The following is a 144,179-nucleotide window of genomic DNA, read 5'->3' on the forward strand; positions in this document are numbered from 1 at the left end:
ACCAGTAAATAACATACATAACTACAACGACCAATAGTTATACATTTCCCAAAACCGGTAGTACGGAGTCATAAACTCTATTGAAATACACTAAAATTTCTAAATATTATATTGTTTCGATTTACAATTTAGCAGTAGTATAAGGAAGTAAGATGGTGAATCTGAGGTCTGCGAGCATCAAGCTGGTATACCTTGAAGTCTCAGCTGCGCAAACGCAACTCTCAATATCACAATCAGAAATACCTGGATCTGCACAAAAATATGCAAAAGCATATTATGGGTACACCACAATGGTACCCAGTAAGTGTCAAGCCTAACCACGATAGAGTAGTGACGACGCCAGGTCAAAAAACCTACTAGACATAGAAACTTATACAAGATATGCATGAAGCTAACAATTGAAAGAACATCAACGTAAGGCTAACGACAGAAAGATTATTGATTTACATTCAACAACAAAATAATAGAAACGCAAATGGCATCAAGTAGTAAACGGGTAATAGAGAAGCAGCATATTTAGAACACCGATGAGATATGAATGAACTCAAATAAGGACGAACCAATGGAAGATCAAATAATCAAATCGTTTCCAATGCATGAGCCTAAAACAAAAATTATCCCGAGGCACTACACCTCGTAAATCACAAATTATGGACTACAATTTCTAAATCTTACACGTATGGCACCTCGTGCTGCCATGTACATTAAAATCGTAACAAATATCAATTAAAATAATCGAGAGTTATATTTAAACACCATAAAGCATAATAACAATCTTGAATAAAGTAGGGCGTCAAATGAAATAATGAGTTTATTTTAAAAATCAATTAAAGTAAAACAAAATATAATTTATACAAAATAGAGTATCATATGGGTTTAGTTTAAAAATCAATAAAATTGAATAAAATGTCATATTTAAACAAAGTAAAATATCAGTTAAATTAATGAATTAAATATAGAATTTGTTAAAAGAGAAACATGATAACAATTTTAAGTAAGGTGACCAATCAACGGGGTGTTGAGTATAATTTGAGAATTGAATTATAGAAAAAGGGTGATAACCATTTAAAATAATAAGGCACCGAGTGAGATAGCGAGTTTTATCTTGAGAGACACATAGAATAAAGTATGTCAATAATTCTATTATTTAAATAATTATGTTACCAACAACTCAACAGAATATGATATAATGACTCCACTTAATTTAATTCACATTGACAATCAATTTACCAAGTTATAACAGAGGCACATATTGGCATATTAAAGCAATACAATAAATCACGTAGAATGCATGACTCACACAAGAAGCCGCAATCGTTCCAACACTAAGATAATAACGAATAACCAAACACAATCAAGATACGGATAAATACTTATAAGTAACCTAAAAGTCTATTGAGTTATTCCTTGTTCATTTTGTTGATAGTGAGATTCTTGTGCATGTTGTGGTTGAGTCGTGGGCAATGTGTTTTGGTAATATTGGTGTTGTTAACTTTTTGGCAAGTTGTGGTATATGGGCACTTGTGGTGCTAGTGAAAAAGTCAACAACACCAATATTACCAAACACAATCAAAATGCCAAAAAGTCAACAACACCAATATTACCAGAACACATAGCCCACGGCTCAACCACAACATGTACAAAAATATTAATTACAACAAATGAATGAAGAGTAACTCAACAAGGAAAGGTATTCCAATAGTAACCAATTTCAACCACAAACGTGTCAATAACTCTCAATAACTACAACTTCAGTAACTCAACAATGAAGGTATTTCCATGGAATGACAACTTCAGATTCAAATGCATAACATAAGCTCAACTATAAGATAGGTAGCATGAAATAACAACTATTACTAAATGCATGAGAATAACTCAACACTGGAAAGAATAGCATGTAACAAAAACTACTAATAAATGCATATAAGAGTAACCTCGACAATGAAAACAAGAACATTTAATAACAACTTCAAGTAAAGCATGTAAGAATAAACTTGACAACAAAATATAGAACAATTAATAACAACTTCAATTAAATGCTTATAAGTAACCTAAAAGTCTATACCGGTCAATTTTCACATATAAGCCGGTGTACACACTCGTCACCTCACGTACACGTCTTCCACATAATTTAAGTAGTACAATCAAATCCAATCCTAAAGGGTATTTCACCCACACAAAGTTAGGTAAGATATTTACCTCAAAGAAGCTAAATCAATAATCTAAGAAGCCATTCCCGTGTGAAACACCCTCTGGACGGCTCAGAATCTAGCCAAAATAACTTAATATCATACATAAAAGCCATAAGGAAATAATTTCAGATAATAAATGTAATGACACGACCGGTTATTTTGAGTATTTTAGCCCCGATACCCTATTTATTGCCTCCTCTATGTTGTATTACAATTATGTTTATCACGAGGATATTTGGCTTTGGTTTCAGGTGTTTTTCGGAGTGAAATGGGACAAATAGTCCCTAAGTTGGAGGCTTAAGTCAAAAGAGTTGACCGTAGTTTAACTTTTGTATAGATGACTCTGGAATGGAGTTTTGACCATTAAGTCCAATGACTCCGTATGGTGATTTTGGTCTTAGCAGCATGTTCGGATGTTGATTTGGAGGTCCGTAGGTTATTTCAACTTAAATTGGCGAAAGTTAGAAAGTTGAAGGTTTGGAAGGTTGAGAAGTTTGACCAGGAGTTGACTTTATTAATATCGGGGTCGGATTCTGATTCCGGAAGTTAGAATAGGTCTGTCATATCATTTATGACTTGTGTGCAAAATTTGAGGTCAATCGAAGCTGACTTGGTATGATGCGGCCTTAGTTTTGGAAGTCAGAAGTTCGTCGTTTCAAAAGGCTTGAATTTTGTTGCGATTCATTGAATCGATGTTGTTTTATGTGATTTTTGGACTCGAGTAGGTCCGTTATGTGTCTTGGAACTTGTTGGTATATTTGTACGGGGTCCCAGGGGCCTCGGGTGTGATTCGGATTGAATCCGGAACAAGTATGGACTTGTGTAATTGTTGAAGTTTGGTTGTGACTGGTGCAATCGCACCTGCACATTTTGGGTCGCAGGTGCGGCACCACAGAAGCGAAGTTGGCCTTTCTAGCTATGACCGCAGGTGCAGTCATTTATCCACATAAGCGGACTCGTCGATGCGGGGAATGCATCGCATAGGAAAAGTGGGCTAGCTAGCCCTCGGGTCGCAGAAGCGGAGGACCCTCCGTAGATGCGCATGTGTAGAAGTGCTATGGTTCTGCAAGTGCGAGTATTCAGTGCATTAGTGGCAATCGCACCTGCGATAGATTTTTCGTAGGGGCAGAATCGTAGATGCGACCCCATGCTCGCAGAAGCGAGTTCACTGGGCAGAAAAATACATTGCCCACGACTCAACCACAACATGTACAAGAATCTCAATATCAACAAAATGAACAAGGAATAACTCAACAAGGAGAGGTATTCCACTAACCAACAATTTTAATCACAAACGCGTCAATATAGGTGTAACAACAGATTCAATTGCGTATCATAAGCTCAACATTAAGAGAGATGGCATGAAATAGCAATTACGACTAAATGCATGAGAATAACTTAACAATGGAAAGTATAGAATGTAACAATAACTACTAGTAAATGCATATAAGAGTAACATCGACAATGGAAACTAGAACATGTAATAACAACTTCAAGTAAGGCATGTAAGAATAAACTTGACAATGAAAGATAGAACATTTAATAATAACTTTAATTAAATGCTTATAAGTAACCTAAGAGTCTAAACCAGTCGATTTTTACAAATAAGCCCGTGTACACACTCGTCACCTTATTGTGATGACCCGATAGGTCATTTATAGTTTTAACCCTCAATTCTATATTTCGAAACCTAGATTAGCTATGTTTAGCCTTACTCGTTTTGCGTGCACATTCCATGTCTGTTTCCGGAAGATTTTATGTGAAACATTGACGAAAATGCGAAATCGTACTTTAATACTCATTTGAGTTGACTTCGATCAATATTTTGAGAAATAAGACCTGAATCAGTGTGTTGATGGTCCTAGAGGGTCTGTATCATGTTTTGGGACTTGGGCGTATTCCCGAAACCGAATTCGGAAGTCCCTAGTTTGAATTATCGCCATTTGTTGAAAACTAGAAGTTTATAGGCTTAAAGAAATCCCAAGTTTGACCGTAGTTTGACTTTGTTGCTACTGGATTCGAAACTTGGTTCCGGAACTCAGCATAATTTCATTACAGTATTTATGACTTGCCTGCAAAATTTGATACAAAATGGAGTTGATTTGACGTGATTTGGACATCCGGTTGTAAAATTGAAAGTTCTTATATTTCTTTGAAACTCTCATTCATTTTGGTGTCCGATTCATAGTTCTAGGTGTTATATTGGTGGTTTGATCGTGCGAGCGAGTTTGTATGATATTTTTGGACTTGTGTGTATGTTTGGTTTGGAGCCCCGAGAGCTCGGGTGAGTTTCATATATGTTTCAGAGTGGTTTTGGACTTAGAAAAAATAGTTGGTGCATCTGTTTCTGGTGCAGGTCTCAGATCTCACAATTGCGAGGTCTGAGTTCGCATTTGTGAAATTTAGTCAAGCCTGCTAGGTTCGCATTTTCCATCCCAGTGTTCGCATTTGAGAAGTGCACATGGGGAGAGCTTCTTCGCATTTGCGATCATTATGGTCGCATTTGCGAATAGTCCATTGGTCGTAATTTCAAACTATTCATCGCAATTGTGATGACAACAGAGATGGAAGAACTTCACATTTATGAGTGGTTCTTCGCATTGCGGGGTTCCCAATTGCGAACCCCAAGTCGCAAGGTGAGATTTGGCCTATTTGGTTAGATTTGAGCCCTGTAGAGGCAAAATTTAAGGGAAAAGCTGTTTCCAAGTTATGAATTGACCTATTTGAGGTAAGTGTCTTGCCTAACTTCATGTGGGGTAACTACCCCTTAGGATTGGTGTTACTGATTCAATTGTGCTAAGTGAAATCTGTGTACGCAAGGTGACGAGTGGGTAGACTAGTTGTACGTAGTATTTGACCTGTTTAGGCTACTTAGACTATTTCCAAGCTTTAATTGAATGTCCTATAATGTTTGAGATTCTCATAGTTAAATTATCCTTAATTGTGTTAGACTATCCTTAAGTACTTTAGTTGAATTCTTCTACATCTTACTTGCTAAATTGCTCGCATGCTATAGTTGAAATTGTTGCCTCTTTATTGACACATGATATCTCTTCGTTGTTAATTGTCACTATTGAATTAATTGTTCATGTTTCCCTTTACTTGTTGATTTTCGTTACTTGATACTTATTATTGAAGATTGTTTCCTTTATTGTGATCTAGCCTTATTTAATATTGTGGTTACACGTTGTTCTTCCCATTGTTGTGTTATTTGATGTTGAGGTTGTGGAAGTTATTAATACGTTGAGGCGATGTTGGTTATTGTTGAAACACCTATATTGTTGAGCATCTTCCATCAATTATTGTTGTTGATATTCTCGGATACGTTGTGTGAGAGCCATGGGCTATTGTTGTGGAAACATTGATATTGTTGTTGTTGATAAATTGTGATATGTGGGCACTTGTGGTGCGATGTTGTTACTGTGATATAATATTGATGCACATGCAGCGGTATAAGGCCTGGGTTGATATGCATGTGGCGGTATACGGTGGGACATATGTGCGTGTTGGTTGTAGGGGAACTACGTGAACCCGCGCATAGTCATAAGCTGGGTTAAAGTGCGTGTAGCTATTTCTGTAAAAACTATTTTCTAAACGTATTTTCAAATGTAAGGCCCACGCGGCGACATAAGGAAGGATTATGATTGAAATTGAGAAATGTGAATACGAGGCGGTATTTCGGTTGTTATTCTTGATTATACGAGGTGGTATTTTGGTTTTGATTTCATTATACACGAGACAGTACCTCAATGTGATTCTTTTTGTTATTTTACGTTATTAAGTGTTTTGGTGGAAATATATTTGTTGTTTCATTCCTTAGTGTTCTATCAGTTGTTATCCGTACATGATTATTGTAGTCCTATAGTTGTTTCTTTTATGCTATATCTACTGTTGATTTTCCAGTATTAGATCATGCTATCATATTGTCTGTATTAGTTGCCTTCTTACTATCCATTTTATATCCGTAATTCATTTATTAATGTCTATTTCAATCCTAGTAAGTGTCTTGAACTGGCCTCGTCACTACTCTACTAAGGTTAGGCTTGATACTTATTGGGTACCGTTGTGGTGTACTCATACTATGATACTGCACATCTTTTTGTGCAGATCCAGGTACGTCTGCTCGTGCCGGTAGATAGAGATTCCTGCTAGCTATTTTATTTGAGACTTCAAGGTATGCCTGCTCGGCGTTCGCAGGCCTCGGAGTCACCTTCCTCTATCCTCATTTACTGTTGTATTTATTTTCAGACAGTGATGTAGTAACTATTTTTGTTACACTCTGTAGAGCTTATGACTCAGCTCCACTAGTTTTTGGGTATGAGATTGTAAGAACTTAATTATAGACGGTTTTATCTATTATACAGTCGTTTTCACTATTTTGTATTTACATATATGTTCAGTGGTTGCTATTTGTTAGACTTACCTAGTCAGAGAGACTAGGTTCTATCATGACATCCTTCTAAGGGAATTTGGGGTCGTGACAAATTGGTATCACAGCACCATGTTCATAGGTGTTACGAGTCATAAGCAGATTTAGTAGAGTCTTACGGATCGGTATGGAGACGTCTGTACTTATCTTCGAGAGGCTACAGAACTGTTAGGAAAACTTCACTTCTTTGATTCCTTATCGTGCAAATTGGATTATTTCGAAAACTAAATCTTTGAATTTCTATTCACTTACAGATGGTGAGGACACGCACCGTAGGATCTGACGATCAGACATCTGCCCGCCTGCTAGAGCCGCGAGAGGCCGGGGCCGGGGCCGAGGATAGGGTAGAGGCCGAGGATAGGCATAAGGTGCAGCCAGAGCACCTGACCGAGCTGCGATAGAGGAGCCACCAGTAGCTCTAGTCAGGGGGTCAGACACCCGACGTGCCTATTGCCGCCCCCGCACTTTAGAAGACCCTCACACAGTTCATGAGCATGTTTAACTCCTCAGCTCAGGCGGGGTTGATCCCACTTGCACCAGCCACATCTCTTGCTGGGGGAGGAGCATAGACTCGCGCGAGTCGTACCCTAGAGTAGTGGGTCTTGGTTGATCAGGTCCTAGAGATCATACCGGTATAACCTGTTGCTCTAGTCCAGCCCGTGGTTAGGGCATCAGCATCTGAGGAGGAGCATCTTAGGCTCGAGAGGTTCAAGAAGTACCACCCTCCTACTTTTAGTGGTTTGGCTTCAAAGGATGCGCATGGATTTCTTGAGGAGTGTAAGCGCATTCTCCACACTAGGGGCATTGTGGAGATGAGTGGGGTAGCCTTTACTACGTTCCAGCTGAAGGGAGCGACATATCAGTGATGGCGGGCGTATAAGGTGGGTAGCCCAGCCGATGAAGTTTCACTCATATGGGATTGGTTTTCAGAGTTCTTCTTGAAAGAATTTGTCCCTTATACCCTTCGGGATGCTTAGCGCACAGAGTTTGTGCGGCTGCGCCAGCGTACTATGTCAGTTTCAGAGTAAGTTGTCTGATTCGGTGATTTGTCCAGGTATGCACCAGCCTTGGCTACCACAGGTAGGGAGAGAGTCTTTTGATTTATCGAGGGGCTCAACCAGAATATTAGATATAGAATGGCCAGGGAGTTGGAGTCAGACACTTCGTATAAGTAGGTGATTCAGATTGTACGGAGTTTGTAAGGTATGCGAGACCGTGATAGAGAGGATAGGGTGGTCAAGAGGCCTCGTGGCACAGGGGAATTAAGTGGTAGTCACGCTGCAACATCAGCCCGCCATGGTAAGGGTTATGTAAGGCGCCTAGTTCATTCAGTACTTCCAGCTACTAGTGGTGCTCCGGTTGTATCGAGGTCCCAGGTTGCACACTTTGCTCAGCCACTTTATAGTGCACCTCCTGCACGGGGTGCCTACAGTGCTCAGTCTAGCCGAACAGGCCCGAGCTAGTCCCAGCCTCCACGTCCTCCGAGTGATTGTTTTGAGTGTGGTGATACCCGCCACATGGTCAGAGATTTTCCCAGACTCAATAAGGGGTGCACCTTCCCAGGCTACTCAGGCTCCACGGATTCAGTCGGGTACACATACTTTGCAGGGCATGATTGCTCCCTCAATTTCCGCTCCACCAGCTCAGCCAGCTAGAGGTGGAGGTCGGGCAGGTATAGGTCACCCTAGAGGGGGAAGTAGGGCAATATATTATGCTCTTCTTGCTAGGACAGAGGCGGTTGCCTCAAACTCAGTCATTACATGTATTGTTCCGGTCTGTCATAGAGATGCATCAGTCTTATTTGATCTAGGCTCCACTTATTCCTATGTATGATCTTACTTTGCTCCATATTTGGGTATATCCCGTGATTCCTTGAATTCTCCTATTTTTGTGCCTACACCTATCGGATATTCCAATATTGTTGACCGTGTGCATCGGTCATGCTTAGTTATTCTTGGTGGTTTTGAGACCAGAGTAGATCTGTTGTTATTTAGTATGGTAGAATTTGATATAATCTTGGGCATGGACAAGTTGTCGCCCTATCACACTATTCTTGATTGTCACGCCCAGACTGTGACGTTGGCTATGCCAGGTTTGCCACGGTTAGAGTGGAAGGGTGCATTAGATTATGTGCCTAGCAGGCTTATATCATTTCTAAAGGCTCAGTGGATGGTTGAGAAGGGGTGTAATGCTTATCTAGCTTTTGTGCAGGATGTCAATGCTGATATTCCTATCGTTGAGTCAGTTCTGGTAGTAAGGGACTTTCCCGATGTTTTCCCAGCAGATGTTCTGGGCATGTCGCCCGACAGGAATATAGATTTTGGCATTGACTTGTTGCCGCGCACTCAGCCCATTTCTATTCCACCATATCATATGGCCCCAACAGAGCTGAAGGAATTAAAGGAGCAGTTACAGGAGTTTCTTAATAAGGTATTTATTCGACCTAGTGTGTCGCTGTGGGGTGCTCCAGTCGTTTTTGTGAAGAAGAAGGATGATATTATGCGCATGTGTATTGATTATCGTCAGTTGAGCAAGGTTACGGTGAAGAACACGTATCCATTTCCACATATTGATGACCTATTTGATTAGCTACATGTTGCCAGAGTGTTCAAGATTGATTTTCGGTCAGGTTATCATCAGTTGAAGATTCAGGATTCGAATATTCCGAAAACTGCCTTAAGGACTCGGTATGGTCACTACGTGTTCCTCGTGATGTCTTTCGGGCTGACCAACGCCCCAGAAACATTTATGAACCTAATGAACAATGTATTTCAGCCTTATCTTGATTCATTCGTCATTGTGTTCATTGACGATATTCTGGTGTACTCCCGCAGTCGAGAAGATTATGAGTAGCACTTGAGGATTGTGCTCCAGACCTTGAGAGAGAAGATGTTATATGCAAAGTTCTCAAAGTGTGAATTCTTGCTTGATTCGGTGTCATTTTTGGGTCATGTGGTGTCGAGTGAGTGGATCAAGGTAGATCCGAAGAAGAGTGAAGCAGTGCAAAGTTGGCCCAGACTGTCTTCAGCTACTAAGATCCGGAGTTTTCTTGGTTTGGCTGGGTATTACCGTCGATTCACAGAGGATTTCTAATCTATTGTTGCATGTATGACCAGATTGACCTAGAAGGGTGCTCCGTTCAGGTGGACCGAGGAGTGCGAGGAGAGCTTTCAAAAGCATAAGACTTCTTTGACCACATCCCCAGTATTGGTATTGCCTACGTGCTCGGGGTTTTATACTGTGTATTATGATGCGTCATGTGTTGGCCTTGGCTCAGTGTTGATGCAAGACAGTAGGGTGATTGCCTACGCGTCTTGCCAGTGGAAGACTCATGAGAAGAACTATCCTGTCCACAACCTTGATTTAGCACCCATTGTTCATGCCTTGAAGATTTGGTGGCACTATTTGTATGGTGTCCCTTGTGAGTTCTTTGCTGACCACTAGATCTACAACATCTGTTCAAACAGAAGGATCTTAACTTGCAGCAATGGAGGTGGCTAGAGTTGCTTAAGGACTATGATATCACCAATCTATATCATCCCAGGAAGGCTAATGTAGTGTCCGATTGGTGGCCGATTCTATATCAACGGTTTGAGCAAACGGACCCGAATCAGTATTTTGACAGTCCCGGAGGGTCTGTATCGTGATTTGGGAGTTGGGCGTATGCCCGGAATCGAATTCGGAAGTCCCTAGCTTGAATTATCACAATTTGTTGAAACTAGAAGTTTATAGGCTTAAAGAAATCCAGAGTTTGACCATAGTTTGACTTTGTTGCTATCGGGTTCGGAGCTTGGTTCCGAAACTTGATATAAGTTCATTACAGTATTTATGACTTGTCTGCAAATTTTGGTGCAAACGGAGTTGATTTGACGTGATTCGGACGTCCGATTGTAAAATTGAAAGTTCTTAAGTTTCTTTGAAAATCTCATTCGTTTTGGTGTACGATTCATAGTTCTAGGTGTTATTTTTGTGATTTGATAGCGTGAGGCACTTTGTATGACATTTTTTGACTTGTGTGTATGTTTGGTTTGGAGCCTTGAGGGCTCGGGTGAGTTTCGGATAGGCTTCAAAGTGGTTTTGGACTTAGGAAAAATAGTTGGTGCATCTGTTTCTGGTGCAGGCCTCAGATCTCGCAATTGCAAGGTCTGAGTTCGATTTTGCGAAGTTGAGACAAGCCTGCTGGTCAGCATTTGCAAACCTAGTGTTCGCATTTACGAAGTGTGCTGGGAATGAGCTAGTTTGCATTTGCTATCACTTTGGTCGCAATTGCGAAGTTCCCCATGTTCGCAATTGCGATATGGGAAGGTCTTCTCATTTGCGAGTGACTCTTCGCATTTGTGGGGTTCGCAATTTCGAATCCCAGGTCGCAAATGCCACATCTGCAATTGAACAAATAGTTGAGGGACAGGATTTTTGAGTTCATTCTCAGATTTTTGAACCCTAGACTCGGTAGGAGACGACTTGGAGAGGGGATTTTTACCTACAAACCTTGGGTAAGTGATTCTAATCTATTTCTAATCATATTCCATCAACATATCTTAGATTTGAACATCAAATTCATGTGAATCAAAGTAGAAATTTATGAAACTTTGTCAAGTTTTTGAAAAATGAGAAATTGAGTTTTGCGAGTCAATTTGGACTCGGATTTCGAAACTAATCACATATATGAACTCATGGGATCATGGGTAGACAAAATCTACCATTGGACATGGGTTTCAACTGGGCGAGCTCCGAGTTGACGTTTGTTGACTTTTTGGAAAAAGTGTAAAAATGTAACGACCCGGCCGGTCGTTTTGAGAGTTATAGCCCCGATCTCCAATTTACTGCTTTCCCCGTATCTCTTTCTGCTAATGTGACTTACCGGGAGGTTTTGGTTGTGTTCTCCGAGTATTTTGGGATACTTAGTCCCTAAACGGAAGCTTAAGTCTTATGATTTTTTACTGTAGTTGGAACTATGTGAAGATGACTCCGGAATAGAGTTTCGTTGGTTCCGTTAGCTCCGTTGGGTGGTTTTGGACGTAAAAGCGTGTCCGGACTGTGAATTGGAGGTCCATAGCTGATTTAGGTTTCAATTGACAAAAGTTGAATTTTTGAAGATTTTGACCGGTAGTGGACTTTTTGATATCGGGGTCAGATTCCGATTCCGGAAGTTGGAGTAGGTCCGTAAGGCTGAATATGAATTGTGTGCAAAATGTGAGGTCAATCGAACGTGGTTTGATAGGTTTCGGCATAAGTTTTAGAAGTTTGAAGTTTCACAGTTCATTAAGTTTGAATCGGAGGGTGATTCATATTTTTAGCGTTGTTTGATGTGATTTGAGGGCTCAACTAAGTTTATATGGTGTTTTAGGACTTTTTGGTATGTTTGGTTGGGGTCCCGTGGGCCTCGGGTGTGTTTCGGATGCTTAACGAATTGAAATTGGACTTAGGCAAAAGGCTCAAGTTTTCTGGTTTCTTGTGTTTCGCACTTGCGGTGGGGAGACCGCAGGTGTGGGATCGCACGTACATAAGGTCTATCGCAGAAGCGGAGTGGGGTAGGTGCTTAGGGGTCGCAGATGCGAGGCAATTTTCCGCATCTGCGATGCCCGCAGATGCGCCAAAAGAGCACAGGTGCGAAATGAGACTGCAGAAGCAGACCAGGTTCCGCAGGCACGCACACGCAGGTGCGGCCCCTTCATCGTAGATGCGGACCTAGCCCCCTTAAGTCATTTCCACACCTGCGAGGGAACTTTCGCAGGTGCGACAGTAGGTCCGCAGATGTGGAATCGCTGGGTAGAAACGATCAAGTTCGAGGGTTTGATTTCCATTTTCAATTTTGGGAACTTGAGAGCTCGGTGTGAGGTAATTTTTCGAGGGTTCTTCAAGGAAATTATTGGGGTAAGTGATTCTAACCCGGATTGGACTATACTATCTATTACTATCTTCATCATCTAATTACTATCTTCATCTAATTAGGGATTTGAGTTGGAAATTTGGGGGAAAATGGTATAAACTTCCTAGACTAAAATATTGAGTTTTGAAAGGCGATTTAAGGTCGGATTCGAGTAATTATTATATGGCTGGACTCGTGAGTGAATGAATATTCATATTTTGTGAATTCTACCCGATTCCGAGACGTGGGTCTGGGTCGACCTTTTAGGGCGATTTTCTAATTTCTTGCTTTAGCTTTTATTTTATTAATTAGATTAGTTTCTTATAGTTGTATTTATGGTATGTAATTGATTTTGGCTAGATTTGGGCCATTCGGAGTCGGATATTTGTGGAAAAGGCACCGTTATCGATTGATTGAGCTTGGTTCGAGGTAAGTGACTTGCCTAACCTTGTGTGGGGGAAATCCCCTTAGGATTTGGTACTGTTGTGATATGTGAGCGCCGTGTACATGAGGTGACGAGTACGTACATATGCTATTTGTTGTAAAACCCGATTTATTTTAATGAGTAGTAACCTATTTTTCTTTTAATTTGAGTTATATCGTTTAAATGAGTATTAGTCTATTTTCATTCTTAATTGAGCTATTCCAATATGTGTAGTTATCCTGCTTAATCTAATATCGCATGTCTGCGTGCTTTAACTGCTTATTTGAACTCTGTGAAGCATGTCTAGTTGATTTCCTGCTTTTCCTTGTCCTTTATCAGTATAATTGTAGAAATTTTGTTGTTAACTGTCATATTTATCAGTTTGAGCTGTGTGTTTACTTTTGAGACTACGAGGCGGTTCATCGGGAGTTCTCCCTGCACATTTACTTTTGAGACTATGAGGCGGTACCTCGAGAGTTCTAACTACATATTTACTTTTGACACTACGAGGCGGTTCCTCGGGAGTTCTCCCTGCACATTTACTTTTGAGACTACGAGGCGGTACCTCGGGAGTTCTCCCTGCACATTTACTTTTGAGACTACGAGGCGGTACCTCGGGAGTTCTCCCAGCATATTTACTTTTGAGACTACGAGGCAGTACCTCGAGAGTTCTACCTGCACATTTACTTTTGAGACTACGAGGCGGTATCTCGGGAGATCCCCTGTTGTTTACCCCTGTGTTGTACTGCTATTTTTGCCGTGCTTTCCTTTTGTTAAATTCCAGTCTCTTAATATACTGTTATATTGGCCCTTTTTCCGCAGAAGTGGACCTATCCCTCTTAAGTCGTTTCAGCACCTGCGAAGGAAATTCCGCAGGTGCGGCGTCGCAGGTGCGGCGTCGCAGGTGCGACCCAAGGTCCACAGATGCGGAATAACTGGGCAGAAAAGGGGTAGATTCGAGGGCTTGAAGTTCACTTCACAAATTTGATTGAGAGCTCGGTAGAAGGCAGAATTTTGAGAGATTTTCAAAGGAAGTTTTTAGGTAATGATTCTTAACTCCCTTATGGTTATATTTCATTAACCTATGCTCGAATTCATCGTTTAAATTCGGATTTGGGGTGAAAAATTGAGAAAAGTTCTTAGACCGAATTTTAGGGTTTTGATCGAGATTTTGGTGTCGGATTTTAGTAAATTTGATATGGTTAGACTCGTGAGTGAATGAGCATTCGTATTTTATGACTTTGACCCGATTCCGAGAAGTGGGCCCCACGGGCAATTTTGAGTTAATTTCAGAATTTTCGTTAAAATGTTGATTTCGTTAATTAGATGAGTCTATTATTGTTGTAATTATGATATGTAATTGCTTTTGGCTAGATTTGGGCCATTCATAGCCGGATATTCGTGGAAAGGGCATTCTTACAAATTTACTGAGCTTGACTCGAGGTAAGTATCTTGCCTAACCTTGTGTGGGGGAACTACCCCTTAGGATTTGAGTCATCTATGTTAATTGTAGTCTGTGTACGCGAGGTGACGAGTGCGTGCTCGGACTTATTTGTGAAAAGTTGGCCTTTTAGGGTTCTTATGTCCTTATATACACTGTGTATGATGTTGTTTTTGATACGTTTGAATTCCTATTTGCTAGTTTCACCTCTACATGCTTTGATTAGAGATAATTGCTTTAGGATTCACTCTTATTGTCTATTTGACCCTTATTCGACTTAACCAAAGATTTTGCCTCTTCTATCATCGTGCTATATTTGTCAGAACTGCTTATCTTTAATTGAAATCATTATTTTCTCATTCTATAATTATTTAGTCTTAATTGGAGTTATGATTATCTTTCGCTGCTTATCCTTACTTGAATTGTTGAATATTCCTCGTAATTGCTCAACCTCAAAAGGAGTTTAGATAACCTATATCTTAGTTGACTTGCCATTATTTGGAACTATGTGACTCGTGTTGGCTTCTTATTGTTGACTTGAATATTGTGGAATCATTGCTACATTTTTGTTTTGTTTTCCCTTGTTAAATTGTTCTCCTTGTGCCTAGCATTCTTTACTGTGGTTATTCCTTGTGAATGAGTTCTACCGTTCTTGTGATTTAAATTTTTGAGTTGATTTGCTCGTCGTACTTTGCATTTCTATCATTGTTGCTTCTGTACTTGTTGTGGTGATGTACGAGGTTTCTGTCGTGTTATAGTTGTTATCTCTGTTGTTTGCGCTGCATATTTAAGTTGGGACTACGGACGTATTCTGGAGATCCCCCAGCACTGCATATTTAAATTGGGACTACGGACGTATTCCGGGAGATCCCCCTGTCTTGCATATTTACTTTGGGACTACGGACGTATTTCGGGAGATCCCCCAGCACTGCATATTTATTTTGGGACTACGGACGTATTCCGGGAGATCTCCCCCGTACTGCATAATTAATTCGGGAATACGGGACGGTATCCCGGTAGATTTCCCTTGTGGTTATATCTGTGTTTGAAGCTGCTATTCTTCCATGCTTAGGTGTCACAGAGTGACTTATACTCGAAGGATATTACTTGAAAAGTGTATATTTGAAAAGTATTTATCTTGAAAGAACTATGTTTGAAGGCTAATTATTTAAAAAGTTTATATTTGAAAGGTTTTATCTTGAAAGAACAATGTTTGAAAGATATTTATTTGAAGGAAGTATATTTCAAAAATAATTTCTTATTGGAAAGGATTATATTCTAAAGACCTCAATTTAAAAATTTACGGGTGAAAGTTTACACTTGAAGGATTTGACTAATTTATTGGGGTTGTTGACTGAGACCTGATGTGAAAACTATTGCAGCTGCTGAGTTATTACTTGCCTTTACTGTATTGTGATTTTTTTTGAATTTGGGTTGTGTTTTCATTTATTCTTCTGTGTCTTATTCTGGTGTTCCGTTGTTACTTCCTGTTTTTTTTTCACTTCCTTATTGCAGTTGCTATGTCGTTAGACATATCGCGGGGTCCTTAAATAGATATCATGTTCTGTCATCCCTATACTTATGCTTGTTCAGTTTATTAGACCAGTTGGTGTCTTGACTAGTCCTCGTCACTACTTCACCGAGGTTAGTCTTGATACTTACTGGGCACCACTGTGTTGTGCTCATGCTACTCTTCTGCACAATTTTTGTTTTTGTGCAGTCCCAGGTATTTGTTCGTTAGCTAGCTGTGTGGACTATCGCTGCAGAGACTTAAGGTAAACCTACCATTGCGTTTGTAGATTTCGGAGTCACCTTCAAGTTTTCGTTTTGCACTATTTATTCTTACTTCTAGACAGTTGTATTTAGAAGTTTTCTAGCAAACACTCTGTAGAACTTATGACTTGTACTACCGGTTTTGGGAATTGTAAGAGATTTCTATTTATTTTGTTAGTTGTTAATTAAATAATATTGTTTCAATTAATGTTAGGCTTACCTAGTCCCTAAGGCTAGGTGCCATCACGATACCAAACGGAGGGAAAAATTGGATCGTGAGAAATTTTCCGGACATGCTCCTAAGTACAAAATCACCGTACTAAGCTATTGGAATCATCAAAACTCCATTCTAGGGTCGTTTACACATAAGTCGATATCCGGTCACTATTTTAACTTAAGCTTTAAACATTGTAACTAAGTGTTCCAATTCATTCCAAAACCTCACCGGACCCGAACCAATTACCCTGGCAAGTCACACAACAACTGTAAAGCCCAATTTGAGCAGTAAATGAGGAAACGGGGTTGTAATACTCAAAACGACCGGTCTGGTCGTTACATTCTCCCCCACTTAAACATACGTTCGTCCTCGAACGTGCCAAGTGTTGTTTTCAAGCCATCAAATCAATGTTCCATCTTTCCACACACGTACTCGGGGGTGAACCCACGTTACCCTATTCTATATGAGCTTGACAACTCAATACAACTGAAATCATTGATTTAACTTTAGCCCATAAACCTTAAAATTTAATTTCCAACCTTTAGAATTTCTTTCAAGACACGAATCTTACATTTACACCATGTATGAGTCCGAACAAGTTGCATCGAGCTATAACTATAACCACGGATATAATCAACCAACATATTACACAACTCGCCTGCTCGTAGCACCATTCCTGATCGCAATGACTACTCCAAAACCAAACACATACTAGTATTAAACCCATATCGAACCAAACCTCATCCCAAAACCTTCGTGCACTGTTGATAATAAAAGAAACACACTAAATTTCATGACCACTCACCAGATCAACAAGTCACGGAGCTCTCTCTCCCCAACCAGAACCTTAATCGCTTTCTGAGCCGACTTTCAATATTATACTCCCGAATATACCGAAATTAAACCCGATAGTACCCATTCCAGGTCCAATGACCTTATATTACTAAACACAACTGTTCCATAGACATGACGCACCAATATAACTCAGATCCATAACCCGTGCCATCCGTGCACCCATACGCAACAATTCAAATGTACCCAGTCATGAAAACAAAATGACTCAAATGAGAGGACTGCCCCGCCAGATTAACAAGTACCGCCACAGCGAAATGCTGAAAACTCATCACACACCGTAGAACCATCACCCAATCCTAACACAAGGTTCATACCTTAACATAACTCTGATGCAGTGCGTGACCCCATCCAAACACTGGTCCATAATATATACCTTGAGCCACCCCGCTCAAAATCAATAACCACAGAGAGGAAAATGACAAAAATGCCACACAAAACCTGAAAGAACATAACCATTACGCAATCGATCATGCAATACCCAAATACTCATCACACTCAAATTCTGCTATAAAGTTCAAATAGGACCGCACCATATGTGCACATAACCAATGAATCACAACTCCTCGTAGCATAAAGGAGTAACTCACAGATCATTTCAGAACACGAATAAGTTCAACATCAACCGAATGACACATCCATCAATAATAGCAGTATGGAGCCAACCATTCCGGCTCGGTGTAGAATACACATCTTAATTGGGCCTACCTATGGACCCCCAAAACAACTCGGGTTACCCACAAATAGATAAGAATCCCTCCAAAAATCCATAATGACTGAATCATAACACATTTTATCATCTGGCTAGCTCCGACCACAACTTCACAGTCCACAACCATGAAACAATCTGCTCCTGAGAACTCCCAATCTCCAAATCCATAGAACACGCGAATCACCATATTTGATTCCATCTCCACCGCCTGAATGCCTAACACCTCTCTCATACACAATCATCCCACGAGAAATAGTTTAAAAGTTCTTTCGTGCCACTTGACAAAATTTGAATATCAACAGTCGATCAACCAGGAAAATGCCGTAATACCTATGAGATATCCATAATTCAAAACATAGTGCGCCTTCTGAAATGTACACTCTACTCACGCAATACCAAATAGTTATAGCATTCCTCTAAACATCGAAAATTGTTCATGCCTTCTAAGAATTTATGACCTCTCTTTCAAAGCTAAACCATGACCTTGCACATGCCAACCTTAATCCCACACAACACACCACATCTATCATGCCATCATTTGAAAAATACGAGAACCTCATAATCATTCTGAGTCACAATTAAAATACATATCTGATCAGCCAGAAGCCTTACATTTGATCCCATCCAGTATAAAATCACAATACTCAACATGCTTCTCAGGCCGAAAGGAAAATACCCATCTCAAACTGTGGTAGAAAAACCTCGAGAATGCTTTGGAATCCATTTGCACATTGTCACGACCCAAACTAACCCCTTTGTCGTGATGACGCCTATCGTGGAACTAGGCAAGCCGACTCATTCCCAAAACAACCTATTTTTTCATTTCAAAGATAATTTCAATGTTATTTAATATAAAAACCTTCGTAAATGAGTTCAAATCAAAATAAAAGTGCGGAAGGAAAAGCCCGACATCGGGGTGTCACTAGTCTTGAGCATCTACTATAAACTGTCTAACAATATTAAGGCTAACTCAACCTGGAAAATAACTAAATACAACTAAAGGAAGATAAGAGGGAGAAGAGCAGGGGCTGCGATCGGCAAACAGCTTCCTTGATATCTCCAAGAAAATCTGCAACCAGAAATCAATAACCGCTACCGTGTCCATCTACACCTGAATCTACACACAAGGTGCAGGGAGTAACGTGAGTATGCCAACTCAGTAAGTAACAATAATAAATAATGACTGAGCAGTAGTGACGAGCAATAAGGCATATAACATTCATATCGAGAAATCTCAGTAAAATACCACATGCTTTAAAAATCAAGATTTGAATCAAAACATCTCGTTTAACCCAGTTCCAGTAAAATTCATTTAAAGGTATTTTCCAAGAGTTTTCAAACAGAGAGAAATGCAAATGTGAGCAAAAAAAATGATGAAATCATAAACATCCCCTCGGACAAAACATCACTCATATACAGCCCCTCGGACAAACCTCATTGTCACTCGTGTCACTCGGGCATACCTCACAATCACTCTTGCCACTCGGGCATACCTCATAATCACTCATGCCTCCCAGTCACTCAGCACTCGGCACTCGCACTCAGTAGGTACCTGCGCTCACTAGGGGTGTGTACAGACTCCAGAGGGGCTCCTTCAGCCCAAGCGCAATAATCTGCACGGATAACTCACGTGCTGCATGGACAACTCACGTGCTATAATAATAAAGTATGCTGCAGGCGGGCAGCCTCGATCCACACTCATCCTCACACTCAGGCCCTCGCCCTCACTCAGTCATAAACCTCTCAAGCCACTCGGGCATTTTAGTAAAACAGGGCATTGGGCCCAAAACATTTATATGCATCAAAATAGAGTCATAAAACTGAGTTATACGTTAAACAAGTATAAACATGACTGAGTATAGATTTTCAATCGAAAACAATGAGAGGATAGTAAGAAAAGGTCCCTAAGGGTCCAAACAACACTGGCACAAGGCCCAAACATGGCATTCAACCCAATTTATAGAAACTCTTTCTAAAACATATAAGTATCATATAGTTTCAACCAAGTATGCAAATTTATAGTTGCTACGGGACGGACCAAGTTACAATCCCCAACAGTGCACACCCACACGCCCGTCACCTAGTATGTGCGTCACTAAAAATAGTAGAATAATACAAAAATCCGGGGTTTCGTACCCTCAAGACTAGATTTACAATCGTTACTTACTTCAAGCCGTGAAATTCTTATTCTGCAATGTCCTTTCCTCATGAATTGGTCTCCAAACGCCTCGAATATGGTCATAATTCGTTTCAGTTAATAAAATTAATTAGAATTAATTCCATAAGAAAATAATGATTTTCCATAAAAAACCAAAAATTAGCTCAAATATCGCCTGTGGGGCCCACATCTCGGAACTCGACAAAAGTTACAAAATCCGGAAGCCCATTCAACCACGAGTCTAACCATACCAATTTTACCAAAAATCCGACCCTACCTCGACCCTCAAATCTTCAATTTAAACCAAGAGGGTTTTCAAATTTTCCCAACTCAATTCACCAATTAAATGATAAAAACAACCATGGATTCGGGTAATTTAACCAATATTGAGTTAAAAATACTTACTCCATTTTTTCCGCTGAAAATAACCCAAAATCACCTCAAATACGAGCTCCAAATCGCCAAAAACTAAAAATGGGACAAATTCAAGACTTAAACTCTCTGCCCAGACAACCATGGATTCGGGTAATTTAACCAATATTGAGTTAAAAACACTTACTCCGTTGTTTCCGCTGAAAATAACCCAAAATCACCTCAAATACGAGCTCCAATTCGCCAAAAACTAAAAATGGGACAAATTCAAGACTTAAACTCTCTGCCCAGACATTTGCTCTACGCGATCGCGGACTTTCCCATGCGATCGCGATGCACAACATTACAGACCTAGGCGATCGCGGACTAGTCCACGCGATCGCGAAGTACAAAATGCATGACTTCTATTCCGCTCCACTTACTCTAGGCGAACGCGACCTTCGTCACGCGTTCGCGAGTCATAAAATTCCAGAGCTACGCGATCGCATCCCGCTTCACGCGATCGCGAAGCACAAAATGCCACTGCCTCACATTAACCCTACGCGATCGCGTAGAACAAAAACCCTCACTGACCAAATAAGCCTACGCGATCGCAGACGCATTCACGCGATCACGTAGAAGGAAAACATCATCAGATATCAGAAAATTCCAGCAGTTGTTCAAGTTCAAATTTTTGATCCGTTAACCATCCAAAACTCACCCGAGCCCCTCGGGACCTCAACTAAATATACCAACAAGTCCTAAAACATCATACGGACTTAGTCGAACCCTCAAATCAACTCAAACAAAGCTAAAACCATGAATTACACCCCAATTCAAGCCTAATGAACTTTGAAATTTCTAATTTCTACAAACGACTCTGGAACCTATCAAATCACGTCTGACTGACCTCAAATTTTGCACACAAGTCATAAATGACATAACAGAGGTATTCCAATTTTCAGAATCGGATTCCGACCCCGATATCAAAAAGTCAACCCCCCGGTCAAACTTCTCAAAAATTAAACTTTCGGCATTTCAAGCCTAATTCCTCTACGGACCTCCAAATAATATTCCGGACACGCTCCTAAACCCAATATCACCATATGGAGCTATTGGAATTATCAGAATTCGAATCCGAGGTTGTTTACACATAGGTCCATATCCGGTCCACTTTTCTAACTAAAATTTTTAATTATGAGACTAAGTGTCTCATTTCACTCCGAGTTCCTTCCGGACCCGAACCAACTAACCCGATATAACATAATATAGCTGAATAACACAAAAAGAACTAGAAATGGGGAAAACGGGGCTATAACTCTCGAAATGACTGGCCGGGTCGTTACATCCTCCCCGTCTTAAACATTCGTTCGTCCTCGAACGGGTCTAGAAACATACCTGAAGTCTCGAATAGGCGTGGATATCTTCTCCACATCTCCCGCTCGGTCTCCCAGGTGGCCTCCTCCGCAGGCTGGCCTCTCCATTGCACCTTCACTGAAGCTATATCCTTTGACCTCAACCTTCAAACCTGCCGATCCAAAATAGCCACCGGCTCCACATCATAAGTCATATCACTCTCCAACTGAACCGTGCTGAAATTCAAAACGTGGGACGGATCTCCAATATACTTCCGGAGCATGGATACATGAAACACTGGATGCACACTCGACCAGCTGGGTGGCAAGGCAAGCTTATAATCCACCTCTCCAATCCTCTGAAGCACCTCAAAAGGCTTAATGAACCGAGGGCTGAACTTGCCCCTATTCCAAAACCTCATAACACCCTTCACGGGTGATACCTTCAGCAAAACCTTCTCCCCAACAATAAAAGATACATCACGGACTTTCCTATCTGCGTAGCTCTTCTGCCTAGACTGCGCCGTGTGAAGTCGCTCTTGAATCAATTTCACCTTATCTAATGCGTCCTGAACCAAGTGTATACCTAAGAGCCTAGCCTCACCCGGTTCAAACCATCTAACCGGAGATCTACACCTCCTCCCATATAAAGCATCGTACGGAGCCATCTGAATACTCGACTGATAACTGTTGTTATATGCAAACTCCGCGAGTGGCAGAAACTGGCCCTATGAACACCCAAAGTCAATGACACAAGCACGTAACGTGTCCTCTAATATCTGAATAGTGTGCTTGGACTGCCCATCCATCTGAGGGTGAAAAGTTGTGCTCAACTCAACCTGAGTACCCAACTCTCGCTGCACGGCCCTTCAATCTGCGATATGAACTGAGTACCCCTATCTGAAATAATGGAAACTGGGACACCATGCAGGCAAACGATCTCTCGGATGTAAATCTCAGCCAACCGCTCTGAAGAGTAAGTAGTACCAACTGGAATGAAGTGCACGGACTTGGTCAGCCGATCCACAATAAACCAAATAGCATCGAACATCCTCGAAGTTCGTGGGAGCCCAACTACAAAGTCCATGGTGATCCGCTCCCATTTCCACTCTGGGATCTCTAATCTCTGAAGCAAGCCACCTGGTCTCTGATGCTCATACTTAACATGCCTAGCATCACCTCTCCGAACCCTGTCCTGAAGAACGAGCAAGTGGAGTTCATCATACTGACGCTCCCTGATACGGTCATAAAGAGAAGACCTGGAGACCACACAAGCCAATACCCGACTAGGCTCCGAAATATCCAATATGACAAGTTGGCCCGCTAAGGCCTGAACATCCAATGCCAAAGGTCTCTCTGCTACTGGAAGATATGCTAAACTCCCCAAACTCTCTGCCCGGCGACTCAAAGCTTCGGCCACCACATTGGCCTTCCCCGGATGGTACAAAATAGTGATATCATAGTCCTTAAGAAGCTCCAACCATCTCCGCTGACCAAAATTAAGATCCTTCTGCTTTAACATATACTGTAGACTCCGGTGATCAGTATAGATCTCACAATGAACCCCATACAAATAATGACACAAAATCTTCAAGGCATGAACAATGGCTGCTAACTCAAGATCATGGACGGGATAGTTCTTCTCATGGGTCTTCAACTGGCGCGAGGCATAGGAAATCACCCTACTTTCCTGCATCAAAACACAACCAATGCCTATCCTCGAGGCATCACAATACACGGTGTAAGAACCTAAAGCTGATGGCAGAACTAACACTTGAGCTGTGGTCAAAGCAGTATTGAGCTTCTGAAAGCTCTCCTCACACTCATCCGACCACCTGAATGGAGCACCCTTTTGTTTTAATTTTGTCAAGGGCGATGCAATAGATGAAAATCCCTCCACAAAGTGACGATAATAACCTGCCAAACTAAGAAAGCTCCTAATCTCCGTGGCTGCGGATGGTCTGGGACAACTCTGTACTGCCTCTATCTTCTTCGAATCTACCTGAATACCCTCACTGGACACCACATGCCCCAAGAATGCTACCGAGCTGAGCCAAAACTCACACTTAGAGAACCTTTCATAAAGCTTCTTCTCCCTCAATCTCTGTAATACAATCCTTAAATGATGAGCGTGCTCCTCCTGGCTACGAGAGTGCACCAAGATGTCATCAATGAATACAATGATGAATGAGTCCAAATAGGGCTGGAATCCACCGTTCATCAAATGCATGAACGCTGCTGGGGATTGGTCAGCCTAAAAGACATCACCAAGAACTCATAATGGCCATATCGGGTCTTGAAAGCTGTCTTAAGAATATCTGAATCCCGAATCTTCAGCTGGTGATAACTGGACCTCAAATCAATCTTGGAGAACTACCTCGCTCCCTGAAGCTGGTCGAATAAATCATCAATACAAGGAAAAGGATACTTGTTCTTGACTGTGACCTTGTTCAACTGTCTGTAATCAATACACATTCTCATGGAACCATTTTTCTTTTTCATAAATAGAATCGGTGCACCCCAAGATGACACACAAGGCCGAATAAACCCCTTATCAAGGAGTTCCTTAAGCTGTTCTTTTAATTCCTTTAACTCCGCCGGTGCCATACGATACGGTGGAATAGAAATGGGCTGAGTTACTAGCACCAAATCAATACTAAATTCAATATCCCTGTCAGGCGGCATGCCCGGCAGGTCTGCAGGAAACACATCCGGAAAATCACGTACCACCAGAACAGAATCAATGATAGGAGTCTCTGCACTAACATCCCTCACAAAAGCCAAATAACATAGGCAACCCTTCTCAACCATGCGCTGAGCCTTCAAATCTACACAACCGCTCCACTCAACACTCGGAATTTCCGACATAGTCAACATCACCGTCTTAGCATGACAATCTAGAACAGCATGACATGGAGATAACCAATCCATACCCAATATCACATCAAAGTCGACCATACTGAGCAGCAAAAGGTCCACTTGGGTCTCCAGACCCCCAATAGTCACCACACATGACCGATATAAGCAGTCCACAATAATAGTATCGCCCATAGGAGTAGATACATGAACAGAAGAAACTAGAGACTCACTGGGCATATCCAGAAAATGGGCGAAATATGAGGAAACATATGAATACATGGAACCAGGGTCAAATAATACTGAGGCATCTCTGTGACAAACTGAGACAATACCTGTAATCACAGCATCTGAAGCAATAGCATCTAGTCTGGTAGGGAGGGCATAGAAACGGGCCTGGCCACCCCCTGATCTGCCTCCCCCTCTAGGGCGACCCCTAGCTGACTGACCTCCACCCCGAGCTGACTGGGCGGGTAATGAGGTAGCTGGTGCTGTAGTCGGAGGCTGACTCCTCTGCTGAAATAGACCTCCATGACGACGAGGACACTGCCTCCACATATGCCCAAGCTCCCTACACTTAAAACAACTCCCTGGTGCTGGCGGTGGACCCCTAGCACTAGGATAACTGGTAGAAGAACCTGGCATGGAAGAGCCCTGAACAGATGGAGCACAGGACGAACTCTGAACTGGACGGGCACTAAGTGATGAGTGGCCCTGATGAGAACTATGAGAACCATGGCTAGATGATGCACCATGGTGAAATGGCCTAGCTGACTGAGCCTGTCTGAAATGACGACCTCTACCGTGCTACAACTGACCCCCAAAAGGAGCACTGCTGAATCCACCCTGACCACGAGGCCTCTTAGACTCCCTCTCAACCCTCTCATGACCGCGAACCATCTCAATTTACCGAGCAATGTCGACAACCTCATCAAAGGTAGCACCCGAAACCCGCTCCCTGGTCATGAGCAACTGTAGCTCATAAGTGAGGCCATTAATAAACCTCATGATCCTCTCTCTATCCGTGGGAACCAACCAGATAGCATGACATGCCAACTCATAGAATCACATCTCATACTGTGTCACAGATATATCACCCTAGCAAAACCGCTCGAATTGTCTACGCAGCCCCTCTCTGCGCGATCGAGGCACGAACATCTCCATAAATACCACGGAGAACTGCTGCCAAGTTAGGGGTGCTGCGCCAACAGGCCTACGCCTCTCGTAAGTCTCCCACCATCTGAGTGCAGCCCCAAAAAACTGAAAGGTAGTGAATGAGACCCCACAAGTCTCCAAAATACCAACACTACGGAGTATCCTTTAACACCTGTCCAAAATGTCCTGAGCATCCTCTCTCTCTGTGCCACTGAAAGGTGGTGGCTGAAGTCTCCCAAACCTCTCCAACCTACGCTGATCATCCTCAGGCATAGAAAGAACCACATAATCCTGAGTAACAGTAATCGGCTGTGCTGGTGGTGCCTCCGGTGTCTGAAATCCCTTAATAACCTGCTCGGGTATGCGAGCGGCGGGAGTCTGAATGCCTCCCCTGGCCTGAGAAGTGGTTGCGGCCATCGAAATAGAGACTGCCTGAGCAAGGCCAGTACACGCTGTCCAAATCTGAGCTAGGGCCTCCTGAAGTCCTGGAATCACAATAGGCACAGGTGGTGCCTGAGCTGGTGCGTCAACAACTAGAACATGGTCCTGATCTGGGATAACCGGTGGATCTGCAGGTAATGCCCCTACTGCTACACGGGCAGCACCTCTGCCCTTACCACGGCCTCTACCACGGCCTCGGCCTCTCGCGGCCCTAGCTGGTGGTACTGGTGGCTGGCCCTCCTGACCGGTAGTACGAGTCCTCACCATCTGTGAGAGAATGAAACAACAGATATTTAGTTTTTAGAATCAACAGATTCGCACGACAAGAATTCAAGAATGTGGAGTTTCTTAAAGGTTCTGCAGCCTCCTGAAGATAAGTACAGATGTCTCCGTACCGATCTGCAAGACTCTACTTAACCCGCTCATGACTCGTGAGACCTATGTAACCTAGGCTCTGATACCAATCTGTCATGACCCAAACTAACCCCTTTGTCGTGATGGCGCCTATCGTGGAACTAGGCAAGTCGACTCATTCCCAAAATAACCGATGTTTTCATTTCAAAGATAATTTCAATGTTATTTAACATAAAAACCTTCGTAAAGGAGTTCAAATCAAAATAAAAGTGAGGAAGGAAAAGCCCGACATCGGGGTGTCACTAGTCATGAGCATCTACTACAAACTGTCTAACAATATCAAGGCTAACTCAGCCTAAAAAATAACTAAATACAACTAGAGGAAGATAAGAGGGAGAAGAGCAGAGGGCTGCTATCGCCAAACAGCTACCTTGCTATCTCCAAGAAAATCTGCAACCATAAATCAATAACCGCTACCATGTCCAGCTACACCTGAATCTGCACACAAGGTGCAAAGAGTAACGTGAGTACGCCAACTCAGTAAGTAACAACAATAAATAAAGTCTGAGCAGTAGTGACGAGTAATAAAGCATATAACATTCATATCGGGAAATCTCAATAAAATACCAAATGCTTTCAAAATCAGGATTTGAATCAAAACATCTTGTTTAACCCAGTTCCAGTAAAAATCATTTAAAGCTATTTTCCAAGAGTTTTCAAACATAGAGAAATGCAAATGTGAGGAAAAAAATGATGAAATCATAAACAGCCCCTCGGGCAAAACATCACTCATATACAGCCCCTCGGGCAAACCTCACAGTCACTCGTGCCACTCAGGCATACCTCACAATCACTCGTGCCACTCGGGCATACCTCACAATCACTCGTGCCACTCGGGCATACCTCACAATCACTCATGCCTTCCAGTCACTCAACACTCGCCACTCGACACTCACACTCAGTAGGTACCTGCGCTCACTGGGGGTGTGTACAGACTCCGGAGGGGCACCTTCAGCCCAAGCGCTATAATCTGCACGGACAACTCACGTGCTGTACGGACAACTCACGTGCTGTACGGACAACTCACGTGCTAGAATAATAAAACATGCTGCAGGCGGGCAGCCCCGATCCATACTCATTCTCACAATCAGGCCCTCGGCCTCACTCAGTCATAAACCTCTCAAGCCACTTGGGCATTTCAGTAAAATAGGGCATTCGGCTCAAAACATTTATATGCATCAAAATAGAGTCATAAAACTGAGTTATACGTTAAACAAGTATAAACATGACTGAGTATAGATTTTCAATCGAAAATAATGAGAGGATAGTAAGAAAAGATCCCTAAGGGTCCAAACAGCACTGGCACAAGGCCCAAACATGGCATTCGGCCCAATTTACAGAAACTCTTTCTAAAACATATAAGTATCATATAGTTTAAACCAACTATGCAACTTTTTAGTTGCTACGGGACGGGCCAAGTCACAATCCCCAACAGTGCATGCCCACACGCCCGCCACCTAGCATGTGCGTCACTAAAAATAGTAGAATGATACAAAAATCCGGGGTTTCGTACCCTCAGGACTAGATTTACAATCGTTACATACTTCAAGTCATGAAATTCTTATTCTTCAATGTCCTTTCCTCGTGAATTGGTCTCCAAACGCCTCGAATCTGGTCATAAATAATTCGTTTCAGTCAATAAAATTCATTCGAATTAATTCCATAAGAAAATAATGATATTCCATAAAAATTCAAAAATTAGCTCAATAATCGCCCGTGGGGCCTACATCTAGGAACTCGTCAAAAGTTACAAAATCCGGAAGCCCATTCAATCACGAGTCTAACCATACCAATTTTACCAAAATCCGATCCTAACTCGACCCTCAAATCTTCAATTTAAACCAAGAGGATTTTCAAATTTTCCCAACTCAATTCACCAATTAAATGATAAAAACAACCATGGATTCGGGTAATTTAACCAATATTGAGTTAAGAACACTTACCCCATTGTTTCCTCTGAAAATTTCCCAAAATCGCCTCAAATCCGAGCTCCAAATCGTCAAAAACTGAAAATGGGACGAAGTCCCATTTTCAAGACTTAAACTCTCTGCCCATACATTTGCTCTACGCGATCGCGGACTTTCCCACGTGATAGCGATGCAGAACATCACAGACCTACGCGATCGCGGACTAGTCCATGCCATCGCGAAGTACAAAACGTGTGATTTCTACTCCGCTCCACTTACTCTACGCGACACGACCTTCGTCACGCGTTCGCGAGTCACAAAATTCCAGAGCTATGCGATCGCATCCCGCTTCACGCGAAGCACAAAATGCCAATGCCTCACATTAACCCTACACGATCGCAGATATCCCCACGCGATCGCGTAGAACAAAAACCCTCACTTACAAAATAAGCCAACGCGATCGCAGACGCATTCACGCAATCGCGTAGAAGGAAAACATCATCAGATATCAAAAAATTTTAGCAGGTGTTCAAGTTCAAATTTTTGATCTGTTAATCATCCAAAATTCACCCTAGCCCCTTGGGACCTCAACCAAATATACCAACAAGTCCTAAAACATCATACGGACTTAGTCAACCCCCAGGTCAAACTTCTCAAAAATTAAACTTTCGGCATTTCAAGCCTAATTCCTCTACGGACCTCTAAATAATATTTCGGACACGCTCCTAAACCCAAAATCACCATACGGAGCTATTGGAATTATCAGAATTTGACTCCGAGGTCGTTTACACATAGGTCCATATCCGGTCCACTTTTCTAATTAAAATTTTCAATTATGAGACTAAATGTCTCATTTCACTTCGAGTTCCTTCCGGACCCAAACCAAATAACCCGATATAATATAATATAGCCGAATAACACAAAAAGAAGTAAAAATGGGGAAAACAGGGCTATAACTCTCGAAACGACCGGCCGGGTCGTTACACACATAATCAGGCCATCAGTGTTGAATCTCTCTAAATCAACCAAGTCATGCAGGTTGCCAAGCCCAGGTGTATAGCCACAAAGCACCTGTAGAAAACCCCCACATCATAAGTACCCAAAGAACCGATCATATCCATTACCATAGTGATCCAACCTACTACTCGTTTGTCTTATTTTCTCCGAGTTTCTTACGAACATGTCTTCAGATTAATACTTCTCCACGATCTTTAGCCACAGCTCACCCCACAAACCTAGCATAGAACCATAACACCCTCCGACCCATAAGCAATTGTATTCTTCTTAAGCACCTTCAAAAATACCACAACTATAACACTCACTCTGAGAATACCTTATGTGAATTTGAAATTGTTCTTCTTACCATCCATATATAAAAATGTAGAATCCATAGTCATATAGAATTTCTGCAAGTCCAGGCACCATCAAATGTAAATCTCGGATTTTATCCATACACAAGTCCGGAAACATTCTCAGTTGCTATATATAATTCTCAAACCCACTGGAATTTTCTCGGGAGTCACCCACTTTGCTCAAATCTAATTGCACCGCCCAAATGGGCCAAAAGACACGTGCCCCATTAGCACCACAACACTCAAAGAAATAACTCTACTTGTCACGACCAAAATCCAACTAGTCGTGATGGCACCTAACCCAATCCATTAGGTAAGCCAATTACCAACTATCCCATTTCAATAATAATTATTAAAGCAATTTATGTAAATAAAGGTCTTAATCTTACACAATCTCCAAGAAGTAGTAGTACAAATCATGAGCTTCTAAGAATAGAGTATACAAAGCGGATATGAAATAAATACATAGTCTGTTTGAATAATACATAAACAGAGCTTTTAAAAATCTAAGGCTACCCTGAACAAGAGGCAGCTACAACAGGAATGCAGGTACATCTTCAGATCCCACAACCATCGAACACAGAAACAACAGCAGCCAACATCTGCAGCAATGTGCAGAAGTGTAGTATCAGTATAATCGACCCCATGTACTGAGTAAGTAACAAACCTAGCCGTAGGTTGAAAGTAGTGACGAGCTTCTACCAAGGTCGGTGTCCAAAACCACTAGTCCACAACGGTCCATCACAACATAAAACAAATAATACAAGAAGAAACACAGAGATAAAATGCTTAGCCAAATCATGATTTTAAAAATAATAGTTCTTCCTTTCAAATACATCACTGAAAACCCAAATCGATTACCGAAATTGCCAAAAATATGAATTAGTTTGAAAGCAATTAATTTTTCCAAAATCCTTTTAATAATAAATAAAATTTCTCATTTTCTTTACCAGATAACCAGTGTAAAACAAATGCATCACTAAGCCCATCTGTCAGCATGTGTGGGAAATAATGAATAATGTGATACCGTACAGTATGAGGAAACACATCTATGCATATATGTCATGTGTGCATGTCAATGCAATGTATCTCATAGATTGCACTCATGTACTCACACTCTCTCAGAGTACTCAATCTCATTGTCTGGCATTCTCTCTCACTGTGCTCAGCGCTATACAATACCTGATGTGGCGTGCAACCCGATCCCTGTTTATAGTCAACTGCGCTCACTGGGGGGTGTACAGACTCATGAGGGGCTCCTACAACCCAAGCGCTAAAAGCAAAGACAACTCATGTGCTGCACGGAAAACTCACGTGCCATAATATAAAGATCTAGATCCGCACGACCAATTCACGTGTTGCACGGCCAACTCACGTGCAATAATAATATAAGGATCCCCACGGCCAACTCATGTGTTGCACGGCCAACTCACGTGCAATAATAATATAAGGATCCGCACAGCCAACTCACGTGCAATAAGAAGCCAATAAGGCCTAGTGCAGGCGGGCAGCCCTAATCTATATAATAGTAATAATATATATAAAGCCAACATGGCCTGCTGCGGCGTGCAGCCCGATCCCAAAAATATCCTCACAATCAGGCCCTCGGCCTCCCTCAGTCATCAATATCTCCAGTCTCTCTTTCATGGGCTCAAGATGTCATGAGAATAGCCCAAAATGATGATATGATATATCAATAAATAATAACAGAGACTGAGATATGATATGCAATGAAATGAAATGACTGAGTATGAATTTTCATTTTTAAAATAAATATTTGACAATAATATGACCTATGTGGGTCCCAATAATACTGGCACATAGCCTCAACATGACTTTTAATATGCTTTTCAGCTCAATTTCTTTAACTTATAAAAATCGCATGGAAAATGCCAAGATCATTTAACTACAAAATTCCACATAAATAATTATGTCACAATTTCTATAGTGCACGCCCACACGCCCGTCACCTAGCATGTGCATCATCTCCCAACAATTTACGAAATACATATATTCAGGGTTCATACCCTCAACTCTAAGATTAGAAGAGTTACTTACCTCGAACAAGCCGAATCCAATGTCGAGCAAGCTAAACAATGCTCCAGAAATTCCATTATGTGCGTAACAGCTCCCGAATGGCTCGAATTTAGTCAAAATTAATTTGATTCAGCTCACAAAAATTATAGAAATTAATTCCATATCAAAATACTAATATTTTCCAAAAATTCGAAATTACGCCCCAAATATCACCCATGGGGCCCACGTCTCGGAATCCGATAAAACTCACAAAATCTGAACCCCCATTCAACCACGAGTCCAACCATACCAAAATTACTCAAATCCGACCACAACTCGGCTTTCAAATCCTCAATTAAAGTCTATGAATGTTTCTACTATTTTCAATCGAAAACACTAATTTATTGATTAAAACAATAATAGATTCGTGTAATTTAACCAAAACCGAGTTAGAATCACTTACCCCAATCCATATGGTGAAAATCGCTTCAATCCGAGCTCCATAGCTACAAATGTGTTAAAATGGCCGAAACCTCAAAATATATCTTCTATCCAGGCATTTACTCTTTGTGATCGCGAAGCACAAAATTTTTCAGCCCCAAAATTGCTCTTCGCGATCACGGAAAATGCTTCGCGATCGCGAAGAACAAACTCCCTAACTCTTCCAGATAGCCTCTAGTATAATGGTCATCACCTTTTGTACACAACTCCAAATTGCAAATGGTTTTACTTTATCAAAACTAGATACCAAGGGCTATAACTTTTATTTGTTACTCATCTCCCAATTCCTTATAGATTTCTAGATATAAGCTTCCAAAGTCAGTCCTGTGTAACAGAGATTTCCAAACTCTTCCCAGACAGCCTATAGTGGATCCACGATAGCTTTTTTGTACAAAACTCCAAATGACAAATGGTTTACATTTCTGAAAACTAGACATCAATATCTACAACTTTCATTTTTGGATTATCTCCAAATTCCTTATAGATTGCGAGATATAAGCTTCCAAAATCGGGTCAGTGCAGCAGGATTTTCCTCTACGCGATCGCGAAAAGGCTTCCGCGATCGCGATTCACAGTGCCCAAACAGCAAAATTGCTGTTCGCGATCGCGACCATTTGTCCGCGATCGTGATGCATACCTCTGTGGCCAAAAACCAGCAACTAAGAATGGCCTAGAAATGGTCCGAAACCACCCCAAAACTCACCCGAGCCCCTCGGGACCTCAAACAAATATACCAACAAGTCCTAAAACATCATACGGACTTAGTCGAACCCTCAAATCACCACAAACAACTTTAAAACCATGAATTACACCCCAATTCAAATCTAATGAACTTTGAAATTTCTAGTTTCTACAAACGACTCCGGAACCTATCAATTCGCGTACGATTAACCTCAAATTTTGCACACAAGTCATAAATGACATAACGGAGGTATTCAAATTTTTAGAATCGGATTCCGACGCCGATATCAAAACGTTAACCCCCCGGTCAAATTTTCCAAAAATTCAACTTTCGGCATTTCAAGCCTAATTCCAATACGGACCTCCAAATAATTTTTCGGATACGCTCCTAAGTCCAAAATCACCATACGGAGCTATTGGAATCATCAGAATTAAATTCCCGAGGTCGTTTACACATAAGTCGACATCTGTTCACTATTTTAACTTAAGCTTTAAATCTTGGAACTAACTGTTCCAATTCATTTCCAAACCTCACCGGACCCGAACCAATTGCCCCGGCAAGTCACACAACAACTGTAAAGCCCAATTTGAGCAGTAAATGGGAAAATGGGGTTGTAATACTCAAAACGATCGGTCGGGTCGTTACATTCTCCCCCACTTAAACATATGTTCGTCCTCGAACATGCCAAGAGTTGTTTCCAAGCCATCAAATCACTGTTCCATCTTAACACACACGTATGCGGGGGTAAACCCACGTCACCCTATGAGTCTGAGCAAGTTGTATCAAGCCATAACCATAACCATAACCACGGACATAATCACCTAACATATTACACAACTCGCATGCTCATAGCACCATTCCTGACCACAATAACTACTCCAAAACTAACCAAATACTAGTATTAAACCCATATCGAACCAAACCTCATCCCAAAACCTTCGTACACAGTGGATAATAAAAGAAACATGCGAAATTTCATGACCACTTACTAGATCAACAAGTCACGGAGCTCTCTCGCCCCAATCAGAACCATAATCACTTTCTGAGCCAACTCTCAATATTATAGTCCCGAATATACCGAAATCAAACCTGATACTACCCATTCTAGGTCCAAATACCTTATATTACTAAACACAACTGTTCCATAGGCATGCCGCACCAATATAACTCAGAGCCACATCTCGTGCCATCCGTGCACCAATATGCAGCAATTCAAATGTACCCAGTCATGGAAAATGACTCAAATGAGAGAACTGCTCCGCCAGATTAACAAGTACCATCACAACGAAATGCTAAAAATTCATCATACACCGTAGAACCATTACCCGTTTCTAACATAAGGTTCATATCCTAACATAACTCCACTGCAATACGTGACCCCATCCAAACACTGGTCCATAATATATACCTCGAGCCACCCCGCTCAAAATCAATAACCACAGAGAGGCAAAGGACAAAAATGCAACACAAAACCTGAAAGAACATAACCATTACGCAATCGATCATGCAATACCCAAATACACGCAAATTCCGCTATAAAGCTTAAATAGAACCGCACTATCTGTGCATATAACCAATGAATCACAACTTCTCGTAGCATAAAGGAGTAACTCACAGATCATTTTAGAACACGAATAAGTTCAACATCAATCGAATGATACATCCCTTAACAATAGAAGTATGGAGTCAACCATTCCAGCTCGGTGTAGAAAACACATTTTAGTTGGGCCTACCTATGGACCCCAAATCAACTCTTGTCACCACAATAGATAAATAACCCTCCGAAAATTCATCACGACTGATTCATAATACATCATATCATCTGACTCGCTTCGGTCATGACTTCACAGTCCACAACCACAAAACAATCTGCTCCTCAGAACTCCCAGTCTCTAAATCCATAGAACACACGAATCACTATTTCTGATTCCATCAAATTTAAATCTCTCTAACTCAACCAAGCCGCGTAGGTCGCCAAACCCAAGAGTATTGCCAAAAGCACCTGTAGAAAACCTCCACATCATAAGCACCCAAAGAACCGATCATATCCATTACCATACTGATCCAACCTACTACCAAGTTGTCCTATTTCTCCAACTCCCTTCCAAATTTGTCTTGAAATTGATACTTCTCCTTGCTAAAACACCATGATCTTTAACCACAACTCACCACACGAACCCTAGCATAGAACCACAACACCCTAAGGCCCATAAGCCATTCTTCTTAAGCACCTCCATAAATACTACAACAGTAACACTCACTCTGAAAATACCTTTTATGAATTTGAAATTGTTCTTCTTACCTTTCTTATACAAAAATGTAACATCCATACGCAAGTCCGGAGAATTTCTCAATTACTATATATAACCCTCGATCCTATTGGAACTTTATCGAGAGTCACCCACTTTATTCAAATCCAAATTGCACCGACCAAATGGGCCAAAAGACACGTGCCCCATTAGCACAGCAGCACTCCAAAAAGTAATTCTACTCTAATAACACCGATCAAATTCATACTCCGTGTGCACTACATCATTCTCAAATGACAACTCCCTCATCCCTCATCCCACAACATAACCCATATTCAGAAATTTCCTTACTCGAGTCATCCTCGATCTCAACTTCTGCAAGTCATAACTATCCCACCAGTATGCCTCAGCCCAAAACTAAAATTTAACACATAACCATAAAATCAAATTGTCAATAGCAGGCTCCCCCACTTGGCTCAAAGCCATAGATTAAAACACTCCATAATTCATAATACACATACCCTATTACTGTCATAATACCGTAGTCAGTGCCACAAAAATTCTTCTTAAGCTCATACAACAACAACCATAAAAAAAAAACACCCCAAATCATCCGCTAAGCTCGCAATCATTCTCTTGACACTAAAGTCGACTTTCTCAGCCAGATTCAAATTCAAATCTCCACACATACGCCCTGCTGGCAGAAAAGAAACTCTCCACTCACATATAAGGAACACACCTACGTAGATTACTCTCCAGGAGATAACCCACCTCCCTAGCCTCAAATTGGCATCTTGTTATATCTTTTCGCAGTCACAATTACTATGCAATCACTTAGTCAATCTGAGTCAAAACTCATTAACCAGACATGAGAATTTAATTTACCCCAAAATTTAACAATATGAAAGATCCTTCAAAACATTCATACTCGAGACTTTACGTCACATTAAAACGAAAATCAAGCACCCAATGGCCTTCCCTTTACATTTCAAGGAAACACTTCTCGTTATGTTCAAATCGTCTTAACACATCCCGCGGTCATATCATACCTATCATACCGCCATTCCACCTCTAATCTAGCCACAAATTCCACCTGTAGGGACATTACCGGACATATGAGTCCAAATGTACAAGTTATAACTGAAGCTACCGAGCTTAAACTGCGGTCTCACCATGTCCTCAAGTCCTCAAGACTGGCCCATCACCAAAACATAGAATACACATCTCGCACATCATCCCTGAAATCACAAGTCGGCGATACACAGCTGATACCGAGCGCTCCTGTGCGCATACGAATGCGTGGAAGGAATTCAAAGAATTATGCCTCAAGCTGAATCAATTCTGCATGATAAAGAAAGAAAGATGGGAAGTATAGATGTATAGATCCTAAATGCCATGTAGCATCTCGAAGATAAGTATGGACGTCATCATACTGATCCACAAGACTCTACTAGACACTTGCTCATGATTTGTATAACCTATGAACCTAGAGCTCTGATACCACTTTGTCACGACCCAAAATCCAACTAGTCGTGATGGAACCTAACCCAACCCATTAGGTAAGCCAATTACCAACTATCCCATTACAATAATAATTATTAAAGCAATTTAAGTAAATAAAGGTCTTAATCTTACACAATCCCCAAGAACTAGTAGTACAAATCATGAGCTTCTAAGAATAGAGTCTACAAAGCGGAAATGAAATAAATACACAGTCTGTTTGAATAATACATAAAGATAGCTTTTATAAATCTAAGGCTACCCTGATCAAGAGGCAGCTACAACAGGAACGCAGGTACATCTTCAGATACTGCAACCATCGAGCACAACAACAACATCAGCAATTATCTGCACGCAATGTGCAGAAGTGTAGTATCAGTACAACCGACCCCATGTACTAAGTAAGTAACAAACCTAGCCGTAGGTTGAAAGTAGTGACGAGCTTCTACCAAGGTCGGGGGTCCAAAACCACTAGTCCACAACGGTCCATAACAACATAAAACAAATAATACAAGAAGAAACATAGAGATAAAATGCTTAGCCAAATCATGATTTCAAAAATAATAGTTCTTCCTTTCAAATACATCAGTGAAAACCCAAATCGATTGCCGAAATTTCCAAAAATATGAATAAGTTTGAAAGCAATTAAGTTTTCCAAAATCCTTTCAATAATAAATAAAATATCTCATTTTCTTTCCCAGATAACCAGTGTAAAACAAATGCATCACTATGCCCATCTGTCAGCATGTGTGAGAAATAATGAATAATGTGATACCGTACAGTATGAGGAAACACATCTATGCATATATGTCATGTGTGCATGTCAATGCAATGTATCTCAGAGATTGCACTCATGTTCTCACACTCTCTCAGAGTACTCAATCTCATTGTCTCGCATTCTCTCTCACTGTGCTCAACACACTCAATCACTCAGCGCTATACAATACCTACTGCGGCATGCAGCCCGATCCCTGTTTATAGTCGACAGCGCTCACTGGAGGTGTACAGACTCATGAGGGGCTCCTACAGCCCAAGCGCTATAAGCACGGACAACTCACGTGCTGCACGGAAAACTCACGTGCCATAATATAAAGATCTGGATCTGCACGGCCAACTCACGTGCTGCACGGCCAACTCACGTGCAATAATAATATAAGGATCCCCACGGCCAACTCATGTGCTGCACGGCCAACTCACGTGCAATAATAATATAAGGATCTGCACGGCCAACTCACGTGCTGCACGGCCAACTCATGTGCAATAAAAAGCCAATAAGGCCTGCTGCAGGCGGGCAGCCCCGATCCATATAATAGTAATAATATATATAAAGCCAACATGGCCTGCTGCGGCGTGCAGCCCGATCCCAAAAATATCCTCACAATCAGGCCCTCAGCCTCCCTCAGTCATCAATCTCTCCAGTCTCTCTTTCATGGGCTCACAATGTCATGAGAATAGTCCAAAATGATAATATGATGTATCAATAAATAACAACAGAGACTGAGATATGATATGCAATGAAATGAATATGACTGAGTATGAATTTTCATTTTTAAAATAAATATTTCACAATAATATGACCTCTGTGGGTCCCAATAATACTGGCACATAGCCTCAACATGACTTTAAATATGCTTTTCAGCTCAATTTCTTTAACTCATAAAAATCGCATGGAAAATGCCAAGATCATTTAACTACAAAATTCCACATAAACAATTATGTCACAATTTCTTAGTGCATGCCCACATGCCCATCACCTAGCATGTGCGTCACCTCCCAACAATTTACGAAATACATATATTCAGGGTTCATACCCTCAAATCTAAGATTAGAAGAGTTACTTACCTCAAACAAGCCAAATCTAATGTCGAGCAAGCTAAACAATGCTCTAGAAATTCCATTCTATGCGTAACAACTCCCGAATCGCTCGAATCTAGTTACAATTAATTTGATTCAGCTCACAAAAATTATAGAAATTAATTCCATATCAAAATACTAATATGTTTCAAAAATCCGAAATTACGCCCCAAAAATACCCATGGGGCCTACGTCTCGGAATCCGATAAAACGTACAAAATCCGAACCCCCATTCAACAACGAGTCCAACCATACCAAAATTAGTCAAATCCGACCACAAGTCGGCCTTCAAATCCTCAATTAATGTCTATGAATGTTTCTACTATTTTTCAGCCCCAAAATTGCTCTTCGCGATCGCGGAAAATGCTTCGCGATTGCGAAGAACAAACTCCCTAACTCTTTCAGATAGTATCTAGTATGATGGCCATCACCTTTTGTACACAACTCCAAATTGCAAATGGTTTAACTTTATGAAAACTAGACACCAAGAGCTATAACTTTCATTTGTTACTCATCTCCCAATTCCTTATTGATTTCTAGATATAAGCTTCCAAAGTCAGTCTTGTGCAACAGAGATTTCCAAACTCTTCCCAGACAGCCTATTGTGTATCAACCATAACTTTTTGTACAGAACTCCAAATGGCAAATGGTTTACATTTCTAAACACTATACATCAATATCTACAACTTTCATTTTTGGATCATCTCCAAATTCCTTATAGATTGCGAGATATAAGCTTCCAAAGTCGGGTCAGTGCAGCAGGATTTTCCTCTAGGCGATCGCGAAAAGGCTTCCGCGATCGCGATTCACAGTGCCCAAACAGCAAAATTGCTGTTCGCGATCGCGACCATTTGTCTGCGATCGCGATGCATACCTCTGTGGCCAAAAACCAGCCACTAAGAATGACCTAGAAATGGTCCGAAACCACCCCGAAACTCACCCGAGCCCCTCGGGACCTCAACCAACTATACCAACAAGTCCTAAAACATCATACGGACTTAGTCAAACCCTCAAATCACCTCAAACAACGCTAAAACCATGAATTAGACCCCAATTCAAGCCTAATGAACTTTGAAATTTCTAGTTTCTACAAACGACTCCGGAACCTATCAATTCACGTCCGATTGACCTCAAATTTTGCACACAAGTCATAAATGACATGACGGAGGTATTAAAATTTTTAGAATCGGATTCCGACCCCGATATCAAAAAGTCAATCCCTCGGTCAAACTTTTCAAAAATTCAACTTTCGGCATTTCAAGCCTAATTCTACTACGGACCTCCAAATAATTTTCCGGACACGCTCCTAAGTCCAAAATCACCATACGGAGCTATTGGAATCATCAGAATTAAATTTCGAGATCGTTTACACATAAGTCGACATTCGGTCACTATTTTAACTTAAGCTTTAAACCTTGGAACTAACTGTTCCAATTCATTCCAAAACCTCACCGGATCCGAACCAATTGCCCTGGCAAGTCACACAACAACTGTAGAGCCCAATTTGAGCAGTAAACGGGGAAACGGGGTTGTAATACTCAAAACGATCGGCCGGGTCGTTACATTCTCCCCTACTTAAACATACGTTCGTCCTCAAACATGCCAAGAGTTGTTTCCAAGCCATAAAATCACTGTTCCATTTTACCACACACGTACTCGGGGGTGAACCCACGTCACCCTATTCCATATGAGCTCGACAATATAACACAAATGAAATCATTGATTTAACTTTAGCCCATAAACCTTGGAATTTAATTTCCAACCTTTAGAATTTCTTTCAAGACACGAATCTTACATTTATACCCTGTATGAGTCTGAACAAGTTGTATCAAGCCATAACCATAACCATAACCACGGACATAATCACCTAACATATTACACAACTCGCATGCTCATAGCACCATTGCTGACCACAATGACTACTTCAAAACCAACCAAATGCTAGTATTAAACTCATATCTAACCAAACATCATCCCAAAACCTTCGTGCACTATTGATAATAAAAGAAACATGCGAAATTTCATGACCACTTACCAGATCAACAAGTCACAGAGCTCTCTCATCCCAACCAGAACCATAATCACTTTTTGAGCCGACTCTCAATAATATAGTCCCGAATATATCGAAATCAAACCTGATACAACCCATTCTATGTCCATTTACCTTATATTACTAAACACAACTGTTCCATAGGCATGTCGCACCAATATAACTCAGAGCCACATCCCGTGCCATCAGTGCACCAATATGCAGCAATTCAAATGTACCCAGTCATGGAAAATGACTCAAATGAGAGAACTGCTCCGCCAGATTAACAAGTACCACCACAATGAAATGCTAAATATTCATCATACACCGTAGAACCATCACCCGATTCTAACATAAGGTTCATACCTTAACATAACTCCGCTGCAATGCGTGACCCCATCCAAATGATGGTCCATAACATATACCTCGAGCCACCCCGCTCAAAATCAATAACCATAGAGAGGCAAAGGACAAAAATGCCACATAAAACCTGAAAGAACATAACCATTACGCAATGGATCATGCAATACCCAAATACTCTCAAATTCCGCTATAAATCTTAAATAGAACCGCACCATCTGTGAAAATAACCAATGAATCACAACTCCTCGTAGCATAAAGGAGTAACTCACAGATCATTTCAGAACACGAATAAGTTCAACATCAACCGAATGATACATCCCTCAACAATAAAAGTATGGAGCCAACCATTCCGGCTCGGTGTAGAAAACACATTTTAGTTGGGCCTACCTATGGACCCCAAATCAACTATCGTCACCACAATAGATAAATAACCCTCCGAAAATTCATCGCGACTGATTCATAATACATCATATCATCTGACTCGCTTCGGTCATGACTTCACAGTCCACAAACACAAAATAATCTGCTCCTCAGAACTCCCAGTCTCCAAATCCATAGAACACACGAATCACTATTTCTGATTCTATCAAATTTAAATCTCTCTAACTCAACCAAGCCACGCAGGTCGCCAAATCCAAGAGTATTGCCATAAAGCACCTATAGAAAACCTCCACATCATAAGCACCCAAAGAACCGATCATATCCATTACCATACTGATCCAACCTACTACCAAGTTGTCCTATTTCTCCAAGTCCCTTCCGAATTTGTATTGAAATTGATACTTCTCCTTGCTAAAACACCACGATCTTTAACCACAACTCACCCCACGAACCCTAGCATAGAACTACAACGCCCTAAGGCCCATAAGACATTCTTCTTAAGCACCTCCATAAATACTACAACAGTAACACTCACTCTTAAAATACCTTTTATGAATTTGAAATTGTTCTTCTTACCTTTCTTATACAAAAATGTAGAATCCATACGCAAGTCCGGAGAATTTCTCAATTATTATATATAACCCTCGATCCTATTGGAACTTTATCGAGAGTCACCCACTTTATTCAAATCCAAATTGCAACGACCAAATGGGCCAAAAGACACCTGCCCCATTAGCACAACAACACTCCAAAAAGTAAAGTATTCTACTTTAATACCACCGATCAAATTCATACTCCGTGTGCACTACACCATTCTCAAATAGCGACTCCCTCATCCCACAACATAACCCGTATTCAGAAATTTCCTTACTCGAGTCATCCTCGTTCTCAACTTCTGCAAGTCATAACTATCCCACCAGTATGCCTCAGCCCAAAAATAAAATTTAACACATAACTATGAAATCAAATTGTCAATAGCAGGCTCCCCCACTTGGCTCAAAGACATACATTAAAAAACTCCATAATTCACAATACACATACCCTATTACTGTCATAATACCGTAGTCAGTGCGACAAAAATTCTTCTCAAGCTCATACAACAACAACCATAAAACAAAACACCCCTAATCATCCGCTAAGCTCGCAATCATTCTCTTGACACTCAAGTCAACTTTCTTAGCCAGATTCAAATTCAAATCTCCACACATACGCCCTACTGGCAGAAAAGAAACTCTCCACTCACCTATAAGGAACACACCTACGTAGATTACTCTCCAAGAGATAACCCACCTCCCTAGCCTCAAAATGGCATCTTGTTATATCTTTTCGCAGTCATAATTACTATGCAATCACTTAGTCAATCTGAGTCCAAACTCATTAACTAGACATGAGAATTTAATTTACCCCAAAATTTAACAATATGAAAGATCCTTCAAAACATTCATACTCGAGACTGTACGTCACATTAAGACAAAAATCAAGCACCCAATGGCCTTCCCTTTACATTTCAAGGAAACACTTCTCGTTATGTTCAAATCGTCTTAACACATCTTGCGGTCATATCATACCTATCATACCGCCATTCCACCGCTAATCTAGCCACAAATTCCACATGTAGGGACATTACCGGACATATGAGTCCAAATGTACAAGTTATAACTGAAGCTATCGAACTTAAACTGCGGTCTTACCATGGCCTCAAGTCCTCAAGACTGGCCCATCACCAAAACATAGAATACACATCTCGCACATCATCCCTGAAATCACAAGTCGGCGATACACAGCTGATACCGAGTGCTCCTGTGCGCATACGAATGCGTGGAAGGAATTCAAAGAATTATGTCTCAAGCTGAATCAATTCTTCACGATAAGGAAAGAAAGATGGGAAGTATAGATCCTAAATGCCATGTAGCATCTCGAAGATAAGTATGGACGTCATCATACTGATCCACAAGACTCTACTAGACACTTGCTCATGATTTGTATAACCTATGAACCTAGAACTCTGATACCACCTTGTCACGACCCAAAATCCAACTAGTCGTGATGGCACCTAACCCAACCCGTTAGGTAAGCCAATTATCAACTATCCCATTACAATAATAATTATTAAAGCAATTTAAGTAAATAAAGGTCTTAATCTTACACAATCCCCAAGAACTAGTAGTACAAATCATGAGCTTCTAAGAATAGAGTATACAAAGCAGAAATGAAATAAATACATAGTCTCTTTGAATAATACATAAAGATAGCTTTTATAAATCTAATGCTACCTTGAACAAGAGGCAGCTACAACAGGAACACAGGTACATCTTCAGATACCGCAACCATCAAGCACTGCAACAACAACAGCCAACATCTGCATGCAATGTGCAGAAGTGTAGTATCAGTTCAACTGACCCCATGTACTAAGTAAGTAACAAACCTAGTCGTAGGTTGAAAGTAGTGACGAGCTTCTACCAAGGTCGGGGTCTAAAACCACTAGTCCACAATGGTCCATAACAACATAAAACAAATAATACAAGAAGAAACACAAAGATAAAATGCTTAGCCAAATCATGATTTCAAAAATAATAGTTCTTCCTTTCAAATACATCAGTGAAAATCCAAATCGATTGCCGAAATTGCAAAAAATACGAATAAGTTTGAAAGCAATTAATTTTTCCAAAATCCTTTCAATAATAAATAAAATATCTCATTTTCATTCCTAGATAACCAGTGTAAAACAAATGCATCACTATGCCCATCTATCAGCATGTGTGAGAAATCATGAATAATGTGATACTGTACTGCATGAAGAAACACATCTATGCATATATGTCATGTGTGCATGTCAATGCAATATATCTCAGATATTGCACTCATGTACTCAAACTCTCTTAGAGTACTCAATCTCATTGTCTTGCATTCTCTCTCACTGTGCTCAGCACACTCAATCACTCAGCGCTATACTATACCTGCTGCGGCGTGCAGCCCGATCCCTGCTTATAGTCAACTGCGCTCACCGGGGGTGTACAGACTCATGAGGGGCTCCTACAGCCCAAGCGCTATAAGAAAGGACAACTCAAGTGCTACACGGATAACTCACGTGCAATAATAATATAAGGATCTGCACGGCCAACTCACGTGCAATAAGTAGCCAATGAGGCCTGCTGCAGGCCGGCAGCCCCGATCCATATAATAGTAATAATATATATAAAGCCAACATGGCCTGCTACGGCGTGAAGCGGATCTCAAAAATATCCTCACAATTAGGCCCTCGGCCTCCCTCAGTCATCAATCTCTCTAGTCTCTCTTTCATGGGCTCACAATGTCATGAGAATAGCCCAAAATGATAATATGATGTATCAATAAATAACAACAGAGACTGAGATATGATATGCAATGAAATGAATATGACTGAGTATGAATTTTCATTTTTAAAATTAATATTTCACAACAATATGACCTCTGTGGGTCCCACTAGTACTGGCACATAGCCTCAACATGACTTTTAATATGCTTTTCAGCTCAATTTCTTTAACACATAAAAATCGCATGGAAAATGCCAAGATCATTTAACTACAAAATTCCACATAAACAATTATGTCACAATTTCTATAGTACACGCCCACACGCCCATCACCTATCATGTGCGTCACCTCCCGACAATTTACAAAATACATATATTCAGGGTTCATACCCTCAACTCTAAGATTAGAAGAGTTACTTACCTCGAACAAGCCGAATCCAATGTCGAGCAAGCTAAACAAAGCTCCAGAAATTCCATTCTGTGCATAACAACTCCCGAATGGCTCGAATAGCTCGAATCTAGTCACAATTAATTGATTCAGCTCACAAATATTATAGAAATTAATTCCATATCAAAATACTAATATTTTCCAAAAATCCGAAATTACGCCCCAAAAATACCCATGGGGCCCACGTCTCGGAATCCGATAAAACTCACAATATCTGAAACCCCATTCAACCACGAGTCCAACCATACCAAAATTACTCAAATCCGACCACAACTCGGCCTTCAAATCCTCAATTAAAGTCTATGAATTTTTCTACTATTTTCAACCCAAAACACTAATTTGTTGATAAAAACAATAATAGATTCGTGTAATTTAACCAAAACCGAGTTATAATCACTTACCCCAATCCATATGGTGAAAATCGCTTCAAAATTCGCTTCAATCAGCGCTCCATAGCTCCAAATGTGTTAAAATGGCCGAAACCTCAAAATATATCTTCTGTCCAGGCATTTACTCTCCGCGATCGCGAAGCACAAAATTTTTCAGCCCCAAAATTGCACTTCGCGATCGCGAAGAACAAACTCCCTAACTCTTCCAGACAGCCTCTAGTACAATGGTCATAACATTTTGTACACAACTCCAAATGGCAAATGGTTTAACTTTATGAATAGTAGAAACCAAGGGCTATAACTTTCATTTGTTACTCATCTCCCAATTCCTTATAGATTGCTAGATATAAGCTTTCAAAGTCAGCCCTGTGCAACAAAGATTTCCAAACTTTTCCCATACAGCCTATAGTGTATCCACTATAACTTTTTGTACAAAACTCCAAATGACAAATGGTTTATATTTCTGAAAGCTAGACATCAATAGTTACAACTTTCATATTTAGATCATCTCCAAATTCCTTATAGATTGCGAGATATAAGTTTCCAATGTTGGGTCAGTGCAGCAGGATTTTCCTCTACACGATTGCGAAAAGGCTTCCGCGATCGGGATTCATAGTGCCCAAACAGCAAAACTGCTCTTCGCGATTGCGACCATTTTGTCCGCGATCATGATGTATACCTCTGTGGCCAAAAACCAGCAACTAAGAATGGCCTAGAAATGGTCTGAAACCAACCCGAAACTCACCCGAGCCCCTCGGAACCTTAACCAAATATACCAACAAGTCCTAAAACATCATACGGATTTAGTCGAACCCTCAAATCACCTCAAACAACGCTAAAACCATGAGTTACACCCAAATTCAAGCATAATGAACTTTGAAATTTCTAGTTTCTACAAACGACTCCGGAACCTATCAATTCAAGTCCGATTGACCTCAATTTTTGCACACAAGTCATAAATGACATAACAGAGGTATTCAAATTTTCAGAATCAGATTCCGACCCCGATATCAAAAGTCAATCCCCGGTCAAACTTTCCAAAAATTCAACTTTCGGCATTTAAATCCTAGTTCCACTACGGACCTCCAAATAATTTTTCGGACACGCTCCTAAGTCGAAAATCACCATACGGAGCTATTGGAATCATCAGAATTAAATAACGAGGTTGTTTACACATAAGTCAACATCCGGTCACTATTTTAACTTAAGCTTTAAACCTTGAAACTAAGTGTTCCAATTCATTCCAAAACCTCACCGGACCCGAACCAATTGCCCCGGCAAGTCACACAACAACTGTAAAGCCCAATTTGAGTAGTAAATGGGGAAACAGTGTTGTAATACTCAAAACGACCGGCCGGGTCATTACACTACTTTAACACCACATATCAAATTCATATTCTGTGCGCACTACATCATTCACCAATAACAACTCACTCATCCCACAAATTTCATATACTTATACGTGCAATATAATACTTTACCAGGAATTTCGAGTCATCCTCGATCTCAACTTCTGCAAGTCATAGCTAACCCACAAGTATGCCTCAGACCAAAATTAAAATTTAACACCTAACCATGAAATCAAATTGTCAATAGCAGACTCCCCCACTTGGCTCAAAGCTATAGATTAAAACATTCCATAACTCGAAATACCAATACTCTCTTACTGCCATAATGCCACAGTCAGTCCAACGAAACTTCTTCCCAAGTTCATACAACGCCAACCATAAAAATATCTCAATCATCCGCTAAGCTCGTATTCATCCTCTTAACACACAAGTCAACTTTCTCCACTAGATTCAGATTCAAATCTCCACCCATACACCCTGTCGGCAGAAAAGAAACTCTCTACTCATATCATAAGGAATACACCTATGTAGATTACTCTGCAAGGGATAACCCACCTGCTTACCCTCAAACTAGTATCTTGTTATACCCTTTCGCAGTCACAATTACTATGCAATCACTTAGTCTATCTGAATCCAAACTCATTAACCAGACATGGGAGTAGTTTGGTCTGTCCCAAAATTTAACAATGTGAAAGATCCTTCAAAACATTCATTACTCGAGACTGGTCATCACATCAAATCGAAAATCAAGCACCTAATGGCCTTTCCTTTACATTTCAAGGAAACACTTCTCGTCATATTCCAATCGTCTTAACACATCCCGCGGTTACATCATACCCAACACACCACCATTCCACCTCTCATCGAACCATAAATTCCACTGCGTTGTACGAGTTACAACTGAAGCTACCAAGCTTAAGCTGCGATCTAAACCTGGCCTCAAGTCCTCCAGACTGGACCATCACCAAAACATAGAATACTCATCTCGAACTTTGTTCATGGAATCACAAGCCGGCGATGCACAGCTGATACCGAGCGCTCATGTGTGCATACGAAGACGTGGAAGGAATTCAAAGAGTTTATATCTCAAGCTGAATCAATCTCGCACGATGAGGAAAGAAAGATGGGAAGTATATATCCTAAATGCCCTATAGCCTCTCGAAGATAAGTATGGACGTCATCATACCAATCCGCAAGACTCTACTAGACACTTGCTCATGACTCGTAGAACCCCTGAACCTAGAGCTCTGATACCACCTTGTCACGACCCAAAATCCAACTAGTCGTGATGGCACCTAACCCAACCCGCTAGGTAAGCCAACTTCCAATTATCCAATTCCAATAATAATTATTAAAGCAATTTAAGTGAATAAAGATCTTAATCTTATACAATCCCCAAGAACTGGTAGTACAAATCATGAGCTTCTAAGAATAGAGTATACAAAGCGGAAATGAAATAAATACATAGTCTGTTTAAATAATACATAAACAAAGTTTTTATAAATCTAAGGCTATCCTGAACAAGAGGCAGCTACAACAGGAACGCAGGTACATCTTCAAGTTCAGCAACCATCGAGCACAACAACAACATCAGCCAACATTTGCACGCAATGTGCAGAAGTGTAGTATCAGTACAACCGACCCCATGTACTGAGTAAGTAACAACCCTAGTCATAGGTTAAAAGTAGTGACGAGCTTCTACCAAGGTCGGGTCCATAACCAATAGTCCACAACAGTCCATAACAACATAAAGCAAATAATATCAGAAGTAACTCAGAGATAAAATGCTCAGGCAAATCATGATTTCAAAAATAATAGTTCTTCCTTTCTAATACATCAGTGAAAACCCAAATCGTTTGCCGAAGTTGCCAAAAATATGAATAGTTTGAAAACAATAATCTCTCCTAAAATCTTTTCAATAATAAATAAGATGTTTCATTTTCCTTCCGGATAACCCGTGTAAAACAAATGCATCACTATCCCCATCTGTAAAAATGTGTGAGAAATCATGAATGATGTGATGTTGTACAGCATGAGGAAAAATACATCTATATGCTTGTATGTCATGTGTGCATACCAATGCGATGCAACTCAGTGATAAAATCATAAACAGCTCCTCGGGCAGAACATCACTCATATACAGCCCCTCGGGCAAACCTCACAGTCACTCATGCCTCTAGGGCATACCTCACAATCACTCATGCCACTCGGGTATACCTCACAATCACTCATGCCTCCCTGTCACTCAGCACTCGGCACTCGGCACTCGGCACTCGCACTCAGTAGGTACCTGCACTCACTAGGGGTGTGTACAGACTCCGGAGGGGCTCTTTCAGCCCAAGCGCTATAATCTGCATGGACAATTCACGTGCTGCACGGACAACTCACGTGCTATAATCATAAAGTATATAAATCATGCTGCAGGCGGGCAGCCCCGATCCACATAATAATCCTCACAATCAGGCCCTCGACCTCACTCAGTTATCAATCTCTCTATTCTATCGGGCTCACAATGTCATGAAAATAGCCCAAAAATGATGATATGATATATCAATAAGTAACAACAGAGAGTGAGATATGATATGCAATGAAATAAATATGACTCAGTATGAATTTTCAATTTAAAACAAATAATTCACATCAATATGCCCTCTGTGGTTCCCAATAATACTGGCACATCGCCTCAACATGACTTTTAATATGCTTTTCAGCTCAATTTCTTTAACTCATAAAAATCGCATGGAAAATGCCAAGATCATTTAACTACAAAATTCCATATAAGCAATTATGTCACAATTTCTATAGTGCACGCCTACACGCCCGTCATCTAGCATGTGCGTAACCTCCCAACAATTTATAAAATACATATATTCAGGGTTCATACCCTCAACTCCAAGATTAGAAGAGTTACTTACCTCGAACAAGCCGAATCCAATGTCGAGCAAACTAAACAATGCTCCAGAAATCCCATTATGCGCGTATCAACTCCCGAACAGCTTGAATCTACCATATTAAAATGCTAATATTTTCCAAAAAATTCGAAATTACGCCCCAAAAATCACCCGTGGGGCCCACATTTCGAAATCTGATGAAATTCACAAAATATGACAATCCATCCAATTACAAGTTCAACCATACTAATTTCACTTAAATCCAACTCCAAATCGGTATTCAAACTTGTAATATTTGTTTTGTGACATTATAGAAATTTCTTTCTATTTCTCTTGAAGATTAGATAATCTTACATCAAAAATGAAGATTAATTCATGGAATATAATCACAAGGGAGTTAAGAACACTTACCCCAAGTTTTATGGAAAATTTCCTCTCCAAAATCGCCCAACCCGAGCTCCAAAATCCGAAAATAGGTGAAAATGTCGAACCCTCGAATTTAAGGTCCTGCCCCAGCGATTTCCGCATCTGCGGACAAGGGGTCGCATCTGCGACCTTCGCCTCTGCGGGAAAAATCTTTCTTCTGCGAGAACAGCTTGGCTAGCCATAATCGCTTCTGCGATGCCAAGGACCGCACCTGCGGTCGCGCTTCTACGCTCAAAGGTTCGCACCTGCGGACTTGCCTCTCCCTCAACTCTTCATCTGCGGAGCCTCGCTCGCACCTACGGGATCACAGATGCGGTTAATGCCTTCGCATATGTGCCCTGCCCAGGCTAGCCCAGCTCCACTTCTGCATAAAAAGGGCCGCATCTGTGGCACCGCACCTGCGGCCAATTCCTCGCAGGTGCGATCACACCAGAAGACAGAAATTTTCCAGATTTCTTCTAAGTCCGAATTCGATCCGTTAACCATCCGAAACTGAGCCGAGCCCCTTGGGACCCTGTCCGAACATACCAACAAGTTCTATAACATAACACGTACCTACTCGAGGCCTCAAATCATATCAACCAATATCAAAACGATGAATCGCACCTCAAATCAAAATCTATGAACTTTGAACTTTCAAATTCTACGTCTTGTGCCAAAACACATCAAATCAATCCGGAATGACTTCAAATTTTACACACAAGTCACATTTCACATTACGGACCTATTCCAACTTCCAGAATCGGATTCTGACCTTGATATCAAAAGTCAACCCCCCGGTCAAACTTCCCAAAAATTCATCTTTCGGCATTTCAAGCCTAATTCCACTATGGACCTCCAAATAATTTTCCGGACACGCTCCTAAGTCCAAAATCACAGTACAGAGCTATTGGAATCATCAAAACTCCATTATGGGGTCGTTTACACATAAGTCGACATCCAATCACTATTTTAACTTAAGCTTTAATCCTTGGAACTAAATGTTCCAATTCATTCCAAAACCTCACCGGACCCGAACCAATTACCCCGGCAAGTCACACAACAACTGTAAAGACCAATTTGAGTAGTAAATGGGGAAATAGAGTTGTAATACTCAAAATGATCGGTCGGGTCGTTACACTAGGGATTTTGGAAATTTGGGAATTTAGACCTCAATTTGAGGTCGGATTCCAAAACTAATTACATATTCGGGCTCGGCGGTGAATGAGTAAATGGATTTTGGTCCGAACCTCGGGTTTTGACCAAGCGGGCCCGGGGTCGATTTTTTGACTTTTTGGAGAAAAATTTGGGAAATTTAATTATACAATATAACTGATTTCTTTAGAAATATTTTATATTATTGAGTCATTTTTGAATAGATACGAGTGGTTTGGAGGTGAATTCCAAAGGAAAAGTTGTGACTGAGAATTAAGTGGCCTTTGGAGTGAGGTAAGTGTTGTGTCTAACCCAGAATTGAGGGAATTAGGAACCTTAGATTACTTGCTAAGTGAAATTCATGTGAGCGGCGTATATGTGAGGTGACGAGTACTTATGCGCCGCCAATTTACGTATTTTTCATGTTTCTCTATTTTTCTTATATTGTCTCTTTCCTATGCCTAATTGCTACGTGTTATACTAGTGCTGTTCAATTTATCAATCTTATCATGTTTACGGATTTTCTGGTGATAATTGCGTTTTTATTTCAAAGTTGAGATTTGTATTATGGAACAAAATGTTGAAGTAAGGTTTTTACTTATTATTCTATCTCCCTGTTGTTATTTATGCATTGCATTATGGTAAGGGAGAGTGTTAATGCATGAAGGGGGATGTCGTGCCATATTGTGAGTGTTAATGCACGAAGGGTAATGCCGTGCCATATTGTGAGTATTAATGCACGAAGGGTGATGCCATGCCATATTGTGAGTGTTAATGCACGAAGGGTAATGCCGTGCCATATTACGAGCGTTAATGCACGAAGGGTGATGCCATGTTGTTTCTATTGATTTTATGGTGAGATTGAGAGTAAAAACACGAAGGGTGATGCCGTGCATTTTTCCTTCACTGTATTCACTATTCCTGTTGATTCATGGTATGTTGACTGCTCCGGTTATCATTCTGTTGTATTTCTGTATCTCGTATTCCCCTCAGCATGTTCCCCTCCCGATATTTCCTGTTTAGTTCTTCATTTTTGTTATTTATATATACACTGTTAAATTGTACAGCTTGATTTGTAGGTGCCTTGTCTTAGCCTCGTCACTACTTCGTCGAGGTTAGGCTCGACACTTACCATTATATGGGGTCGGTTGTACTGATACTGCACTCTGCACATTCTATGTAGATTTTGGTACTGGCTCGGGTTGATCGAGATTTTTTCTATTGGTCCGCTGTTCGAAGACTCAAGGTAGATCGGTCGACGTTCACAGACCTTGAAGTCCCTGTCTATCTTCTCTGTCCTACTGTTTCTTTCATTCAGACAGTTGTATTTCTTTCAGACTATTACTTGTAGTAAATTCTAGAATGCTCATGAATTATGACTCCAGATCCGGGTGGTAGTAATTAATACAGTTTTATAATATTGTGCACTTATCATATTTCATCTTAGTTAATTATTGTTATTTACTGAATGGAAATAAGGAATTGGTTTAATGATTTTCTAACGTTGTCTTGCCTAGCAAGTGAAATGTTAGGCGCCATCACGGTCCCGTCGATGGGAAATTCCGTGTCGTGACAAATATACTCTCCTTCCGGAGGTACATAAGAAAATGTCCTTCTTTCTTGTGGAGCGGGCCGAATGCCTCGGCAGGATAGATGCATCTATGGATCGTGCCGCACTTTCCACGGCAGTGTACACAACATTCTAGATTGGACCGTACGACCTCGGCAGGATAGATGCATCTATGGATCGAGCCGCACGTCGCTCGGAAGTGTACACGATATTCTGGATCGGGCCGTACGACCTCGGTAGAAATCATGCTTAATAATAATAATTACACGATACTTTGATAGTTTATTGTAGCTTCTGAAGTTAATTTATAAATTGGAAATCTTTGGAATTTAAAGAATTATTATTCCTGCTTGTTAAGGAATTATTGTTATTCCTGTAAATGAGACTAATTGATAAATTTGGAAATTTATTGGAATTGAAGGAATTTAATTAATATATTGAAAATTATTGCATTTGAAGGAATTTAATTATTTCTGCTGGTTAAATAAATTATTGTCAATTCTGTGAATTATGCTGATTTAGATATTCTAGTTTTATTTCAATTATTATTATTGACCCATAGTGAGTGTCAAAGTCGGCCGTCTCGTCTCTACCACTTCGAGATTAAGCTTGATACTTACTGGGTACACATTGTTTACGTACAAATGCTATACTTACTGCACTTTTTGTGCAGGATCTGAGGCAGGTACTAGTGGAAGACCTATCATCGCACATCCACTGTTACACCCTATATTTTCGTACGTAAAAATGCATCGTAAGCAAACTAATGTAGGACCAAAAATGAGATAATATTTAAAAGTATATAAAGTAAGTTAATCATGTTACCTCTGAGGTTACAAATATTGAAGATCATGAACAACAAGTACAAAGAGGGTTGGACAGTTCAGAAGCTAAAGCAATTAAATAAAACAATATTTCGTCGAAAGTCAACAAGTTGGGAATGTTATAACATGTACCTTTGGGGTGAGACTAGGGTGATTAACATAATAAGGAGATTATGTTATGATTTATATTAGTCGTATGACATCTGTGTGTTACGTTTTAATGTCAAGCGAGTTGTGGAACAAAAGTCGATGAAAGTCATCACAAGTTACACTCATAAGTTTTACTGAAATTTTGGGTCAAATGTAACTGCGATTTTCTCCCAATATACTTAGATTTATGGGGTGTTCCACCCATCAAATTAAAGATCTATGAGTCTATTTTCCAACGCATTAAACCGTTTGTCAATATGACATTGGAGTAGAAAGATATGGGCATTTGTGCGATACTGCGCAAGCTGCTAGGTGACAAGTAGGTGTGTCACCTACTTGCTTAAATGAAAGCCCAAAAATGGGCCATTTCAGGTCGTCCAAAAAGGCCTTTTAAGGGCCTATTTTCTTCATATATTAGACTTAAAATAGAGCATAATAACCAGACATAAGCTCTGCAAAGAATACTCCCAAAAATTTCCCCCAAACCCTAATTGATTTTCTCTCCCTTTCAAGTTCCAATTGGAGGTAAAACCTAGAGTTTGAAGAACCAAGATAAGAGCTGAGTTATCCAACAAATAAGGTGAGTTTACTTCTCTCTTTCATCCAATTTTTCTTCTGTAAATTCATGGTAAGTCGTTCTATACTTGTAAGAACTCACGGGACGGTGATCGGAAGCCGTGAGTTCGAGTTATTCACTTGTAGCGGACTGTTTTGTGGACTGTTTTGTGTTGCTGTTGGGCTGCGTGTTTTACTACTATTTTGTGGAGTTTTGGAGGAGGAAGGGGGTTTATAAACACCATATAAATGTAGGGTGGTTGTCTGGTCGTTCGTCATAACATTTTCGGGTCGTTTGACACTACTACGATGGTCGTTTTGTGTACGAAGAGATTGGGGTGTGTTGGGCTGTTTTGTAGTATTTGATGGTGTATATAGGGCTGGAAAATGATGTATATATGTTGTTATTGTTCTGTTCTTGTATTGTTGGTGTTATCTTGAATTTGGAGGAAGTAAGGATTATAGGGGAGATGCTGCCCGTTTTAATACAAAATAAGTTTGTCGTTCGTTGTGCGATAGTTGTACCTTTCGTAACTTAACGATAGTATTATTATCGTTCTTGTAGATTAAGGTGCAAAGAGGTGAGTTCAACTTGGTGATTGGAAAGATTGTGATAAGGTATGTTAAGGCTAAGCCTTCCTTCATTTTGGCATGATCTCGTAGCTACATGTGTTAGTAATGAGACAAAAAGAGAAGTTCATATTCATGAATTTATTCACACTATTCTAGTCTCATAAGTTACAATATTATTCCTTATCGAGATTCTATATTCAATTTAGTATTGTCTTCTTCCAGTCAAGAGAGCAACAAGCCTATATATACAGTATTACAGTATTTTCATTACCATCGAGCTATAATCGATGGGCAGGCCCCTATTGGGCAACCTCTGATCAGATGGAAAGTTATATACCGAGCCTACTATGGCCGAGCGCCTATGAGCGAGCCCAGCATGGTCGAGATACATAGCCTAGTATGGCCGAGCGCCTATGAGCGAGCCTACTATGGCACATCAGTTATATATACCGAGCCTTATAAGGCCGTACAATTATTTTACTTACTACATTGAAGGAGTTGAGTCAGTATCAGCAGGTAAGTATATCTCCAGATCATCTTTGACTCTCAGTTACTTCCAGTTATTATATTATCAGTTCAGTTTCGATTTTCAGTTATGTTATTGCCTTACATACTCGGTACATTATTTCGTACTGACGTCCCTTTTTCGGGGACGCTGCATTTCATGCGTGCAGGTTCAGATAGACAGACGAGTAGATCTCCTCAGTAGGTGTTTCCCGAGTTCAGCCTGATCGGTAAGCTCCACGCCTTTCGGAGTTGCCAGGTCTAGAGTGTTGTGTACATCTTATGTATATCTATATATATGTTATGGGTAGGTCGGGGCCCTGTTCCGATCATAGTACATCTATCAGTAGAGGCTTGTAGACATATCCTGTTGGTTAGTGCAGTATGTTGGGTTTGTAGGCCTGGTATGTATAATTTGGTGGTTTGTCAGCTGTAGTAGCTATGACGGCCTTTTCAGCCTAGCTTTATATTGATGTTTAGTTAGCGCTAGTTTCCATTCAGTTTTATATTTTGCTTCGCAAATTGTCTTGCAAGGTGGCCCCATGGCCAAAGTATGACATTATGTGTTCAGAGTCCCTTAGTCGCAATTTGGTACGCCAGGTTAGGTGAGGCACCAGGTGCTTGTATCGCTCCTAGGTTCGGGGCGTGACAAACTTGGTATCAGAGCAGTTCTGTCCTAGGGAGTCTACAAGCCGTGTCGAGTAGAGTCTTGTTTATAGATGTGTTTTGCACCACATTATATAAGCAGGGCACTACAGGGCATTTAGGAGTTGGTTACCCTTCTTTGAAATCTAAATCGTGCTATAGAACTGAGTTATAGGAAATTTTAATTAAACTTATGTGTTGGTGTTTGCATGCATAGATGACGGTGACTAGGAAGACTACGGCTAGCTAGAGGAGAGATACAGCAGTAGGTGAGGGGACCAGCAGGGTACCCCTAGTAGATGGGGCCCAGTCTGAGGCTCAAGGTGAGACCCCTACTCAGCCATTACCGGCTCCTCCACCAACTACGGAGATTCCTAGGGAAACCGCACATCCAGTTCCCCCTCCACTTCCATCAGATCGGGACTTAAGGAGTGCGGTGCATTTGTTGACACAGTTGGTAGCTACCCAGCAACAGGCTAGGGCATCAGCTAGTGCAGGAACTTCTGAGGGGTCTGGGAGTTCAAGGGTCCGAGAGTTTATTGCTTTGAGTCCCCCAGAGTTCACGGGGACAGATCAGAGGGAGGACCCACAGGATTTCATAGATCAGCTTCACAGGATCTTTCGTGTTATGCATGCCACGGAGAAAGAGGCAGTTGAGCTAGCAGCTTTTCGACTCCGAGATATAGCCATCCTTTGGTATGAGGGATGGGAGAGGTCCAGGGGACGTGATGCACCTCCAGCTATTTGGGAGAATTTTTCAGATGCCTTCCTTGACCAGTACTTACCACGGGAGATCCGACAGGCTCGAGTCGATCAGTTTCTAGCCCTCAAGCAGGGTAATATGAGTGTTCGAGAGTATAGTCTCCGTTTTGACTCATTGGCCAGATATGCACCATCCATAGTTGCTACTATGCGGGACAGGATTCACAGGTTTATAGCAGGGTTAGCCCCAGAGTTAACCGAGGCATGTGCCACCGCTGTATTGCAGGATAGTATGGATATCTCCCGGATTCAGGCATTCGCCCAGAATATAGAAAGGGGTAGGCGTCGGCAGCAGGGTACAGAGAGGGCTGAGCAAGGGCAACGTAAGAGGATGAGATTTCCCAGGTCTCAGGAGCAATATCAGGGTAGTTATAGGACCCAGTACTTCGGACGGCCATCTAGGCCTCTGCTACCTCAGTTACAGGGTTACAGGTATGACCGTTATACTAAGTCAGGACTAGGTGAGAGCTCACGGGCGTCGGGTTTGTAGCGACAGCGAGGATCTGCGCAGACATGGTCATTTCCTCCACGGTGTGACATCTGTGGTAGAGGACACTTGGGCCAATGCCGAGCAAGTTCTGATGCTTGTTATACATGTAGGCGTCCAGGGCATATAATGCGAGATTGCCCAAATAGATATTCAGGGGGAATGGCACAACCAGCGAGTTCAGCAACAGGATCATCTATGTCAGTGCATCCTTCAGGGTGCGAGTCTCAGTCTTCAGCTGGTAGAGGTCGGGGCAGAGGTAGAGGTTCCAGTTCAAGTGGTAATCAGAACCGTATCTATGCTTTAGCGGGTCGACAGGACCAGGAGTCTTCACCAGACGTTGTGATAGGTATATTAACCATTTGCTCTCACGATGCTTATGCTTTGATAGACCCAGGATCTACTTTATCGTATATTACCCCATTTGTCGCGAGGAATTTTGGTATAGTGCCTGAAATACTAAGTGATCCTTTTGCGGTATCTACACCGGTCGGAGAATCGATTATTGCTAGACGGGTTTACCGAGGTTGTACGGTGACAATTTGTAGTCGTCAGACCTCAGCTGACCTAGTTGAGCTAGAGATGATGGATTTTGATGCTATCATAGGCATGGACTGGTTGGCAGCTTGCTATGCCACAGTTGATTGCCGAGCAAAGGCAGCCAGATTTCATTTTCCGGGTAAGCCAGTCCTTGAATGGGTAGGTAATACACCAACACCCAGAGGTAGGTTTATTTCCTATCTGAAGGCGAGGAAAATGATCGCAAAAGGGTGCATTTATCATATTGTACGAGTTAGAGATGCAGATGCTGAGATACCTACACTTCATTCTATTCCTGTAGTCAAAGAGTATGCAGATGTGTTTCCAGATGAGCTTCCAGGTATTCCTCCAGAGCGAGAGATTGATTTTAGCATCGATTTGCTTCCAGGAACTCAACCAATATCCGTCCCTCCGTATAGAATGGCACCTAGCGAATTGAAGGAGTTGAAGGAGCAGTTAAAAGATTTGCTGGAGAAAGGTTACATCAGGCCCAGTACCTCACCTTGGGGTGCACCAGTACTATTTGTGCGGAAGAAAGACGGCTCGCTGAGGATGTGTATCGATTATAGGCAGCTGAACAAGGTAACTATTAAGAATAAGTATCCACTTCCAAGGATCGATGACTTATTTGATCAGTTGCAGGGGGCTAGATGCTTTTCAAAGATAGATTTGAGGTCGGGGTACCACCAGGTCAGAGTTCGGGAAAAAGATATTCCGAAGACAGCCTTCAGGACCCGATATGGCCACTTCGAGTTCCTTGTCATGTCCTTCGGGTTGACTAATGCACCCGCTGTATTTATGGACTTGATGAATAGCCTATTCCGGCCATTTTTAGATCTGTTCGTGATAGTATTTATTGATGATATTCTGGTTTATTCCCGTTCAGAGGATGAGCATGCGGACCACCTGCGAGCGGTACTCCAAACCCTCTGTGATCGTAAGTTGTATGCTAAGTTTTCTAAATGTGAGTTCTGGTTGAAGTCTGTAGCATTCTTGGGGCATATTGTATCAGATGAAGGGATAAAGGTGGACACTCAGAAGATTGAGGCCGTGAAATATTGGCCTAGACCTACCACTCCGACAGAGGTTCGTAGCTTTCTAGGCTTAGCAGGATACTATCGGAGGTTCGTAGAGGGTTTTTCTTCCCTTTCGGCACCATTGACAAAGTTGACACAGAAAGAAACTAAGTTTCAATGGACAGAGGCTTGTGAGCGGAGTTTCCAAGAGCTTAAGAACAGGTTGACCTCAGCTCCAGTTCTAACACTTCCAGAGGGTCTAGAGGGTTATGCCGTGTATTGTGATGCATCAGGTGTCGGGTTAGGATGTGTCCTGATGCAACATGGGAAGGTAATTGCGTATGCTTCAAGGCAGTTGAGGAAGCACGAGAGGAATTATCCGACCCACGACCTCGAGTTAGCTGCGGTTGTCCATGCACTTAAGATATGGCGGCATTATTTATATGGTGTTCATGTTGATGTATTTACTGATCATAAAAGCCTACAATATATCTTCAAGCAGAAAGAGTTGAATTTGCGATAGAGGCGATGGCTTGAGTTATTGAAAGATTACGATGTTAACATTCTCTACCATCCAGGGAAAGCTAATGTTGTAGCAGATGAATTAAGTCGTCGATCTATGGGTAGCTTAGCACATGTAGATCCCGAGAAAAGACAATTAGCTAGAGAGATTCATCAATTGTCTTCGTTGGGGGTTCGGTTAGTAGATTCTGAGGATGGTGGAGTTGTACTCCAAAACACTATAAAATCATCCCTCATAGCAGAAGTCAAGGAAAGGCAGTACGAGGACCCAGAGTTGGTCGAGCTGAGAGAGCGAGTTTCGCAGCAGAAGAAACCACTGTTAGAGCTAAAGTGAGATGGGGTTCTCAGATATAGGGGTCGTTTGTGTGTTCCAGATGTAGTAGGGCTATGAGACAGGATTATGTCAGAGGCACATTATTCATGGTATTCCATCCATCCTGGGTCGACGAAGATGTATCATGACATTAAGGATGTGTACTGGTGGAATGATATGAAGAAGAACATTGCTGAGTTTGTCGCCCAATGTACTAGTTGCCAGCAAGTGAAGATAGAGCACCAGAAGCCTGGAGGGCTAATGCAGACTATAGAGATCCCGACATGGAAATGGGAGGCGATAAACATGGACTTTATCACGGGTTTACCTTGTTCTAATCGTAAGTTCGATTCCATATGGGTGATAGTCGATAGGCTCACGAAATCAGCTCACTTCCTACCGGTCAGATCTACATATACAGCAGAAGATTATGCCAAGTTATATATTAAGGAGATAGTGCGGCTACACGGAGTACCAGTTTCTATTATATCTGACCGTGGGGCTCAGTTTACAGCACATTTTTGGAGGTCATTTCAGAGAGGTCTAGGGACTCAGGTGAATCTCAGCACAACTTTTCATCCACAGACTGATGGACAAGCCGAGCGCACAATTCAGACGCTCGAGGATATGTTACGAGTATGTGTGTTGGATTTTAAAAGAAGTTGGGATGAACATCTACCTCTTATCGAGTTTGCATATAATAACAGTTACCACTCCAGTATCCAGATGGCTCCGTACGAGGCTTTGTATGGGCGTAAGTGCAGATCTCCTATAGGGTGGTTTGATGTTGGGGAATCTGGGTTATATGGGCCAGACCTAGTTCAATAGGCCATAGAGAAAGTAAAGCTTATTCGAGAGCGACTGTTGACAGCTCAGAGTCGTCAGAAGTCATATTCTGACGTGCGGCGACGAGACTTAGAGTTCAGGATTAATGACTGGGTATTCTTAAAGGTATCACCTATGAAGGGCGTGATGAGGTTTGGCAAGAAAGTCAAGCTTAGCCCACGGTATATTGGGCCTTATAGGATCATTCGGAGAGTGGGCCAAGTAGCTTATGAGTTAGAGTTGCCCTCAGAATTGGAGTCTGTCCATCCGGTTTTTCACGTATCTATGCTACGGAAGTGCATTGGCGATCCTACCCGAGTGGTGCCCACGGATGATGTACAGATTACAGAGGACTTGTCATACGAGGAAATTCCAGTTGCCATCCTAGACCGACAAATCCGCAATCTACGAAATAAGGAGGTAGCTTCCGTAAAGGTTTTATGGAGGAGCAAGAATGTAGAAGAGATGACGTGGGAATCGGAGGAAGAAATGAAGTCTAAATACCCCTACCTATTTCAAACTGAAGATATGGTTCGAGATGGGACACTACAACATAGCTCTATGTAGGCTAGCAGGTCATCAGGTAAGCTTTTATTTTTCACTTTCAATATTTATGATTTACGGTCGGTGAGGCAAATTGCTGCTATTTATAAAGATTGGCCATATGTGGCATGCATAGTATGTTTCTGGCTACGTGCAGGTTGGTTTTAACCTAGTGTACGAAGGATACTTTGGCAAAATTTTCCAAAGTCTCTAAGAGTAAACATTCGAGGACGAATGTTCCCAAGGGGGAGTGATGTTACACCCTATATTTTCGTACGTAAAAATGCGTCGTAAGCAAACTAATGTAGGACCAAAAATGAGATAATATTTAAAAGTATATAAAGTAAGTTAATCATGTTACCTCTGAGGTTACAAATATTGAAGATCATGAACAACAAGTACAAAGAGGGTTGGACAGTTCAGAAGCTAAAGCAATTAAATAAAACAATGTTTCGTCGAAAGTCGACAAGTTGGGAATGTTATAACATGTACCTTTGGGGTGAGACTAGGGTGATTAACATGATAAGGAGATTATGTTATGATTTATATTAGTCGTATGACATCCGTGTGTTATGTTTTAATGTCAAGCGAGTTGTGGAACAAAAGTCGATGAAAGTCATCACAAGTTACACTCATAAGTTTTACTGAAATTTTGGGTCAAATGTAACTGCGATTTTCTTCCAATATACTTAGAGTTATGGGGTGTTCCACCCATCAAATTAAAGATCTATGAGTCTATTTTCCAACGCATTAAACCGTTTGTCAATACGATATTGGAGTAGAAAGATATGGGCATTTGTGCGATACTGCGCAAGCTGCTAGGTGACAAGTAGGTGTGTCACCTACTTGCTTAAATGAAAGCCCAAAAATGGGCCATTTCGGGTCGTCCAAAGAGGCCTTTTAAGGGCCTATTTTCTTCATATATTAGACTTAAAATAGAGCATAATAACCAGACATAAGCTCTGCAAAGAATCCTCCCAAACATTTCCCACAAACCCTAATTGATTTTCTCTCCCTTTCAAGTTCCAATTGGAGGTAAAACCTAGAGTTTGAAGAACCAAGATAAGAGCTGAGTTATCCAACAAATAAGGTGAGTTTACTTCTCTCTTTCATCCAATTTTTCTTCTGTAAATTCATGGTAAGTCGTTCTATACTTGTAAGAACTCACGGGACGGTGATCGGAAGCCGTGAGTTCGAGTTATTCACTTGTAGCGGACTGTTTTGTGGACTGTTTTGTGTTGCTGTTGGGCTGCGTGTTTTACTACTATTTTGTGGAGTTTTGGAGGAGGAAGGGGGTTTATAAACACCATATAAATGTAGGGTGGTTGGCTGGTCGTTCGTCATAACATTTTCGGGTCGTTTGACACTACTACGGTGGTCGTTTTGTGTACGAAGAGATTGGGGTGTGTTGGGCTGTTTTGTAGTATTTGATGGTGTATATAGGGCTGGAAAATGATGTATATATGTTGTTATTGTTCTGTTCTTGTATTGTTGGTGTTATCTTGAATTTGGAGGAAGTAAGGATTATAGGGGAGATGCTGCCCGTTTTAATACAAAATAAGTTTGTCGTTCGTTGTGCGATAGTTGTACCTTTCATAACTTAACGATAGTATTATTATTGTTCTTGTAGATTAAGGTGCAAAGAGGTGAGTTCAACTTGGTGATTGGAAAGATTGTGATAAGGTATGTTAAGGCTAAGCCTTCCTTCATTTTGGCATGATCTCGTAGCTACATGTGTTAGTAATGAGACAAAAAGAGAAGTTCATATTCATGAATTTATTCACACTATTCTAGTCTCATAAGTTACAATATTATTCCTTATCGAGATTCTATATTCAATTTAGTATTGTCTTCTTCCAGTCAAGAGAGCAACAAGCCTATATATACAGTATTACAGTATTTTCATTACCATCGAGCTATAATCGATGGGCAGGCCCCTATTGGGCAACCTCTGATCAGATGGAAAGTTATATACCGAGCCTACTGTGGCCGAGCGCCTATGAGCGAGCCCAGCATGGTCGAGATACATAGCCTAGTATGGCCGAGCGCCTATGAGCGAGCCTACTATGGCACAGCAGTTATATATACCGAGCCTTATAAGGCCGTACAATTATTTTACTTACTACATTGAAGGAGTTGAGTCAGTATCAGCAGGTAAGTATATCTCCAGATCATCTTTGACTCCCAGTTACTTCCAGTTATTATATTATCAGTTCAGTTTCGATTTTCAGTTATGTTATTGCCTTACATACTCGGTACATTATTTCGTACTGACGTCCCTTTTCCGGGGACGCTGCATTTCATGCATGCAGGTTCAGATAGACAGACGAGTAGATCTCCTCAGTAGGTGTTTCCCGAGTTCAGCCTGATCGGTAAGCTCCACGCCTTTCGGAGTTGCCAGGTCTAGAGTGTTGTGTACATCTTATGTATATCTGTATATATGTTATGGGTAGGTCGGGGCCCTGTTCCGATCATAGTACATCTATCAGTAGAGGCTTGTAGACATATCCTGTTGGTTAGTGCAGTATGTTGGGTTTGTAGGCCTGGTATGTATAATTTGGTGGTTTGTCAGCTGTAGTAGCTATGACGGCCTTTTCAGCCTAGCTTTATATTGATGTTTAGTTAGCGCTAGTTTCCATTCAGTTTTATATTTTGCTTCGCAAATTGTCTTGCAAGGTGGCCCCATGGCCAAAGTATGACATTATGTGTTCAGAGTCCCTTAGTCACAATTTGGTACGCCAGGTTAGGTGAGGCACCGGGTGCTTGTCTCGCTCCTAGGTTCGGGGCGTGACATCCACGTTATCCAGAGGCATAGTAGTGAGCTGCCTTTCTGAGTCGTTCTGTAGCTACCAGTGCCTCTTCTTGCATTTTATTCTGTCTATTTTTATTTCAGACAGTATTTGGAGTTTTGTATAATCTACTAGATGCTCATACATTTGTGACACCACGTCTTGGCACACACATTGGTTGAATTAAGAGTTGCTTATTTTCTTGGTTATTTTAAATTACAGGCTGGCTTGCCTAGCTGTAGTGTTGGGCGCCATCACGACCTATAGGTGAAATTGGGTCGTGACAAGTATAGTATATATGTATGTGTATATATATATATATATATATATATATATATATAGAAATTTATTAGAATTGAAGGAATTTAATTAATATATTGAAATTTATTGCATTTGAAGGAATTTAATTATTTCTGCTGGTTAAATAGATTATTGTAAATTCTGTGAATCATGCTGATTTAGATATTCTAGTTTTATTTCAATTATTATTATTGACCCATAGTGAATGTCAAAGTCGGCCATCTCGTCTCTACCACTTCGAGATTAAGCTTGATACTTACTGGGTACACGCTGTTTACGTACTAATGCTATACTTGCTGTACTTTTTGTACAGGATCTGAGGCAGGTACTAGTGGAAGACCTATCATCGCACATCCACGTTATCGAGAGGCGTAGTGGTGAGCTGCCTTTCTGAGTCGTTCTGTAGCTACCAGTGCCTCTTCTTGCATTTTATTCTGTCTATTCTTATTTCAGATAGTATTTGGAGTTTTGTATAATCTACTAGATGCTCATACATGTGTGACACCAGGTCTTGGCACACACATTGGTTGAATTAAGAGTTGCTTATTTTCTTGGTTATTTTAAATTACAGGTTGGCTTGCTTAGCTGTAGTGTTGGGCGCCATCACGACCTATAAGTGAAATTGGGTCGTGACACTCGATATAACATTAGCTATATTAAAATGTGTATATATATATATATATATACACACACACATATATGTGTGTATATATATATAAGATGTATATATAGTATAATATAGTATATTTACTAAATGTATAGTATATAAGCTATTTTTGATATATATATATATATATATATATATATATATATATATAGAGCCAGTTAACACTGTAGAAATAGGTGCTAAGTTTAACACTATTTTTCTAATGAATATCATTAGGAAGAAGGTTACTGTTGAAAACAGTAGGAAAGAAGAGTATGAATTGCCCCAACACTTTCTTAATAAACGGACAATTCCTAGGATCGAACCTAAGGTTATATACCAATCAGGAACCTTTGAAAGGCTAGGTTTCAAACGAGTAGTTAAAACTATTGAAGAGACAATCACTGTAGACAGTGATCATGCTACATTTAGATTATTATCTGAAAGTAATTTAGCCCCTTATAGGGGTGCACATAGATTCATGCACATAGGTTTAATACAAGTTGCCTTCAAGCCACTTACTTTAAGAGGCTAACCAGAGAGTTTTATAGCATCTCTCAGAGATGGCAGAAATCGGAATTGGAAAAAATCCCTTATACCGACTGTACAAACCAGTTTGGCCTATGGTCCTGTTTATTTTAATGCATATCCTAATCTGCAAATTTCTTTGAATGATGAAAATTCTCTAGATACTTTAATTTTAAGTATCAAACTGTGATGACCTAAAATGTCATCTTTAAATTTAATAATTAATTCTGTGTTCTAAGGCCTCAAAAAGTACTATTTATCATTCTTCGACTTGCGTGTCCAATCCGTAAAATTTACTAGAAACTTTTTATGTGAAAAATGGATTAAAATGTGAATTAGAGCTTTATAACTCAACTGAGTTGACTTTGGTCAACATTTTGAGCAAACGGACTCAGATCAATATTTTAACAGTTCCGGTAGGTCTGTATCATGATTTGAGACTTGGTCTTATGCCCGAAATCAAATTCTGAGGTCCCTAGCCCGAGATATGGAATTTTGATGAAAAATTAAAATTTTAAGTTGAAATAGTGACCTGATGCCGAATTATGTGTAAAAAACCCCAGAATAAAATTTTGATGATTCCAACAGCTCCGTATGGTAATTTTGGACTTAAGAGCGTGTTCGAAATTTTATTTGGAAGTCCATAGTTAAATTAGGCTTGAAATGGCTAAAAACAAGAATTTAAGTTTGGAAGTTTGACCTGGGAGTTGACTTTTTGATACCGGAGTCAGAATCCAATTCCGAAAATTTTTATAGCTCTGTTATGTCATTTATGACTTGTGTGCAAAATTTGAGGTCAATCGGAGTTGATTTGATAGGTTTCGACATCGAATGTAGAAGTTGGAAATTTAAAGTTTCATTAAGCTTGAATGGGAGCATGATTCATGATTTTAGCGTCGTTTTATGTGATTCGAGGTTTCAAATAAGTTCGTATGATGTTTTAAGACTTGTTGGTATATTTGGTTGAGGTTCCGAGGGCCTCGGGTGAGTTTCAGATGGTTAACGGATCAAAAGTTGGACTTAAAAAGCTGGTGTAATTTTTCCTCTTCTATTGGACATTCTGGGATGTGATCGAGCCCAGGTATCGAGCCCAAATATCGAGCCCAGGTATCGAGCCTAGGGTTGAGGAGGCTCAGGCTCGAGCTTGTGTATCGAAGCCATAATCGAAGGTCCAGCTCGAGGGCCATGATTGAAGGTCCAGCTCGAGGGCCAGGATCGAGACCCAAGATCGAGGGTCACAATCAAAAGCTCAGGCTCGATGCCATGATTGAGGCTATGATCGAAGGACCAGGCTCGATGCCATAATCGATGCCATGATCGAGGTCCAGGCTCGAGCCTGTGATCGAAGCCACGATCTAGGCCTAGGCTCGAGGGCCATGATCGAAGGCACGATCGAGGCCCCGTTCGAGGCCCATTTTCGAAGGCTGTCTGGGCAGTTTTATAAAAAGTGGGCATTCGTCTCATTCGCCATTTTTAACAAATTAGAGCTTGAGCAGAGGCAATTTTTGATAGATTTTCAAGGAAAAGACATTAGGGTAAGTGATTCTAACTTGGATTTGGTCTATAAACACGAATATATCATTGTTCTCGTCATTTAATTAGTGTTTTGAGATTGAAATTTGGGAAAATTTTAGAAATTTCATAGAAACAAATTTTTGAGATTTCGGTAACGATTCAGAGTTGGATTTGAGTGAAACTAGTATGGTTGGACTCGTAATTGAATGGGTTGTCGGATTTCGTAACTTTCGCCCGATTCCGAGACGTGGGCCCCACGGACGAAATTTTAATTAATTTCGGAATTTTTATTAAAAATATAGTATTTTCTTATAGAATTGATTCCTATAATTTTTAGAGACTGTATCGAATTAGTTTTGGCTAGATTCCAGCCAGACAGAGTTCGATAATCGTGGAAAAGGCCTACCAGTGGATTAAATTGAAGCAAGATGAGGTAAGTCTCTTGTCTAATGTTGTGAGGGGTAAATTACCTCATAGGTGATTAAAATTAAATAATTGTTGCTAATTGTGGGGGCTACGAATGCACGAGGTGACGAGAGTTCGTGCGTAGCTACTATTAATGCTAAAGTCCGGGTAGTTTAGGACTCAAAGCATGAATTACTTATGTAAATTGTATTCTTTGTTTAATTAATATTATTTTATATATATATATATATATATATATATATATATATATATATATATATATATATATATATATATATCTGAATTGTTAGATAAAAATATTAAAGGATAGAAATCTCATATACTTGATTTTTTTGTTTAAATTAATTAATGGTTAAGAGAAATTGTTCTTCCTCCTGAATTTATCTTATAACAAATATACTCTCATTCCGCAGATACATAAGAAAATGTCCTCCTTTCTTGTGGAGCGGGCCGAACGCCTCGGCAGGATAGATGCATTTATGGATCGTGTCGCACGTCCCTTGGCAGTGTACACGAAACTCTGGATTGGGCCATACGACCTCGGCAGAAATCGTGCTTGATAATAATAATAATTACACGATTTTTGGACAATTGAATTGTAGCTTGTAAAGCTATTTGATAAATTGGAAGTTTTATTGAAATTGAAGGATTTAATTAAGAGATTGGAAATTGTTGCATTTGAAGGATTTTTATTATTTCTGCTAATTGAATAAATTATTGTTAACTCTGTGAATCATGCTGATTTGAATAATTATAATTTATTCCATTTATTATTGTTGACCCTTAGTGAGTGTCAAAGTCGGCCATCTCGTCTCTACCACTTCGAGATTAGGCTTGATACTTACTGGGTACACGTTGTTTACGTACTCATACTACACTTGCTACCCTTTTTGTGTGCAGGATCTGAGATAGATACTAGTGGAGGACCTATCATCGCACATCCTCGTTATCCAGGGGCGTAGTGGTGAGCTGTCTTTCTGAGCCGTCCTGCAGCTACCAGTGCCTCTTCTTGTATTTTTAATTATGTTTATTTTCATTTCAGACAGTATTTGGAGTTTTGTATAATCTACTAGAATGCTCATACACTTGTGACACCATGTCTTGGCACACACATTGGTAGAATTTGATGTCTTATTATTTTTCTTAAATTTAAATCTTATCGATATATGTTTAATTTATTAGTTGGCTTGCCTAGCTGTAGTGTTGGGCGCCATCACAACCTATAGGTGAAATTAGGTCATGACAACATGGTATCAGAGCACTAGGTTCACGTAGGTCTCACAAGTTATGAGCAGACCTAATAGAGTCTTGCGCATCGTTACAGAGACGTCTGTACTTATCTTCGAGAGGCTATGGGGTGTTAGGAAACTACCTTTCTTAATATTCCATCGTGCAATTAATGTAGTACTAAATATCCTTCTCTTATTCTCTCACAGATGGTGAGAACGTGCTCTAATGAGGTTCCGGACCAGGGAAGAGCTACTCCCCCAGTTGCTAGAGGCCAAAGCAGAGGCCGAGGGAGGGCTCCAGCCCGTGGTAGAGGGCGAGGACATCCCGGGACTGTTCTAGTTATGCCGCCAGTGGGTCCAGCAAAGAATCCCACTATTGAGGAGCAGGGTGAGGTGCCTGTTGAAGAGCCAGCTCTGGTGGATTTCACATCTGCACCGGGATTTCAGGATGTCATGGGTCGTATGCTGCGGTTCATGGATAATATGACTCATGACGGTTTATTTCTGGCAGACCCAGCCACATCTCAAGCGGGCGGGGGAGCATAGACCATTACTGCGTAGGCTGATAGACAAGCAACTGCTGTATATCAGACCTAGGGTGCACTACCCGTGGGTGGAGCCCAGCCAGTGGGAGCAGCTACACCTGAGCCCAGGCCAGCCGTAGCCGTCGATCCTCAGAAACTATTGGACAGATGGACTAGACTACATCCTCCTATCTTTGGGGGTGAGCGACATAAGGATCACCAGGATTTCATTGATCAGTGAAAGGATAGACTGTACAACATGAGCATATTGCAGTCTCATGGGGTAGACTTTGCTACTTTTCAGCTAGAGGGCAGAGCCCGTAGATGGTGGTAGTCTTATATTCTTAGCAGACCAGCAGATTCTCCTCCCATGACTTGTGACAGGTTCACCCGTATCTTCCTGGACAAGTATATTCCACCCTCATAGAGGGAAGAGTTGAGGTTTTAGTTTGAGCAGCTCCAACAGGGTCAGATGTCAATGACCGATTATGAGGTGAGGTTTTCTGAGTTATCTCGCCATGCACTTATGATACTCCCTACTGAGGCGGAGAGAGTGCGGAGGTTTGTTGCAGGTTTACACACTGGCATTCAGGCCACTATGGCTCGAGAGGTTGAGATGGGTATTTCTTATGAGCTAGTCGTGGAGATAGCTCGGAGGATTGAGGGTTTACGTCATCGTAGCCAAGAGCAGGTTACTAGAGATAAGCGGTTTAGGTATTCTGGAGAGTTCAGAGGTGCTCCGTCTGGGGGCAGAGGTCAGTTCGTAAGATGGCAGTCTAACAGACCCCCATATCCAACACCACCGCCTCCTCGAGGTGCTCCAGTGCGACCCTATCTCAGTGCTATACCAGAGAGTTCTTATCGCCCACCAGCTATACAGGGTTCTTCTAATGGGTATTCAGGTCACTAGGGCCAAACTTCTAGTCAGTAGCTTATCGCACCGAAAAGTTGTTACGAGTGCGGGGATCCTAGTCACGTGTGGAGATTCTGCCCCAGACTGTGGGGTAGACCAGTGCAGCAGGGTCAGTAGCCTTTGATTACCGCACCAGTTGCTCCACCAGTAGTCCGACCACCAAGAGGTGGAGGACAGGTGGGTAGGGGCCGTCCTAGAGGTGGAGGTCAGTCAGGCGGAGGCCAGCCAGTTGGCGCTCCAGCTTGGTTCTATGCTTTTCCGGCCAGACCAGATACAGAGGCCTCAGATGCCGTGATTATAGGTATTATTTATGTTTGCAGCAAAGATGCCTCAGTATAATTTGATCCAGGAACTATGTATTCATATGTGTCATCTCTATTTTCTTCATTCCTAGGTGTTTCTCGTGAGTCCTTGAGTACTCCTATTTATGTGTCCACTCTTGTGGGTGATTCTGTTGTTGTGAACCGGATCTACCGGTCCTGTATTATTATATTCTGTGGTTATGAAACTATAGTAGATCTCCTATTGCTTGAGATGATCGATTTTGAAATTATTCTGGGCATGGACTGGTTATCTCCATATCATGCTATTCTAGATTGTCATACCAAGACTGTTACCTTGGCTATTCCAGCATTGCCTAAGCTGGAGTGGAAGGGTTCGCCTGTTAGTTAATTTAATCGAGTTATTTCTTTTATAAAGGCTCAACGCATGGTTAAGAAGAGTTGTTTGTCTTATCTAGACTATGTTCGGGATACTACTGCAGAGACTCCGGCTATTGATTAAGTGCCTGTAGTTCGGGAGTTCTCCGATATATTTCTGTCAGATCTTCCAGGTATGCCACCTGATCGTGATATTGATTTCTGTATTGACTTGGTTTCAGATACCCAGCCTATATCTATCCCACTGTATCACATGGCTCTGAAAGAATTAAAGGAATTGAAAGAACAGCTTGAGGAGTTACTAGCCAAAGGGTTCGTCAGACCGAGTGTATCGCCTTGGGGTGCACCAGAATTATTTGTGAAGAAGAAGGATGGAACAATGCGGATGTGTATTGATTATCGTCAACTGAACAAAGTCACTATTAAGAACAAGTACCCGTTGCCGCGTATTGATGATCTATTTGACCAGCTGCAGGGTGCTAGGGTATTCTCTAAGATCGACTTGAGGTCGGGGTACCATTAGTTGAAGATTCGGGATTCGGATGTTTTGAAGACTACTTTTCGGACTAGATATGGTCATTATGAGTTTCTGGTGATGTCCTTTGGTTTAACTAACGCCCCGGTAGCGTTTATGGATCTGATGAAGAGGGTATTCAGAGCATATATTGATTCGTTTGTCATTGTCTTTATTGATGACATTTTGATCTACTCGCGCAGTATGGAGGAGCATGAGCAGCATATGAGAGTAGTGCTTCAGACATTGCAGGAACAAAAGCTATATGCTAAGTTCTCTAAATATGAGTTCTGGTTTGAGTCTGTAGAATTTTTGGGGCATATTGTATCAGGTGAGGGCATTAAAGTTGATCCCAAAAAGATTGAGGCAGTTCAAAACTGGCATCGTCCCACTTCGGCGACTGAGATCAAGAGTTTTCTGGGTTTAGCAGGTTATTATCATCGGTTCGTGGAAGGTTTTTCATCTATTGCAGAACCTTTGACCAAATTAACCCAAAAGGGTGCTATGTTCCGATGGTCCGATGATTGTGAAGTGAGCTTTTAGAAGCTCAAGACAACATTGACTGCAACACCAGTGTTAGTGTTGCCTTTCGGTTCGGCAATTTATACAGTGTATTGCGACGCCTCACACATTGGTTTGGGTTGTGTATTAATACAGGAAGAGCGAGTTATTGCATATGCTTCACGTCAGCTGAAGCCCCACAAGCAGAATTATACGATACATGATTTGGAGTTAGCTGCGATTGTTCACGCTCTTAAGATTTGGAGGCATTATCTTTATGGGGTGTCTTGTGAAGTTTACACTGATCATCGCAGTTTGCAGCATTTGTTCAAGCAGAGGGACCTAAATTTGAGGCAGTGCAGATGGCTGGAATTACTGAAAGATTATGATATTACTATCCTATACCATCCGGGTAAAGCAAATATGGTTGCAGACGCCTTGAGTAGAAAGGCGGAGAGCATGGGCAGTTTGGATTTTATTTCAGCAGAGGAGAGGCCATTAACTTTGGATGTTCAGTCCTTGGCCAACAGACTTGTGCGGCTGGGCATTTCAGAGCCCAGCTGAGTTCTTGCATGTGTTGTAGCTCAATCTTCACTATTTGAGCAGATCAAGGCACACTAGTATGATGATCCATACTTAATGGTTCTTTGAGAAACGGTACTATGGGGTGCTGCCAAGGAAGTTACTATTGGGGAGGATGGTGTTCTGCGACTCCAGGATCATCTATGTGTTCCTAATATGGATAGACTGAGGAAAAAGATCCTAGATGAAGCACGCAGTTCCCGGTATTCTATTCATCCAGGTGCTATGAAGATGTATCGTGATTTGAGCCAGCATTATTGGTGGAGACGAATAAAAAAGGTCATAGTTGAGTATGTAGCTAGGTGTCTAAATTGTCAGCAAGTTAAATATGTGCACCAGAGGCCAGGCGGCTTACTTCAGCAGATGACTATACCAGAGTGGAAATGGGAACGCATCACTATGGACTTTGTAGTTGGGTTGCCACGGACCTTGCGGAAGTTTGATGCAGTTTGGGTCATTGTTGACAGGTTGACCAAGTCGACACATTTTATTCCTGTTGTGACTACGTATACTTCAGAGAGGTTGGCCTAGATTTATATTTAGGAGCTAGTTCGGTTGCACGGTGTGCCAATTTCTATCATATCAGATAGAGGCCCTCAGTTTACTTCACATTTCTGGAGAGCAGTACAAAGTGAGTTGGGGACCCGTGTAGAGCTCATCATAGCCTTTCATCCGCAGACCGACAGGCAGTCAGAGTGGGCAATTCAAATTTTGGAGGATATGCTCAGGGCATGTGTGTTGACTTTGGAGGTCAGTGGGATCATTTCTTGCCTTTGGCCGAGTTCTCTTATAATAAAAGTTACCAATCCAGCATCAAGATAGCTCCATTTGAGGCTTTATATGGTTGGCGATGTCGTTCGCCCATCGGGTGGTTTGAGCCCGGTGAGGCTAAGTTATATGGTACTGATTTGGTGAAAGATGCCTTGAAAAAGGTAAAGTTGATTCAGGAGCGACTTCGTACAACACAGTCCAGATAGAAGAGTTACATGGATCAGAAAGAGCGTGATTTATCATTTATGGTGGGTGAAAAAGTTCTTTTGAAAGTTTCGCCGATGAAAGAAATCATGAGATTCGGGAAGAAGGGAAAGTTGAGCCCAAGGTTTATAGGCCCATTTGAAGTGTTGAGACGAGTTGGGGAGGTTGCTTATGAGCTTGCATTGCCTCCCTGCCTATCGAGAGTTCATCCGGTTTTTCATGTATCTATACTCCGGAAGTATCATGCCGACCTATCATATGTGTTAGACTTCAACACAGTTCAACTAGATAATAACTTGGGTTATGAAGAGGAGCCAGTTGCCATTATTGATAAATAGGTTCAATAGTTGAGGTCTGTCACGACCCAAAATTCTCACCTTCGGACCGTGATGGCGCCTAACACTTCACGTGCTAGGCAAGCCAACCTTAGAATAATATTAACCAATTTTTAAACAATTTTTAAATTATTAATAATTAATGAAACAAATGCGGAAGAAAAGTTTGAAATATAGTGAATAATCCATAAAAACAACGGTGTATAAATACCATCCCAGAATTGGTGTCACAAGTGCACGAGCTTCTAGAATAATTACAAATAAAGGTTTGAATAAAATAAAGTTGTCTGAAAATAAACACACAGCTAAAGTAAAATAGATGGGGACTTCAGAACTGCGGACGCCATGCAGTTATACCACAAGTCTCCTCTAGTAACTGAAGTCCGAGAAAGTCTATGGTACGCCGCTGGGACCAACTCCGAAATCTGCACAAGAAGTGCAGAGTGTAGTATCAGTACAACCGATCCCATGTACTGGTAAGTGCTGAGCCTAACCTCGACGAAGTAGTGACGAGGCTAAGGCGGTTCACTTACATTAACCTGTACGCAATATTAGTAACAACAACAATAATAGAAATAAATTAGGTAACTCATTTATAATGATTGAAGCCAACCCAGCAGTCACAGTACATTATTATTTCAACCAATTCTGTTGCAGCGTGCAACCCGCTCTCATAATATATTCACATTCAATTCTGTTATAGCGCGCAACCCGCTCTCACAATATATTCACTTTAATCAAGTCTGTTGTGGCGTGCAACCCGATCCCCCAATACATTCATTTTAATCAAGTCAGTTGCGGCGTGCAACCCGATCCCCCAATACATATATATGTATGTCGACTTTTAAATAAGTCTGTTGCTGCGTGCATCCTGATCCTCCAATATGGACTTTTAATAAGTCTGTTGTGGCGTGCAACCCGATCCTCCAATATAATCATTATCATCAATCCTAATTTGTCGTGCAACCCGCTCCTCCAACATGTTCATTTACCAATTCTTATAGAAGAATTTTCCCACTAAATGCAACAATTAATAAAAAATTATAAGACAACAAGCATACAATAATTATGATTTAATTACGAAACAACAAAGGCAAATAGCAAATTATTATAGAAATCATAGAGAAAATATGCAGTTTAATATTTAATATGCTAAATGTCAAATAACAATTAAGGCACATAATTCAAATAGCATGTAACAATTAATGCAGGAATTCAAGAATTAATATTTGACAAAAAATAGGAGAAAAATAATTATTATAGTAATTAATTCATAATTTAAAATAATTTATGATTTTTCAAGTAAGCAGGCAAACAATTAATTTGACGACGTATAGACACTCGTCACCTCACCTATATGTCGTTTACATGCAATTCACATAACAATTAATTTAAGGGTTCTATTCCCTCAAGTCAAGGTTAACCACAACACTTACCTCGCTTTGCAAATTCCAATCAATTATTCAACCACAACTTTTCCTTTTAAATTTGCCTCCGAAAGCTTCAAAATGTATTCACAAACAATTCAATATATTCAATACTAATCATAGAAATTAATCCTATATGAATTTACAATTTTTCCGAAAAAAATCCGAAATTCATTTAAATATTTGACAGTGGGACCCACGTCTCAAATCTAGAAAAAAAAACTCGCAAAATTCGAACACCCGTTCCGATACGAGTTCAACCATACAAAAATTGTCCAATTCCGATATAAAATGGACCTTCAAATCTAAATTTCTCGTTTTTGGAAGATTTTAGAAAAATATGATTTTTCTTCCATAAATTCACGGATTCATGATATAAACGAGTGTGGAATCATGAAATATAATCAATATAGTATAAGGAACACTTACCCCAATGTTTCCCGTGAAAATCGCCCAAACATTCGCCTTAACCGAGCTCAAAATGACCAAAATGAGTAAAAATTTCGGACTCTTCGATTTATACACTGCCCAGGCATTTCCGCACCTGCGGTGCCTGGGCTCGCACATGCGAGCTCGCATCTGCAAGAAAAATCTCGCATCTGCGTAAAAGGGGCTGCCAGCGTATGTCTACATCTACGTAATTTGTGCGCATCTGCGGACGCGCTTCTGCTAGAAGCTGTCCGCTTCTACGAACGCGCGGCTGCGTGCAGATTTCCGCACCTGCAGAGTTTTGCCCAGCCACGCCCGGGCGCATATGCGATCGATGGCTCGCTTCTACGAGCTCGCACCTGTGGTCAAAAATCCGCAGGTGCGATTACAACAGAAGTCAAAAATTCAGATTTTGCTTAAGTCCAATTCTTGATCCGATTTCAATCTGTATCACTCTCGAAGTACCCCGGGACCCCGTACGAATATACCAACAAGTCCAATAACATAATACGGACTTACTCGGGGTCTCGTATCACATCAAACAATGCTGAAATTACAATTCACACCCCGATTCAAACTTTGAGTTTTAAACTTTTTAATTTGCAAATCTCGTTGTAGAACATATTAAATGAATCCGGAATGACTTCAAATTTGGCACACAATTCATAAATGACATAACTGAGCTGTTCAAATTTTCAGAATCGGATTCCGGCTCCGATATCAAAAAGTCAACCCCGTGGTCAAACTTGAAAACCTTTAGCCTTTAAATTGCTAGTTCCGTTAAATGGTCATAACTTGAGCTAGGAACCTCCAAATTAAATTTCGGGCATACGCCCAAGTCCCAAATCACGATACGGTACTACCGGAACTGATCCGGGTCTGTTTGCTAAAAATGTTGACCGAAGTCAACCCAGTTGAGTTTTAAAGCTCTATTTCACATTATAATCCATTTTCCATATGAAAACTTTCCGAAAAATTTTACGGACTGTGCACGCAAGTCGAGGAATGATAAATGGTGCTTTTCGAGGTCTTAGAACACAGAATAACTTAATAAATTTAAAGATGACATTTTGGGTCATCATATTCTCCACTTCTAAAACAAACGTTCGTCCTCGAACGGAGTTAGAAAAAAAGTACCTGAGCTGGTGAATAAGTGTGGATATTTACTCCGCATGTCCGACTCGGACTCCCAGGTAGATTCCTCTACCGGCTGACCTCTCCATTGCACCCGAACTGAAGGATAACTCTTTGACCTCAACTGTCGGACCTGCCGAGCTAGAATAGTCACCGGCTCCTCCTCGTAAGTCAAATCTTTGTCCAATTGGACTGAGCTGAAATCTGACACATAGGACGGATCACCATGATATTTTCGGAGAATAGACACATGGAACACCGGATGAACCGCTGATAAACAGGGTGGTAATGCAAGCCTGTAGGCTACTTCACCCACCCTTTCAAGAATTTCAAAAGGTCCGATATACCTAGGGCTTAACTTGCCCTTCTTCCCGAACCTCATTACACCTTTCATAGGTGAAACTCAGAGCAATATTCTTTCTCCAACCATGAATGCAATAGCACGAACTTTACGGTCGACATAACTCTTTTGCCTAGACTGAGCTATGCGAAGTCGATCCTGAATAATCTTAACCTTATCCAAGGCATCATGTACCAAATCGGTACCCAACAACCGAGCCTCTCCCAGTTCAAACCAACCAACTGGCGATCGGTATCGCCTTCCGTATAATGCCTCATATGGAGCCATCTGAATGCTCGACTGGTAGCTATTATTATAAGCAAACTCCGCAAGTGGCAAGAAATGATCCCAAGAACCTCCAAAGTCTATAACACAAGTGCTATCTTCCAATATTTGAATAGTGTGCTCTGACTGTCCATCTATCTGTGGATGAAATGTTGTACTCAACTCCACCTGCGTGCCTAACTCACGCTGTACAGCCCTCCAAAAATGTGAGGCAAATTGCATATCTCGATCTGAAATAATAGACACGGGCACATCGTGAAGGCGGATAATCTCACGAATGTAAATTTCAGCTAACCTCTCTGAAGAATAGGTAACTGCCATTGGAATGAAATATGCTGACTTGGTCAACCTGTCCACAATGACCCAAACTACGTCAAATTTTCTCTGAGTCCGTGGGAGCCCAACAACAAAATGCATAGTGATACACTCCCACTTCCACTCACGAATTTCTAACTTCTGAAGCAAACCACCAGGTCTCTGATGCTCGTACTTAACTTGCTGATAATTCAGACATCGAGCTACATATACAACTATATCCTTTTTCATTCTCCTCCAACAATAATGTTGCCGCAATTCTTGATACATTTTGGCGGTACCTGGATGAATAGAATACCTGGAACTGTGTGCTTCTTCAAGAATTAATTCACGAAGCCCATCCACATTAGGCACACAAATACGACCCTGCATTCGCAGAACCCCATCTCCCCCCACAGCAACCTATTTGGCATCACCGTGCCGCACCGTGTCCTTAAGGACAAGTAAGTGAGGATCATCATACTGCCTTTCTCTGATGCGCTCATATAAGGAAGACCGAGCGACTGTGCAAGCTAGAACCCAACTGGGTTCTGAAACATCTAACCTCACAAACTGATTAGCCAAAGTCTGAACATCTATAGCTAATGGCCTTTCACCAACCAGAATATATGCAAGACTACCCATACTCACAGCCTTTCTACTCAAAGCATCGGCCACCACTTTGGCTTTTCTGGGGTGATACAAAATGGTGATATCATAGTCTTTCAACAACTCCAACCATCTTCTCTGCCTCAAATTAAGATCTTTTTGTTTGAACAGATACTGAAGGTTATGATGATCAGTAAATACCTCACACGAGACACCGTAGAGGTAATGCCTCCAAATCTTCAGTGCATGAATAATGGCTGCCAATTCTAAGTCATGAACAGGATAATTCTTCTGGTGAACTTTCAACTGCCGCGATGCATATGCAATTACCTTTCCATCTTTCATTAATACTGCACCAAGCCCAATGTGAGATGCGTCACAATATACCATATACGATCCTAAACCTGTGGGTAATACCAACATTGGCGCCGTAGTCAAAGCGCTCTTGAGCTTCTGAAAGCTCATCTCACACTCGTCTGACCATCTGAATGGGACACCTTTCTGGGTCAATCTGGTCAATGGGCTTGCTATAGATGAAAACCCTTCCACGAACCGACGATAATAACCTGCTAGACCTAGGAAACTCCGGATCTCTGTAACTGAAGTAGGTCTAGGCCAATTCTGAATAGCCTCAATCTTCTTAGGATCCACCTTTATGCCTTCTGCCGATACAACATGCCCCAAAAAGGCAATTGAGTCTAACCAAAACTCACATTTTGAAAACTTGGCATATAACTGACTATTCTTCAAGGTGTGAAGCACACTTCGAATATGCTGCTCATGTTCCTCTCGACTGCTGGAGTAAATCAAGATATCATCAATGAATACAACCACAAAAGAATCCAAATAAGGCTTGAACACCCGATTCATCAAATCCATAAATGTTGCTGGGGCATTTGTCAACCCAAATGACATCACTAGTAATTTGTAATGCCCATACCGAGTTTTAACAGCTGTTTTAGGGACATCAGATGCCCTAATCTTCAACTGATGGTAACCAAACCTCAAATCGATCTTCGAAATTACCTTGGCACCCTGAAGATGATCAAATAAGTCCTCAATTCTTGGCAGCGGATATTTGTTTTTGATAATGGCCTTGTTCAACTGCCGATAGTTTATACACATCCGCATAGAGCCATCTTTCTTCTTTACAAATAATACTGGTGCACCCCAGGGCGAGACACTGGGCCTAATGAATCCCTGGTCAAGCAAGTCTTGCAACTTCTCTTTCAATTCTTTCAACTCTGGCGGGGCCATACGGTATGGTGGAATAGAAATGGGCTGAGTGCCAGGAGCCAAATTAATACAGAAGTCAATATCTCTGTCGGGTGGCATCCCCGGCAGATCTGCAAGAAATACTTCTGAAAATTCACGAACAACTGGTACTGAGTCCATAGAAGGGACATCCGCACTGGGATCGCGAATATAGGTCAAATAGGCTAGACACCCTTTCTCTACCGTGCGCTGAGCTTTCATATAAGAAATAACCCTGCTGGCAGAATGGCCAGGAGTTCCTTTCCACTCTAACCGAGGTAACCCCATCATAGCTAGGGTTACTATCTTGGCATAACAATCCAATATAGCATGATAAGGAGACAACCAATCCATACCCAAGATGACATCAAAATCTACCATATCAAGAAGTAGAAGATCCATACTAGTCTCATGATTACCAATAGTAACCACACATGAATGATAGACATGATCTACTACAACAGAGTCTCCCAGCGGTGTAGATACACACACAGAAGCACTCAGAGAATCACAAGGCACAACCAAATATGAAGCAAAATAGGAGGACACATAGGAATAAGTAGATCCTGGATCAAATAGAACTGAAGCATCTCTATGGCAAACTGGAATAATACCTATGATCACAACATCAGATGACTCGGCCTCAAGCCAAGGTGGAAAAGCATAAAATCGGGGCTGGGCCCTACCACTTTGAATTGCGTCTCTAGGACGGCCTCTAACTGGCTGGCCTCCACCTCTAACGGTCTGACCTCCACCTCTAATGGCCTGACCTCCACCTATAATGGCCTGACCTCCCCCTCTAGCTGCCTGACCCCTGCCTCTAGCTGGCTGAGCAGGCGGTGAAGCAACCGATGCCGGTATGATGGCACGTGAATCTTGTCGAGACCTGTTACTCGCCAATCTAGGGAAATACCTCCTGATGTGGCCAATGTTTCAACACTCATAACACCCATCCTGATGCCGTGGCTGCTGAAGCTGAAGGTGACCCAGATGGGCCGGATAACCACTGTAGTAACTCTGGAGTGGTAGTGCACAGATAGGAGCTGAATGTGAACTGAATACTGGCTGTCCAGAGTAAGGAATAATAGAACCGTGACTCCCTGAAGCACCGGGAGATGCATGAAGTGCTGAATGAAACGGTCCGGGAGGATGACCCCTTCCAAAATTACCCTTGCCTCCAGATGAGGCACCACTGAAACCACCGAACTGATGAGGCCTCTTATCAGACATCCGCCCTCTCTCTTGTGCAAGAACCATCTCAATCCTCCTACTGACATTAGCAGCCGCCTGAAAAGAAATCTCACTTCCAGTTTCCTTGGCCATTTGAAGTCTGATAGGGTGAGTGAGTCCCTCAATAAACCTCCTCACTCTCTCTCCCTCAGTAGGTAGTAAAAGAAAAGCATGGTGGGACAAATCCACAAAACGGGACTAATATTGAGTAACAGTCATACCGCCCTTCTCTAGACGCTCAAATTGCTTGCGGAATCCTCTCTCAGTGTGATAGGGAGGAACTTCTCCAGAAATAGCTGAGAGAACTTCTCCCAGGTAAGTGCAGGTGATCCGACTGGTGGGGTCAATGTATAATCTCTCCACTACCTCTTGGTGGAACCCGTCATCTGAAATACAGCAAAATCGACCCCATTGGTCTCAACTATACCCATGTTCCGCAGCACCTGGCTGAACTACCCTAACTGGCGGGGCTGCTGGAGCTTGATTCTGGGGAGCCATCTGCTCCGGAGCGGGAGTAGTGGGAGTTTGTGCTCCTCCACCAGCCTGTGAGATGGCTGGTGCCACTAGAAATGTACCATTCTAGGCCACGCCCTCCATAAGACTTACCAAACGGACTAGAGCGTCCTGAAGTACTGGAGTGGCTATGAATCCTTCCGGGACATGAACTGGTCCAACTGGTACATTATGAACTGGAACCTCCTCCTGAAGGTCCACTTGAGGTTCTACAATAGGTGCAGCTGCTCGAGCTCTGGACTGAGCTCTACCTCGGCTTCTAGCACGACCTTGGCCTCGACCTCTACCCCTGGCCATAGTTGCCACCTGGGGTTCTGGTCCCTGTCCATCGGTAGAGTTATTACGTGTTCTCACCATCTTCGAGAGAATAAGAGAAGAATGGTTCAATTATCGATGATAGAATAAAATCGCACGACTGAATAAGAAAGAAGTGATATTGTTCCTAAACTTCATAGCCTTTGAGAGATAAGTACAGATGTCTCCGTACTGATTCTTCAGACTCTACTAAGATTGCTCGTGACTCGTGAGACCTATGTAACCTAGGGCTCTGATACCAACTGTCACGACCCGAAATTCCCACCTTCGGACCGTGATGGCGACTAACATTTCACTTGCTAGGCAAGCCAGCGTTAGAATAATATTAACCAAATTTTAAACAATTTTTAAATTATTAATAATTAAGGAAACAAATGCGGAAGCAAAGTTTGAAATATAGTGAATAATCCATAAAAACAACGGTGTCTAAATACCATCCCAAAATTGGTGTCACAAGTGCACGACCTTCTAGAATAATTATAAATAAAGGTCTGAATAAAATAAAGTTGTCTAGAAATAAATACACAGCTAAAGTAAAATAGATGGGGACTTCAGAACTGCGGATGCCATGCAGTTATACCTCAAGTCTCCTCTAGAAACTGAAGTCCGAGAAAGTCTATGGTACGCCGCTGGGACCAACTCCGAAATCTACACAAGAAGTGCAGAGTGTAGTATCAGTACAACCGACCCCATGTACTGGTAAGTGTTGAGCCTAACATCGACGAAGTAGTGACGAAGCTAAGGCGATTCACTTACATTAACCTGTACGCAATATTAGTAACAACAGCAATAATAGAAATAAATTAGGTAACTCATTTATAATGATTGAAGCCAACCCAGCATTCACAATACATTATTATTTCAACCAATTCTGTTGCAGCGTGCAACCCGCTCTGACAATATATTCACATTCAATTTTGTTGTAGCGTGCAACCCGCTCTCACAATATATTCACTTTAATCAAGTCTGTTGTACCGTGCAACCCGATCCCCTAATACATCCATTTTAATCAAGTCTGTTGCAGCGTGCAACCCGATTCTCCAATATATATATATATGTATGTCGACTTTAAAATAAGTCTGTTGCGACGTGCAACCCGATCCTCCAATATGGACTTTTAATAAGTCTGTTGTGGCGTGCAACCCGATCATCCAATATGGACTTTTAATAAGTCTGTTGCAGCGTGCAACCCGATCCTCCAATATATTCATTATATTCAATCCTGTTGCGGCGTGCAACCCGCTCCTCCAACATGTTCATTTACCAATTCTTATAGAAGAATTTCTCCACTAAATGCAACAATTAATATAAAATTATAAGACAACAAACATACAATAATTATGATTTAATTACGAAACAACAAAGGCAAATAGCAAATTATTATAGAAATCAGAGAGAAAATATACAGTTTAATATTTAATATGCTAAATGTCAAATAATAATTAAGCCACATAATTCAAATAGCATGTAACAATTAATGCAGGAATTCAAGAATTAATATTTGACAAAGAATAGGAGAGAAATAATTATTATGATAATTAATTCATGATTTAAAATAATTTATGATTTTTCAAGTAAGCAGGAAAACAATTAATTTGACGATGTATAGACACTCGTCACCTCGCCTATACGTCGTTCACATGCAATTCACATAACAATTAATTTAAGGGTTCTATTCCCTCAAGTCAAGGTTAAACACGACACTTACCTCGCTTTGCAAATTCCAATCAATTATTCAACCACAGCTTTTCCTTTTAAATTTGCCTTCGAAAGTTTCAAATCTATTCACAAACAATTCAATATATTCAATACTAATCATAGGAATTAATTCCATATAAATTTACAATTTTTCGGAATAAAAATCCGAAATTCATTTAAATATTCAACAGTGGGACCCACATCTCAAATCATAGAAAAACTCATGAAATCCGAACACCTGTTCCGATACGAGTTCAACCATACAAAAATTGTCCAATTCCGATATCAAATGGACATTCAAATCTAAATTTCTCGTTTTTGGAAGATTTTAGAAAAATCTGATTTTTCTTCCATAAATTCACGGATTCATGATATAAACGAGTATGGAATCATGCTATATAATCAATATAGGATAAGGAACACTTATCCCAATGTTTCCCGTGAAAATCGCCCAAACATTCGCCTTAACCGAGCTCAAAATGACCAAAATGAGTAAAAATGTCAGACTCTTCGATATATACACTGCCCAGGCATTTTCGCACCTGCGCTGCCTGGGCTCGCACATGCGAGCTCGCATCTACGTAAAAGGGGCTGCCGGCATATGTCCACATCTATGTAATTGGTGCGCATCTGCGGACGCGCTTCTGCTAGAAGCTGTCCGCTTCTGTGAACGCGCGGGTGCGTGCAGATTTCCGCACCTGCGGAGTTTTGCCCAGCCACGCCCGGGCGCATATGCGATCAATGGCTCGCTTCTGCGAGCTCGCACCTGTGGTCAAAAATCAGCAGGTGCGATTACAACAGAATGCAAAAATTCAGATTTTGCTTAAGTCCAATTCTTGATCCGATTTCAATACGTAACACTCTCGGAGTACCTCGAGACCCCGTACGAATATACCAACAAGTCCAATAACATAATACGGACTTACTCGGGGTCTTGTATCACATAAAACAACGCTGAAATTACAATTCACACCCCGATTCAAACTTTGAGTTTTAAACTTTTCAATTTGCAAATCTCGTGCCAATACATATTAAATGAATCCGGAATGACTTCAAATTTGGCACACAAGTCATAAATGACATAACGGAGCTGTTTAAATTTCCAGAATCGGATTCCGGCTCCGATGTCAAAAAGTCAACCCCGTGGTCAAACTTGAAAATCTTTAGCCTTTAAATTGCTAGTTCTGTTAAATGGTCATAACTTGAGTTAGGAACCTCCAAATTAAATTCCGGGCATACACCCAAGTTCCAAATCAGGATACGGTGCTACCGGAACTATCAAAACACTGATCCGGGTTCATTTGCTAAAAATATTGATCAAAGTCAACTCAGTTGAGTTTTAAAGCTATATTTAACATTTTAATAAATTTTTCACATGAAATCTTTCCGAAAAATTTTACGTACTGTGCACGCAAGTCGAGGAATGATAAATGGTGCTTTTCGAGGTCTTAGAACACATAATTACTTATTAAATTTAAAGATGACATTTTGGGTCATCACAAGTTCCAAGAGGATTTCTACAGTAAAGGTCTAGTAGAGGGGCCAACCAGTCGAGGAAGTGACTTGGGAGGCCGAGGAAAACATGCGGAGTAGATATCCACACTTATTCAGCACTTCAGGTATAATTCTAAATCCGTTCGAGGACGAATGTTTGTTTTAGAGTTAGAGAATGTGATGACCCAAAATATCATCATTAAATTTAATAATTAATTCTATGTTCTAAGACGTCAAAAAGTACTATTTATCATTCCTCGACTTGCGTGTCTAATCCATAAAATTTTCTAGAAAAAATTTATGTGAAAAATGGAATAAAATGTGAATTAGAGCTTTAAAACTCAACTGAGTTGACTTTGGTCAACATTTTGAGCAAACAGACTCGGATCAGTGTTTTGACAGTTTCGGTAGGTCCGTATCATGATTTGAGACTTGGGCGTATTCCCGGAATCAAATTTCGATGTCCCTAGCCCGAGATATCATATTTTAATGAAAAATTAAAAGTTTAAGTTCAAATAGTGAACGGATGTCGAAATATGTGCAAACGACCCTGGAATAGAATTTTAATGATTTCAACAGCTCCGTATGGTTATTTTGGACTTAGGAGCATGTTCGAAATTTTATTTGAAAGTCCGTAATTAAATTAGGCTTGAAATGGCTAAAAACAAGAATTTAAGTTTGGAAGTTTGACCGGGGAGTTGACTTTTTGATACCGGAGTCAGAATCCAGTTCCAAAAATTTTCATAGCTCCGTTATGTCATTTATGTCTTGTGTGCAAAATTTGAGGTCAATCGGAGTTGATTTGATAGGTTTCGACATCGAATGTAGAAATTGGAAATTTTAAGTTTCATTAAGCTTGAATGGGAGCATGATTCGGGATTTTAGCGTCATTTTATGTGATTTGAGGTTTCAAATAAGTTCGTATGATATTTTAGGACTTGTTGGTTTATTTGGTTGAGGTCTCGAGAGCCTCGGGTGAGTTTCAGAAGGTTAACGGATCAAAAGTTGGACTTAAAAAGCTGCTGCAATTTTTCCTCTTTTGTTGGACATTCTGGGCTATGATCAAGCCCAAGTATCGAGCCCAGATATCGAGCCCAGGAATCGAGCCCAGGGTTGATGAGGCCCAGGCTCAGGCTTCTGTATCGAAGCCATGATCGAAGGTCCAGCTCAAGGGCCATGATCGAAGGTCCAGCTCGAGGGTCACAATCGAAGGCTCAGGCTCGATGCCATGATTGAGACTATGATCGAAGGACCAGGCTCGATGCCATAATCGAGGCCATGACCGAGGTCCAGGCTCGATCCTGTGATCGAAGCCACGATCGAGGCCTAGGCTCTAGGGCCATGATCGAAGCCACGATCGAGGCCCCGTTCGAGGCCCATTTTCGAAGGCTGTCTGGGCAGTTATATAAAAAGTGGGCATTCGTCCCATTCACCATTTTTAACAAATTGGAGCTTGAGTAGAGGCAATATTGATAGATTTTCAAGGAAAAAACATTGGGGTAAATGATTCTAACTTGGATTTGGTCTATAAACACGAATATATCATTGTTCGCATCATTTAATTAGTGTTTTGAGATTGAAATTTGGGAAAATTTTAGAAATTTCATAGAAATGAATTTTTGAGATTTTGGTATCGATTCGGAGTCAGATTTGAGTGAAACTGGTATGGTTGGACTCGTAATTGAATGGGTTATGGGATTTCGTAACTTTCACCGGATTCCGAGATATGGGCCCCACAGACGATATTTTAATTAATTTCAGAATTTTTATTAAAAATGAAGTATTTTCTTATAAAATTGATTCTTATAATTTCTAGTGACTGTATCAAATTTGTTTTGGCTAGATTCGAGCCAGACAGAGTTGGATAATTGTGGGAAAGGCCTACTAGTGGATTAAATTGGAGCAAGACGAGGTAAGTCTCTTGTCTAATGTTGTGAGTGGGAAATTACCTCATAGGTGATTAAAATTAAATAATTGCTGCTAATTGTGGGGGCTACGTACGCACGAGGTCACGAGAGTCCGTGCGTAACTTCTATTAATGCTAAAGTCCGGGTAGTTTAGGACTCAAAGCATGAATTACTTATGTAAATTGTATTCTTTGTTTAATTAATATTATTTGATATATATATATATATATATATATATATATATATATATATATATATTGTAAATTGTTAGATAAAAAAATTAAAGGATGAAAATCTCATATACTTGATTTTTCTGTTTAAAATAATTAATGGTTAAGAGAAATTATTCTTCCTCCTGAATTTATCTTATAACAAATATACTCTCATTCTGGAGGTACATAAGAAAATGTCCTCCTTTCTTATGGAGCGGGCCGAACGCCTCGGCAGGATAGATGCATCTATGGATCATGCCGCATGTCCCTCGGCAGTGTACACGAAACTCTGGATCAGGCCGTACGACCTCGGCAGAAATCGTGCTTGATAATAATAATAATTACACGATTTTTGGACAATTGAATTGTAGCTTGTAAAGCTATTTGATAAATTGGAAGTTTTATTAAAACTGAAGGATTTAATTAAGAGATTGAAAATTGTTGCATTTGAAGGATTTTTATTATTTCTGCTAATTGAATAAATTATTGTTAACTCTGTGAATCATGCTGATTTGAATAATTATAATTTATTTCATTTATTATTGTTGACCCTTAGTGAGTGTCAAAGTCGGCCATCTCGTCTCTACCACTTCGAGATTAGACTTGATACTTACTGTGTACACGTTGTTTACGTACTCATACTACACTTGCTGCACTTATTTTGTGCAGGATCTGACACATATACTAGTGGAGGACCTATCATCGCACATCATCGTTATCCAGGGGCGTAGTGGTGAGCTGCCTTTCTGAGCCGTCCTGCAGCTACCAGTGCCTCTTCTTATATTTTTAATTCTGTCTATTTTCATTTGAGACAATATTTGGAGTTCTGTATAATGTACTAGAATGCTCATACACTTGTGACACTAGGTCTTGGCACACACATTGGTAGAATTTGGTGTCTTATTATTTTTCTTGGATTTAAATCTTATCGATATATGTTTAATTTATTAGTTGGCTTGCCTAGCTGTAGTGTTGGGCGCCATCACGACCTATAGGTGAAATTGAGTCGTGACACAAACTACATGGTTATAATTATTTGCCTGGTACAAAAGTTATATGTATCTGTTATAGGATTTATTATAAGCCTTTATATACTTTAAATCCTATATGCAAAATAATGGATTTCAAAAATGAAACTATTTTAATAGAAACTATTTTTGGTAGATCTAAAGTTACTACCAGAAGACCTATTAAATGGGACGAAATTAATTTTCCCACATAATGGTTCATACAGGAAGCAATAGCTCCTCAAAACACTGGTAATTCTAAGGTTACATAAGTTGAAAATTTATTGAAGTTGAATTGCAGCTTGTAAAGCTATTTGATAAATTGGAAGTTTTATTGAAATTGCATGATTTAATTAATAGATTGGAAAATTGTTGCATTTGAAGGATTTTTATTATTTTTGCTAATTGAATAAAAATTATTGTTAACTCTGTGAATTATGCTGATTTGAATAATTATAATTTATTTCAATTATTATTATTGACCCATAGTGAGTGTCAAAGTTGGCTATCTCGTCTCTACCACTTCGAGATTAGACTTGATACTTACTGGGTAGACTTTGTTTTCGTACTCATACTGCACTTGCTGCACATTTTATTGTGCAGGTACATATATGTATAGCGGCCTTGTGGGCGCAGAGGTATGGTTAATAATTGCGGGGAAATAGGTGAGCTGCATTCTATATTACGATTCGCAGCTAACAGAGTCTCCTTCAAAGTTATTATATTTTCCTGTCAAATTGTATTCTGGACAGATGCTGTATTTTATTTTAATTCCCTAGTAAATGCTCATGCACTTGTGACACCGGATTTTGGGAATGTTTGTGAATTGTTTAGAAATTTCGTTGCTAAAAATATTTATCATTTACTCTATGAGTTTTATCTTTAATATTTCATTGAAGAAATTTTTATTTTAAAAATAATAAAATGGGTAATTAAGTTAATTGATTATGGTTGGCTTGCCTGACAGTGGTGTCCGATGCTATCACAGCCTTTTTGGATTTTGGGTCGTGACAACATGGTTTCAGAGCACTAGGTTAATTTACGTCTCACGAGTCATAAGCGAGTTTAGTAGAGTCTTGTGGATCGGTACATAGACGTATGTGCTTATCTTCGAGAGGCTACAAGGCTGATAGGAATACTTCCCTTTTTGATCCATCATCGTGCGATTCGATTCCTTTTAGGCTTATGCCTACATTTCCTTCCTATTCAATCTTATGCGACGTGAAGCACTTGTTATAAATTGGGGATCGAGGAAATTTTTAATGGTACTACAGATGTAGTGCGGGATGCTTCTCCTTGTGTAATTAATTGGGCTATTGTCGTCGCCTTGCGGAAGGCTGCTCTATCGTTTCAGTTCCGTATCAATACTACCTAAGGTTTTGAGATTTGGCATTGATTGTTATGATGATTCATGTGTTGTTATCACATAGTGTTTATGTAATGGTAAAATGACTGTCTATGTGTCAGGGCAGTAAACGACTTGAAAGAAGGTTTTTCTCAGTATATGATTCCGAGGTTCCATGTTTTAATTTCAGCGGGGAAAAGGCAATCAGACTATGAATGTTCAGGTTTGGGGTTGATGGAGTAATGAAGCTTGATATTTTCGAGTGTGGTAGAATTCTCAATTTTAATGTGGTGTCATCGCCTTGTAAAATACGTTAAGGTTCGCCGGTGTTATGGTTTTCTTCAACTCGCCTTCACGACGGGTTGTTAGGAATTTGTATAAGGGAAGCAGTCCTTAGAGATCGCGGTGTGCCGTGATTCAAGATCGAAGCAGCATTCCCAGTATTGATGTCTCGAGAAGGATGATCGTCAGAAAGGTTTAAAGCTGGTAACGAGCTATTGGTTCAAGTGCTACAGATACGGATTTTTAGTAAGGCAACAACTGGGCAGCGAAGGATGAGAAAGGACATGTGGAAGGTGTCTTGTGGTGGTTAAATTCCTAGAAGGCCAAGTGTAAGAAAACATAAGTCGAGTAGTTGCTTAAAGGAGAAGGTTTGACCAAAGTGAGAGAGTGGCAAAGTAGCATATGGGTTACGTGGTAGGATAACTACATGGTTTGAGGAAAGTTTGAAGTGATTTTGGATTCATGGTGGACAGTGACTATGTCTACGAGCTTAATTTGGAATATTGGCTGCTATATTGAGGAAGATTTGGTGTGACAGGAGAGAGTTGCTTGATATGAAGAAGGATACAACATGACTTAGGATTGGAATGTATTGTCACACCTTTAATCAGTCCATAAGGAGTGAACGGACTGATGCAGCTGGTGAATGATCTTGGACTCAGGATATTCTACTAATTTCGTAGTATTTGCACCCAGTTCAGCGGCGTTGGAATATGCCGGCATGTAATTTCCACTGGTGGGTTATCTCCTGTGAGTAGGTTAGCGGTTGCGTGGTGTTGACGAAGCTTCTGCGAAGAATTCTACTGGCTACCCGGTAAGAGATTTAATATGTAAATGTGGCTAGTGGTTCGTAGTATTTATTAAAGGTTAATAGAAGGATTTCAAGAAAAATTTGGCGAGTTGCGTATGCAGGATCATGTCAACAATGAAGAAAGAATCTCGATGGATTCCAAAAAAAAAAAAAAATTAATTGTAGCTTCAAGCTAAGTGGGAGAGCCCCACCGTCTATGATTGGTTTGCGTAGTGTCAACTTGTGGGGTTTCGGGTTATCGGTGTATTGGTGGGTCATTGAAACTAAGGAAAGAAAACATCAGTGGTAATTTGAGCAAAGTATTTGTGGAATGTGTGCCATATTTGGCCCTATTAATTCATATTCAGGTTTTTGGAAGACTCAGAGTTTATGCTTCGTGTAGATGTAATGGACAGGAAATTGAAATAGTCGGATGTTTCCTTGATAAAGTGTCTATGTGCTAGCAGGGCCTTGGAATTGATCATGTTTGGGAACAAGTCAGAGCAAGTGACTCTCAATAACGGTCCTAGTGGATTCAAAAATTTAAAGTGTGATGCCTAAGGATCTCGAGTCCGTAGTATGGTTGAGTATCGAGCTTTTGCAGCAGATTATGAAACGAGGCTTGGAGTACTCTGCGTTATCTTTAGGTTGTGGTGTAGCATTTTAGAAACGAAAGAAAATAACTTCGGATTCATAAAAGAAGTATCAGACTGGGTGTACCAGTTAAAGATGTAAAAGTGCGCACAAGAAGGGATATAAGATAATGAGTGGGTTTTGAAATAGCGTGGTCTCGTGAAATAAGGTCACTTGGGATGAGTGCGGATTTGAGTTCATGATGTAACGAATGGAGCTATTATTATTTCTAAGGCAAGTTGAGAGTAAATTGAGAAAAGACGGATTGGCTGACAATGGTTGAATCGGCACGATGGTGGCAATGATCAGTTCTTTCAGCGCATTGAATTAAGCGAGTGATTTGTGGCGGTACGTGAAAGGCTTGACGGCCGCCGTAATTGATTTTATTTGGAGGAATTCAAGTATTATGACATGTTATGTGTAGAGGGATACCAAAAGAGTTATGGTAGTTTAGACCACAAGTTGAGGCCGGTATTTTCTACGGATATGGGAATTCAGTCACGTGTTGCAATGGTTCTCTTGAAATGAGTTAAGAAAAAGGTTTCTATATGATGAAGTGTTTACCCTATTAGTGGTTTGGGAGTTATGATGGAATTGTTGTACTCCGACACATTTGCGTGATTAAGTGCACTAAGTAGCATGGAATTCGGAAGTTGAGGATTCAAGATTTCGGTTGGGTGCTGACAAGAATGTCATGAGGTCGGATGAGCAGGAAAAGGATTTAGATGTTTAAAGTAATATGGTATTGTTTATGGCATCATCTAAGGTCGATGTCAGGTGTAAGAGACCTTGTGTATTGATTTGTGGATTCTTGATATGCTTTACAACATTAGTGTAACCGGTAGCATAGATATGCAGACTTGTTACCTGGTGCGGAAGGTCGTGGGAGCGTGTCTCACGGAAATATTGTGTAAGAGTGACATGTTGTCACTTGATTGAGTAAAGATTGAAACCAAGTATAAATATTGTGGTAATATCGCTGATTCGAGAATTTATGCCTGGAGGGCGCTCAGTTCATTTTGTTGTGGACTGTGGAAGTATTATTCCGGTTATGATAGCTATTCTTGTGTGTTATGGGAAAAAGGGTTATTATGGATCCTTGAAAGGTTATTATCCTAGTACGGTGCAATCAAAATCGGCTTGAGGTCTGTGGATGGATCTAAATATGAATACGGGCTCTATAGCAGGTCGAATGTGTTCATTTCAGCATAAAAGCTCCCTATAGAGGAGTGTTCAGACGTTGGATGTCATTTCGTCGTCGATTATTTCATCAAATACGATATTGTGCCGTGTGAGTTATGAAACGGCTTGATAAATTTCTTATATGTTGAGGTTCCGCATAGCGATGGTGTTATGTGAGCAGGATGGCTCTCGAGATTCGGATCATATATTGCACCTTAGTTGTGCTTGAGCTTTGTAGCATATGACGTTGTCGGTCCTTCCAGGGATGATATTATGCACTGTGCGTGCTTGTGTCCAATATTTGGATATTTGATAGTAATGAGCATTCTAGCTCAGTAAGTATTTTCTTATAGATTCTTTTGTGCGGATCGGGTGGCACGCCGCCACGGGTATGTTGTTTGGATCGGGTTGCACGCCACAACGGTATCATGTGTGGATCGGGTTGCACGTCGCAACAGTGTGATGTCGAGTACGGTCACCTATATTCAATTTTGTGTGTTTGTGTCCCGTTTTCTGAGGAAGGTTCATGACACCTTTTCAGTTGTTTAATTAGTCACGTGGGTTGAGTAATTCCCATAGTCTGTTTTCCTTATGTATCGCAATCGAGTCCGTAGCTTATTAGCTCATTGTGGCGTCATATTAAACTTTTGTCACGTCTGAGGTGGCTTATTGCCTGAGCAGCTTATACTAAGCGAGACGAGGTTATTGGATCTGGGATCAGTACGATCGGATTATATGAAGTATAATAAAGAGCAAATACCATTATTTGGTCCATAATGAGGAAATGGTTCTTGTCAGAAAGAGAAACTCAATAATTTGTTGACTCAGTAGTTGGTTATGAATTTCTACACATTTCTTCCATTGTGGAAGCAGTTCAAGAGTTGGAACAAGAATAATAGGTATCATTAGGTGTGTTGTGAACATCAGATTCGTCGAATTTTGGCTATTGTTATCGGAGGATGTTATTATAGTCATGTGAATTATGCGGTGCATGGTCTAAATTCAACAAAGGTATGCAATCCCGTATTGGTGCATCGTGTAGTGATTGATACGACATTCATAGTTTGGAAACAGGCATGGTGAAGAATTTTGGATGTTAGAATTGGGCTCTAAGGCTTATTTGCCTAAATAAAGGGGAGAATTTTCAGATTGGCTCGAGTTAATGTGCTCAACTGGGTGTGGTAGCACTGGTAGGTGAACGAGGTGTTAAACAGTAATTTTGGGTAACTCCGGAACACTCCTTAGCACGTTCGAGGACGAATGTATATTTAAGTGGGAGAGAATGTAACGACCCAACCGGTTGTTTTTACTGTTAGAATCCTGTTCCCTTAAATAAAACTTCATGTATGTGTTTTTAATGATTTATGACTTGCGGGGATGGTTGGTTCGGATTTTGGAAGTGTTCGGGTTGAAATCGGAACACTTGGTTCCTTAAGTTAGCCTTAAAAAGCCAAGTTTGACTTTAGTCAACATTTTGAGAAAACTACATCGGAATTGGGATTTGACGGTTCCAATAGGTTCGTATGATGATTTCGGACTTGGGCATATGTTCGAATCGGGTTTTGGATAAACCGGGAGCATTTCGGCGCTTGATAGTGAAAATCAACTATTTGAAGGTTTAAAATTCATTAAATTTGGTTTGGAGTAGGATTTTAAGTAATTGAAGTCCGTTTGGAATTCCGAGTTTGGGAATAGTTCCGTATAGTGATTTATGACTTGCACGCAAATTTTCGTGTCATTCCGAGCAGTTCAAGTATATTTCGGCTCATTGGAAGTAAATTGAAGAACTTGAAATTCTTAAATTTGAATCAATTTTCATTTAGGGTATGATTCTTAGATTTGATGTTGTTTTATGCATTTTGAGAGTTCGAGCGAGTCCGTTTTATGATTTCAAACCTGTTGGTATGTTAGGGCGGGGCCCCGGGGGTCCCGAGTGTTAACCGGACGAAGCTCGGACCAATTTTGGAAAATTGAGCAAAGACTGAAGCTCCAAGCTACTGTCATAATCGCATCTGCGCTTGGACAGCCGTCGATGCGAGCCACCAATCGTAGGTGCGAATGACAGAAGCATTCCCACCCATTGCAGATGCAAAGCATTTGGCGCACCTGCGAACGCGCAGGTGCGATGGCCTTGTGCGCAGAAGCGGAAAAATGCGCAGGTGCGAAGGGATAGGCGCACCTGCGCTTGCGCAGAAGCGAGCATTTCTTCCGCAGTTACGGAACCAGGAAAAGAAGGAAAAGGAACACCTGCGAGGAATTTCCGCAGGTGCGAAAGCCGCATGTGCGGTATTCCTTCCGCAGGTGCGAAAAACATGTCTGGGCAGAACCTTAAAACGGACGAAAACTCAGTCCATTTCTTTCTATTTTTCATCCATTGTTGGACGATTTTAGAGCTCTTTGTGAGGAGTTTGCAACTATCAACTTGGAGGTAAGTTAATTCTGCACCCTTTGAGTTAAATACATAGATTATGGGTATATTATAAATAGTAAATCTTAGAAATCAAGGGTTTAGGTGAAAAACCTAGATTTTTATAAAAATGAGATTTTGCCGACGAAAATAGTTATGGAATTGGGTAGAAATTATATATTCAAGTTCTTGAGATTATGGGTAACGTTTTCATCCGAAAATTTCCAGAATCCGAGCACGTGGGCTCGAGGTGAATTTTAGGAATTTTACCATTTTGGATAGGGTAATTTATTTAATAGATGAATTTCGAATTATTGAACATATATTAATTATTTTATATAACTTTTGGATAGTTTCGAATTTTTCGGCATCGAATCGAGAATTTTACGCGACACGATAATTGGAAAGTGGACTTTGAGACGAGGTAAGTCTCTTGTCTAATATTGTGAGGGGAAAATTACCCTATAGGGATTAAATTAAATAATTGTTGCTAATTGTGGGGGCTACGTACGCACGAGGTGACGAGAGTCCGTGCGTACGGGTAGTTTAGGACTCAAAAGCATGAATTTAATTGTGTAAATGGTAGTCTTTACTTAATTAAATTATGTGATATATATATGGTAGTCTTTATTGTGAATTTTTAGATAAGAATATTAAAGGATGGAAATCTCATATGTTTGATTTTCGGTTTAAAAGAAATTGTTCTTCCTCCCGAATTTATCCTATAAAAAATATACTCTCCTTCCAGAGGTATATAAGAAAATGTCCTCCTTTCTTGTGCAGCGGGCCGAACGCCTCGTCAGGATAGATGCATCTATAAATCGTGCCGCACGTCCCTCGGCAGTGTACACGACACTCTGGATCGGGCCGTACGTCCTCAGCAGAAATCGTGCTTAATAATAATAATTACACGATACCTTAATAGTTTATTTCAGCTTGCGAAGATAATTGATAAATTGGAACTCTTTGGAATTTAATGAATTATTATTCCTGCTTGTTAAGGAATTATTGTTGTTACTGTAAATGAGACTAATTGATAAATTGGAAGTTTTATTGAAATTGCATGATTTAATTAATAGATTGGAAAATTGTTGCATTTGAAGGATTTTTATTATTTCTGCTAATTGAATAAAAATAATTATTTACTCTGTGAATCATGCTGATTTGAATAATTATAATCTATTCCAATTATTATTATTGACCATAGTGAGTGTCAAAGTCGGCTATCTCGTCTCTACCACTTCGAGATTAGGCTTGATACTTACTGGGTAGACGTGATTTTCGTACTCATACTGCACTTGTTGCACATTTTATTGTGCAGGTACATATATGTATAGAGGCCTTGTGGGCGCAGAGGTGTGGTTAATAATTGTGGGGACATAGATGAGCTGCATTCTATATTACGATCCGCAGCTAACAGAGTCTCCTTCAGAATTATTATATTTTCCTGTCTAATTTATATTCTGGATAGAGGCTGTATTTTATTTTAATTCCCTAGTAAATGCTGATGCACTTGTGACATCGGGATTTGAGAATGGTTGTGAATTGTTTAGAAATTTAGTTGCTAAAAATATTTATCATTTACTCTATGAGTTTTATCTTTACTATTTCATTGAAGAAAGTTTTATTTCAAAAATATTAAAATAGGTAATTAAGTAAATTGATTATGGTTGGCTTGCCTAACAGTGGTGTCCGGCGCCATTACGACCTTTTTGGATTTTGGGTCGTGACAATATCTGTCTAATTTATATTCTGGACAGATGCTGTATTTTAAATTTTAATTCCCTAGTAAATGTTCATCACTTGTGACACCGGGTTTTGGGAATGGTTGTGAGTTGTTTAGAAATTTAGTTGCTAAAAATATTTATCATTTACTCTATGAGTTTTATTTTTATTATTTCATTAAAGAAATTTTGATTTTAAATCCATTAAAATGGGTAATTAAGCTAAGTATGTATTATTGGCTTGCCTGACAGCGGTGTCCAGCGCCATCACGACCTTTAATGGATTTTGGGTCGTGACAACATGGTATCATAGCACTAGGTTCACTTAGGTCTCACGAGTCATGAGCAAGTCTAGTAGAGTCTTGCGGATCGGTACGGAGACGTCTGTGCTTATCTTCGAGAGGCTACAAGGCTGTTAGGAATACTTCCTTTTTGATTCCTCATCATGCGATTTGATTCTTTTGAGGCTTATGCCTTCATTTCCTTCCTACTCAATCTTATGCGATGTGAAGCGCTTGTTATAAATTGGGGATCGGGGAAATTTTTTATGATACTACAGATGTAGTACATGATGCTTCTCCCTATGTAATTAATTGGGCTATTGTCGTCGCCTTGCGAAAGGGCGCTCTGTCATTTCAAATTAAGTATCAGTACTACCTAAGGTTTTGAGATTTGGCATTGATCGTTATAATGATTCGTGCGTTGTTATCGCACAGTGTTTATGAAATGGTAAAATGCCCGTCTATGTGTCAAGGCAGTAAACGACTTGAAAGAAGGTTTTTCTTAGCACATGATTCAGAGGTTCCATGTTTTATTTCCAGTAGAGAAAAAGGCAATCGGGCTATGAATGTTCAGGTTTGGGGTTGATAGAGTAACGAAGCCTGGTATTTTCGAGCGTGGTAGAGTTCTCAATTTTGATGTGGTGTCATCGCCTTTTTAAATGTGTTAAGTTTTGCCGGTGTTATAGTTTTCTTTAACTAGCTTTCACGGCGGGGTGTTAGGAATTGGTGTAGGGGAAGCAGTTGTTAGAGATCGCGGTGTGCAGTGGTTCGGAATTTAAGCAGTGTTCCTAGTATTGATGGCTCGAGAAGGATAATCCTCGGAAAGGTTTAAAGTTAGTATTAACCTATTGGTTCAAGTGCTACAGAAACAGATTTTGAGTTAAGGCAACAACTGGGCAGCAAAAGATGAGGAAGGACCTGTGGAAGGTGTCTTGTGGTGGTTAAGTTCCTAGGAGGCCAAGTGTGAGAAACAGAAGTCGAGTAGCTGCTTAAAGGAGAGGGTTTGACCAAAGTGGGAGAGTGGCAAGGTAGCATATGGATTACGTGGTAGGATAACTACACGACTTGAGGAAAGCTTGAAGTGATTTGGGATTCATGGTGGACAGTGACTAGGTCTACGGGCTTAATTTGGAATATTGGCTGCTATATTGAGAACGATTGGGTGTGACAGGTGGGAGTTGATTGATATGAAGAAGGATACAACATGACTTTGGATTGGAATGTATTGTCGCACCTTTAGTTGATGTCCATGAGGAGTGAACGTATTGGTGCAGCTGGTGAATGAGCTCAAACCCAGGATGATCTACTAATTTCATAGTAATTGCACCCAGTGCAGCGACGTTGGAATATGTCAGCATGTAATTTCCACAGGTGGGTTATCTCCTGTGAGCAGGTTAGTGGTCTCGTGGTGTTGACGAAACTTCTGGCGAGTTTATTAAAGGTTAATAGAAGGATTTCGAGAAACTTTAGCGAGTTGCGTGAGCAGGATCATGTCAACGATGAAGAAAGAATCTCAGTGGATTTCGGAATTTCGTAATTGTAACTTCAAGCTAAGTAGGAGTGCCCCACCATCTATGATTGGATTGCATAGTATCAACTTGTGCGGTTTCTGGTTATCGGTGTATTGGTGGGTCATTACGACTAAGAAAAGAAAACATCGGTGGTAATCTGAGCAAAGGATTTGAGGAATGTGTGCCATATTTGGCCTTATCGATTCATATTCAGGTTTTTGGAAGACTCAGAGTTTATGCTTTGTGTAGATGTAATGTACAGGGAAAGTGAGATAGTCGGGTGTTTCCTTGAGAAAGTGTCCATGTGCTAGCAGGGCCTTGGAGTTGATCATGTTTGGGAACAAGTCAGAGAAAGTGACTCTCAATAATGGTCTTAGCGGGTTAAAAAATTTAAAGTTCAATGTCTAAGGATCTCGAGTCCGTAGTATGGTTGAGTATCGAGCTTTTGCAGTAGATTATGAAATGGGGCTTGGAGTACTCTGCGTTATCTTCAGGTTGTGGTGTAGGATTTGAGAAAGAAAATAACTTCGGATTCATGAAAGAAGTATCAAAATGGGTGTACCGGTTTAAGATGTAAAAATGCGCACAAGGAAGAGTATGAGATTCGTGGATTTTGAAACAACGTGGTCTCGTGAAATAAGGTCACTCGGGATGAGTGCGGATTTGAGTTCGTGATGTAATGAATGGAGATATTATTATTTCTAAGGCAAGTTGAGAATAAATTGGGAAAAGACGGGTCGGCTAACAGTGGTGAAATTGGCATGATGGTGGCAATGATCAGTTCCTTTCAGCGTATTGAGTTATGCATGTGATTTGCGGCGGTACATGCGAGGGTTGACGGCCGCCGTAGTTGATTTTATTTGGAGGAATTCAAGTATTAGGGCATGTTATGTGTAGAAGGATCCCAGGAGAGTTATGGTGGTTTAGATCACTACTTGAGGCTGGTATTTTCTGCGGATATGGGAATTCAGTCACGTGTTGCAATGGTTCTCTTGAAATAAGTTAAGTAGAAGGTTTCTATATGATGAAGTGGTTACCCTATTAGTGGTTCGGGAGTTGTGATGGAATTCTTGTACTCCTGTGCATTGGCGTGATTAAGTGCACTAAGTAGCATGGCATTCGAAAGTTGAGGATTCAGGACTTCAGTTCGATGTTGACAATGATGTCACGAGCTCGGATAAGTAGGAAAAGGATTTAGATGTTTAAAGTAAGATGGTGTTGTTTTCGACATCACCTAAGGTCGATGTCAGGTGTAAGAGACCTTGTGTATCGATTTGTGGATTCTTGATATGCTTTACAGCATTAGTGTAACCGGTAGCATAGATGTGCAGACTTATTACCTGGTGTTGAAGGTCGTGGGAGCGTGTCTCACGGAAATATGGTATAAGTGTGACAAGTAGTCACTTGATTGATTAAATATTTAACAACTAAGTATGAAGATTGTGGCGATATCGCTGATTCGAGAATTTATGCCTGGAGGGCGCTCGGTTCATTTGGTTGTGGACTGTGGAAGTTTGTTTCAATTATGATGGCTATTCTTGTGTGTTATGGGAAAAAGGGTTATTATGGATCCTTGAAAGGTTATTAGCCTAGTATAGTGCGATCAGAATCGGCTTGAGGTTTGTGGATGGATTTAAATTTGAATATGGACTCCATATCAGGCCAAATGTGTTCATTCAGCATAGCGCTCCTTATGGAAGAGTATTCGAATGTTGGATGTCGTTTCGTCGTCGGCTATTTCATGTAATAATATATTGTGTCATGTGAGTTGTGAAACAACTTGATAAATTTCTTATGTGTTGAGGTTCCGCGTAGCGATGGTGTTATGTGAGCAGGATGGCTCTCGAGATTCAGAACATATATCGCACCTTAGTTGTGCTTGAGTTTTGTAGCGTATGGCGCTGTTGGTCCTCCCAGGGATAGTATCATTCACTTAGCTTGCTTGTGTCCGATATTCGGATATTTTGCAGTAGTGAGCATTCTAGCTCAGTAAGTACGTTCTTATAGATTATTTTTGTGCGGATCGGGTGGCACGCCACCACGGGTATGTTGTTTGGATCGGGTTGCACACCTTAACGGTATCATGTGTAGATCGGGTTGCACGCCGCAATAGTGTGATGTTGAGTACAGTCCCCTATATTCTAATTTGTGTGTTTTGTGTCCCATTTTCTGAGAAAGGTTCATGACACCTTTTCAGTTGTTTAATTAGTCACATGGGTTGAGTAATCCTTTCCAGAGTTCATTTTTTCTTATGTATCGCAATCCAGTCCGTATCTTATTAGCTCATTGTGGTGTCATATAAGGCTTTTTGATTGTGTCTGAGGTGGCTTATTGCCTGAGCAGCTCATACTAGGTAAGATGCGATTATTGGATCTGGGATCAGTACGATCAGATTATATGATGTATAATAAAGAGAAAATACCATTATTTGGTCCATAATGAGGCAATGGTTCTTGTCAGAGGGAGAAACTCAATAATTTGTTGACTTGGCAGTTGGTTATGAATTTCTACACATTTCTTCCATCGTGGAAGCATTTCAAGAGTTGGAAAAGGACTTATATGTATCATGAGGTGTGTTGTGAACATCAGATTCATGGACTTTTGGCTATTGTTATCGAAGGATGTTATTATGGTCATGTGAATGATGCGGTGCATGGTCTAAATTCAACAAAAGTATGCAATCATGTATTGGTGCATCGTGTAGTGATTGATACGGTGTTCATAGGTTGGAAACAGGCATGGTGGAGAATTTTGGATGTTAGAATTTGGCTCTAAGGCTTATTTGCCTGAATAAAGGGGAGAATCTTCAGATTGGCTCAAGTTAATGTGCTGAACTAGGAGTGGTAGGAAGAGTAGGTGCACGAGGTGTTAAACAGTATTTTGGATAACTCCGGAACACTCCTTAGCACGTTCGAGGACGAACGTATATTTAAGTGGGAGAGAATGTAACGACCCAACCGGTCATTTTGACTTTTAGAATCCCGTTCCCCTAAATGAAACTCCCTAAATGTGCTTATAATAAATTATGACTTGTGAGGATGGTTGGTTCGGGATTTGGAAGTGTTTGGGTTGAAATCAGAACACTTGGTTCCTTAAGTTGGCTTTAATAGGCCAAGTTTGACTTCGGTCAATATTTTGAGAAAACGACCTCGGAATAGAATTCCGATGATTCCAACAGCTCCGTATGGTGATTTTGGACTTAGGAGTGTGTTCGAAATTTTATTTGGAAGTCCGTAGTTAAATTAGGCTTGCAATGGATAAAATAAGAATTTAAGTTTTGAAGTTTGTTCGGGGAGTTGAATTTTTGATATCGGAGTCGGAATCCAATTCTGGAAATTTTCATAGCTCCGTTATGTTATTTATGACTTGTGTGCAAAATTTGAGGTCAATCGGAGTTGATTTGATAGGTTTCGACATCGAAGGTAAAAGTTTGAAATTCTAAGTTTCATTAAGCTTGAATTGGAGCATAATTCGTGGTTTTAGCATCGTTTTAGGTGATTTGAGCTTTCAAATAAGTTCGTATGATGTTTTAGGACTTGTTGGTATATTTGGTTGAGGTCCCGAGGGCCTCAGGTGAGTTTTGGATGGTTAACGGATCGAAAGTTGGACTTAAAAAGCTGCTGCAATTTTTCTTCTGTTGGATATTCTGGGTTGTGATCGAGCCCAAGATCGAGCCCAGATATCGAGCCCAGGGTCGAAGGCCTGAGTCGAAGCCAGTGACGAGGCTCAGTATCGAAGCCACGATCGAAGGTCCAGCTCGAGGGCCATGATCGAAGGCAAGGCTCGAGGGCCAGGATCAAGACCCAAGATCGAGGGTCACGATCGAAGTCCCAGGCTCGATGCCATAATCGAGGCCATGACTGAGTCCCAAGCTCGAGGCCATGATCGAGTCCCAGACTCGAGGGCCACGATCGAGGCCCAATTTCGAAGGCTGCGTGGGCAGTTTATAAAAGAGGACATTCGTCCCATTTGCCATTTTTGACGAACTTGAGCTTGAGCAGAGTCAACTTTTGACAGATTTTCAAAGGAAAAATATTGGGGTAAGTGATTCTTACTCGGATTTGGTCTACATATACAAGTATATCATTGTTTTCACCATAAATTAGTGTTTTGAGATTTAAATTTGGGAAAATTTTAGAAATTTGATAGAAATGAATTTTTGAGATTTCAGTATCGATTCGGAGTCGGATTTGAGTGAAACTGGTATGGTTGGACTCGTAATTGAATGGGTTGTCGGATTCTATAACTTTTGCCGGATTCCGAGACATGGGAAACACTGACAAAGTTTTAATTAATTTTGGGATTTTTATTGAAAATGTAGTATTTCCTTATAGAATTGACTCCTATAAATGTAGTGATTGTATCGAATTATTTTGATTAGATTCAAGCCAATTGAAGTTGGATAATCGAGGAAAAGGCCTACTAATGGATTAAATTGGAGCAAGACGAGGTAAGTCTTTTGTCTAATCTTGTGACGGGAAAATTACCCCTAGGTGATTAAATTAATTAATTATTGCTAATTGTGGGGGCTACGTACGCACGAGGTGACGAGAGTCCGTGCGTAGCTACTATTAATGCTAAAGTTCGGATAGTTTAGGACTCAAAAGCATGAATACTTGGGTAAATGGTAGTCTTTACTTAATTAAATTGTTTGATATATTTATATATATGTTGCGAATTGTTAGATAAAAATATTAAAGGATGGAAATCTCATATGCTTGAATTTCTGTTTATATTAATTAATTGTTAAGAGAAATTATTCTTCCTCCGAAATTTATCTTATAATAAATATACTCTCATTCCGGAGGTACATAAGAAAATGTCCTCTTTTCTTGTGGAGCGGGCTGAATGCCTCGGCAGGATAGATGCATCTATGGATCGTGCCGCACGTCCCTCGGTAGTGTACACAACACTCTGGATCGGGCTGAACGACCTCAGCAGAAATCGTGCTTAATAATAATAATTACACGATACTTTGATAGTTTATTTCAGCTTGTGAAGCTAATTGAAATTTGGAAATTATTGGAATTTAAAGAATTTATTTATCTCTGTATGTTAAGGAAATTATTGTTATTTCTGTAAATGAGGCTAATTGATACATTGGAAGTTTATTGTAATTGAAGGAAATTAATTATTTCTGCTGGTTAATGAAAATCATTATAAATTCTATAAATCATGTTGATCTAGATATTGCTATTTTTATTTTATTTATTATTATTGACTCTTAGTGAGTGTTAGAGTCGGTCATCTCGTCTCTACCTCTTCAAGATTAGGCTTGATACTTACTGGGTACACGTTGTTTTTCGTACTCATGCTGCACTTGCTCCACATTTTCTTGTACAGGTACATATATGTGTAGCGACCTTGTGGGCGTAGAGGTGTGGTTATGAATGTGGGGACTTAGGTGAGCTGCATTCTATATTACAATCCGCATCCAACAGAGTCTTCAGAGATATTATATTTTCATGTCTAATTTATATTCTGGACAAATGTTGTATTTTAAATTTTAATTCCATAGTAAATGCTCATGCACTTGTGACATCGGGTTTTATCATATACTCTATGAGTTTTATTTTTATTATTTCATTGAAGAAATTTTGATTTTAAATCCATTAAAATGGGTAATTAAGCTATGTATTGTCACGACCCAAACAAACCCCTGTCGTAATGGCCCCTATCGTGGAACTAGGCAAGCCGACTCATTTCCAAAACAAACTGATATTTTCATTTCAAAGATAATTTCAATGCAATTTAACATAAAAACCTTCGCAAAGGAGTTCAAATCAAAACAAAAGTGCAGAAAAGAAAAGCCCGATATCGGGGTGTCACTAGTCATGAGAATCTACTACAATCTGTCTAACAATATCAAGGCTAACTCAGCCTGGAAAATAGCTAAATACAACTAGAGGAAGATAAGAGGGAGAAGAGCAGGGGCTGCGGTCGCCAAGCAGCTACCTTATAATCCCCGAGAAAATCTGCAACCAAAATAATCAACAACCGCTACCATGTCCAGCTACACCTGGATCTGCACACACGGTGCAGGGAGTAACATGAGTACGCCAACTTAGTAAGTAACAACAATAAATAAAGACTGAACAGTAGTGACGAGCAATAAAGCATATAACGTTCATATCGGGAAATTTCAGTTGAATACCACAACTTTAAAAATCAGGATTTGAATCAAAACATCTCGTTTAAACCCAGTTCTAGTAAAAATCATTTAAAGATATTTTTCAACAGTTTTCAAATAGAAGAAAAATGCAAAGGTGAGCAAAAATGATGAAATCATAAACAGCCCCTCGGGAAAAATATCACTCATATACAGCCCCTCGGGCAAACCTCAGTCACTCGTGCCATTCGGGCATACCTCACAATCACTCTTCCCACTCGGGCATACCTCACAATAACTCATGCCTCCCAGTCACTCAGCACTCGGCACTCGGCACTCGTACTCACTAGGTACCTGCGCTCACTGGGGGTTTGTACAGACTCCGGAGGGGCTCCTTCAGTCCAAGCACTATATCAAGCCAAATCATGGCATAAATTACTCAGGCCCTCAACCGATATCAAACATGCTGCGGCGTGCAGCCCGATCCCATAAATATGCAACATGCTGCGGCGTGCAGCCCGATCCCATAAATATGCAACATGCTGCGGCGTGCAGTCCGATCCTATAAATATCCTAAAAAATCAGGCCCTCGGCCTCACTCAGTCATAAACCTCTCAAGCCATTCGGGCATTTCAGTAATACAGGGCATTCGACCCAAAACATTTATATGCATCAAAATAGAGTCATAAAACTAAGTTATGCGGTAAACAAGTATAAACATGCCTGAGTATAGATTTTCAATCGAAAGCAGTGAAAGGATAGTAAGATAAGGCCCCTAAGGGTCCAAACAACACTGGCACAAGGCCCAAACATAGCATTCAGCCCAATTTACAGAAACTCTTTCTATAACATATAAGTATCATATAGTTTCAATAAAGTATGCAAATTTACAGTTGCTACGGGACGGACCAAGTCACAATCCCCAATAGTGCACCCCCACATGCCCATCACCTAGCATGTACGTCACTAAAAATAGTAGAATGATACAAAATCCGGGGTTTCGTACCCTCAGGACTAGATTTACAATCGTTACTTACCTCAAACCGGTCAAATCTCTAGCCCGCAATGCTCTTGTCTCTGGACTCGGCCTCCAAATGCTCCAAATCTATTTACAATCAGTACAATACCATCAATATACGCTAATGGAATGAATTCCACAAGAAAAACTATCAAATTAGACCAAAACCCGAAATTGGCTCAAACCCGGCCCCCGGTCCCATGTCTCGAAATCCAACAAAATTTACAAAACTAGAAAGCTCATTCACTCAAGAGTCTAACCATACCAAATTCATCAAAATCCGACATCGTTTGGTCCTTCAAGTCCTTAAATTAAACTCTTAAAAATTCCAAGCCCTAACCCCTCGTTTTCACTAATTACAATGATTAAACAACGGAAAATAACCATGTATACAAGTATTAGGGCTCACGCAACTTACCTCACTGATAGCCCTTGGATCACCTTTTGAAAATCACTCCAAAAATTCCAAAAACCGACTTGAAAATGGTAGAAATGAACCAAAATTTGCGAAGTGCTATCTATACATTCTGCCCAGATTTTCGCACATGCGGCCTCTTCCACACGCTTGCGGGACTGCATCTGCAGTCAAAAATCCTGGCACCTGCGAGATTTACTTAAACTCTAAGCCTCCACACCTGCGCCCAGGTCTCGCACATGTGGGCTCGCAGGTGCGTCCAAATCCTTCGCGTCTGCGCTCCAGCCCTGCCCAGCGCCCTCTTTTCCGCATCTGCGGACCTCCATCGCACCTGCGACTCCTCCTTCCGCAGGTGCGGAAATAGCAGTAGGAGCAGCTTCAGCTGCATTTTCCAACTTCGACAAATCCGTTAACCACCCGGAATCACCTTAAGGCCCTCGGGACCTCAAACAAAAATACCAACATGTCATATATCAACATACAAACTTAGTCGAACCTTCGAATTACTCAAAACAACATCAAATCACCAAATTACCCTCGAATTCAAGCCTAAGAACTTCTAAATTTCCAAATTCGGCAACCGATGCCGAAACCAACAATACCATCCGAATGACCTCATATTTTGCACACACGTCATAAATGACGCTACTAACCAATTCCAACTTTCGGAATTCCATTCCGACCCCGATATCAAATTTTCCACTGCCGACCAAAAATTGTCAAATTTCCAATTTTGCCAATTCAAACCTAATTCTACCACGGACCTCCAAATCATATTCCGGACGCACTCCTAAGTCCAAAATTACCTAACGAAGATAGCGGAACCATCAGAATTCAAATCCGAGATCGTTTACATATAGGTCAATATCCGGTTGACTTTTTCAACTTTAGGTTCTAAATAAGAGACTAAGTGTCCCATTCCACTCTGAAACCACTCCGGCCCGAACCAACTAACCCGGTATATCATAAGATAGCTTAAGAGCATAAAGGAAACAGAAATGGGGGAAACGGGGCTATAGCTCCAGAAACGACCGGCTGGGTGGTTACATCCTCCCCCACTTAAACATACGTTCGTCCTCGAACGTGCCGATAGTTGTTCCAAAAGCCAAGAAATGGCTGTGTAACTTTCCCATGCCCATACCCGCGGGTGATCCCACGTCACCCTATCCCATACAGGTCTGATAGCACAACATAACTAAAATTCCTCAATTCAACCTAGCCCACAAGCCTTCGAATCAAATTTTTGACATCCGAAATTTCTTATAAGATTAGAAGTTCGCATCTACATACCGTATAAGTCTGAACAAGCTGTACCAAAAGCCGTAACCATAACTAAAATACTCAAATTCAAATACCGCATAGCTCGAATGCTCGAAGCAATGATTTCAAATCACAGTATCGACTCAAATCAACCCAGTTCTAGTAATAAACCTCATATCAGACAAAACTTGATTCTAAAACTTTCGTACACTGCTGATGATGAAAGAAACATACCGAATTCATAACCATTCACTACACCAACAAGTCATGGAGCTCCCGTTCCTTCTACAAGAACTATAGCCAATTTTAAAGCCGACTTCCGATATTATCCTCCCAATTATACCACAATCAAATCTGATAGCATCCATTCTAGGCCCAATGACCTCGTCTCATCCAACACGACCACTCTAGTGACATGACACATCAATACAATCTAAAGCCACAACTCGTGCAATCCATGCACTAGATAGAAATATTCCAAATGTACCCAATTGTAACAATGACCCAAATAAGAGAACCATTCTGCAAGCTCGATGAGTACCACCCCGATGCAATGCTAAGAACCCATCACACACCGTAGAACCGTAACACACGAATCTTACATGAGGGATCATATTTTCACATAACTCTGCTGCAATACGCGACCCTATCCAAATACTGGTCCATATGAAACACCTCAAGCCACCCTGCTAAAATGAATAACCATGCGCAATTCGACATTAAGTACCCAAAGTGCATTACCATAACCACGGAGAAGCAAATGACACTATGCCATATAAAACCCGAAAGAACATAACCAATAAGTCATCAACCATGCAATATCCAATACCATTCTTGCTCAAATTCCGCTATAAGGCCACAATAGAACCGCACCATATGTGCATATAACCAACGAATCACAACTCCTCGTAGTATAGAAGAGTAACTCACAGATCATTTCAGAACATGAATAAGCTTCACATCAACTGAATGGCACATCCTTTAACAATTGCAGTATGGAGCCAATCAATACGGCTCGGTGTAGATTACACATCCTAATTGGGCCTACCAATGGGCCCCAAATCAACTATGGTAAGCCACCAATAGATAAACAACCTCTGAAAGTCCACAATGATGGAATCATAATACCTTCTATCATCTGGCTAGCTCCGGCCACAACTTCATAGTCCACAACCATGAAACAATCTGCTCTTGAGAACTCTCAATCTCCAATTCCATAGAACACATGAATCACCATATTTGATTCCACCTCCACTGCCCAAATGCCTAACACCTCTCTCCTACACAATAATCCCACGAGAAATACTTTAAAAAAAATTCTTCAGTGCCACCTCGCAAAAATATGAATATCAACAGTCTATCAACCAGGAGAGTGCCGCAATACCAGAGAAGTACCCATAAATCAAAACACACTGCCCCTTCTGAAATGTACACTCTCATCAAGCTATACCAGATAGTAATATTATTTACCTAGTCATCGGAAACCGTTTGCTGCCTAAGAATTTATGTCTTTCCCTTCAAAACTGAACTGTGACCTTGTACATGTAAATCCTATTCCCGCACAACACACCACATCTATTATGCCATCATGTGACAAGCATAAGAATTCCATTATCAACTCTGAGTCACTAGCAAATTACATACCTTATTAGTCAGAAACCTCTTTCCTGCTTCTTTCTAGGAGGAAATCATAACACACAACACGTTCCGTACATCAATAGAAAATATCCGGTTCAAACCATGGTAGAACCCATCATGAACACTTTGAAATCCATTTGCACATAACCAAGCTATCTGAACTGAATTCCTCTAACTCCACCAAGCCACACAGGTTTCCAAATTCGAGAGCGTTTCCACGAAACACATGTAGATACTAGCCACATCATAAGTACCCAAAGAACCGATTATACCCATTACTGTGCTAACCCAACCTACTACCAAGCTGTCCTATTTCTCCAAGTTCTTTCTAAATTGCCTTCAAATTGCTACTTTTTCCTTGTTAGAACACTACTATCCTTAACTAAAATTTACCCCACGAACTCTAGCATAGAATCACTCCGCCCTAAGGCTTATAAGCCGCCGAATTCCCTTTTTATATATCCCAAAGGTTCTACAACAAAAAATGCTTACTCCGAAGAGACTTTATGTGAACCTAAAACTGTTTCCTCCACCTTCTTGATACTGAAATGCATAATTCACAATGATATAAGATGCCACGAGTCTCAACACCGTTCAATGCAACTCCCAGTTTTCTAGCCATATTTATAAATCTTGAATCCATTGGAACCATTCTCGAGAGTCATCCACTCTACTCAATTCTCGAATTAACCGAACAAACAGAATGAAATGACCTGTGCCCCATTAGCACATCAACACCCAAGAGAGTAAAGAGTAACCCACACTCCTACGCAACCGAGCAAATCCCCGCTCCATGTACACTACATTCTCTGTGAATAACCACTCAATTATTTTATGGTCCTCCTATAACCACAAAGTGTAATACAACTTGTGTCCAAAAATTCCTTTACCCGAGTCATCCTCAATCTCGATCTCGACCTCTGCAAGTCATAACTGATTCACCGGTATCCCCGAACCAAAAATTAATACGACCCATAACCGTGCAATCAACCCATCGATAGCAAACTCCCCCACTTAGGCTTAAGCTGCAATTATATAAAATTAGAACCCGTAAGGATTTCTCCTTCTCAATTACCAAGGTCTCGCACCATTAACCTGCCAGACTTCTCAAAGTCTTTTATTAAGCCTTTCATGAACATTCTCCAGCCAAAATCATATATGCGACCTCCTACCGGGTAGCAAGTAATATTCCTCCCAAAAGCTTCATCAACATCACGCCACCGCTAGCTTCACACAGGAGATAACCCACATGTGGAATTCCTTACCGACATCATCCAATGACACAGCACTGAGTGCAACAACCACTAAATCCGTAAATTCTCCTGAGTTCATGCTCGTCCACCATTTGTATAAGTCTGCACTTTCCCTATTGACATCAACTATACGTCAACAATACCTTCCGAACTCAATTCATATTGCGGCTGACAGGATAATCAGATCTTCACGCCTCTATTCATTTCAAACACACTCCTTTCTGCCATATTCAATTTTCCTGTGTACACTAACCATCACTCCAAATAGAGTTTGCAGGCCGATTCACATACTAACACGATTCCAAACCATTCTACACTTTCTCAAGGCGCACGACTACCATACTAGTGAATTCATATGCGAATCTGCCACTCTTACTTCCGTTAAATCATCTCCTTTAAGAAACTTCTCAACCTCTACTTCTCCTACTTGACCTGCTAGTACTTCAACCACCGCGAAACACTTCCCGTCATGTCTTCCCTCATACTTTGCTACCCAACTGCTACATCAAATTGAAATGTATCTCTGTCGCACCTGAACCAATAAAATGTTACCGACTCTAAGTCTCTTCGAAGATCATCTTTCTCGAGCCATCAACATCAAAAATACCCATTCGCAACCACAATTACTACACAATCACTTACTTTTCTTGAGTCCAAACTCATTGACAAGACATGAGAATTTAATTTTCCCCAAAATTTAACAATGTGAAAGATCCTTCAAAACATTCACACTCGAGACCGTACGTCACATCAAAATAAAAATCAAGCGCCCAATGGCCTTCCTTTACATTTCAAGGAAACACTTCTTGTCACATTCAAATCGTCTTAACACATCCCGCAGTTACATCATACTCATCACAAAGCCATTTTACCGCTCGTCGAGCCACGAATTCTACTCGTAGGGGCATTACCGGACATATGAGTCCAAATGTACAGGTTACAACTGAAGCTACCGAGCCAAAACTACGGTTTAAACATGGTCTCAAGTCCTCCAGACTAGCCCATCACAAAAACACATAATACACACCTCGAACCTCGTTCATAGAATTACAAGTCAGTGATGCATAACTGATATCGAGCGCTCATGTGCGCATACGAATGCGTGGAAGGAATTCAAAGAGTTATGTTTCAAGCTGAATCAATTTCACATGATAGAATACAAGAAAGTGTAATTTTCCTAAGGGTTCTGAAGCCTCTCAAAAATAAGTACAGACATCTCCGTACCGATCTGCAAGACTCTACTAAACCCGCTCATGACTCATGAGACCTATATAACCTAGGCTCTGATACCAATCTGTCACGGCCCAAACAAACCCCTGTCGTAATGGCGCCTATCATGGAAATAGGCAAGCCAACTCATTTCCAAAACAAACCGATATTTTCATTTCAAAGATAATTTCAATGCTATTTAACATAAAAACCTTCGCAAGGGAGTTCAAATCAAAACAAATGTGCGAAAATGAAAAGCCCGATATCGGGGTGTCACTAGTCATGAGCATCTACTACAATCTGTCTAACAATATCAAGGCTAACTCAGCTTGGAAAATAGCTAAATACAACTAGAGGAAGATAAGAGGGAGAAAAGCAGGGGCTGCGGTCGCCAAGCAGCTACCTTACTATCCCCGAGAAAATCTGCAACCAAAATAATCAGTAACCGCTACCGTGTCCAGCTACACCTGGATCTGCACACAAGGTGCAGGGAGTAACGTGAGTATGCCAACTCAGTAAGTAATAACAATAAATAAAGACTGACCAGTAGTGACGAGCAATAAATCATATAACGTTCATATCGGGAAATTTCAGTAGAATACCACATGCTTTAAAAATAAGGATTTGAATCAAAACATCTCGTTTAAACCCAGTTCCAGTAAAAATCATTTAAAGATATTTTTCAACAGTTTTCAAACAGAAGAAAAATGCAAAGGTGAGCAAAAATGATGAAATCATAAACAGCCCCTCAGGCAAAACATCACTCATATACAGCCCCTCGGGCAAACCTCACAGTCACTCGTGCCACTCGGGCATACCTCACAATCACTTTTTCCACTCGGGCATACCTCACAATCACTCTTGCCACTCGGGCATACCTTACAATCACTCATGCCTCCCAGTCACTCAGCACTAGGCACTCGCACTTAGTAGGTACCTGTGCTCACTCCGGGTGTGTACAGACTCCGGAGGGGCTCCTTCAGCCCAAGCGCTATATCAAGCGTAATCATGGCATAAATCACTCAGGCCCTCGGCCGATATCAAATATGTTGCGGCGTGCAACCCGATCCCATAAATATGCAACATGCTGTGAGTGCAGCCCGATCCCATAAATATGCAACATGCTGCGGCGTGTAGCCCGATCCCATAAATATCCTCACAAATCAAGCCCTCGGCCTCACTCAGTCATAAACCTCTCAAGCCACTCGGGTATTTCAGTAAAACAGGGCATTCGGCCCAAATCATTTATATGCATCAAAATAGAGTCATAAAACTTAGTTATGCGGTAAACAAGTATAAACATGAGTGAGTATAGATTTTCAATCAAAAACATTGAGAGGCTAGTTAGATAAGGCCCTTAAGGGTCCAAACAACACAAGCACAAGGCCTAAACATAGCATTCAGCCCAATTTACAGAAACTCTTTCTAAAACATATAAGTATCATATAGTTTCAACAAAGTATGCAACTTTACAGTTGCTATGGGACAGACCAAGTCACAATCCCCAACAGTGCATGCCCACACACCCGTCACCTAGCATGTGCGTCACTAAAAATAGTAGAATGATACAAAATCCGGGGTTTCGTACCCTCAAGACTAGATTTACAATCGTTACTTAACTCAAACCGGTCAACTCTCTACCCCGCAATGTTTTTATCTCTGTACTCGGCCTCCAAATTCTCCAAATCTATTTACAATCAGTACAATACCATCAATATACGCTAATGGAATGAATTCCACAAGAAAAACTATCAAATTAGACCAAAACCCAAAATTGGCTCAAACCCGCCTCCTGGGCCCACATCTCGAAATCTGATAAAATTTAAAAAACTAGAAAGCTCATTCACTCACGAGTCTAATCATATAAAATTCATCAAAATTCGACATCGTTTGGTCCTTCATATCCTTAACTTAAACTCTTAAAACTTCCAAGCTCTAACCCCTCATTTTTACTAATTACAATGATTAAACAATGGAAAATCACCATGTATACAAGTATTAGGGCTCAATAAACTTACCTCACTGATAGCCCTTGAATCACTTTTCGAAAATCACTCCAAAATCTCCAAAAACCCACTTGAAAATGGTGAAAATGAACCAAAATTCGCGAAGTGCTATCTATACATTCTGCCCAGATTTTCGCACCTGCGGCCTATTCTACGTGCCTGCGGGACCGCTCCTGCGGTCAAAAATCCTTGCGCCTGCGGGAATCACTTAAACTCTAAGCCTCCGCACCTGCGCCCAGGTCTCGCACCTGCGGGCTCGCAGGTGCGTCCAAATCCTTCGCGCCTGCGCTCCAGCCTTGGCCTCCCATTTTCCGCATCTGCACTTCAAATTCTCGCGCCTGCGGTAGTGCTCCTGCGCATTTCCTTCCGCTTTTAAGCCTTCCCAATGCCCTATTTTTTGCATCTGCGGACTCCCCTTACGCTAGCGACCTCGCACCTGCGACTCCTCCTTCCGCAGGTGCGAAAAGGGCAGTAGCAGCAGCTTCAGCTGCATTTTCCAACTTCGACAAATCCGTTAACCACCCGGAATCACCCCGAGGCCCTCGGGACCTCAACCAAAAATACCAACAAGTCATATATCAACATACAAACTTAGTCGAATTTTCGAATCACTCAAAACAACATCAAATCACCAAATTACCCTCGGATTCAAGCCGAAGAACTTCTAAATTTTCAAGTTCGGCAACCGATGCCGAAACCAACAAAACCACGTCTGAATGACCTCAAATTTTGCACACACGTCAAAAATGAGGCTACGAACCCATTCCAACTTCCGGAATTCCATTCCGACCCAGATATCAAATTTTTCACTGCCGACCAAAAATCGGCAAATTTCTAATTTCGCCAATTTAAGTCTAATTCTACCACGGACCTCCAAATCACATTCCGGACGCACTCCTAAGTCCAAAATCACCTAACGGAGCTAACAGAACCATCAAAATTCAAATCCGAGATCGTTTAAATATAGGTCAACATCCGATTGACTTTTCCAACTTTGAAACCACTCCGGGCCTGAACCAACAAACCCGGTATATCATAATATAGCTTAAGAGCATAAAGGAAACATAAATGGCGGAAATGGGGATATAACTCCCAAAGCGACCGGCCGGGTCATTACACGTATGTATTGTTAGCTTGCCTGACAGTGGTGTCCGGCGCCATCACGACCTTTAATAGATTTTGGGTCGTGACAACATGATTGCATACTTTTGTTGAATTTAGACCATGGACCGCATCATTTACATGACCATAATAACATCCTTCGATAACAATAGCCAAAATTTCACAAATCTGATGTTCACAACACACCTCATGATACATATAAGTCTTGTTCCAACTCTTGAAATGCTTCCAAGATGGAAGAAATGTGTAGAAATTCATAACCAACTGCCAAGTCAACAAATTATTGAGTTTCTCCCTTTGACAAGAACCATTGCTTCATTATGGACCAAATAATGGTATTTGCTCTTTATTATACTTCTTATAATCCGATCGCACTGATTCTGGATCCAATAATCTCGTCTCACCCAGTATGAGCTGCTCAGGAAATAAGCCACCTCAGACATGATCAAATAGCCTCATATGATGTCACAATGAGCTAATAAGATACGGACTCGATTGCGATACATAATAAAAAACTAACTCTGGAAAGGATTACTCAACCCACGTGACTAATTAAACAATTGAAAAGGTGTCATGAACCTTTCTCAGAAAATGGGACACAAAACACACAAAATAGAATATAGGGGATTGTACCCAACATCACATTGTTGTGGCGTGCAACCCGATCAACACATGATACCGTTGCGGCTTGCAACCCGATCCAAACAACATACCCGTGGCGGTGTGCCTCCCGATCCGCACAAAAAGAATCTATAAGAACATACTTACCGAGCTAGAATGCTCACTAATGCAAAATATCCGAATATCGGACACAAGCACGCTAAGTGCATGATACCATCCCTGGGAGGACCGACAACACCATACGCTACAAAACTCAAGCACAACTAAGGTGCGATATATGATCTGAATCTCGAGAGCCATCCTGCTCACATAACAACATCGCTACGCGGAACCTCAACACATAGGAAATTTATCATGTTGTTTCACAACTCACACGGCACAATATATTATTACATGAAATAGCCAATGACGAAACAACATCCAACGTCTGAATACTCTTCCATAAGGAGCGTTATGCTGAATGAAAACATTTGGCCTGATATAGAATCCATATTCATATTTAAATCCATCCACAGACCTCAAGCCGATTCTGATCGCACCATACTAGGCTAATAACCTTTTAAGAATCCATAATAACCCTTTTTACCATAACACACAAGAATAGCCATCATAATTGGAACAAACTTCCAAAGTCCACAACAAAATGAACCGAGCGCCCTCCAGGCATAAATTCAAGAATCAGCGATATCGCCACAATCTTCATACTTGGTTAAGTATTTAATCAATCAAGTGACTACTTGTCACACTTATACCATCTTTCCGTGAGACACGCTCCCACGACCTTCCGCACCAGGTAACAAGTCTGCACATCTATGCTACCGGTTACACTAATGCTGTAAAGCATGTCAAGAATCCACAAACCGATACACAAGGTCTCTTACACCTGACATCGACCTTAGGTGATGCCACAAATAATACCATCTTATTTTAAACATCTAAATCCTTTTCCTGCTTATCCAAGCTCATGACATCCTTGTCAACACCGAACCGAAGTCTTGAATCCTCAACTTTCGAATCCCATGCTACTTAGTGCACTTAATCACGCCAATGTGCAGGAGTACAATAATTCCATCACAACTCTCGGACCACTAATAGGGTAACCACTTCATCATATAAAAACCTTCTACTTAACTTATTTCAAAAGAACCATTGCAACACGTGACTGAATTCCCATATATGCAGACAATACCGGCCTCAAGTAGTGATCTAAACCACCATAACTCTCCTGGGATCCCTCTACACATAAGATTCCCTAATACTTGAATTCCTCTAAATAAAATCAATTACGGCGATCGTCAAGCCTTGCACGTACCGCCGCAAATCACATGCATAACTCAATGCGCTTAAAGAAATTGATCATTGCCACCATCATGCCAATTTCACCATTGTTAGCCGACCCGTCTTTTCTCAATTTATTCTCAACTTGCCTTAGAAATAATAATATCTCCATTCATTACATCACGAACTCAAATCCGTACTCATCTCGAGTGACCTTATTTCACGAGACCACGTTGTTTCAAAATCCATGAATCTCATACTCTCCCTTGTGTGCATTTTTACATCTTAAACTGGTACACCCATTCTGATACTTCTTTTATGAATCCAAAATTATTTTCTTTCGTTTCTCAAATGCTACACAACAACCTGAAGATAACACAGAGTACTCCAAGCCCCGTTTCATAATCTGCTGCAAAAGCTCGATACTCAACCATACTACGGACTCGAGATCCCTAGATATCGCACTTTAAATTTTTGAACCCGCTAAGACCGTTATTGAAAGTCACTTGCTCTGACTTGTTTCCAAACATGATCAAATCCAAGGTCCTGCTAGCACATGGACAATTTCTCAAGGAAACACCTGACTGTCTCACGTTCCCTATACATTACATCTACACAAAGCATAAACTCCGAGTCTTCCAAAAACCTGAATATGGATCGATTAGGCCAAATATGGCACACGTTCCTCAAATCCTTTGCTCAGATTACCACCGATGTTTTCTTTTCTTAGTCGTAATGACCCACCAATACACCGATAACTAGAAACTGCACAAGTTGACACTACGCAATCCAATCATAGATGGTGGGGCTCTCCCACTTAGCTTGAAGTTACAATTACAAAATTCCGGAATACACCGATATTATTTCTTCATCGTTGACATGATCCTTCACATGCAACTCGCCAAAGTTTCTCGAAATACTTCTATTAACCTTTAATAAACACTCCGAACCACTAGCCACATTAACATATTAAATCTCTTACCGGGTAGCAGTAGAATTCTTCGTAGAAGTTTCGTCAACACCATGCGACCGCTAACCTACTCATAGGATATAACTCACCTGTGGAAATTACATGCTGACATATTCCAACATCGCTGCACTGGGTGCAATTACTACGAAATTAGTAGATCATCTTGGGTCTAAGCTCATTCACCAGCTGCACTAGTCCGTTCACTCCTCATGGACGTCAACTAAAGGTGCGACAATACATTCCAATCCAAAGTCATATTGTATCCTTTTCATATCAAGTAACTACCACCTGTCACACCCAATCTTTCTCAATATAGCATCCAATATTCTAAATTAAGCCCGTAGAACTAGTCACTGTCCACCATGAATCCCAAATCACTTCAAACTTTCCTTAAACTGCGTAGTTATCCTACCACGTAATCCATATGCTACCTTTTCACTCTCCCACTTTGGTCAAACCCTCTCCTTTAAGAAGCTACTCGACTTCTATTTCTCACACTTGGCCTCCTAAGAACTTAACCACCATAAGACACCTTCCATAAGTCCTTCGTCATCTTTTGCTGCCCAGTTATTGCCTTAACTCAAAATCTGTTTCTGTAGCACTTGAACCAATAGGTCATTACTAACTTTAGACCTTTTTGAAGATTATCCTTCTCGAGCCATCAATACTAGAAACGCCACTTAAATCCTGAACCACTGCACACCGCGATCTCTAACAACTGCTTCCCCTACACCAATTCCTAACACCCCGCCGTGAAGGCTAGTTGAAGAAAACTATAACACCGGCAAACCTTAACACATTTAATAAGGTGATGACACCACATCAAAATTAAGAACTCTGCCACGCTCAAAAATATCAGGTTTTTGTCACGCCCCGAACCAGGGGGCGAGACCGGTACTCGGTGCCTCACCTATCCTTGCGTACTAATTTGCGACTAAGGGACTCTGAACATATGATGTCATACTTTGGCCATGGGCCACATTGCAAGACAACTGCGAATGCTGAATAAATATCAATATAAAACTGGGCCGACAAGGTCGTCATAATTACTACAGCTGACAAACCAACCAAATATACATACAAGGCCTACAAGCCTAACATGCTGCACTAACTGACAGGATATGTCCACAAGCCTCTACTGGTGGATATACTGTGATCATAACAGCTTCCCGACTTGCTCATAACATATATACATTTATACATAATATGTACTTAAAGCTCTAGACCCGGCAACTCCGAAAGGCATGGAGCTTACCGATCAAGCTGAACTCGGGCAACACTTAATGAGGAGGTATACCCGTATATCTGTCTGAACCTGCACGCATGAAATGCAGCGCCCCCAGAAAAGGGACGTTAGTACGAAATAATGTATCGAGTATGTAAGGCACAATACTGAAAGCTGAAACTGAACTGATAATATAATAACTGAAAGCAACTGGAAGTCGATGATAATCTGAAGATATGCTTACCTGCTGATACTGACTCAACTCTCTCAATATAGTAAGTAAAATAGTTGTCCGGCCTTATAAAATTCGGTATATATATAACTGCTCTGCCGTAGTAGGATCGCTCATAGGCGCTCGGCCATACTAGGCTCTGTATCTCGGCTAACTGGGCTCGCTCATAGGCGCTCGACTACAGTAGGCTCGGTATATAATTTACCATCTGATCAGAGGTTGCCCAATAGGGGCCTGCCCATCGATTAAAGCTCGATAATAATGAAAATACTGTAATACTGTATATATAGACTTTCTGCTCTCTTGACTGGAAAAAGAAAATACTCAACTGAATTTGAAGTTCCGATAAGGGAAATATTGTAACTTACAAGACTAGAAAAATATACGTAAATTCCGGGACATGAATATTTTCTTTATACCTCATTATCAAACTTGTGTAATTACGAGATCATGCAAAATGAAGGAAGAGTTTAGCCTTAACATACCTGGAGTAGAGAAAAATCCGTATGATGTTCTTGGAAAAAGTTGCACCGTACTCCTTTAGAATCGTAAAATTTTACGTTGCTACAGTTCTAAAAATTTTCGATGGATTGGTTGAAGAATCACGTTGGTTAATGTGTAAAAATTCTCGATGGAATTGTTTAAACTTGTAGGAATTCTTAGCATTCTGATTGTAAGGATTAGTTGAAGATTTTGAAAGAAATCTCTTTGAGATAATGTCTGATTGTAGTATTTTTGCATTGAAAATGTTAGCATGAGGTGTATTGTAATTAACACCTTAAATTGCCACCTACCCAACATGACTAATGAGTCATTTGGTTTGGGTGGTGGCTTGCTGCCACATAAGGTGGGGGAGGGATTTTTACTCTTATCCTATAATTAATAATTAATTAGGTATTATCCCGCTACCCGATAATTAACCAATTAAACACATAATTAAGAATTATCCCAAATTACTTAAAATATTGCATATTTTTAGCATACCTTATACACCTCACTATCATGGCCATGCGGTACCTTGTATGGTACTAGTCCATAAATACCGGATATTTTAGCTCGGGCCATATTTTATCCTAAAATGTCAAACTTCGACGAAATTCATTTTCTTCGATTTGCTTACCCTCTCACCTTCACTAATTTACTCATTACTTGTTTAAAATAGCATAATGCATATAATCACGAAATAATTTCATTCCCGAACTTGCGTCAATTAACTTACGACGAAACTTTATCGTACAAAAATGCAGGATGTAACAGTTTTGTTATTCTATCAACCCCAAACCTGAACATTCATAGCCCGATTGCCTTTTTCTCTGCTAGAAATAAAATATGGAACCTCTGAATCATGTACTGAGAAAAACCTTCTTTCAAGTCGTTTACTGCCCTGACATATATACGGGCATTTTACCATTTCATAAACAGTGTACGATAATAATGCACGAATCATCATAACGATCAATGCCAAATCTCAAAACCTTAGGTAGTACTGATACTTAATTTGAAATAACAGAGCGGCCTTCACAAGGCGACGACAACAGCCCAATTAATTACACAGGGAGAAGCATCATGTACTACATCTGTAGTACCATTAAAAATTTCCTCGATCCCCAATTTATAACAAGGACTTCACGTCACATAAGATTGAGTAGGAAGGAAATAAAGGCATAAGCCTCAAAGGAATCAAATCGCATAATGAGAGATCAAAAAGGGAAGTATTCCTAACAGCCCTGTAGCCTCTCGAAGATAAGCACAGACGTCTCTGTATTGATCCGCAAGACTCTACTAGACTTGCTCATGACTTGTGAGACCTAAGTGAACCTAGTGCTCTGATACCATGTTGTCACGACTCAAAATTCATTAAAGGTCGTGATGGCGCCGGACACCGCTGTCAGGCAAGCCAACAATACATACTTAGCTTAATTACCCATTTTAATCGATTTAAAATCAAAATTTCTTCAATGAAATAATAAAAATAAAACTCATAGAGTAAATGATAAATATTTTTAGCAACTAAATTTCTAAACAACTGACAACCATTCCCAAAACCCGGTGTCACAAGTGCATGAGCATTTACTGACAATCAATTAGTCTCATTTACAGAAATAACAATAATTTCATTAACAAACAGAGATAAATAAATTCTTTAAATTCTAATAATTTCTAAATTTCAATTAGCTTCACAAGCTAAAATAAACTATCAAAGTATCGTGTAATTATAATTATTAAGCACGATTTCTGCCGAGGTCGTTCGGCCTGATCCAGAGTGTTGTGTACACTGCCGAGGGACATGCGGCACTGTCACGATCCAAAATCCCACCACAGGCGTCGTGATGGCACCTAGTCTCTAAGACTAGGTAAGCCAATTTCAATTACTTTTTGAAGCTAATTTTTTTTAATTAAATAAATAATCAAAACTGACAGCGGAACAAATATGAATATACAACCTCCCAAGACTGGTAATACTGTGTCACAAACTCTAACTGAATATACAACCTCCCAAACTTTTTTCTAACTCCCAGATGTTTTTCAGCAATTTCGGTAGAGTCTCCCCTGTAATTGGGCCTAACCACCTGCCAGAGTAACACCAAAACAACTCATAACAACACATCCACAATGTATATATCAATAACACAATCTCAGCGTTGCAAACACTGCATTATCACAATGATATCAGGACATGAAGCACATCATATGTATGCTCATCACCACATCTCTGGTCTTAAAAGCCGTTCATAATTAATTCCAGCATCATGAATTAATCTCATATTAGCCACCACCTCATTTTGAATTTTCACAACACTGACAACAGAATGTGAGGCATGAAGACCTCATGATTACTTACTCGGATTAATGAGTCACATTTAACGCCACCTGGACACTCACCTCATAGGCTAAAACTCAATGTTTATAGCACGAAAATGGCTGAATATGAACAGAAAAATATACAAGAATTTTCAAATAAGCCTAACATGCATGATTCCCTATTAATATTATTGTACAAATTAATTTTACAAAGGGATAATTTTAAACCCATAAATATTTCACCACAAGGACCTCGTCCTTATATAACTTCCACCGCGACTTGTAGCCCAGTTTAAATATTTCACATTATATATAAAATGCGAGGATCTCGTCCTCAACTCCGAATCACAAGTATTTTGCACATTGTACCAACTGAAATTTCAATTTTCCTTTCTTTCTTATTTTCAATATATTTCATAAACAGTTTTCACAACACATAATGAACCCTCAGACCGGTAGGGCGTATAATTCATAAAAATTGGAATCAATTATTCCGAAACACATTAAACCCACTGTAATGAATAGTAAAAATTACTTTTGGACTTATAGCCCTCAATGGTGTACAAAAATAAATGACAGACACAGGCTCACACCTTCAAATCTCCCAACAGGGATAAATATATATGTGGGTCACAAATTTACGAAGCTCACCCATAAGTGGAGCATAATAGGAGGACTCACCTCAATATTCAGAACCGAATCAAATTAAGGAAAATATCATTTTATAATAAAAATCAGGATCATACCTGTAACGACACCATCTGGTGTATTGGCCTTAACCAAATCATAGAGATTAAATCAACGGGTCGGGCCTACACCTCTTAGGCGCCCACTACCCGCCTGTCCTCCACCTCTAGCTGACTGTGCACGTGGAGTATCAACTTGAATAAAGCTTGTAGCTGGAGTGTTCTGATGAAATCCACCCCTCCCAAGTCTGGGACCATTTCTCTTGATATGTCTAGTATCACCACACTTATAACAACCCCTCTGCAGGTTCGGCTGTTCACACTGAGTCTGTGCCGAATAACTGAAATAACCATTATAGGAACCCCGTGCCGGTGGTGCATTAAAATAACTTACTGGAACACCCCCGAGTATTCTGAAATTGTTTCCATGACCTCGTTGATACTGAAATGTAAAATTATTAACGACGCGGGAATACCGCAAGTCCCAGCATCATCCCATACAAATCTCATCTCTTAATCATATACAAGTTTCGTAGAACCTTTCAATACCACATAAATACATCTCAGGACAAAACTCATATAATACATGACCCCGCAATCTGGTCATTGATAGTGCACTCCCTCACTTGGCGCGAAGCCATACAACATATTCTGATGATCCACAATACTAACCTTTATCATTCGTAGGACAACGGTCATAAGACACCTTAAGCCATTTATTTGGCGCATGTCATCCTCGTGACAGTTAAACTCGTTTCCTCCAGTGCCTTGGTTGCGTATGTACCCTTCGCTAAATAGAAATCCCATTCGAAATACACAGTCTCTAATACCACCAACTATTTCAGATCTACATCCACCTCGTGACCCTACCATAATTGTGATGATTAGTCAATTAATTAAACCTTCTTAATATCATACTTATCAACCGGATGTTAGAACCTGCTGCACCTCAATGTGCACAATTGAATGATCTCTCAATACTTCTTCATCCTCGATCTAGACGATACGTTGTAATAATGGTTGACCAACCCTGGCTCCCTTATAACCCCTCTATAGTATCACGAACCGTTGGCTCATAGTTGATACCGAGTGATTATTTCATACATGACTGAATGCAAAAGAACAAAAGATATATGCTTCAAGCTGAATAAATGCAGCACGATAAAGAATGAAAGAAGTGAAATTTTCTAACAGTTCTGTAGCCTCTCGAAAATAAGTACAGATGTCTCCGTACCGATCCGTAAGACTCTGCTGAACTCGTTCGTGACTCGTAGAACCTATGAACCTAGAGCTCTGATACCAACTTGTCACGATCCAAAATCCCACCACAGGCGTCGTGATGGCACCTAGTCTCTAAGACTAGGTAAGTTGATTTCAATTACCTTTTGAAGCCAATTTTTTTTAATTAAATAAATAATCAAAACTGACAGCGGAACAAATATGAATATACAACCTCCCAAGACTGGTAATACTGAGTCACGAACTCTAACTGAATACATGGAATGATCACGAGGACCGAATATACAATAATGTTTGATTAAAAATTAACAGTACAATTAAATAAAAAGACTCCAAGGGACTGCGACGACCAAGTAGCTCTACCTTGAATCCTTACGATCCTGCTTTAACTCTGCTCAAGTCTGATATCTCCAATACCTGGCTCTGCACAAAAATATATAAAAGTGTAGTATGAGTACACCACGGTCGATACCCAGTAAGTATCAAGACTAACATCAATGGTGTAGAGACGAGGTACAGTCCAGACACTCACTAGTCTAATAACCTTTGAAATATAATATACAAAATACTAGAAAACATATAACAATAAGGGGTGGATAAAACATTCAGTGGTATGCGCAGCAATACAACAAGAATACCATAAATATCACTCAACAATTAATAAATACATGTATGCCCAATTAATTCAAGTTTTTCAAATAAATATCCTTCACATATAATTCTTCCAAATAACTCTCTTTTAAATGTAGTTTTTCTCAAATAATTATCTTTCAGATACAATTCTTTCATATAATTCTTTTTGAATAAAAATCCTTCCAAATAAATATTTTGAATATAATTCTTTCAATTAAAAAGTCACCATGTGACGCCTCATTTCATAATCATAAGAAAATACGGGTCTCAGCCCATTTTCATATTTTTTGTAAACACAGGTCTCAGCCCATTTTCATATTTCCACGGCACCTCGTGCCCATAATTAAATCATATCACAACTGCACGGATAATTCACGTGCCAAATATCATCATTATTTACTCACGGCACCTCGTGCCTACATTTCAATTTATAATCCTGCCTGGCAATAGCCACATGCTCTCAATTTTAACATAAATTAGATTGTTATCAATTTACCAACAACAAGACAAATTACACAAGGTATAAAAGAAAACACAAAAAAATCACAACATCACATGAAAATTATCAACACCACAACCCCACATCATCACATATCGTCCCTCACAATAACCACCCTTATCGCTCCTATTGCCACCCTTATCACTCTTATAGCCACTCTTATCGCTCCGCCCAGATAATATCAATAGCCACCCTTATCGCTCCTATTGCCACCCTTATCGCTCCTATAGCCACCCTTATTGCTCCGCCCAGACAATATTCCAACAAACACAACAACAGTGAAATGCCACCCTTATACCCACATAATATCAACGGTGAAATGCCACCCTTATCTCCCCAAAATAATAACTCACAACACAACAATTTACACGGGAAATTAACACGGCAATATAATAAAATCAATTCATATCACAATTTGCCCAATGGCCACAACTAAATTCCAAAGATATAACAAAAATCAATTAATTTCACAACAAATATCCCAAGGCTCCACAAAGTGTATATAACACCCAAAAACAATCAATAGAGATAGAAATTACTCAGCATAAAGCAAAACCTTCATTAATGCAAATTTAGATAATTATATTAACACTTATTCTTAAGCTAGCTTAAATTAATTATTTGCATAAGAAAATTCATATTGGAATATATTTCTAAGAAATATTAAACCAACAATACTCACAAAATTTCATAAATATTTCAAGTAATAATCACATCAAATTATCATATAAAAACAGATTCAACAATAAGGATTTAGGCATGGCAAACAGATGATTTAATAACTTTCCACAATTTCCCAATTTACTACACAATAATGTCTAAGACTTTAATTCAATGAATTTTGCACGTATAAGCCCGAGTGCGTACTCGTCACCTCGCGTACACGGCTTTTCACATTTCACAAATGGCACATAAGACTCAATGCCTAAGGGGTAATTCCTCCGCTCGAGGTTAAGCAAGACACTTACCTTTTTGAAGTTTGGCCGATATTCCAAAATAGCCTTCTTGCTTGAATTGACCTTCGGACAGCTCAAATCTATCCAAATTAATTGTATAACTCCATTAAAATTTGTCGGAAACAATTCCGGATAATAATACGCCGACTTAAAAATTTATTCCAAAAAGTCAACAAAAGTCAACGCGAGACCCGCCCCTCGGAACCAGACATAATTTTCATGAAATCCGAACACACATTCCGATACGAGTTCAACCATACCAATTTTATTATATTCCAATAACAACTCGACCTCCAAATCTTAAATTTTCGTTTTAGGGACTAAGTATCACAAATCACTCCGGATCATCCGCTAATCGAATTCAACTATGCACACAAATCAATACACATAATACGAAGGTGCGCAGGGCCTTATGCCGCCGAACGGGACTTAAATTCTCAAAATGACCGACCAGGTCGTTTCATGCACGATCCATAGATGCATCTATCCTGCCGAGGCGTTCGGCCCGCTCCACCAGAAAGGAGGACATTTTCTTATGTACCTCCGGAATGAGAGTATATTTATTATAAGATAAATTCAGGAGGAAGAACAATTTCTCTTAATAATTAATTGGTTTAAACAGAAATTCAAGCATATGAGATTTCCATCCTTTAATATTTTTATCTAACAATTCACAACATATATATAAATATATCAAATAATTTAATTAAGTAAAGGCTACCATTTACACAAGTAATTCATGCTTTTGAGTCCTAAACTTCCCGGACATTATCATTAATAGTAGCTACGCACGGACTCTCGTCATCTCGTGCGTACGTAGCCCCAACAATCAGCAATAATTATTTAATTTAATCACCTATGGGGTAATTCCCCCCTCACAAGATTAGACAAGAGACTTACCTCGTCTTGCTCCAATTTAATCCATTAGTAGGCCTTTTACTCGATTATCCAACTTCAATTAGCTCGAATATAACAAAAATAATTCGATACAATCACTAAATTTATAGGAATCAATTCTATAAGGAAATACTACATTTTCAATAAAAATTCTGAAATTAATTAAACATTCGTCAGTGAGGCCCATATCTCGGAATCCGGCGAAAGTTATGAAATCCAACAACTCATTCAATTATGAGTCCAACCATACCAGTTTCACTCAAATCCGACTCCGAATCGATACTGAAATCTCAAAAAGTCGTTTCTATGAGATTCCTCAAATTTTCCCAAATTTAAATCTCAAAACACTAATTTATGGTGAAAACAATGATATAATTGTATATGTAGACCAAATCCAAGTTAGAATCACTTACCCCAATATTTTTCCCTTGAAAATCTGTCAAAAGTCGCCTCTGCTCTAGCTCAAGTTCGTCAAAAATGGCAAATGGGACGAATGTCCTCTTTTATAAACTGCCTAGGCAGCCTTCGGAATTGGGCCTCGATCGTGGCTTCGATCGTGGCCCTCGAGCCTGGGACTTGGTCATGGCCTCGATCATGGCCTTGAGCTTGGGACTCGGTCATGGCCTCGTTCATGGCATCGATGCTGGGACTTCGATCGTGACCCTTGATCTTGGGTCTTGATCCTGGCCGTCGAGCCTTGCCTTTGATCATGGCCCTCGAGCTGGACCTTCGATTGTGGCTTCGATACTGAGCCTCGTCCCTAGCTTTGACTCAGGCCGTCGACCCTGGGCTCGATATACGGGCTCGATCTTGGGCTTGATCACAGCCCAGAATATCCAGCAGAAGAAAAATTGCAGCAGCTTTTTAAGTCCAACTTTTGATCCGTTAACCATCCGAAACTCACATGAGGTCCTCGGGACCTCAACCAAATATACCAACAAGTCCTAAAACATCATACGAACTTATTTGAAACCTCAAATCACCTAAAACGATGCTAAAACCACGAATTATGATCCAATTCAAGCTTGATGAAACTTACAATTTCCAACTTCTACCTTCGATGTCACAACCTATCAAATCAACGCCGATTGACCTCAAATTTTTCACACAAGTCATAAATGACATAACAGAGCTATGAAAATTTTCAGAACTGGATTCTGACTCCGATATCAAAAAGTCAACTCCCCGATTAAACTTCCAAACTTAAATTCCTATTTTAGACATTTCAAGCCTAATTTAACTATGGACTACCAAATAAAATTTCGAAAATGCTCCTAAGTCCAAAATCACCATACGGAGCTTTTGGAATCATCAGAATTATATTCCGAGGTCGTTTTCTCAAAATGTTGACCGAAGTCAAACTTGGTCTTTTAAAGCCAACTTAAGGAACCAAGTGTTTCGATTTCAACCCAAACACTTTCAAATCCCGAACCAACTGTCACGACCCAAAATATCCCACCGACGGGACCGTGATGGCGCCTAATATTTCACTTGCGAGGCAACCCAACGTTAGAGAATTATTAAACCAATTCCTTATTTCCATTCAGCAATTAACAATACTTAACTAAGATGTAATATAATAAGTGCGGAATATCATAAAAACTGTATTAATTACTACCAACCAGATTTGGAGTCACAATTCACGAGCATTCTATAATTTTTCCACAAGAAATAGTCTGAAAGAAATACAACTGTCTGAATGAAAGAAAGAGTAGAACAGAAAAGATAGACGGGGACTTCAAGGTCTGTGTACGCCGACAGATCTACCTTGAGTCTCCGGACAGCGAACCAATTGTAAAATCTCGATCAACCCGAGCCGGTATCAAAATCTGCACAGAAAGTACAAAGTGCAGTATCAGTACAACCAACCCCGTGTACTGGTAAGTGTCGAGCCTAACCTCGATGAAGTTGTGACGAGGCTAAGGAAAGGCACCTACAAATCAACCTGTACAATTTAACAGTGTATATACACATAACAGAAATGAAGAACTAAACAAGAAATGTCGGGAGGGGAACATACTAAGGGAAATACAAGATAAAGGACTACAACAGAATGATCACCGGAGCAGACAATATACCATGAATCAACAGGAAAAGTGAATACAGTAAGGAAAAAAGCATGGCATCACCCTTCGTGCTTTTACTCTCAATCTCACCATAAAATAAATAGAAACGGCACGGCATCACCCTTCATGCATTAACTCTCATATCATGGCACGGCATCACCCTTCGTGCATTAACACTCACAATATGGCACGACATCACCCTTCGTGCATTAATACTCACAATATGGCACGGCATCACCCTTCGTGCATTAACACTCACAATATGGCATGGCATCACCTTAAGTCCATTAACCTTCACAATATGGCACGACATCACCCTTCGTGCATTAGCACTCACAATATGGCATGGCATCACTCTTCGTGCATTAACACTCACAATATGGCACGTCATCACCCTTTATGCATTAACACTCTCCCTTACCATAATGCAATGCATAAATAACAACAGGGAGATAGAATAACAAGTACAAACCTTACTTCAACATTTGGTTCCATAACATCAATCTCAACTTTAAAATAAAAACTCAATTATCACCAGAAAATCCGTAAACATGATAATGACGATCAATTTAACAACACTAGTATAACACATAGAAATTAGGCATAGGAATGAGACAATATAAGAAAAAAAACTGAGAAACATGGAAAAACAGGTAAATTGGCGGCGCATAAGTACTCGTCACCTCACATATACGCCGCTTACATGAATTTCACTTAGCAAGTAATCTAAGGTTCCTAATTCCCTCAAGTCAGGGTTAGACACAACAATTACCTTGCTCCGACGGCCACTTAATTCTCGATCACAGCTTTTCCTTTGGAATTCACCTCCAAACCACTCTTATCTATTCAAAATGACTCAATAATATCAAATATTGCTTAAGAAATCAATTATATTACATAAATTAAATTTTTCCAATTTTTTCTCTAAGAAGTCGAAAAAACCGACCCCGGGCCCGCTTGGTCAAAACTCGAGGTTCGGACCAAAATCCTTTTACCCATTCACCTGAGCCCGAATATGTAATTAGTTTTGGTATCCGACCTCAAATTGAGGTCTAAATCCTCAAATTTAAAAATTCCTAAGTTCTACCCAAAAATCCTAATTTCACCATAAAAATTCTAGATTCTAGGTTGAAATCTTGTTATAAGGTGTAAAAGATTGAAAGAAAAGAGTTAGGAATCACTTACCTATGATTTGGGGAAGATTTGGTCTTTAGAAAATCGCCCCTTAAGGTTTAGGGTTTTGAAAATATGAAAAATGGATGAAAAATCCCGTCTAAGTCCCTTTTACTCAGTTGCAGGTATCGCAATTGCGACCTGAGCTTCGCAACTGCGAAGCTAACAAATACGAAGGAACACTCGTAATTGCGATGCCCTTCACAGTTCCGCTGCCTTCGCAAATGCGAGGAAAGTGTCGCATTTGTGACCACTGTATCTTCGCAAATGCGACTAAATGATCGCATTTGCGATCACTGCCCTTCCCCGACTCCCTTCGCAAATGCGAACGAAAACTTGCAAATGCAAAAACTATTGGACCAGCTTCTCTTCGCATTTGCGATGCGAAGCTCGCAAATGCGAACCTCTCAGAGGTCGAAATTGCGATGCCTGATCTCGCAAATGCGAGATCAGAGGCCTGCAATAATATTAGATGCCCAGCAGTATTTTCCAAGCCAAATCTCACTCCGTAGCCTATCCGAAACTGACCCGAGCCCTCGGGGCTCCAAACCAAACATGCACACAAGTCTAAAAATATCATACAAACTTGCTCGCGTGATCAAATCGCCAAAATAACACCTAGAACTATGAATTTAGTACCAAATCAAATGAAATTCTCAAGAACACTTTAAAATTTCTATTTTCTCAACTGGACGTCCGAATCACGTCAAATCAACTCCGTTTCTCACCAAATTTCACAGACAAGTCTTAAATATCATAATGAACCTATACCGGGCTCCAGAACCAAAATACGGACCCGATACTAACAATACCAAATATCAATCAATTCTTAAAAATAAATAATTTCCAGACTTTTAATTTTCATCAAAAATTGATAACTCAAGCTAGGGACCTCCGAATTCAATTCTGGGCATACGCACAGGTCCCATAATTCGATATGGACCTACCGGGACCATCAAAACATGGATCCGGGCCCGTTTACCAAAAATGTTGATCGAAGTCAACTAAAATTAACTTTTAAGGCAAACATTCTTGTTTTTATTAGTTTTCAACATAAAAGCTTTCCGAAAACATTCTCGGACTGCGCACGCAAATCAAGGAGGGTAAAAATGAGATTTTTAAGGCTTAAGAGCGCAGATTTGAGTTCTAAAACGTAAGATGATCTTTTGGGTCATCACATTCTCCACCTCTAAAACAATCGTTCGTCCTCAAAAGGATATAGAAAAGTGCCTAGGCTGGTGAAAAGGTGGGGATATCTACTCCGCATATCGGACTCGGACTCCCAAGTAGCTGCCTCAATAGGCTAACCTCTCCACTACACTTGAACTGAAGGGAAACTCTTTGATCTCAGCTAGGGAACTTGCCGGGCTAGAATTACCATCAGCTCCTCCTCGTAAGTCAAATCCTTGTCCAACTGGACAGAGCTGAAATCTAACACATGAGACGGATCGCCGTGATACTTTTGAAGTATGGACACATGGAATACCAGATGAACAGTTGCTAAGCTAGGTGGCAATGCAAGCCTGTAAGCCACCTCTCCCACTTTCTCTAGAATCTCAAGTGGTCCGATATACCTAGGGCTCAACTTTCCCTTCTTTCCGAACCTCATTACACCCTTCATGGGAGATACCCGAAGTAACACTCTCTCTCCGACCATGAATGCAACATCACAAACTCTACGGTCGGCATAACTCTTTCGCTTGGACTGAGCTATGTGAAGTCGATCCTGTATAATCTTGACCTTGTCCAAGGCCTTCTGAACTAAATCTGTACCCAATAATCCAGCCTCCCCCGGCTCAAACCACCCAACTGGTGACCTACACCATCTACCATATAATGCCTCAAAGGGATCCATCTGAATGCTTAACTGGTAGCTATTATTTTAGGCAAACTCCGCTAATGGAAAAAACTGATCCCAAGAACCTCCAAAGTCAATAACACAGGCGTGGAGTATATCGTCCATGATCTGAATAGTACGCTCGGACTGTCCATCCGTCTGAGGATGGAATGTTGTGCTCAACTCAACTCGCGTACCTAACTCACACTGTACTGCCCTCCAAAAGTGCGAGGTAAACTACATACCTCGATCAGAAATGATAGACACGGGCACACCGAGAAGACGGATGATCTCACGAATGTAAATCTTTGCCAACCGCTTCGAGGAATAGGTAACTGCCACAGGAATGAAATGCGCTGACTTAGTCAGCCTGTCCACAATAACCCAAACTGCATCGAACTTCCTCTGAGTTCGTGGGAGCCCAACAACAAAATCCATAGTGATACGCTCCCACTTCCACTCAGGATTATCAAACCTCTGAAGTAAACCACCAGGTCTCTTATGCTCACACTTTACCTGCTGGCAATTTAGGCACCGAGCTACATAGGCAACTATGTCCTTCTTCATTTGCCTCCACCAATAATGCTACCTCAAGTCCCGATACATCTTGGCGGCGCCCGGATGAATAGAATACCAGGAACTATGGGACTCCTCAAGGATCAACTCATGAAGTCCATCCACATTAGGCACACAAATACGACCCTACATCCTCAAAACTCCGTCATCTCCAGCAGTAACCTTCTTGGCACCACCGTGCCACACTGTGTCTCTAAGGACAAGTAAATGAGGATCGTCATCCTGCCAATCTCTGATGCGCTCAAACAAAGAAGACTGAGCAACTGTACAAGGTAGAACACGACTAGGCTCGGAAACATCTAACCTCATGAACTGGTTAGCCAAGTCCCAAACATCCAATGCAAGCGGTCTCTCACCAACTAGAATATATACAAGGCTACCCATACTGACTGACTTTCTACTCAAAGCATCGGCCACTAGGCCTTCCCGGGATAATATAATATGGTGATATCATAGTCTTTCAATAGCTCCAGCCATCTCCGCTGCCTCAAATTTAGTTCCTTCTGCTTGAACAAATACTGCAAGCTCTGATGATCAGTGAATACCTTACATGTGCCTCCAAATCTTCAACGCATGAACAATGGCTGCCAGCTCTAGATCATGAACAAGGTAATTCTTCTCGTGAACCTTCAACTGCCGCGATGCATATGCAATTACCTTGTCATCTTGCATTAATACTGCACCAAGACCAATACGAGATGCGTCACAATATACTGTATAAGATCTTGAACCTGTGGGTAACACCAATACCGGTGCCGTGGTCAAAGCTGTCTTGAACTTTCAAAAGCTCGCTTCACACTCGTCTGACCACCTGAACGGGGCACCCTTCTGGGTCAATCTAGTCAACGAGGCTGCTATGGATGAAAACCCCTCCACAAATCGATGGTAATTGCCCGCCAAACCCAGGAAACTATGAATCTCTATAGCTGATGTGGGTCTAGGCCAGTTCTAGATTTCCTCAATATTCTTAGGATCTACCTGAATACCCTCTACTGATACAACGTGACCCAAGAAAGTAACTGAACTCAACCAAAACTCACATTTTAAGAACTTAGCATATAATTGGCTGTCTTTCAGAGTCTGAAGAACGATCCAAAGGTGCTGCTCATGCTCCTTTCGATTGTGGGAGTAGATCAAGATATCATCAATAAACACAACCACAAAGGAATCTAAGTAGGGTTTGAACACTCGGTTCATCAAATCCATGAATGTTGTTGGGGCATTTGTCAGCCCAAATGACATCACTAGAAACTCATAATGCCCACACCGAGTCCATAAAGCTGTCTTAGGAACATCGGATACCCTAATCCTCAACTGATGGTAGCCAGATCTCAAATCAATCTTTAAAAACACCTTGGCACCCTGAAGCTAATCAAATAAATCATCAATCCTCGGCAATGGATATTCGTTCTTGATGGTGACTTTGTTCAACTGCCGATAATCTATACACATCCTCATCGATCCATCTTTCTTCTTCACAAACAACACAGGTGCACTCCAGGGCGAGACACTAGGTCTAATGAAGCCTTTATCAATCAAATCTTGCAACTGCTCCTTCAATTATTTCAACTCGGGCGGGGCCATGCGATATGGCAGAATGGAAATAGGCTGAGTGCCCGCAGCCAAATCAATGCAGAAATCAATATCCATATCGGGTGGCATCCCCGGCAGGTCTGCAGGAAACACTTCTGGAAACTCACGAATAACCAGCACCGAATCTATGGAAAGAACCTCCGCACTAGAATCGCGGACGTAAGCCAAATAAGCTAGACACCCCTTCTCGACAATATGCCGAGCCTTCACATAAGAGATAACCCTGCTGGCAGAATGGCCAAGATTCCCTCTCCACTCTAATCGAGGAAACCCCTACAAGGATAAGGTCACCATCTTGGCGTGGCAATATAATATAGCATGATAAGGTGACAGCCAATCCAAAATCAACCATGTCAAGAAGTAGAAGATCTATACAAGTCTCAAGAATCCCAATGGTGACCACACACGAACGATAAACACGATCTACAACAATAGCATCTCCCACTGGTGTGGACACATACATAGGAGCACTCAAAGAATCACGGGGCACAACACAATAGGAAGAAAAATAGGATGACACATAAGAGTAAGTGGATACCGGATCAAATAGAACTGAAGCATCTCTACTACAAACTTAAACAATACTTGTGATAATAGCATCAGATGACTCAGCCTCAAGTCTGGCTGGGAAAGCATAACACCGAGGCTAGGCCCCACCACCCTGAATTACGTCCCTGGGACGGCCTCTAATTGGCTGGTCTCCACCTCTAACGGTGTGACCTCCACCTCTAATAGTCTGGCTTCTACCTCTGGCTGCCTGACCCCTGCCTCTGGCTAGCTGAACAGGTGGTGCAGAAACTGGTGCCGAAACCATGGCACGAGAACTCTGATGCTGTGAGCTGCCCGTTGCTCGAGGGTAAAATCTAGAAATGTGTCTCGAATCACCATAAGTATAACATAACCTCGGTTGCGGTGATTGTTGACCCTAAAACTGACCCTGTCGACTCGAATAACCACCCTGCTAACTCTGGAGTAGAGGTGCACTAATAGGAGCTGATGGTGCATTGTAGGTTAGCTAGTCGGAATAATTCATCTGAGGGCCACGACCACCTGAGGAACCGTGGGATGCCCGAAGCGCTGAATGAAATGGCCTGGGAAGATGGCCTCTACAAAAAGTACTCATGCCTCTAGATGAGGCACCGCTGAACTCACCGGAATGACGGGGTATCTTGTCAGACCCCTGACCTCCCTGAGTAAGAACCATTTCGACCCGTCTGGCAACATTAGCAGCCACTTGAAAAGAAATCTGATAGGCTGAGCAAGTCCATCAATAAACCTCCTCACCCTCTCTCTCTCTCTCGATGGGAAGCAGAAGAATGGCATGAAGGGCCAAATCCACAAAATGAGTCTCATACTGAGTAACAGTCATACTTCCCTACTGAGAGACTGCTGGTGCCATGGGAAATGCGCCAGTCTGGGTCACACTCTCCATAAGGCCCACCAAACGGACCAAAGCGTCCTGAAGTACTGGGGTAGAAATAAACCCCTCCGGAACCTAAGCAGGTCCAGCAGGAACAGACTGGGATGGAACCTCCTTGTCAAGTTCTATCTGAGGCTCCACTGCTGGGGCTGCTGCTGGGGCTCTAGGCTGAGACCTGCCCCTGCCTCGGCCTCTGGCACGGCCTCGGCCTCGGCCTCTGGCACAGCCTAGGCCTCGACCTTTGTCCCGTGTATGAGCTGCCACTGGAGGCTCTGGCTGCTGCTCAGCTGAGGAAATGGTACGTGTTCTCGCCATCTGCGAGAGAATAAGAGTAGAAGAGTTCAATAAGTATTGAGAAAGCAAAATCGCCCGACAGAGAAGAATAGAAGTGCAACTTGTTCCTAAACTTCATAGCCTCTAGAAGATAAGCACAAACATCTCCATACCGATCCTCCAGACTCTACTAAGCTTGCTCGTGAATCGTGAGACCCAAGCAACCTAGTGCTCTGATACTAACTGTCACGACCCGGAATTTCCCACCGATGGGACCGTGATGACACCTAACATTTCACTTGCTAGGCAACCCATCGTTAGAGAATTATTAAACCAATTCCTTATTTCCATTCAGTAATTAACAATACTTAACTAAGATGAAATATAATAAGTACGGAATATCATAAAAACTGTATTAATTACTACCACCCGGATCTGGAGTCACAATTCACGAGAATTCTAGAATTTACTACAAGTAATTGTCTGAAAGAAATACAACTGTCTGAATGAAAGAAATAGTAAAACATAAAAGATAGACGGGGACTTCAAGGTCTGTGTACGCCAACAGATCTACCTTAAGTCTCCGGACAGCGGATTAATAGTAAAATCTCGATAAACTCGAGCCTAATCAACACAGAAAGTGTAGAGTGCAGTATCAGTACAGCCGACCCCATGTACTGGTAAGTGTCGAGCCTAACCTCGACGAAGTAGTGACGAGGCTAAGGCAAGACACCAACAAATCAACCGGTACAATTTAACAGTTTATATACACATAACAGAAATGAAGAACTAAACAAAATATGTCGGGAGGGGAAAATAATGAGGGGAATACAAGATAAAGGACTACAAGAGAATGATCACCGGAGCAGACAATATACCATGAATCAACAGGAATAGTGAATAAAGTAAGGAAAAATGCACGACATCACCCTTCATGCTTTTACTCTCAATCTCACCATAAAATTAATAGAAACGGCATGACATCACCCTTCGTGCATTAATACTCACAATATGGCACAACATCACCCTTCGTGCATTAACACTCCCAATATGGCACGGCATCACCCTAAGTGCATTAACCTTCACAATATGGCACGACATCACCCTTCGTGCATTAGCACTCACAATATTGCACGACATCACCCTTCATGCATTAACAATCACAATATGGCACGGAATCACCCTTCGTGCACTAACACTCACAATATGGCACGGCATCACCCTTCATGCATTAATACTCTTTCTTACCATAATGCAATGTATAAATAACAATAGGGAGATAGAATAACAAGTACAAACCTTACTACAACATTTGGTTCCATAACATCAATCTCAACTTTGAAATAAAAACTCAATTATCACCAGAAAATCCGTAAACATGATAATGACGATCAATTTAATAACACTAGTATAACACATAGCAATTAGGCATAGGAATGAGACAATATAAGAAAAAAACTGAGAAATATTGAAAAACATGTAAATTGGCGGCGCATAAGTACTCGTCACCTCACATATACGCCGCTTACATGAATTTCACTTAGCAAGTAATCTAAGGTTCCTAATTCCCTCAAGTCAGAGTTAGACACAACACTTACCTTGCTCCGAAGGCCACTTAATTCTCGATCACATCTTTTCCTTAGGAATTCACCTCCAGACCACTCTTATCTATTCAAAATGACTCAATAATATCAAATATTGCTTAAGAAATCAATTATATTACCTAAATTAAATTTTCCCAAATTTTCCTCCAAGAAGTCGAAAAAATCGACCCCGGGCCCGCTTGGTGAAAACCCGTGGTTCGAACCAAATTTTTTTTACCCATTCACCCCCGAGCCCGAATATGTAATTAGTTTTGGAATCCGGCCTCAAATTGAGGTCTAAATCTTCAACTTTAGAAATTCCTAAGTTCTACCCAAAAATCCTAATTTCACCATAAAAATTCTAGATTCTAGGTTGAAATCTTGTTCTAAGATGTAAAAGATTGAAAGGAAAGAGTTAGGAATCACTTACCTATGATTTGGAGAAGATTTGGTCTTTGGAAAATTGCCTCTTAAGGTTTAGGGTTTTGAAAATATGAAAAATGGATGAAACATCCCGTCTAAGTCCCTTCTACTCAGCTGCAGGTATCGCAATTGCGACCTGAGGTTCGCAAATGCGAAGGAACACTCGCAATTGCGATGCCCTTCACAGTCCCGCTGCCTTCGCAAATGCGAGGAAAGTGTCGCATTTGCGACCACTGTATCTTCGCAAATGTGACTAAATGATCGCATTTGCGATCACTGCCCTTCCCCGACTCCCTTCGCAAATGCGAACGAAAACTCGCAAATGCGAAAACTATTGGCCCAGCTTGTTTTCACATTTGCGATGAGAAGCTCGCAAATATGAACCTTTCAGCGGTTGAAATTGCGATGCCTAATCTCGCAAATGCGAGATCAGAGGCCTGCAATAATATCATATGCCCAGCAGTGTTTTCCAAGCCAAACCTCACTCCATAGCCTATCCGAAACTTACCCGAGCCCTCGGGGTTCCAAACCAAACATGCACACAAGTCTAAAAACATCATACGAACTTGCTCGTTAGATCAAATCACCAAAATAACACCTAGAATAACGAATTTAGTACCAAATCAAATGAAATTCTCAAGAACACTTTAAAATTTCTATTTTCTCAACTAGACGTCCGAATCACGTAAAATCAACTCCGTTTCTCACCAAATTTCATAGATAAGTCTTAAATATCATAATGAACCTGTACCTGGCTCCGGAACCAAAATACGGAGCCGATACAAACAATTCCAAATATCAATCAATTCGTAAAAACAAATAATTTTCAGACTTTTAATTTTCATCAAAAATTCATAACTCAAGCTAGGGACTTCTGAATTCGATTCCGGACATATGCCCAGGTCCCATAATTCGATGTGGACCTACCGGGACCATCAAAACATGGATCCGGGCTTGTTTACCATTAGTTTTCAACATAAAAGCTTTCCGGAAACCTGTCCGTACTGCGCACGCAAATCGAGAAGGGTAAAAATGAGATTTTTAAGGCTTAAGAGCGCAAATTCGATTTCTAAAACATAAGATGACCTTTTGGGTCATCACACCAACCATCCTCGCAAGTAATAATTTATTATAAGAACCTTTAGGGAGTTTTATTTAGGGGAACGGGGTTCTAAAAGTCAAAACTACCGGTTGGGTCATTACAGATGAGATTAATAAAATCTCTAAAAATTATGCTCGAAAACCTGTCCAAAGGATGTTCTATTATCCTAGACCAACCCCACAAGATGTTCTTTTAGAAGAGCATGATAAGAACCATTATCATTGTCACGACCCAAAATCCAACTAGTCCTGATGGCATCTAACCTAACCCCAAATAACACAATCTGGTTCAATTAATAATTAACTGACTATAATACACTCCCCAAGGACTGGTAGTACAAATCATGAGCTTCTAAGAATAGAATTTACAAAGCTGATATGAAGTAAATAATCTTCTGTTTCAAAAGTACATAACAAAGTTTTTACAATCTAAGGCTACCATGAACAAGAGGCAGCTACCATAATAACGTAGCTACATCTTCAAATCCGGCAACCATTGAGCATAGCAACAACAATAGCCAACATCTGCACGCAATGTGCAGAAGTGTATTATTAGTACAACCGACCCCATGTACTGAGTCAGTAACAAACCTAACCTTTTGTTGAAAGCAGTGACAAGCTTTCACCAAGGTCGGGTCCAAAACCAATAGTCCACCACAGTCCATAACAACGTAAAGAAAATAGTATAAGAAGTAATTCAGAGGAAAATGCTCAGCTAAATCATAATTTTCAAAAATAATTCTTCCTTTCAAGTACATCAGTGAAACCCAAAATCGTTTATTGAAGTTTCAAAAAATGTGAATAAGTTTGAAAACAATAATTTTATCAAAATCCTTTCAATAATAAATAAGATGTTTCATTTTCTATCCATAGAGCCAGTGGAAAATGCATCAATATGCCCATATGCCAATATGTGTGAGAAGTCATGAATGACGTGATACCGTACAACACAAGGAAAATGCATCTCTATGCATGTATGTCAAGTGTTCATGTCAATGCGATGCGCCTCAGTGATAAAACCATATGCATACTCTCAGAGTATCATTTCACTCAGTCGTCCCAGTCACTCAATCCTCTCAGTCACTCAATCCTCCCAGTCACTCAATCCTCACAGTCACTCATGCCTCACAGTCACTCAATCCTCCCAAGTCACTCGGCACTTGCGCTCGTCACTCGCACTCAGTAGGTACCTCTGCTCACTGGGGGCGTGTGCAGACTCCAGAGGGGCTCATTTAGCCCAAGCGCTATAACAAGCCAATAATGACATAAATCAGTCACTCATGCTGCAGCGTGCAACCCGATCCAATAAATAATAATAATATATATAAAGCCAATATTGCCTGCTGCGGCGTGTAGCCTGATCCCATAATCATCCTCACAATCAGGCCCTCGGCCTCACTCAGTCATCAATCTCTCAAGTCTCTCGAGCTCACAATGTCATGAAAATCAGCCCAAAAATGATGATATGATGAATCAATAAATAGCAGCAGAGACTAAGAGATGATATGAAATGAATGCACATGACTGAGTTTTAAAATTTCAATTTAAACAAATTAAACAACAATATGACCTCTGTGGGTCTCAATAATACTGGCATATAGCCTCAACATGATTTTATCATGATTCTCAACTCAATAGCTCTAGTACGTAGATATTTTCATGATTTCAGATAAGTTCAGGTAACTACATAGTACCACATGAATAACGGAATCACAGTTTATACGGTGCTCGCCCACACGCCCGTCACCTAGCATGTGCGTCACCTCAACACCAAACACATAACATGTATAATTTAGGGTTTATACCCTCAGCTCCAAGATTAGAAGAGTTACTTACCTCGAACAAGACAATTCCAATACCGATCAAGCTATACATTACTCCAGAAATTCCATTCCGCGCGTATCAACCTCCATACGCCTTTCTATCTCTTCAATTCAAGCCAAAAGACTCGTATCTATTCAAACAACGTGCAAATTAATCACTTACTCTAATGCTTACAATTTAACAATTTACAATAATCCCCACGTCTCGGAATCCGACGAAACTCATAAAATCCGAACACCTATTCCGATACGAGTCCAACCATACAAAATTTATCAAATTCCGACATCGGATTGACCTTCAAATCTTCATTTTACATTTTGGAAAAATTTATAAAAATCTAATTTTTCTTCCATAAATTCACGGATTCATGATGTAAATGAATATAGAATCATGAAATATAATCAATATAGGATAAGGAAGACTTACCCCAATGTTTTCCCATGAAAATCGCCCAAATATCGCCTAAACCGAGCTCCCCAACTTTGTTTTTTGTCAAAAATTGCTGAAAACCCCCGTTCATACTCTTTTTTCCTACTATTTTTAACAGTAGCCTTCTTCCTAATGATATTCATTAGAAAAATAGAGTTAAACTTAGCATGTAACGACCCAACCGGCCGTTTTGACTGTTAAAACCCTGTTCCCCTAAATAAAACTTCCCGTATGTGTTTTTAATGATTATTGACTTGCGGGGATGGTTGGTTCGGGATTCGGAAGTGTGTGAGTTGAAATAGGAACACTTGGTTCCTTAAGTTAGCTTTAAATGGACAAGTTTGACTTTGGTCAATATTTTGAGAAAACGACCCCGGAATTGAGATTTGACGGTTCCAATATGTTCGTATGATGATTTTGGACTTGGGTGTATGTCCGAATCGGGTTTTGGATAACCCTGGAGCATTTTGACGCTTAATAGTAAAAATCAACTATTTAAAGGTTTAAAATTCTTTAAATTTGGTTTGGAGTAGGATTTTGAGTAATTAAAGTCCATTTGGAATTCCGAGTATGGGAATACTTCCGTATAGTGATTTAAGACTTGCACGCAAATTATCGTGTCATTCCGAGTAGTTTATGTATATTTTGGTGTATTGGAAGTAAATTGAAAAACTTGAAATTCTTAAGTTTGAATCAATTTGGTTTAGGGTATGATTCTTAGATTTGATGTTGTTTTACACGTTCCGTGAGTTCGAGCGAGTTCGTTTTATGATTTCAAACCTGTTGGTATGTTCGGGTGGGGCCCCGGAGGCCCCGAGTGTTAACCGGACGAGGCTCAGATCTATTTTGGAATTTTGAAGAAGAACTGAAGCCTTCTGTTTCTGGTACGTTCGCACCTGCTCTTGGACAGCCGCAGGTGCGACTCTTGCAGATGCGAGGTCTATGCGCAGAAGTGGAAAAAGGGAAGGGGAGGCCACTGCCGCAGATGCGGAATTTTGGCACACCTGCGAACGCGCAGGTGCGAGACAATGCGCGCATATGGAAGAGGGGAGCAGGCGATCGAAACTCGCACCGGTGAGGATTTTCCACAGGTGCGAAACCACTGCTTAGCAGAATGGTTAAAAATCGGGGCTCAGACATTTTGAGCCCATTTTTCCTCCATTTTCGGGCGATTACAGAGCTTTTGGGAAGGGAGTTCAACTAACAACTTGGAGGTAAGTTAATTCTACACCCCTTAAGTTAAATACATAGATTATAAGTAGATTATAACTACTAAATCTTAGAAATCAAAGGCTTAGATGAAAAACCTAGATTTTTATAAAAATGAGATTTTAACCATGAAAATAATCATGGAATTTGGTAGAAATTATATATTTAAGTTCTTGAGATTATGGGTAATGTTTACATCCGAAAATTTCCAGAATCCAAGCACGTGGGCCCGGGGTGAATTTTATGAATTTTATCATTTTGGATAAGGTAATTTATTTAATAGATAGATTTCAAATCATTTAGCATATATTAATTATTTTGTACAATATTTGGATAGTTTCGGATTTTTCAGCGTCAAATCGAGAATTCAACACGACGTAATAATCGAAAAGTGGACTTTGAGACGAAGTAAGTCTCTTGTCTAATCTTGTGAGGGGGAAATTACCCCATAGGGATTAAATTGAATAATTGTTGCTAATTGCGGGGGCTACGTACGCACGAGGTGACGAGAGTCCGTGCGTAGCTACTATTAATGCTATAGTCCGAGTAGTTTAGGACTCAAAGCATGAATTACTTGTGTAAATTGTATTCTTTGTTTAATTAATATTAATTGATATATATGAATATATTGTGAATTGTTAGATAAAGATATTAAAGGATGGAAATCTCATATACTTGATTTTCTGTTTAAATTATTAATTGTTAAAAGAAATTATTCTTCCTCCCGAATGTGTCTTATAATAAATATACTCTCCTTCCAGAGGTACATAAGAAAATGTCCTCCTTTCTTGTGGAGCGGGCCGAATGCCTCAGCATGATAGATGCATTTATGGATCGTGCCGCACGTCCCTCGGCAGTGTACAAGACACTCTGGATCGGGGCGTACGTTCTCGACAGAAATCGTGCTTAATAAAAATAATTACACGATACTTTAATAGTTTATTTCAGCTTGTGAAGCTAATTGATAAATTGAAAATCTTTGGAATTTATTGAATTATTATTCCTGCTTGTTAAGAATTCTTGTTATTCCTGTAAATGAGACTAATTGATAAATTTGGAAATTTATTTGAATTGAAGGAATTTAATTAATATATTGAGAATTTCTGCATTTGAAGGAATTTAATTATTTTCACTGGTCAACAAAATTACTGTTAACTCTGTGAATCACGTTGATATAAATAATTCTATTTCATGATTATTTAATATTATTGACCCATAGTGAGTGTCAAAGTCGGTCATCTTGTCTCTACCACTTCGAAATTAGGCTTGATACTTACTGGGTACACGTTGTTTTCGTATTCATACTGCACTTGCTGCACATTTTATTGTGTAGGTACATATATGTATAGAAGCCTTGTGGGCGCAGAGGTATGGTTAATAATTGTGGGGACATAGGTGAGCTGCATTCTATATTACGACCCGCAACTAACAGAGTCTCCTTCAGAGTTATTATATTTTCCTGTCTAAATTGTACTATGGACAGATGTAGTATTTTATTTTTAATTTTCTAGTAAATGCTCATGCACTTGTGACACCAGGTTTTGGGAATGGTTGTGAATTGTTTAGAAATTTAGTTGCTAAAAATATTTATCATTTACTCCATAAGTTTTATCTTTATTATTTCATTGAAGAAATTTTGATTTAAAATATACTAAATGGGTAATTAAGTGAAGTTTGTATTGTTGGCTTGCCTGACAGCGGTGCCTGGCCCCATCACGACCTTAATGGATTTTGGGTCGTGACAACATGGTATCAGAGCACTGGGTTCACTTAGGTCTCATGAGTCATGAGCAAGTCTAGTAGAGTCGTGCGGATCGGTACGGAGACGTCTGTGCTTATCTTCGAGAGGCTACAGGGTGTTAGGAATACTTCCCTTTTTGATTCCTCATCATGCGATTTGATTCCTTTGAGGATTATGCCTATATTTCCTTCATATTCAATCTTATGCGACGTGAAGCGCTTGTTATACATTGAGGATCGAGGAAACTTTTAATGGAACTACAGATGTAGTGCAGGATGCTTCTCCCTGTGTAATTAATTAGGCTATTGTTGTCGCCTTGCGGAAGGACGCTCTGTCATTTCAAATTAAGTATCAGTACTACCTAAGGTTTTGAAATTTGGCATTGATTGTTACGATGATTCGTGCGTTGTTATCGCACAGTGTTTATGAAATGGTAAAATGCCCATCTATGTGTCAGGGCAGTAAACGACTTGAAAGAAGGTTTTCTCAGTACATGATTCAGAGGTTCCATGTTTTAATTTCAACGGAGAAAAGGCAATCGGACTATGAATGTTCAGGTTTGGGGTTGATGGAGTAACGAAGATTGATATTATTGAGTGTGGTAGAATTCTCAATTTTGATGTGGTGTCATCGCCTTGTAAAATGCGTTAAGGTTCGCCGGTGTTATTATTTTCTTCAACTCGCCTTCACAACGGGGTATTAGGAATTTGTATAGGGGAAGCAGTCGATAGGGATCACGGTGTACAGTGATTCAGGATCGAAGCAGCATTTCTAGTATTGATGTCTCGAGAAGGATGATCATCAGAAAGGTTTAAAGCTGGTAACGAGCTATTGGTTCAAGTGTTACAGAGACGGATTTTGAGTTAAGGCAACAACTGGACAGCGAAGGATGA

The sequence above is a fragment of the Nicotiana tomentosiformis genome, chromosome 12, assembly GCF_000390325.3.
Source record: "Nicotiana tomentosiformis chromosome 12, ASM39032v3, whole genome shotgun sequence".
In the NCBI taxonomy this organism is placed as follows: Eukaryota; Viridiplantae; Streptophyta; class Magnoliopsida; order Solanales; family Solanaceae; genus Nicotiana; species Nicotiana tomentosiformis.